We start from the raw sequence: 144179 nt of genomic DNA, 5'->3' as shown, positions 1-144179 counted from the left end.
AGTTCATCAACATGCCAGCCAATTAAATCCAGGAGACTGTAACAGTGGAAACTTTCTAGGTAGAGAGGGGAAATATATTCTGAGTCAGAGTTGAAGAGCAGCCTGTGTCACAGGTTATGGTGAACAGCATGGAAGCCTGGGGGGGGCCAAGGAAAAGCCAGTGAGAGCAGGAAGCAACTTGGAGAACACGGAATACTTCTTCACTGTCATCTCACATAAAGCCTGGACGCATAACAAGGGCTCAAAAGTGTTTGTAGTCTTGTTGAGTATCTTCATTTTCTTTGGAACAAGCCCTGGGCATCAGATTATTCATTCATTCTTTCATTTTCATTGATTCAGTTACTTGTTCAGTCATTCAACAATCAGAATTATTTCCTAAATGCTCATGGTGTGCTAGGGACTGTGCTTGTTGCTGGAATGGAAAAATAACTAGGGCAGAGCCCTTGACCTCAAGGTGCTTCTTGTCAAAAGGCTGTAAATGGAAGCTCCTGCTAGAAGCAAGGATACCTCTCCATTCAGATTCACTTGGCTGGATCCTTGGCAAAAGGTCTTTGCTTGGCTCTGGAAGAGGTGGGCTGCACACTATTTTGCTCATTCGAGGCAAACAAGCAATAATGTAATGGCAGGAAGCCTCATAAAATGGTTATTTCTATTCCCGGATTGCTCCGGGATTCCATCTAATTTATAAACATTGTTTTATGAAAAATTGAGGTCATTCTTGGAAGTGACCAGAGAGAGTGACCTTTGCTTGTTTTGGTGCAGTGTTTGTGTGTGAATGTGTACGCAGCTGTTGTTGCTAAGGAGGCGATGGCCAGCCTGGGGTAGTGGCTGTCTTTCCACTCTGCACATTGCCTTAGGCAGGGAGGGTGTAACTGACACCCCACCTCCCGCGTCCAGTTCTCCCCAGAAAGAAGGAAACGGAGACAGCAGCCCAACAGAGAGCCTGGGAGAGGCTGAGCTCCCACAGTACAAAGGAAATAAATCCCATCACTGCCTCCAGATGCTTTCAGACCCAAACATCTTTGGGCACAGGCTTCATCTAACCTTCTATGAGAGCCAGGTATTAATACCAAGCTCTGTCTCCAGGGATTTGAATCAAATTCCAGAGCTCAGAGCTGTTAGAAGCTTTGAGTGGTGTGCCTTTTATGGGGGGAGTCAAGTGAAGTTTAGGAATGACTAACCCCAGGAACAATTAGACAGAAGAAGCAGCTTCTGAATTACCTTCCAGCTCCGTCACTTAACTTGCCGTGTGGCCCTGGACACATCACTTCACCTCTCTGAACCTAAAATACACAGCAGCCCCTGTCAGATATTGGGTCAGGTTCTTTCCTGTGTGAAATGTTCTTTCCTCAGATATCCACCTCTTGATCACCCCTCCTTTCATTTAAGTTTCTACTCATAGGATGTCTCAGTCAAGCTGTCTTCCCGACCCCTCACCTCTCCCTCTCTTTTATTTCCTACCCCTTCCCGGCTTCCCTTTTCTTCACAGGCTTATCATTACCTGAAACTGTGTATGTAGCTTTTTGTTAGCGAGTTTGGTTTTATTTTCTATCTCCCCATGAAGGCAAAGACAGCTTTATCCATTATTGTACCCCTGGTGCCCACAACGATGCAAGCACATAATGGTTGCTCAACATATATTGATTAAATCAACATCGATTATGCATCACTATTACTCCCTGTGTATAGTTAGACACTCCGGAGTATACAGGATTCTCCCGAGTGTGTATCCTGGCCTAACTCAATAACGGGAAAGCCCAGATTAAACTTAAATGCTCATGAAAATGCCCCCATCATAATTTGCCAGACTTGGTTAAGCTTGTAATTGGAAGGATGCACATTTTCCCTTAATAGCCACAAATGTCACTGTTTTTCCGTGGTGTCGTTTTACCCGCTTCTTCCCACCAGTCGGCCACAGTGGTTGGTTTCAGCCTCGGGGCTGTTTTGGAAGCGAATCTTTGGACTCTAGGGTCAGTCTTTTTCTTTTCGTGGACCGGTAGCGCAGCACGGGGGAAGCTCCCTGCCGCTGCTCCTCCGAAAGCCCTTGGAGAAGGTTGTGGTGGGCTGCCCAGCTCCCTGGGGGCTTGGCTGGAGCCATCAGAGCCATGAGGTAATGGATGTGACCCTCTCTCATAGCCAGAGCACACACGAGCTAATTTAGAGAGCAAGTTTCAAGAAAACGTTGATGTAATTGGTCCCACGAGTCCCTGGGTGGGGCCATGTGGAGAAGACAGCCATTTCACTGGCCTGGCCTGGCCTACCTCTGAATTAAACCAAAATTGACTGGTAGGAAGACAGAGGTGTGAGCAGCAATGAAATGTCCATGTAGATGGTAGCCTCCCACTTTCTAAGGTCATCGGTGCTTCCTGTAAGGGCTAGGCAGAGCTAGAGGTTAAAATAAGAAAATGGAAGTCCAGAGAGGCAAAGAGGCTTATCCAAGGTCACACAGCTTATAGTGACAGAGCTGGGATTAAATACTTGTTTACCCTGCTCTGAGCTAGACTGTAGGGAAATTTAAGTCAAGGACTGTGTCTGACCTGGTCATCATGGGCTCCTCAGCACCTAGGACAGTGCCTGGTACTTACATATTTGAAACATTCCATACATTTGTACATTCACTAGTTTGAACTGATGTATTTAGGGGGGAAAAGTTGAAAAGACGATAGACCAGAAGGGTGACTGGCTTATCTCTGAGCCTTTCAGCATTTTCACCTCAGCCCCCAATTACCCTCCATCACAGTTCTCCCCTGGTATTTTTACTAGCATGCCCAAAGTTCTTCTTCCAAGACAGCTTTGAAATACCTCATTTAACATCACAGTTGAGGAAAAAATCTAAGCAATATTGTTTCTCCATTTTAGGGTCATTTTTCGGGACTTGCCTGGTGGTCCAGTGGTTAAAAATTTGCCTTGCAATGCAGAATATGTCAGTTTGACCCCTGGTCAAGGAACTAAGATCCCACATGCAGCTGGAGAGTCTGTTGCATTGCAATAAAAGATCCTGCATGGCGCAACCAGGAGCTGACACAGTCAAATAAATACAAAAAAAAAAAAAAAAGAAAGAGAGGAAACCAATTTTAGACTTTCATGTCCACATTATACCAATAGGTTGACTGAATCCAATTCATCAACTCACTGGCAATAAATTGGCCCAATGAACTGACCAAAGCTGACTAGCTAACTAGCTGTGTCCCTGGAAATATAAAACGATAGGCAGTGTTATGTGGGGAAAATGCAGATTCTGGATTTGAACCCCAGATGTTCTGTGAGTAGAATAGAGTAGAGTCTGTGTAGAGTCTGTGACTCTACAGACCCCAGTAGAATCTGTGAGTATGCTTTTTAACAAGTATCCCAACAAATCAGTTGTAGATGACACTGGGTGCAAAAGACCTCATGCAGGACTCAAGAGATGAAAGTTCTAGTCAGGGACATGCCTCTGGGTAGCTATGTGAACTTGTTCAATTTACTTGAACTCTCTAGACATGACTGTCTTATCTGGACAACCAGTATATAATCAGAGCTTGCAAATTGGCAACTCAGTGACTCAATTTGACAGCCAGCCAAGTTTGGTGTTGACATTCTTTTCTGAGTTCTAGGTACTCTTACTCTTTTACCCATCAAATCTATCAAGCATGTTAAAGTCAACCATAATCCACATCCCAAATTAAATTGTCTATAAAATAGTTGAATTGCAGTTAATTGGTTGATATATTATACTTTGTAGGAATATAATTAAATATTAACTTTGATATTTTCTTTTTATGTTTTGGAGTCAAAACTTTTTTCCTTTTAGGTCTCAAACATGTTTATAGCCTCTAAAAAAAAATATTAGGTCGTAAATACTATGCTTTTAGTGGTACCTACTGCAACTCATTCCAACATTCTTGCCTGGAGAACGCCATGGACAGAGGAGCCTGGTGTGCTACAATCTATAGGGTCAACTGAACAGCAACAACTAGATGAAGCTGCCCTAATTTTGCTTCATCAACAAATTATTTTAATAGACAACAAAACTAGCCAGGAGCTAGCTTGATAGGAATACAAGCAGTTTATCCTCAGAGGTCTTAAGCTCAGTCATTTTTACATATTCTTATTTCCTACCTAGCCCTGGATTTGTGATATATTATACTTCAAGATAAAAATTTTGATATGCTTTCCAGCCCCAGCTCTTGTTATTTTATAAATTGTAACTTCCCTGCCTACAGGTCTTACATATCAAATTGACTAGTATATCTGAGGTGCACAATTTGGCTCTATTCTGCCATTTAAGATTATCCATTGATGATACAAAGGACACGCTTGGCTAAATCCAAGCCTTACCCTCACTATTCCCTTGCTTTAAAATGCCAAAGGGATTGACACATAGAGCAACAAATTCTCTAAGCCTGCATGCTAGAGCCATCCAAAAGTTATTACAAAGAATATATTCATAATGCCCTTAGAAACTCTCTTCACAAAATATAAACTCAATATGTATGAAGGAAGGAAGAGAGGGAGGGAAGAAGCAAGGGAGTGAGGAATGAAGGAAGAAAGGAAATGAAGGAAAAAAGAAAAGAAAATTCTAAAATGTTAAAAAATGGAGTATGTTCACTAAGTTGAAATCTTCTGGGGTCTATAATTACCTCTTGGAAAGGGATCATCACTTGAAAAGTAGGGAAAAGAGAAAACACATTTGTAAATAGATTCTTCCTTTCAGATTAGTTTCCTCCTACAGGGTGCAAGAGTTAAGCATACGTGTCTGAGGAGTCCTGGGCACCTTAGTTTCTGAATTATTGGGGCAGTGCTTTCAAAGGTCATTTTCTCGTTGTTGAAACTTGATCCCACCATTCCTCACCCAGCTAGACTTTAGGTTCCATGAAGGCAAAAACCATTTCTTTCTTGTTTAGTACCGCATCTCCAGGATCTTGCCAAGCATAGGCTTGCAATAAATGTGTATCAAGTGATTGAACTCAAGTTGCATTTACAATTTTATACTACAATCAAGTAGTAATAAAGAAAATGAGTAGAACTTACTGCTATCAGAAAACCTGAAAATAACATTACCACAAGAGACAGGTGTGTGACTCCAATTACATAGGTTAGAATTTGTTCTACAAATCTGAGGTTCAGACAGAAATAGTGAAAAATTTATTGGTTACTCAGGTTAATTTTTGGTTATGCAACTGTGTGATTTGTATGTGACTATCATGTTGGAGACATCAATGGAATGTTTCATGAAAGGATGGGCATGATAAAGGACAGAAATGATAAGGACCTAACAGAAGCAGAAGAGATTAAGAAGAGATGGCAAGAACGCACAGACAACTATACAATAAAGATCTTCATAACCCAGATAACCATGATTTTGTGGTCACCCACCTCAAGCCAGACATCCTGGAATGTGAAGTCAAGTGGGCCTTAGGAAGCATTACTATTAATACAAACAAAGCTAGTGGAGGTGACAGATTTCTAGCAGAGCCACTTAAAATCCTAAAGGGTGATGCTGTTAAAGTGCTGCATTCAATATGTCAGCAAATTTGGAAAACTCAGCATGGCCATAGGACTGGAAAGTGTCAATTTTCTTTCCAATCCCGAAGAATAGCAATGCCAAAGAATGTTCAAACTACTGTACAGTTGCACTCATTTCACATGCTAGCAAGGTTATATTCAAAATCCTTCAAGCTAGGCTTCAGCAGTACATGAACCAAGAACTTCCAAATGTACAAGTTGGGATTTGAAAAGGCAGAGGAACCTGAGATCAAATTGCCAACATTCATTGGATCATGGAGAAAGCAAGGGAATTCCAGAAAAAAAACATTTATTTCTGCTTCACTGACTATGCTAAAGCCTTTGACTGTGTGAATCACAAGCTGTGGAAAATTCTTGAAGAGATGGGAGTACCAGACCACCTTACCTGTCTCCTGAGAAACTTATATGTGGATCAAGAAGCAACAGTTTGAACCAGACATGGAACAACAGACTGGTCCAAACTGGGAAAGGAGTACAACAAGGCTGTATGTTGTCACCCTGCTTATATAACCTGTAGGCAGGGTACATCATGTGAAATGCCAGAATGGATGAATCTCAAGTTGGAATCAACATTGCCGGGAGAAATAACAACCTCAGATGGGCAGAGGATACCACTCTCCTGGCAGAAAGTGTAGAGGAACTAAAGAGCCTCTTGATGAGGGAGAGTGAAAAAGCTGGCTTGAAATTCAACATTAAAAAACTAAGATCATGGCATCTAGTCGCATCACTTCATGGAAAATATAAGGGGAAAAATTGGAAACAGTGACAAACTATTTTCTTGGGCTCCAAGATTACTGTAGACAGTGACTGTAACCATGAAATTAAAGACGCTTGCCCCTTGGAAGGAAAGCTATGACAAACATCTGTGTGTATGTGTCCTCCGTCACTAAGTCGTGTCTGACTCTGTGACCCATGGACTCTAGCCCATCAGGCTCCCCTGTCCACGGAATTCCACAGGCAAGAATCCTGGAATGGTTGCCATTTCCTCCTCCAGATGATCTTCCCAACTCAGGGACTGAACCCACATCTCCTGCATCTCCTAGATAGCATGCTAAAAAGCAGAGACATCACTTTGCTGGCAAAGGTCCATACAGTCAAAGCTATGGTTTTTCCATATGTTAGGATGTGAGAGTTGGACCATAAGGAAGGCTAAGAACCAAAGAATTGTTGCTTTTGAATTGCAATACTGGAGAAGAGTCTTGAGCATCCCTTGGACTCGAAGGCGATCAACCATTCAATCCTAACGGAAATCATCCTGAATATTCATTGGAAGGACTGATGCTGAAACTGATCTCTAATACTTTGGCCACCTAAAGCAAAGAGATCATTCATTGGAAGGGCCCTGATGTTAGGATAGAATGAAGGCAAAAGAAGAAGGGGACAGCAAAGGCTGAGTTGATTAGATAGCATCACTGACTCAGTAGTCATTTGAGTAAACTCCAGGAGATAGTGGAGGATAGAGGAGCCTGGCATGCTGCAGTCTATGGGGTCGCAAAAGTTGGACACAACTTAGCAACTGAACATCAACAACAACAACAGTTAATGCTCATGCTTAGGTCCTGGGCTACATCGCATTATACCAATTCCATTTCAATAGCTACTTGCTTCACGTGCAGATGTCAAATTTTCCATCATCACAGAAAGTTCTATTGGATAATATTGTTACGGGGAATGTCTTGTTTTTATCAAATAATCTGCTGATTCATATTGTTGGAACAGGTTTAATTATCTGTATATACATATCTGGGTGAAATAACAATATGGAAGAATATTTAGCACCAAGATTAATCTATGGATAGAAGAAATGCTACTTGGTAAAGTGAGCTTTGTAGTATATTAATACACAATATACTTGTCAGAAGCAAAAGATGTTTTTAAAAATTCAAAACTGATTTCTGAAAAACCATAAAACTAAAATTAACACAAAGCTGCAATATAGATAGTCATATATAAAGTATCCCATATAATGGACATTCTTTTGACTTGACAGTTTATATTTTCATTGCAGTTATTAGAACTAAGAAAAATAATGTTTATCAAAGTAGATAATCTGTTTATTCAACTACAATATTAAAATATAAGCAAAAGTATAACTAGTATTTTTAGAATATTAGAAAGGAATTTAAAATTATACCTCAGTGTGTGTATATATATATATATGTATGTATGTATTTCATCTCTCACCAATAGTCTCATTCTTCAGATTTGTTTTAACCTTTTACAACTCAGTCTCAACTCTACCTTTTTCTTTATTCACAGCACTGGAAACTTTTTATACTTTAGAAGAGCATTTCCAAAATAATGGTATACATATCACTTTAGATGGAACATAGAAAATTATTTATTTTTAAAATTTACATATTAGAAAAATAATTATTCCTCCAAAACAATGAATTTTCAGATATTAAGCTTTAAAAAATAATTTATACAAAAGTATAAGACAGTTTATGAAAAATACTGGATAACTCTTGATAGAAAAAAAATCAGGAAGTTAGTATGTTTATGAATGACTTCAGTTTAGAAAATACTACTTAAAGTGAACACCACTCTTATCTGGCAGACTGTCCCTTACATGTGATGACTGAAAGAAAAACACACAGTGTAAAAGTTGTGGGTTTGGTTTTATAGAGGAGCTTTACTGAAGACTATAGTCTGGAAAACAACCTCTCAGTAGCTCTGCAGGGACTTCCCCAAGAGGTAGGGGAGAAACCAGTATATGTATGGTTGTTAGCTAGGGAATACCTACAGTCAAGCAGACATTTGGGTAAAAGATTACTGCTGGGCACAGGGAATAATCTCAGTTAATGATTTTAGAGTGTTTCTATGTATGGGAGATGCAAGAATCTGAGTTCATTAAAATTCTCCCTGAGATATACATCTAAGGGACCGATGTTTCCAAAGCACAGAGTGCTTCACCCTGGGATTTCTTCGGGTGTGAATTCGTCTCTGGGTACACTGTAGGTCTGCAGCTGTGCTGGCTCATGACCTAATCTTTGTAGAACGGGATGTAGAGCAGCGGTCTTCATTTTACAGTCCTCCCTACTGGTCATAAACTCACGTGGAAGGCACTTCATGACCACTTTGTCTCGTAGTGCTGGGAAGGCTACTTCATGAGTCAGGTAAGGGTTTCTTTGAAAGGCTGTTCAGTGTGCTATGATGGGACTGGACTCTGTTAATAGTAGCCATAAAAGTCTCTGGACCACCTGTCTTTACTAGCCTGTTATGGTCCAGGAAATGATTCTCCCTTGTTGCTTCTTCCCATATTTAGAGTTATACTATGACAATAATCTTAATCTTAAATGGAACTAAGTTTTGGGGCAATCATTTTGAGTCTCTTAGTCATTATTTTGTCAGAGACTTGGTCATGCATTAGGTAATACGTGAAACGACGATCTTATAAAATAGGCAAAATACAATATATAATATAGCTAGCAGCACAAATTAGGTCACACATAAGAATTTAAGCCAAGAGTTTTCATTAGATGCAGCCCAATATAACCCCAGTTGTCTGATCCAATCTGTTCTGTACCCATTGCTATCTTTAAGGATAATAATATATTTGCATTGTTTATAAGGCATCCAGCCCAGTTTCCTAGTGTTATTAGGCTGATTATCCTTTGTATGATCTAATGACCCTAACGTATTGGGGCCTTTAAACTTAAATATTATAACCTGGTCTTACCCATACAAATCCACCCGGTAACTTAGGGAGAGTCCTTCATAATAAGTGGGTGGTTATGATTTTTTGACTGAAATTTAGTTCATTGTTCTGAATTAGATTGAGTAACTTTTAAAGAAAAGTCATATATATGGCCAAAGTCATAGCAAGCATGATTGACTAGCCAAATAACAGGATCTCATCTAGTAATATCAATAGTGGCCCAAACAGAAGTATAACTTCCTTTTTCTAAAATAACTTTCTGAGGATCATCTAATCAGAGCCTTGGAGAAGAGAAATCCACCAAGGTAAACCAGAAATACTAGATGTAGGTAATTTACCATAAAGTCAACAATTGGATTCATTTTTAGGCTCTGCATAGGGTTGTGCCCATGATAGAAAAACATTTGATTCATATGCAAGATGTTCAAGAAATCAAGAAAACAGTGTAAATAACGTATGGGTCAAGCCTAGCATCGTGGGCTGTCTACTTCTGGTGTCATCTTCTGGTCTTGGCATGAGTGTCATTTCTTCTCTATACGAACATTGTTTTAAGGTGATTTTTGAGGTCAGCAGTCCTCTCTATGGGCTTCCTAGGTGGCACTAGTAGTAAAGAACCCGCCTGCCAATGCAGGAGACATAAGAGACACAGGTTCGATCCCTGGGTTGGGAAGATCCCCTGGAGGAAGGCATGGCAACCCACTCCAGTATTCTTGCCTGGCTAGTCCCATGGACAGAGGAGCCTGATGGACTACACTCCATAGGGTCTCAAAGAGTCAACCACAACTGAAGCAACTTAGCACGCATGCACATCCTCGCTATAGACTAGTCCAGGGCAGGGTCCCCTTTAAATTGGGAAAATAGAAACCTAAGTGTTCATTTCTTTCATTTTTTTCCCCGCTGCATTTGAGCTAGTTAAAAGTACCTGCTAAGGACCTTTCCATCAAGATTGAAGGGAGTCTTTTTACATGATGTCTTTTCCAGTATATATACTCTCCTGGTTGCAGGTCATGAGCATCTAATCTTCATCTAAATATAGATCACTTTTTTTTTTAAAAAAAAGATAAGCTTCAAAAACAAGTTTAGAATGTGCTTTTACTAATTCAGTTAAACTTTAATAAAATGCAACATAGTTACAAGGAGTCACTTAGGAAAAAAGTCTTAGCCTGTAAATACAAAACTCTAAGAAAATTGAAAGGCAGTTAACAACAATGGAACTTAATATTCACTGAAACATTTTTTTCTCTAAAATTGACCCTTATTTACATCAAATATAGCCAGATTAAGACTATTTATTGGCAAAGTAATTCTGGTTTCAATAAATTTGGTTTGATCACTACACAAGTGTTATTGATCATATAAGCTATTTTAAATTGTTTTCACTGGAACTTTTCATCAGGAATCTCAGATTAAACTTTAAAAGGCCTCTCAAGGCAAGGAAAGCTATGCCAAATACTTTCCATCAGATTTTGCTTACAGTGCCTACATATTTGGGTGAATTCCTCTCTTCTTGAGGTCCCCCAACTATTTTGAGGTTCTTGCATTTGCCAGGAAGTGGCCTTCCTTACTCACCTTGTAAGGATGCAGAGGATCCTGTGAGCAAGTTACCAGGTTGTTTTGCTAAGGGGCTTTTTGGTTCCCAAAGTTCACCTGAGTTCTTTAAAGCTAACTATTCGTAGTTGGTTTTGCATATATTGTCAAATATATCATTGCATTCAAAACCTTGGTGATAGAACGTTTCCAATTATGTCCTAGGAAGAACAGATTCTTATTGAACTTAATGCAAATAACAGTATGCTCATGAAAATAAGAATACTCACTAAGAGTTTCAAATTCTAGAGGGATCAGATTCAAGTACCTCTTTGACCATCACAGAAGAAAACTCAGGATCAACCAAGATGGAAGATCTGAGACAGGAAAGACTTACTGAGTTACCTGGACTTGCCGAGGAGGCACATGGACATAAGGGTCCCTTGCTGGTACCATGGCTCCGGACCCTCATAGAGTTCAGGAGAAGGAGAGAAGTCTGCTCTGGGTTCCTTTATGGTCACCAAAAACTTGTAACTGGAAAAAAAAAAAAGCACAATGTAAGTGTTGTGGGTTTTGGTTTTATTCAGAGACTTTCAGTTCGGTTCAGTTCAGTCACTCAATTGTGTCTGACTCTTTGTGACCCCGTGGACTGCAGCACCCCAGGCTTCACTGTCCATCATCAACTCTCAGAGCTCGCTCAAACTCATGTCCACTGAGTCAGTGATGCCATCCAACCCTCTCATCCTCTGTTGTCCCCTTCTCCTCCTGCCTTCAATCTTTCCCCACATCAGGGTCTTTTCCAATGAGTCAATTCTTTGTATCAGGTGGCCAAAGTATTGGAACTTCAGCTTAGCAACAGTCCTTCCAATGAATATTCAGGGCTGATTTCCTTTAGGATTGACTCGTTTGATCTCCTTGCAGGCCAAGGGACTCAGGGACTTTACTGAAGACTATAGCCTGGGAAACAGCCTCTCAATAGCTCTGAGGAAACTGTCCCCAGGAGGCAGGGGGAGAAACAACTATATATATGATTTTTGGCTGGGGAACACCTTCAGTCAAGCACACATCTCAGTAAAGATAACTGTTAGTCACAAGGACAGATAAACTAGTTAACGATTTTAGAGTATTTCTATGTATGGGAAGATGCAAGAATCTCAGCTCATTAAACTTCTTCCTGAGATATATATCAACTATCTAGGGGGCCTGTTTTCCCAAAGCACAGAATGCTTCATCTGGCTTTTTGTCCTGAATTCCTCTCAGGGATTCCTGATTCCTCTCAGGCGGCCCAGCGGTGAAGAATCCGCCTGCCAATGCAAGAGACTCAAGAGACCCAGGTTTAATCCCAGGGTTGGGAATATCCTCTGGAGAAGGAAATGGCAACCACTCCAGTATTCTTGCCTGGGAAATCCCATGGACAGAGTAGCCTGGTGGGCTAAAGTCCATGGGTCACATAGAGTCATACACAGCTGAGCGCCTAGGCTCACGCCTCTCAGGGTGAACTGTTGGTCAGCGACTACAGTGGCTAATGACTTGATCATTGTATAATTGGATGGTGAGCAATACTTCTTGTTTTGTGGATGTTTTAACTTTATTCTAAAAGGCCTTGTGCTGGTCAGAGGTACCAATCTTATTCCAGCTTTAATTCTCCAACATTATTTAGAATCTCAGTCTTATTTTTGGATTCCCATGAAGAGGTATTTCCTCATTTTCTCAGAACATTCCATTTTCTATTTAGCTTCCCTGCTGAAGCCTGTGAATTTCTAGTTTTACCTTTCTACCTTTCTTTTTCTTCTGGAGAAAACTCAGTTCTGACTGGTACTTGATATACTTTTTAAAAAATTTTATTTATTTTTTAATTAAAGGATAATTGCTTTACTGAATTTTGTTGTTTTCTGTCAAACATCAACATGAGATATACTTTAAATAGACGCTTTAGTCTTGGTTGAATAGTATTAACTTTGAGAACAGATTAAATGACAAGAGCCTTCTCATCAAATTAACTTCCCATCCAAGTTAGAAGATGTCTTCCCTGCAAGACTTCTCAGAATATTTCATATGCTTTTCTGGTAAAATCTCAGATGTTAACTTTGATTAAACCAGAGTTGCCTAAACTTGTTTAATTGTAGAACCATTTCTTCAAATATAATTCTTCTCGAGTCAATCATTTGGGAAAGGTTACTTAAAAGGCTTGTGTTTGAAAGCCAGGAGCTCAGAAAGCCAGTTGCTTTCTTCAAGATGCTTTTCTGTGTAAGGTTATGCTGCCCCCAGGCGGTCAGAAAGGTCTTGGCCAGAAACCTGGAGTTTAAAGAGCCAAGCTCTCCACAGGTGCAATTAAGAGAAAGTGAAATGCATGCACACACGCGAATGGTTTTTCTGTTCAGACATATCTTAAAATAATTTGGAAAAAGAGGTCTTTATTAAAACACTAAGTATAAAATAGTTATCGCCAAGTAGAGGGTACTAAAAGCTAAGGCTATAAGTCACCTCCCATGAAAAGACATTGTCATTTCATTTTTCTATGTCCTGGTTGGAACCCTCCACGCACATACAACAAGGTAATCGACAAATGTTTGCAAACTAAATGATTGCCTGGTTGATTTCTCTCAATGAGAGGCAAGAAAGGAAACTGAGAAAGCAAAGGCAATACCTTGGCCTTTAGGGATCTCAAGCAACTGCTGCAGATCTATATAAGATTTCAGGTAATATGGCTTAGATTAAAATTCAAAGGTGATGGCCAGTTAACTAGCTAATTCAATGAACCAAAATAGCTAACTATAAAAAATTATAACCCAATAATTAAGTTTTTCTCTGAAAGAGCCATCTGAGAATGTGGGTGATGGGACAGTGGTTCTCAGCAGGATCATATCGGAGAAGTTCCTACTTTCCAAGTGTTTATAATCGTTTGTGTTCTTGTTCTCATTCTCTTCCCTTTCCCACCCTTCCTCCTCTTTCCCTTCTCCTTCTTTCCCCGATCTCCTCTCCTTCCTCCCGTTTCTCCTCCTCTTCCTCTTCTTCTACATAAGTCCTTTTCTTGAGTTCAGTTGGGAATGTAGGCATAAATGCAGTGATCTAAATGCCAATACTAAAAATTTGGGCATTGCTTCATTAGGGACCTTTCAGTTACAACTGACAGTAAATGACTTCCATTGTGTTAAGCAGAAGTAAGAGACATGGGAAACATCCTGGATTGCTGAGCAACCAATTTGTAGAAGAAATGGAAGCAGAAAAGTTCAACATTCTTCGGCAGCAGAAACTGGTGGACATTCTGTCATGCACCATTAATAGTGTTCATTTTTAATGACAGTTTCTCTGTCTCTCTGTTTTTGATCTCAAGTTCTAGAGCAAGAAGAGCTAATTGTCCAAACTGAGATAACACGTGCACTGAATGTTTTCTGTTTTCTTTTCCAGATCAATTTGCTATTCTTCTCCATCCTCTCCCATGCCCCAGGGAGGTCAACCTGTATGGACTGAATCAAGGGTCTCTTGTCCTCTGGCTTGCAGTTGGGTTCGGCCAATGGAAAGCACTGCGGGAGACTGGAGGGAGAGAGGAGGGAGGAGAGTAACTGGGGGTATTCGGTACCTCCCCCGACTCAAAGTCGTAGCTCCTGGCAGAGCTCTTTCCTTCTATGTCTGGGGCCAAGGTATTGCCTTTGCTTTCTCAGTTTCCTTAAACCCTACCCACTCTATCTAGACTGTGAGTATGTGCTAAGCTGCTTTAGTCGTGTCCAACTCTTTGTGACCCTTTGGACTACAGCCCACCAGGTTCCTCTGTCCATGGGATTCTCCAGGCAAGGATACTGGAGTGGGTTGCTATGCCCTCCTCCAGGGGATCTTCCCAACCCAGGGACTGAACCTGCTTCTCTTATATCTTCTGCGTAGGCAGGCAGGTTCTTCACCACGAGTGCCACCTGGGAAGCCCAGCTAGCATATCTAGTTCCAATATTAAACTCTTCCTGATTTACCCAGAGTATCTCTTCTGTTTCCTGCTGGGAGCTGACAGATATCAGAAATCAACCACAGAATCCACCTGGCAATTATTTAACCTCTCTGGGCTATAGTCTCCTCAGCTGAAAGACTGGATCAGTACCTCACAGGGTTATGGTGAGCCTTCAGTGGGTTTAATAATACATGTAAAGCTTGGGCTACAAAGACTCTTAAGACTAGGCTGTTATTTTTTTTCCATTTATTTTTATTAGTTGTATATATGTAAATCTGGTTAAGAATATTCTCTTTCTGAGAATTCTCACACACTTTTCAAAATGAAAAAAAAAAATGTATGAGTGTGCCCACTTGGGGCAGGAGAGGGTGGGACCACGATGGCTGTGGAGCCCTGGCCAGCATAGGGAAGTATCAGGTTCTCAGTGGTGATGCACTGATACTCAGATCTCAGAAATGGACTGTGAGCAGTTCCCCCACCCACTAATCACCCTCCACTGCTGAACACCAAGAGAGTGGGTCTTCTGAAGAGCACCACCAGCAGACATTGCCCCTTCTTCTCCATGGAGCAACACTACTGCTGGCCCATCCTTCAAGATAAAAAATACTCCTATAAGGAAGACAGTTCTCTTTCCAGGGAAAGCCATGGACCCAGGAACACTGCCTAAGTGGCTTGCTTACTCTCCATAGCCCAAAGCCATAATGTCTGCTCTTAACTTCTGTGCTCCAGATCTGGGTTGTCTCAGAAAGGAAAGACGAGCTGAGAAAGCAAAGCACCACCCCTGGGACATGGTTCCATGCGTTCAGTAAGGATTTTTTTTTCCCCCTAGGAGAAGTTACAGCAGTCCTAATGTTGAGGAGTGCCATTTCAGAGAGTCAAGATGGCTCAGCTGATGAAGGATGAGCCACAAAGCCAAACAGACCCGAGTTCAAATCCTAATTCAGTCAATTAAAGTGAAAGTGAAAATCGCTCAGTTGTGTCTGACTCTTTGCGACCCCATGGACTGTATAGTCCATGGAATTCTCCAGGACAGAATACTGGATAGCCTTTCCCTTCTCCAGGAGGTCTTCCTAACCCAGGGATTGAACCCAAGTCTCCCTCATTGCGGGCAGATTCTTTACCAGCTGAGCCACAAGGGAAGCCCTTCAGTCAATTACTAGCTGGATAATCTTGGGAAAGTTACTCACCGTCTCTGGGTCAAAGGGTCCTTATCAGCACTATGGGGGATACTTTCTGCCTTTGCAGGATTCTTGTGAGGATTAAGCGAGAAAAGATGGAAAGTGCCTAACATGGTACCTGACACTGTGGGCTGGAATCAACAGTCATTTTCATTGGAATGATCATTTTCTGTTTGTTGATTGTTAATGTCCTTGCCTTTTAAGCAGTGACCTCAAAGCAACTCATAGACCCTTAGACTCTGATTTGGAAGGGCCAAAAGATCCAGCTACTTTAACATCCCCACCACCCTAACCCTGTGTCAGAGAGGTCCCCAGAAAGCCAGTTGAGCATAAAGTAGGGATATGTCTGAGACATCCAGTTGGCTTAAATCTAGACATATAATAGTCGTTTGCACCATGGATCCCCATACACTAGTCACTCTGTTCTAAGCACTGCACTAAGAGCTTCATAAATGTGAAGTGAATTCTAAATTAATCCTCAAAACAATCTATGCTGTAATTTCTACCCTCCCATATTGTACAGATTATGTAACTAAGGTTCAAAAGTGTTAATGACTTTCCCAAAGTCACATAAGCCCATGAGTAGACTCAGAATTTGACCCGGGCAGCCTGATTTCAGAGCCCCCACTCCTAACCCTTTTGTTGCAGGGCCTCAGTATTGGGCTGTGAGACACAGCAAGGCAGATCCACATTCCAGGATGTCTACTTGGGTTGAACTGATGAGTTAATTAGCAAAGCAAGTGATCTGATTGATTTAGGCATATCACATCCACCAGAGATGTAAGTATCCTATAGACCAGAGCTTCTCAATCCCTGGAGAGTGGTATAATCACTTAGAGAACTTTTCAAAAAATACCAATTCCTGGGCCCACTGAAAGATTCTTGTTTAATTGTTCTAGGGTGGAGTCTGGGTGTAGAAAAATTTTAAAGCTCCCCAGGTTGTTCTAATGCACAGCCAGTGTTGAGAACCACTGATATAGGGTTTTTAATGGACACTTGATGTTGCCACTAAGTCTTGGAGTCCCTTAGGGATTGGGCCTGTTTATCTTGACATTTAGTTCTGAATTAATTAGCTGATCCTCATACGTTAGGCAATAATACATTGTGTAAATTCTGACTTAGGGTACTGCTTTGCATAGAAATATGAGACTTTCCAAGGAGACTATTTTTCTCTGTTACCAAGTGTAGTCAAGTTTCCTTTGGAAAATGGCAACATCCAAATCCTTTCATACTAATCATGTATTACAAAAAAAAAAAATTGCTTTGAAACATTGCAAGGCTGCCAACACCATTCAGTAAATTACACCATGTAACTGGCTTAGGCCTCATTAGGCTTGCCCTCTTTGGCTTTATCAAGGGAACAGCCACTTCTCTTTGCAATCCCTTATGGGAATGGATTTCTTCACTTTTCTCTGAAAGGTCAGTACATATCCCCCTTTCCTGTATTCCTCATCAACTAGTGGCAGCTCGGCCTTTTGTTATCTTCTGGTGCAGCTCCCTTGGAGATGCTGTTTACTTCCAAATAAGAGATGTCTGCAATTTTAGACAATCTATATTTGTAAAAGAAACAGAACAATGTTATTTTGAATAAGGATCCTTCTAGTGAATCTGGTTAGCTATCTAACCAGCATTTCCCTTACTCTTTCCAAGCAGCTCATGGTTTTTGTTGAGTTATCATTACCCTCCCCTTCATGGTCTGAGTGTACTCACTATTCCTTCGTGCTTCCCTCTTCCATTTGCTCCTCCAAATCCATCTTTATCCTTCTCCATTCTGACCTGGTGATGGGTGTGCATTGGTGGGATTAATGGCCCTCTGGCCCAGTGAATTTCAGCAACTGGAAAAAGAGTAAGGTTGGAGTATTTACTCTGTTGGCTTCCTCCTTGGCTAAGTAATTGCAGGCCAACAGCATCCCTTTATGAATGGACAAAGACCCTCTTGGGTCGCCCTCGCCATCCAATGCCCTGTGCGTGTGTTCTAAGAAGAGCTCCGCATTGCTCGGGCTGAGGGGCAATGGCGGCTGTCTGTTGCTGCCAGCCCCTGGGAACTGCACCAGCCATTGCTGAGTTTCTTCAGTTTTGCCCACAACCTCATAAATGACCACTTGATTAAATTTTCCTCATCTAACCAGTTCTAATATGCCACCTACTTCCTGCTGGGACCCTAAGATATCACATGACTCACATCTCCAGTTTCAAGGGCTGGATCCTGACTAGTTTAATCTAGTCGCAGCATCCCATTTGCCAGCAGTCAGCTCAGACACCCCAGATGAAGGCACTCAGTGCACGGTACTTCCCTAACAAATGTTTCTGATCCAGAGATGGGCACCTAATTTGTGTAGGCAGGCTAATTAGATGGAAAGTGTTTCCTATTCCATCCAGGCTCCCGTAAGAAAACACCACAGACTGGGTAACTTATAAACAACAGAGGAAATTCCCTGGTGATCCGGTGGTTAAGATTTCACCTTCCAACACAGGGGGTGTGGGTTTGATCCCTGGTCAGGGAGCTGAGATCCCACATACCTCAAAGTGAGAAAACCAAAACAAAGCCAATATTATAACAAATTCAACAAAGACTTTAAAAAATAGTCCATATCAAAAAAAATTTGTAAAATAAATAACAGAAGTATATTTCTAACAGTTCTGGAGGCTGGGGAGGGGGCTCCGGTGAAGGCCCGCTTTCTGATTCATAGCCGGCATTTTCTAGCTGTTTCCTCTAGCTCTCTCCCTTTCCACATCATGGAAGGGGACAGAGATCTCTGTGGGGTCTCTTTGAAAAAGTGGAAGTGTTAGTCACTCAGTCGTGTCTAACTCTTTGTAACCCCATGGACTGTAGCCCACCAGGATCCTCTGTCCATGGGATTCTCCAGGCAAGAGTACAAGTGGATAGCCATGCCCTCCTCCAGGGGATCTTCCCGACCCAGGGATTTCACCTGGGTCTCCTGCCGTGCAGGCAATTTCTTTACTGTCTGAGCCACCGAAGATCTCTGTGAGGTCTCTTTAAGGAATGCTAATCCCATTCATGAGGGCTCCATCCTCATGACCCAAGCAGCTCCCAAGGGTCCCACCTTCTAAATACATTGTCTTTGGGGTTGAGGGTTTCATCATATGAATTTAGGAAAAGTAAAAGTGAAAGTCACTCACTTGTGTCCGACTCTTCGTAACCCCATGTCGCAAGTCCATGGAATTCTCCAGGGAGAATACTGGAGTGGGTAGCTGTTCCCTTCTCCTGGGGATCTTCCCAACCCAGGGGTTGAACCAAGATCTTCCACATTGCGGGTGGATTCTTTTCTAACTGAGCCACCAGGGAAGCCCAAGAATTCTGGAGTGGGTAGCCTACCCCTTCTACAGTGGATCTCCCTGACCCAGGAGTCGAACTGGGGTCTCCTGTATTGCAGGCAGATTCTTTATCAGCTGAGCTACCAGGGAAGACCCCATGAATCTGGGGGTAGGACATCAACATTCAGACCATTGCAGACAGGAAGAACAAGGTTTCAGCTTCTGTCAGTGACCATCCTGTGTGCAGAAGGGATGCCACTGTCAATGGCCAAGCACACGCAAGGACAGAGCAGGCGTAACAGCACCAGCGTCATGACTGTCATGTCTGTGGACTTAGAGTTATGGGAAACCAGAAATCCTCTCACAGGTGACTTAGAGTTATGGGAAACCAGAAATCCTCTCACAGGTGACTTAGAGTTATGGGAAACCAGAAATCCTCTCACAGGTGACTTAGAGTTATGGGAAAGTAGAAATCCTCTCACAGGTGACTTAGAGTTATGGGAAAGTAGAAATCCTCTCACAGGTGACTTAGAGTTATGGGAAAGTAGAAATCCTCTCACAGGTGACTTAGAGTTATGGGAAAGTAGAAATCCTCTCACAGGTGACTTAGAGTTATGGGAAACTGGAAATCCTCTCACAAGTTAAGCCAGTTTCAGTAGGTTTTGCTTTGTAATTGCTGCTGAAAGCACCACAGCCAATATGGTTTCAGCAGTATTTCTTTTATCTTTGTAGCAGCCACAGGACTCAAAGCACTTCCTGTGTGTTGTCCCATTTGATTTTCTCAGTAAACACATGAATGATTATCATGATAGTAATAACTAAGATAATATGTAACAATAATAGCTTTGGGCCGGAGTTATTCAAAGCACTTCATAATTAGTAATTTGGTTAATTATCACAGCAGCTCTACTCAGTAGGCACTATTATTGATCCTATTCCATTTTTTATTAGATGACACAAGGCACAGAGGTATAAGAAACATGCATCAAGTCACCCAAGTAAGCGGCGAAGCGGGATTTGAACCTAGGCAGTCAGATCCGGGGGTCTGTGTTCTTCACCGCTAAGTTCTAGCACACTGTGGATTAGCAGGAGCAGGTTTTATGTCTGTATTTCAAACGGGGAAACAATGGATCAGAGAGCCTGAGAGCTAGTCACAAGCAAACGTGACTTATGTTAGATCCAGCGCTATTTCTGCTATGCGCCATTTCCCTCCCAGTGAACTTTCCATCCAGGGCGTTTCTAATTATGGAACAATCCTCCACCCTTCCAAACTGTCCTAGAGTGGAACTGGGAAGAGGCTCCCTCTAGGGGCCATGGAATATAATGCAGCCTACAGATTCAGTTCAGTTCAGTTCAGTTCAGTTACTCAGTCGTGTCTGACTCTTTGCGACTCCATGAACCGCAGCATGCCAGGCCTCCCTGTCCATCACCAACTCTCGGAGTTTACTCAAACCCATGTCCATCGAGTCGGTGATGCCATCCAACCATCTCATCCTCTGTCGTCCCCTTCTCCTCCTGCCCCCAATCCCTCCCAGCATCAGGGTCTTCTCAAATGAGTCAACTCTTCACATGAGGTGGCCAAAGTATTGGAGTTTCAGCTTCAACATCAGTCCTTCCAATGAACACCCAGGACTGATCTCCTTTAGGATGGACTGGTTGGATCTCCTTGCAGTCCAAGGGACTCTCAAGAGTCTTCTCCAACACCACAGTTCAAAAATGTCAATTTTTCGGCGCTCAGCTTTCTTCACAGTCCAACTCTCACATCCATACATGACTACTGGAAAAACCAAAGCCTTGACTAGACGGACCTTTGTTGGCAAAGTAATGTCTCTGCTTTTTAATATGCTATCTAGGTTGGTCATAACTTTCCTTCCAAGGAGTAAGTGTCTTAATTTCATGGCTGCAATCACCATCTGCAGTGATTTTGGAGCCCAAAAAAATGAAGCCTATGGATTAGACAGTCTTTATTCAAACTTTGATCTCCCCCCACCCCCCAAAAAAGAGGCTCAACAAACTTTGATCTCACACACTCCCTACAAAAATTTCATAAAACCATATACCCCTTATATGGGGCTTCCCTGGTGCCTCAGATGGTAAAGAATCTGCCTGCAATGCAGGAGACCCAAGTTCAATCCCTGAGTTGGGATGATCCTCTGGAGAAGGGAATGGCAATCCACTCCAGTATTCTTGCCTGGAGAATTCCATGGACAGAGGAGCCTGGTGAGCAACAGTCCATGGGGTTGCAAAGAGTCAGACACGACTGAGAAACTAACACACATACCCCTTATATATTTTGAAGTTATTATTTTATCATGTGTTGCTAAGAATATAATTCCTAGTGTATTAAAATATTGACATTTAAAATAAAACTAAGAAAATAAAAAACAAACAATAAAATAAAACCATAGACCATACTTCTATAGGTATCCAATGAAATCTGAATTCCATTCCAATTTGATACTCACCATAATCAACTCAAAATATGTGAATAAACACTTTGCTTATAGTTAGAAAATTTGTATCTTCCTATTTAAAAAAAAGTCATATTTCCACTCCATTTTGCATACAGAATTTTATCCCAATGATATACATGCTTCATTTCTTAAGGCATTTTGCTGATATTTGCAATAAAAATATGGATATAAGTTAAAGGTGAGTGTGTTTTTTAAAAATTTCCTGTGACTATAAGATCCTAAGCATTAAAATATTTCTTTTGGATTGAGTAAAATGTACAAATATTATTAGTACACAATTTATAAATTATTAAAAAACTACAAAAGTTCACTTTAATTGGAAATGCATTTATTAATCAGGTAAATGAAGATTTTTCTAACCTCCATTAGTTCATATAGAACTAATTTACTTCTTGCAAGAATGAGTCAGGAACCAGTATTGATCCTATTTGTGTGTTAAAAAAATTTTTTTTAAGTTTTAGATATTTATTGATGTAAGTAGGCAAATGAGAATATAAGGTTTATTATAGTAATGTCCTTGATTTATTTGAACACTTTCAGATTATTTGCCAAAAGTATATAGTGATCTATCATCAGAAATTATTTTCATGAACAATTAGATGTTTATTGTCTTTATGGCTCTTATCACACAAAATGATTACATTCTTTACTTCATGTCTCTCCTCCTGCGTCCTTATAAGTCAGGATGCAGGCGCCACAAAAGCAGGAACCTTTCTCGTCTTCTTTGGAATTGTGTCCGATACATGGTAGGTAATTAACAAATACTTGTTGAACAAATGAATGAGGCAGCCTGTTCCCTAAGAAAAGGCAATCCTAGTGATTCTGTTAGGATGGAGATGAGGGAAGAGTGGATGTATAGGTAACCGGGCTCTCCATGAGCCCAACTATTGACGCTTCCTTCTCCATACATAATCTAAGTACACCGTTGATCCAGTACAACAGAGATTCTCCTCCCAGCCTCCGTGTGCAGCAGGGGCAGCGCTCCAGTTCTCCTCTACCTCTGGCTCCAGGGACCCTGGCAGTCACCCCTGTCCTTTCCTCAACAGGTTTTCTTAATAGACTTCCCTATAGACTAAATGGTCATCTGTGCTGTCCCTGGGTAATTCGACGGTGTCTGGTGTGTCCACCAAACTGTTCATTTTCCAGCTGTTAAGAGAAAGCTCCTAGAAAGCTCTAGTGGTACCTTAACTTTCATTTCCATGCCATTTGAAGGTCTACAAGTTACATTGTCATATTTGATTTTTATTCTTATCCCAACTTTGTGAAGTGGACAGGACAGGTTTTTTCAGCCTGAATTTAAAGATGAGAAAACTGAAGCCCAGAGAGATAGAGAAACATGTTTAATACCACAACATTAACAGATGTCTGAGTAGGGTTTGAATGGCCAGTCTAGAAGTAGTATAGATTTGAATTTAAACCCACTTTGCTTTAGCAATTTATTAATGTGACTATTAGGGAACTAACTTAGCTTCTCTGAACTTCAGTTGAGGAAATTAATTTAGTTATAGCTTTACCATTCACTAGCATATAGCATTCCCTGCCATGAGCAGGTATTACTATTATCCCCATTTTAAAGATGAGAAAACTGAGGCATATCATAGCAGAAGAGTATAGCCTCCAAGAGTGTGGGCTTTGGAGCCAAGCCATCTGAGCTCAGGTCTTATCTCTATCACTGAGGAACTAAGTTACCTTGGGCAAGTGGCTTAATACCTGCCTGGTACAAGATAAAAGTCAATGTATGTCAACTAATATTATTAGGCAACTGTCCAAGGCTACAAATAAACAATGGCAGTGCTAGGATTCAAAGCTAGCCAATCTGATTCCAGAGACTGTGCTTTGAACCATGACACTGTGTTATCTTTAGAGCCAGAAAGTCAGAAGTAGATAGGAAGGTAAATACAGAGGAAAGACAAGCTTCATAGGTTGTATGTTTGAGAGGTATTAAGTACAGGAGAAAGAAAGGAGAGAAATTGTGGAGTATCCGGATGTTCTGCTATAAAAAAAAAAAAAAAAAAAAGAAATAGAATTACCTTTAGGTGCACTTTCCAAAGATTCCAGTAAGGAATTAAGTTGTTCAGCCATGCCCCTTTGCCACAAGAATGATGTTTCCTTAGAAAGCAATACTGTGGCACTTCCCTAGTGGCTCAGTGATGAAGAAGCCACTGCCAATACAGGAGACATGCGTTTGATCCCTGGTCCAGGAAGATCGCACGTGTCGTGGAGCAACTAAGCCCCTGAACAACCACTGAGCCTGTGCTTTAGAGCCTGGGAGCTACAACTACTTCCTGCAGCCTGTGTGCCCTGGAGCCCATGCTCTGCAACAAAAAATCCACTGCAATAAGCCACGCACTGCAACTAGAAAGTGGCCCCACTCGCCATAACTAGAAAAAACCCGTGCGGCAATGAAGACCCAGCACAGCTGAACAATTAAAATTTAAATAAATAAATACATTTTTTTAAAAGCAGTAGTGTGATAATATAGGATGTAAGACTTCACTCTGAATAGGGTCTCCAACATGGGGCTTTGGAGATAAGGGACAGAAATTTCTAGCGTAAATGTCACTGTGTGTTCCACCAGCAGAAATGGGACCCGCATATATGGATGCTCATTGTATGCTGGGAACCGATCAACGAGCCAGTCAAGGTATTTGCCCTGTGAGTGCACCTCGGAGGCAGAAACCAGGCTCCTTCTCTGTCTCACTGTACTTCCAGCTCAGTGCCACACTAATGAAACCACCCCTGCCTCTGGCAAACTGCACCCAGGAAGCCCTGCCTTCCTTTCCGCGGTAGTCAGGGCCCCGCGCATACTCCTGGCCTGCAGAAGAGAGATGGTCTCCTTTCTCATCTGGTGTTAGATGTTACCTGTGGCCACCTGTGGGCTGCACTGGCGGCTCAATAGTAAAGAATCTGCCTGCATGGAGGAGACAAGGGTTCAATCCCTGGATCGGGAAGATCCCCTGGAGAAGGAAATGGCAACCCACTCCAGTATTCCTGCCTGGGAAATCCTATGGACAGGGGAGCCTGGTAAGGCTACAGTCCCTGGTGTCCCAAAAGAGTCAGACATGACTTAGCGACTAAACAACAAATGACCACCTGCTGGGTGACAGTGAATAGGCTCTGTACTGACCTGTAGCCTTATGTCTTTCAACAGCTAGCTCTACCATTTGCCTGTAGTTTCAACAGCAATACCAACAATCATATCTAACATCTGCTGAACACTGACTACATTTGTTCATTGAAGCCAGTTGTGTAGACTGTAAAATGTTACCTCCCCTTACCTCAGTTAGAGGACTGCTCTGCTGCAGGGTGTCAACAATCTTCTTCCAGTGTCCAGATGGTATCAATTCATTGTATACTATATGGTACTCTATGATTCCTCTTCAAGATGTTGCTGTTGTCATTATTATTAGTTAAAATGAGGAAGGACATTTCTTAGACATATGCCATTGTGTTAAGTACTTAATATGTACTTGTTGTTTAGTTACTAAGTCATGTCTGACTCTTTTGCAACCCCATGGACTGTAGCCTGCCAGGCTCCTCTGTCTTCGGGATTTGCCCAGCAAGAATACTGGAATGGATTGTCATTTCCTCCTCCAGGGAATGTTCCTGACCCAGGGATCAAACCCACATCTCCTGCATTGGTGGGTGGACTTTTTTCCCATTGAGCCACTGAGGAAGTCCTTAATATGTATTAGCATGTTTAATTGCTAAAAAACCCTGTGAGGTATGTATGTATGTATGTATGTATTATTATCCTGAATTTGCAAATGAGGAGAATCAGAGTTTCGAAAGACAAACTTCTCAAGTTACATAGCTAGCTGTGAAAGAGCTGGGATGAAACCCTAACCTATATGACTTCAGGCTACCAGCTCTACTGAGTGCAATTGTTCCTTCTAAGATACTCACGAACAAAAGAGTCCAATTTCCCTTTGTCTATATGTCTGGGGTCAGAGATTGTGCAGTACCTACACACTGGTCTAAATCCAGGTTCATATTTCCAGACATATAATTAGGAAAGATCAGGGTCTGCCGGTCAGATTCCTGCCTGACAGTGATTGTATTCTCAGTGCGGATGGGAAGCCTGTCTGGAGTCCCATTTTAGAACTTTGGAGAGCAGACACTGTAAGCTACGAAACAAATTCCGGACAGACAAAGTGATCATGGTCCAAATTGTGTCCATGCTTCAGCACCAGATATTGGCAACTGTCAAGAGCTTATATATTTCCTTGGAATCAAAGCAAATTTAAGGAAGAGAAATGAAGATATCTGAGCAAAAAAAAAGAGAGCAATTATGTGATAGAATAAGGCTTAAGAATGGTCATTGTGGAAGAAAATAATGTAGAAGCTTGTAGGAGAAATGCATGTCACCACTATAATCATTACTGAAACACTATGTGTCTCCTCACAGAGAACTTTGGGTTCTTCCAGAAGATGAACCCGACAAAAGGATTCTAGTACAAATAGTTTATTTAGGAACTGAAGATAGAAAAATTAGGAAAGAGAGACAGGGAAGGAAAGGCAATGATTAAAGGGCGTGTGATCAACAGCTCTTACTGTGGGCAGCTGAGCTTCACCTCACTGAGGAAACTCTGGGAGCCAGTGTCTATATACGTTAAAAAAAATTCACTACCAACTCTAATTTGTCATTGGTAGAAAGCTGATGGGAAGTTATTAATTTGCAGGCACTCTTTTTTACCATAGGGCAGGCAAAGTGCCTTAGAATCCAGGTAAAACTTTCAGGAAGAAAACTGCAAGAGCTGGTAGCTGGGAGTCAAGCTTTCCTGCACTGGAGAGGATAGAGGAATATGGGTGGGTAACTGACAGTGTCTAAGCAATTTTGCCTTAAAGGACAAGAGACACGTAGAAGCTACCACTTACTGAATGCTTAGATTCACTTAATGATCACAGCCACTATATAAAGTGGGCACTAGTATTGCCGTCATTTTGTAATTAACCAAAAGTACTGAGAGGTAACATAACTGCTCACATGCAAATAGCTGATAAATGCTAATGCCAGGAATTGAATCCAGGGCGTCTGACTCTAAAAATCATTATCTTTTCCCATCTATGTAGGCTCCTTAATCAATTCCCATTTCTCTAGCTCCATTCTTCATGGTTATGCTGGGTATTTTTATCCAGAAAAACAAAAAATCCAAGTTGCTTCTAACTGATTTCCATTGCCCCTTGATTAGCATTTTGTAGGTAAGGTTGTTGATAATTAATGCTGACACTTAGCACTCTCCTAAACTCTTTAAAGTGTTTATCTTAACAAATCTATGAGGCATTTACTATTATATTCCCAACTTACTGATGAGGGAACAGAAACACGAGGTGGTAATAATTTGTTTGAGGCCATATATTCAGTGAAAGGGAAAACCCAAGGTTCAGTCTGACTTCAGTGCCCTTGCTTAATCATTGAGTGCTGCCGTTTTCTTAGTCAGCAAGATTTACAAGAACAAAGTTTTGAGTGGACGTAGCCCTCGGCAATGCCAGGAACTACCTTTAAAAGGAGACAAAGTCAGTGAGCATAGCCAATCCAGGGAACTAGCATCTCCACTCAGTTTTGATTCAGAAAGTATGAATAGAAAAAGTCAATGGTAAGCCTCTGGGTGAACATGCATATTTTTGAGCTCTTGTTTTAAGTCATCAATAGACAGGCTGACACTGGACTTAGAAATGTCATATTCATGTAAATTCCCAGCTGGGACAAAGCTCCCTTAGCCTTGGGAGTAACTTTTGATTCTAGACAGAGGATTTTTTCCCAAGGACTGAAAGGGAGACGTATCAGTAATTGACATTTTTGTGTGCTTCTTTCTCATTTCAGCGGGATTTGTTTATTACAGAAAATACTGAAATAATGAGAATAAAAACAACAGAAAAACAAAGTCAAAATTGTCTTTAATCACATCTTTTTTTTTTCTTTTCATATAACCACTATATAAGGTAAAGAACGAGAGCAGTCTCTGACCCCTATCCCAGTCTCTGTAATAACTGTAACCACTGGCAACATTCTGGTGCTCAAAAGTCTTTCTTTTCCCTCTGTGAGTATAAAAAAATATACCTGTAGGCTAAATATAGACATTCACACCATTGACAGCTTTTTGTTTTAATTAAAACATGATCATGCTTTTATTTTTTTTCATTTAACCACACCTCCTAGGAGTCCCTGATAGTTTTTACAGATTCACCTCATTTCCTTTTGAGGTGGCCCCCCAACAATCTTTCTTAAGGAAAATATTCTTCTCCTTTTTATGATTACAAGAAAAAAAAATACTTGTGAGCACCAGAATGTCACCAGTGGTTAGGGTTACTACTGAGGCTGGAATAGAGGTCGGAGACTGCTTTCGTCCTTCAGCTTATATACTGGTTTTAAGAAAAGAAACAAACAAACAAAAAGGATGTGATTAACTTTATTAACCCACTCCAGTATTCTTGCCTGGGAAATTCCATGGACAGAGGAACCTGGCGGGGTGTAATCCATGGGGTCACAAGAGCCCGACATGACGGAGTGACTAAACCCCCACCCCCACCAGTACGGTTTTCCAGTATATAGGTTATAACTTGTCTAAACAATCTCTTGTTGTGGGACATTTGGGTTACTTCAAAATATTTGTTAATACAAAAAGTGCTATAGAAATCATGTTGGTATTTTTTTTTACGCTGCCCAATTCATCTTTTTAGTGCATTTAGCACTTGCCTGAAGGTGTCAGGTGGTTGGAATTCCCTCCAACCCCCAACCACCCAGAAAAAGCATAACTAAATATTTACTTTTCAGAGTCCCAGACCCCCTTCCACAAATACTTCCTGCTTCTGATTCTAGTTGAGATACCCACAACTAATAGTAGCAATAATCTAAATTATAAATCCCCAAAGAAATGTTGTCTGTCTGCATTCCCGTTCTGATACCAGGGGGCACCTTCCCTCCCCCCTTCCTCCATCATTTCTCCACGCCCCCTCAACCCTGTCATAGGTCCAGCCTTCCACCCTGACCTGTCTCCTGGGCCAGCCCTGGGCCCTCTGGGGATTCACAGAGACCAAAACCTGGAAGATGCTGCTCAGTCAGATTGAAGTATGCCTCCGTGCTTTCTGCCACACACCCACCAACCACACACACACACACAAAGCATGCTCCAACTTCTTAACAAAGACGGCATCTGTGGAAAGCTTCCCTGGTCTTGGATGCAGAGGAAGACTTTTCTCCTTGAGCTCTGCCTCTACACTTAGAATGGAAGCCAGCAGCGAAGACCAGTCTGAAGCAGAAGGATCTCAAACCTTCCTACAAAAGGCAAGGACCTCCAGACCTCAACCCCCAGCCGGGCCCTGGTAACCCGACCTTCCTCTCAGCTCTTCCTACAGGACCTGGGGATGGTGAAATCTGGAAAGAGAGGAGGGAGGGAATGTGGAGACCACCCAGGGACTGGTGAAATGGGGACACTGAGATGCAAGACTAATACGGAGAGAATTTCACATCTAGCCACCCCTCCCCCCAGAGAGCCGCGTTTCCAGGGGCTAGAGACTGGAAGTGGAGGGGGAAATGGGGAGATCGAACTTACCGTCCTGGGAAATCTCAGCTCCACTGTGCAGAGAGGCTTCTAACACATCTCTCTCCCTTCCCTCACTTGGAAGGGAAGGGGTACCTAGAGGGCTTGGGCTGTCTTTGACAAACCAGCCGCCCTCCTTCAGGGAGAAAAGCAAGGTCACCTCTGCCCTGCCATCTCCTGGGTCCCGTGGCCACCTTCTCCTCCTCTGTCATCTCCCTGGGTGCTGCCTCTAGGGTGCAGAAGCTGAATTTCCAGCGCTGCAGACTTGGGTTCTCAGGGGGGCGCCCCTTTCTTCGCCCTCTGGCTCAGACACTTCATAGGTCTCTTAGCTCAAGGCCTGACTCCAGGCTCCCAGAAGTCGCAGGGATGGGTGGGGAGGGAGCAGAGCAAGAGGAAGTTGATGCCGACAGCCACAGTCCTGGTCCTCCCAGGTGGAACTGGAGACTGCCCAGGGCTGGGAGGACAGACAGACCTAGGGATGGCAGCTAACCATGGTCCTGGCCGACATCAATGCTTGGATGTTTAAGGCCAACAGCAGCCCGCCCATATTACAGTAAAACGGGTAAAGCAGTAAAACGGAGCTATGGTACTGGAATTGGTTTTAATTAACCCACTTGCAGGCGGGCTAATTAAAGTCTGAGTGCCGCATTTCCACACCTTCCCAACCATGTGTCAATTGTCAGGGTGAATCTCAAAGTCTTAAAACTTCCTGCTAGTACTATCTCCCCTTGTGAATTAAAAAGATTTTGATGCCTCCTACCCGCTTAGCCTGCCTCCTCCGAATCCTCCTCCAGCACCATTCCCAGCTCAGGCAGAAAAGCCACATGGTCCTTTCCTGCTTGACTCGCAATCCCCAAGCCTCTGAAACTGGTCCTGAAAGTTTCAGCATGGAATGAATTTGGGATTGGCTTAAAATTCACTGCCCTGGCCTGTGAGTCCAGGGGATGCAACTTTAATTTTGTCAAATAAAAACTGGGTCTTTGGGTCAGTGAGGTTTGAACCCCTTAAAATGATATATATACACTGCTAAGTATAAAATAGACAGCTAGGGGAAGCTGCTGTGTCGCGATGAGAGCTCAGGTTGATGCTCTGTGATGACCTAGTTGGGTGGGAGGGGAAGGTCAAGAGGGAGGGGATATATGTGTACACACAGCTGATTCGTGGTGTGATACGGCGGAAGCTAATGCAACATTGTAAGGCAGTTATGCTCCAATTAAAAAAGTAAAAGTGGAGCCTATGTTTTGGTTCCTTCTGAACTGAGTCTGAGTTAGGACTGAAGCATGGAAAGTGGTATCTTTCAGTTCAGTGAGCTCCTGAGAGGGTAGAGAAAAGGAGATCAGGAAATGGGATGGTACAGAGGTGGCAACATACCAGCTGAACCAACACTCCAGTGGAGGGCCCATGGAGGTAGGCACTGCCGAAATGCCCTCCCAGTAATCATTTTAATGAGCCTGGTCCGCGGCTGAGCAGGAAGTAGACAGTCAAATAAATACTTGTTGAATTAGACCCAGAAAGTGCAATAAATTTTGTGTTTTTAAGCTTTGTATACTGGTATACTGGTTGGTTCTCTCTTCCATCTATCAAAGTATAGAGCTGATGACAAATTTTGGAAGCATTTATTCTATAATCCTTGTATAAGGATACCATCTTATAACATCCACATCTTTGAGGGACTCATTCTGTTCTGCAAGAATTGTTATTTCCATCTGGTCTTCTACATTGGCTATTCCTTGGGTTGACATTGGAGCAAAATGTTCAGATGGGGAAATGGCTTGATCATAGTACCAGCTACTTTTATTTTGAAAAAATGATCTCTACTTCCTGCCCCTGGAAAGATAAAAGGCCTGCCCAAGGTGACCTTAAAACTGGGCAGCAGAGTGAAACTAAGTTCTCTTGTGTTGGTTCCTCAGTAAAACAACATATCTAGAGAATGGTGATTTTGATTCGATTTTGTTTATGATAACTATCTTGTAGAATGTGTACAACATGATATTCCTAGCAGAAAGAAGTGTCATTAGCAGAAGAGTGAACGCTGGCTTTTGGAGGTTATGGTTTTAAACAGTGCTGGTAATACCATAGCTCCAGAAGGAAAAAGAAAACAGGCAATGATGTGGGAATTGCAGAAATGGGATTAAAAGAGTGAAAGTCTATTGCTTTGAACTTCAAACAGGAAACTTCCATTTCAATTTCCAAAGTTATCTTTTACAAGATAGAGCTTTAGCTTCGAGTTGATGTACATTTCATTATTTTATAGCTCCCAACTTTTATGCATATGTGTATGTAGATTTGGACTGTGTTGAAAGGCTTATATTCTGATTTGGTCAAACTCCTTTCTCAAGTGTAAGCCAAATAGTCTTTATGTAGGGCACTTCCACAATTATCCATCTCTTTGGAAAAAATGGGTCAATTGGGATCTTGTTATTTGACCAAAACAACCATAATAATAATAACCAAATTTCATGGGAGTTCATTTGTGCTTTATGTCAGCATAAAAATCTGGGGAAAATTGAGGGCAAAAGGAGAAGGGGATGGTAGAGGATGAGATGATTAGCTAGCATCATTGACTCAATGGATGTGAATCTGAGCACACTCAAGGAAATAGTGAAGGAAGGGGAGCCTGGCGTGCTGCAGCCCATGGGCTCACAAAGGGTCGACTTAGAGACTAAACAATAGCAATAAATAAGCATTTAAAATTGTTAGAATGTTACTAAAAATGATTGAGAAGTGCTTATACACACATAATATGTTATTTGATTTATGTGGCAATCTTATAAGGTAAGCATACCTCTTCCCCATTTTACAGAGGAGGAAACTGTAACTCAGGGAGATTAAGAGTCTGTCCAAGTAGGTTCAGCCTGATGGAAAAACTGGCATTTGAATCAGGGTCACCGGAGCAGTGCTACTGAAAGATGCTGTGTCTTCCGATCTCAAATGTGGGTGTGTACCGCTAACAAAAATATGACACCCGCCTTTCATCTGTATAAAGCATTGTCACCAAGGGGACCATGACCCACTGGTCCATCCTGCCTTGCCTTTACCCAGTCAAAATTTACTCAGTCTGTGTGAGCAAGACAGTTTGCCGCTTCATCTGTGTACTTACTCCTCTGCTTCCTCCCCCCCCCCCCCCTCCATCCTTACTTTTGCTCAGTGAAATGATAGCCTCCAGGTTTTCCATCCTCTTCCAGGTCAGTGAGTCCCCAGTGCTGGGAGTGGGTGCTGTCCGCGGTGCTGAGACACTCAGCTTCTGGAGGCGCGGATAAGTAGGGCCCTTTCCCTCTACTTAGATCTTCTTTCCTGGTGGCGCTAGTGGTAAAGAACCTGCCTGCCAATGCAGAAGACATACGAGACTCGAGTTCAATCCCTGGGTCAGGAAGATCCCCCGGAGGAGAAAATGGCAACCCGCTCCAGTATTCTTGCCTGGAGAATTCCAAGGACAGAGGAGCCGGGTGGGCTACAGTCCATAGGATTGCAGAGTCAGAGACAAATGAGTGACTTAGCATGCACTCCTCCGCTCCAACCTCAGGCACATTTGAGCTCTCTTATCTGGCACTTCATGTTCATAAAACCCCTGGTCTGTGATCTGCTGTTTTGTAATCTCAGATGTCCCTGTGCACCGGGAAATTATTTTCTCCCCCAAATGACACTCTTAAGGGAGCCTCTTGTCTCCCTCCCTTTCCTAAGGGCATTCTGAAGATGGGGAGTTTGGGAAAGGTTCAGCTTCTTCATTTCTCATTTGGAAATTTGGTTTTTTTGTTAGGCCAAAGAAATGGAACTTAGCAGGCTCCACGGTTTTAGTGCTGGTGGGCAGGAGGAGTATTTGGATGCTAGAGACAATTGAAAGCCTTACTAGGCCAACAGTTACCCGTTGCAAGTACTGCTGTTGTTCCAAGCTGATTCTCTCCTTCTGGGTGGTGTCAATGGCTGGAGGCTCTCAAAGAAATGCTTTAAAACATGCTCTCCCCACCCTCAAATATGTCCTATGTGCCTTTATCTGCAGAGACCTTAACTCAGCCCCCAACTCATCTTTTGTATAGTCTCTTAGAGGTCAAAGGAATGGTGTGTATGTGTGTGTGTGTGTGTGCGTGTGTGTGTGTGTGTGTGTGTGTGATAGTACGAGATTCTTTTCAAAGAAACCCAAGGGCCACATTTTTGAAAAGAGAGCCATAAGGGAAAAACTGAAAACAAAGGAATGTACATTCCTTATCATTTCTTTCTAAGTCTAAACTCCACTCTCCCCTGACAACTCACAAGGAACAATGACAGTAACCCTTTTGCCAGCACTCTCTCCATTTGAAAGGTGATTGCAGAAAAGGACCAGATACAGCTGACATTTTTTGAAAATGTGTAGGAATAAAGAAGCCTCAGAGAAGACAAGTTTATTTCTTCCTTAATGGATAGTCTTTAATTTGCTTCTGGGAAGAATAAACTATAGACATCCAAAGCATGTACTAATTTTAGTAACCTCAATGAAAGAAACTGATTTTGGGGCATCACCTACCTCCTAAGAATGATCTGAGAAAAAATGCACACTGCAGTTTACGTGAATCACCATTCACGTTTTACCCATTTAGACAGACCTGAAAACAAGCAGGTTTTATTTTTCTTGCAGTATCGTCTCCTTCTTTTGGGAGACTCAGGTCCATCTCTCAATGAAGTACATTTTGTCTCTTTATTTTTCATAGGTGTTCTGTTATTCAGAGATTGTTGTCATAAAAGAAACAGTGTGCAAGATACATATAAAACAAATATTGTTAAAGAGTAACCCTGAACAATTATAAATAATGTTATAGATGAGTTGTATAGACCCTGGAGAGCTAGAATCAATTTTCTCTGCAATTGCTTATCACTCTGAACTTATTCTTTTAAAATAATTGTGCTTACTACAGGTGAAAAGGTAAATTGTGCCTTGAAGCTAGCAAAGTTAAAAGTAAGAGCATAAATTAGGTAAAAACTCAAGGCACAGAAACTGCTAGTTTCATTTTTAACATGTATCAAATCTACTATAGCTAATAGTTTTTGAAACTGAATGGGAAAGCTATTAAAAGGCAGTGATCATGTGTGTGTGTTTGTGTGTGCAGACTTCACTGAGAAGGGAAAGTTTTGATCACATTTTTTCCTTCTTATTTTGAAAAGTCCATATTTTACTAAGCTTTCTTATTTTGTCTCCTGTGATTTTTTGCAATCTTTAGACAAGTCACTTATTGCTTTCTGACCACTTCAGCCCCACTATAGATAACTCTGAAGTTTCACCAGTGCATTTTTGTCCCCTTTATTAATTGACATTTATTAAGCACTCCCAAAGTCTTCCTTAGTGGCGCAGACAGTAAAGAATCCATCTGCCAAGCAGGAGACGCAGGTTCAGTCGCTAGGTGGGGAAGATCCCCTGGAGAAGGAAATGGCAAACCACTCCAGTATTCTTGCTTGGGAAATCTGATGGACAAAGGCGCCTAGCAGGCTGCAGTCCAAGGGGTTGCAAAAGAGTTGGACATGACTTAGCAACTAAGCAACAACAAGCATTTCTAAATGTCAGTTGTTGAAGAAGTGTAAGATACAAACTACCTAGCCATAACCTAGCTTAAACAGGAGATAATATTTTTCTTTTAAAAAGTCATAGCTTAGAGTAATATTTTTCAATAGATTTTAAAAGGGGAAATCACAAGTTTAGTTGTTCTCAAATTTTTCTTGCAAAATAGTTTATTTGTGAGAGACAATCTCACTATACTTTTTGTGATTAAACTCAGAAAAAGTTTTAAAGATTAAAGAGTATTGAGCACCTACCATGCGTAACATGCCCAGGCTTTCCAGTGGTGAAAAAGATAATAAAGGTTCTTGATTTCATGAAGATGATATTTTAGTGGTAGATTCTCTGAAGCACAACTAAATGATATAACTTAGAAATTTAGAATTAAAATTTAGTTTCCTCCTTTCAGAAACACTGAACACTAATACTGCACAGTTTTAATATTCTTCCATATATTTCTTTTGTTTGGACATAGCAAGATTAGCTGTCAGTAAAACATTACTATTGTTTCCTTAAAAACTGCTTATTTACTGCATGTTGAACAAATAATAATACTAACACATGGAAATATACTGAATCCAATTGCTGTACATTTTATATCTAGATGAAAAAAGCTAAGTACCAAGTAACACATGAAAATTTCAGAGACTAGCTTCCATCCAGTACATAATTTCTTCCTGCCTAAGCTTTCACTTAGAACACACTAAATTATCTTCAGTAGGACTAAAAATCACTATAAAATAAAATATCCAGTATAAGATACTTTATAATATCTCAGTACCAAAATCAAGAAACGTTCTAACTTACATTTAATGTGAAGTAAAGAAACAGTTTGGAAAAGGAAAAGGCAACCCACTCCAGTATTCTTGCCTGGAAAATCCCATGAACAGAGTAACCTGGTGGGCTGTAGCCCTTGGGGCTGCAAGGAGCTAGACACGACTTAGCAACCGAGCAGAGCAAAAAAAGTAGTTATCAAAATAGTTCCTTTGCAGGGTACTCGAACCCTAGATGAACACCAGAGAAAAAGTCCACTTCCAGTTTTAGAATCAGAGCTTGTCAAGGAGTTCTGCTAAGGCATGAGGAAACAGAGAAAAGAAAATCCCCCTTCAAAGCAATGAAACCTCAGACACATTCAGACCAAATTGTTCTTTCCACCCATCTGGCATATTTGGGTGGGTATTATTACAACCTATTAGTAGATTAGCGACAGCTGTTTAAAGACACATGTTAGCATTTGAATTATATTTCAAGGCCGGAAGGGATCTTGATTCATCCAGTTTAACTCCTCATTGTCAGAGTAAACCCAAGGTCCAAAGAGGAGAAGTGACTTATGCAAGGTGACATCATTAGCAAGAGGCAGAACTGACCACCAGAAATCAGGGCTTCTCAAACTTGAGGTACCCAGTAGATGTGGCTGGGCATAAGAGAATAACTGGAGTGCTTAAAAACACAGGTATCTGTGTCCCATCCCCAGATATTCTATTTGGGTAAAGACCTTAATGCCGGGGAAAAGTGAGGGAAGGAGAAGGGGGGTGCAGAGGATGAGATGGTTGAATGGTTTCACTGACTCTCAATGGACATGAGTTTGAGCAAACTCAGGGAGATGGTGAAGGACAGGGTAGCCTGGCGTGTTTCAGTCCATGGGGTTGCAAAGAGTCAGGTGCAACTGAACAACAAGGCTGGGATTGGGCCTTGGATTTACTGTTGATAACAATACAACTGGTCTGAGAATCACACTTGCAGAAGTATTACAAAAATCATTGACAATTTAACTATTTCCATGATAAAATGATAAAGTGGTGTGAGAATTTCAAAGCAAAGCTTTCAAGACACTGCTTTTCCCCCACTGTTTCTTATATTTGTATAGTCACGTAAAACGCACAACCAACAAAAGTCAAAATCTGTCAACTGCCCAGACTTGACTAAGATTATCACAGTGATCCCCTGCAATGGGTGGGAAATCTGAAACTCTGATCATTCTTTCATGTTACAAGTTTATCCAGCTAATATATTTCTAAAGCAATGAAAGGATTATTTCATTCCAAGAAACTACAAAATTGAGAAACTGCTAACGTTTTTTTTTTTTAATGTATTTAAAATTCTTACATTTGTTGAAGATTTGCTGTTTAATAAATGTATTCCCTTATTCATTCAATGAATATTTACTGAAAATCTACCATCTGGGATTTTAATTAACATCTATTGCATCTTAAAGGGGCTTCTCAGGCGGTGCTAGTGGTAAAGAACCCACCTGCCAATAGAGGAAACTTAAGAGACTTGGATTCTATCCCTGGATTAGGAAGATCCCCTGGAGGAAGAAGTGGCAACCCTCTCCAGTATTCTTGCCTGAAGAAACCCATGAACAGAGGAACCTGGGGGGCTACAGTCCATGTGGTTGCAAAAAGTCAGCCATGACTGAAGTGACTTGGCATGTACGCACTGCACCTTAAATGTCTTCAAAATGTCCCCCAAAACAGACTTGACAATTGATTGGAAAATGATACTGCGAGTTGAATCAGATGGAGAGTTCTACCACCTTCCATACCAGTGTTTATGATGATAATAAAACACAAAAATATTTTGATATTACATTATGAACTTTAATATTTGTATTGATTTTAATAGGCTTCTGAATTAAAGAAAATCTACATAGGCAAAATAACAAAGCAGTAAGTAGAATCATAGTTCCCTGAAACAGAAAATGCCTTTTGTAGGCTAAAATTTATATTAAATCCAGAAATTCAATTCTGATAGGCTTGTGTTTCACAGTGAGGGATATATATCCCTTTAGGAATTCTCTACAGCAAATAACGAAAGTATTTAGGAAGGTTGAATAAAGCAGGTCCCAAATTTTCATTAACTTTGATGAAATGTGACAGGTTACTGATTTTTTAATTCAATTCAGAGTATGAGATTATCATCTCTAAATCACAGATGACCCCAAAAGATCCACCATTATGCTTTGGGGTATTATTAATATGCTGTCATTTCAGATGATTTTATTTGTTGACCCGCCATCTTGCTCTCAAAAGGATTTAAGGCTTCATTTTGAATTAAGGCTTGTTTTTTACACTTTTTAAGATGAAATGAAAGAAGTAGTTGGATTTCCATCGAGAGATTCTCAGTTTAGGCTCTGTCTGTGACTTCACTTTAATTTCTGGAGGGCACTGCAAAGGATTTCAACTTCACCTACAAAGAAAAACAAAGGAGCCACTCATATGTGAACAAACACCCTTCAAGGGTCTGCAGTGTGTAAAAGGCTAGGGAATCAGTGGGGTGTGTGGATACACTAGGTACTACCCCAACCTTCAAGGAGCTGATAGCTTAGTTAGGGTGATAAAATCTGAGCCATTACAGATGATTCCAAGTTGTAGGAAGTGCTAAAGAGCTATTAATGTAATTAAGCTTCCTCTTTCCATTGTCTGTTTCTCAGGGAAGGAGGTAATAGTTTTCTCCCCAGGGAAATCACTAGCTTTTCTGTTTCCTTTTCACACGACCATCCACAGATGTTCGCAAAGAGCTAAGCCACAGGACCTAAAAGTAGGGTTCACATTGCCCCCCACCCCTACTCCATGTCAGAATTCCCTGGGGCTTCATTACAAATACAAGTCCCTGACTCATATCACACATACAGGGAATTTAGTCTGGGAGTACAACTCAGGACTATCCATTTCTAACTAGCTCTCCAAGTGATTCTGAGGCACACGAGGTTTGAGAAGGCATGGTCTAAGCAGAGAACTCAGCCTAGATTGCCAGACCACCAGACTAAGTAAGGTATGATGGAGTCACTTTCATTCATGCCAGATTCTCACACGCCAAAGGGCCACAAGGACACAGACTCTTCATAGAGGTGGAAGGGGACTTGGAGACAGACCAGCCTTATTGCTGCCTAGATCCTGAGGACAGTATAGAGATGATGGGGCCTTATATAAGGTCACAAAACTCTAAGGACCCTCCAGTTCCTAAATCTGTTAGTCAGTGATTTTTAGAAACCTCTTATAAATAATAGTCTTTGAAATTATTTTCACTTTCTCAGGGGAAATGAGAGAGAGAAAACGGCTATGGCCTAACCCTTCTCTCTCACACCCCAGCCTCCAGAGCCCATGGCTGGCCTCTTCCGAGAACAGATTATTCCAGCTGAGTGTTCAAGATGGCATCTATGGGAGGGAATCAGCCTTGGACTTTATCACAATGGCTCATTATGGGAGGGAGGCCATACCTGATGGGAACGAGTATAGTGGGCTAGTTCTGCATATTAGCAGTGGCCTCAGGCAACATCACAGGGGTAGAGAGGGATACACCAAGTCCACCAGCCCTTCTGGCCTTTCTTAGCACATTTTTACAGACAGAAACTCCCCACCCCTTGGACTAGAACTTCTCCCTTTAAAGCTTGATCCTTGGGTGGTTTTGTCCATTCATTCAATAGCTCTTGAGTACCTAATATGATTTTTAGGAATATGGCTAACTGCTGGGGATTTGACAGCAAACCTGACATGGCCCTCTGCTCAAGTCTAGTTGGGGAGACAGACAAGTAAACAATTATAAAATAAAAATAAAATAAAAAACCTATGATAAGTGCTCTGAGAGAGGGATCTATGGGAAGGCCAAGACCTAGGAGGGACACCCAAACCAGACTTACCCTAAGAAGAGATATGTATGAACAACTGAAAGATGAACTGGGATGGGGTCCCTAAATGGGAGTGGTAAAGAGAGTATTTTAAACAAAAACTGTATGGGCAAAGGCCAGGGGAATGCATGGGAACTAAGAGCTGGCCAGTGTTGCTCGAGGGGAATTTGAAGGCTAGAAAGAATTGGGAGATGAACATAAGAGCACAATAACTTTTTAAGAACAACTATTATAAAATTCTTGCTGTCCAGAAAAAATAAAAGGTCAATGGATGAACTACTCTGTGGTTGATAAAGTAGATAAAATCTATCCTTGGGAGCTGGTATTCCAGGCAGAGTAAGGTCCGGTGGACACTTAGAGGGGAAGGGGTGAAAATGCAAAGAGAAAGGGGAACGTGGCAGCAACAAGCCAGGGTGGAAAGGTGGTGGTCATAGGAGGTGGGGTGGGATCCAGGAAGGTCAAAGCAGAGAGGACACTCAAGGCAATTCTGGCTTTTTACTGCTAAGTTTTTCTCTCTCAATAAGTCAGTGGCTTCCCTGGAAATGTTTTTCTTAAACATTTAATACATCTCTTACTGTTCCTCTGATGAAGGTAAGAAAACACAATCCTCTGTGAGAATGGCCTCGGAGGGTGTACGTTACTTACTACTGATGGAGTCAGCCAAAATCTTAAGTTGCTGGGTGTTGTCCAAGACCTCAATCCGTTGAGTGTATGGGTCGTAACGAACTGAGAAGGGTCGTGGGATTGTGGCAGCAAAGTTCCTGAAACCAAAATCATAGGTCTGAGTGAAGGCTACCATTTGGGGAAAAGTAATTTAAAAAGATTTTTCAGTGGCATTCACTTGGTTATTAGTAGCATTGAAACCTCACCAGGGGCTTTAGTACTGGGCTGAGAAGTGAAATGGAGTTTTAGGTCCTCTTTGGGAAGCCTTTGTATGTGGTAGGTGTGTCTGTGTATATACAAACACACTTAGGCACATGCCTCCAAAATGTCAGAAGTAGCTTACAATAAAAGCACAGTATACAATAAGGCCAAATTCTTATCATTAAATAAAATAAAAGGAGTAAGTAAAATCTAGCCAAAGAATGTTATAGAAGGGAAAAAAACCTCTGAGATGCTTGATCATCAATGCAAAGCAGGAAAACATGGTTCTCAAAGTTGAAGACAACACTATGAATGAAACTTAACATGGATTGAGGGCCTCCTATGTTTGAGAACTAGAGCAAGTTTCAACTGTTTTATCCTCTTAACAACTATTATCTATTAACTAACTATTAACTATTTAATAAACTAGTCTTCATAAAAACCTTAAGAGGAAGGTACCATTTTACTATTCCCATTTTATGATGAGGAAACTGAAGCTTGAGGAAGCTAAATAACTACTAAGGCCATGCTGGCAACACATTGTAAAGAAGGGAAAGAATACAGGTAGTCTGAATCTGGCCTGGGCCCCTCACTTCCCTGTCTGCCTGGTGCATCACTCCTGGGCCTGGGAGGAATCTTTTATTAGTGACTGGGGATGCATGAAGAGTAAGTGGTTAAGTATCCTGCCCCATCTGTTCTTTGGAAAAAGCCTTCAGTCCAGCTGGTGACGTGAACCAAGCAGTAGACACCTGTGACTCTGCCTGCTCTTCCCCTCGTCCCTCATTCCAGGGTGCAGCCTGTTTTTTCTTTGGGGACTTGACCTCCCCCACTGGAGGTATATGAGTTGGGCTGTCAGTCTGAGGCCCACTCAGCGCTTCTCAGGTCAAGCAGCGGGTGTGTGAACAAACTCAGCCCTGTCTCTGCTAGAGCTTGAATACTGAAACTGAAAATGGTTGGCATTGGTTTCTTTTAGTTGGGATGCACTGAGGGTATCCCAGAGGTGCTCAGATCCCTTCCTTTTTTGAATTCTCTTTCGTTCTGTGAGCCAGCTCTCAGCAGATGAGAGCTTTTGTGTCTCCTCTGGGCTCTAGACACTAGCAGTGAGTGAGTGCGTACTCAGCCATGTCTGACTGTCTGTGACCCCATGGACTATATAGCTCACCAGACTCCTTGGTCCATGGGATTTTCCAGGCAAGAATACTGGAGTGGGTTGCCATTTCCTCCTCCAGGGGGTCTCCCTGACCCAGGGAATGGACCCGCGTCTCCTGCATTGCAGGCAGGTTCTTTACCACAAGTCATCAGGGGAAGCAGACACTAGCAGAGCAGGTGGGATTTCAAAGAGAGGCCCATGTCCTGGCAAGGTCTTCCCTGTTGGCCTGGGGCTGATCACTCCCTGAGTGAGAGAGTCATCTCCAGAAGGGCCTGTCCATGTGGGAATCTCAGTGCAACTCAGCAGTTAAGAGTACCAGCTCTGAGTTCCACTGCCTGAGTCCAAACCCTGGGCCGGCCACTTACTAGCTGTGTGACGCTGAGGGAGTTACTTACCCTTCAATGTTTCTGCACCCCTATCTGCAATTTGTGTTCTAAATGAATTAGTATCTGAAAAGCACTGAGAACAATGCTTGGTACAAAATAGCTACTAGGCATCTTGAAAAGTGAAAGTGTTAGTTGCTCACATGTGTCCAGCTCTTTGTGACACCATGGCATGTAGCCTGCCAGGCTCCTCAGTCCATGGGGCTCTCCTGGCAAGAATACTGGAGTGGGTAGCCATTCCCTTCTCCAGGGGATCTTCCCGACCCCAGGGGTCGAACCCATGTCTCGTACATTGCAGGTGGATTCTTCACTGTCTGAGCCACCTTACCCGTAACTATAATTACCTTGGTGGAATAATGCATGAACTCATGAAAATCCATAACCCTAAAGGAGTTCCAGGAATGGCAGAGTGGAACCTTTAGGGCTACAGAAAGCCTAGGTTCTCAGTAAGGGTGAAAATTTAGGAGAAAAATGGCAAAGAATGGCAGGAAGGACCTAAGGGCCCTGGAGAAAAGAGTGAAGGGAGTCATTTGGGGTCAAAGAAAGTGCATTTGTGGGCTACCATTTTACTGTTGGTTACCTAAGCCCGGTGCATTCAAAGCTGACATGCCCAGCTTCAGGGATCCCAGGAGCCTGTAAGACTTACATTTATTACACATCACTGCTAAGATACAACAAAAGAAGTGGTAAAAATGGTATCATGGCTGCCCTGTATAAGTAGACACTCTGTCCAGCCTACCACCTGCTGGGAGCAGTGTGGCTCTGGCAGGTTGATGGCAGGGCCATCTTCTAGGGGAGCTGAGAGTCTCAGAGTCCTGGTACCGCTCCACCAGCCTGGTGCTGAATTGCCTCTGAGATTGGCACATTTGCCAGTTACTCACTGATTCAGAGGATGAGATGGTTGGATGGCATCACGACCCAATGGACATGAGTGTGAGCAAACTCCAGGAGACAGTGAAGGACAAGCAAGTCTGGTGTGCTGCAGTCCATGGAGTCGCAAAGAGCCTGACATGACTTAGCAACTGAACAACAGCAATACTGAGTGCTTGCTAGGTGTCCGGCACTGTTCTTGAAGTCGGGGGAAAGAGCAGAAAGGACAAAATCCCCTATCCTCAGGGACCTTAAATCACACAAGATTTTAGACATTAATAAGTGCTAAGGAGAAAAGTAAATCACAGAGCCAGTAAGGAGTACTGGGGAGTGGGGGTGGGGCGACAGGGCTGGGTAGTGATTTTAAGCAAGCTGTTTAGAGAAAGACACACAAAAACAGTTAAATGCGGGTAAAGGCTGAAGAGAGGGGAGGGAGGGAGTTTGCAAGTATGTAGGAGAATAAAGTGGCAAAGGACTCCCTTGGGTGAGAAGACGTCTAGTGCTGTTTGATGGGGGACCTCTGCGGCCGCTCTGAACACAGGAGAGTTCAGGGGTGGGCCTGATGGCCGCACTGAGCAAGGATAAGGTGGTAGGCCTGTCTGCAGGGGTCATCATGTTCGGCTAATAAGCTATGAAACGGGGTCCTGCAAAGGAAGGCACTTCTCTCAACAGGGAGTGGAAAGAGACAGGGTGGGGAGAGAAGACTGTCTGACGCACGCCGCTGCTGTAGGCACTGAAATCCATTCTCCTGCCCAACCTCCCACAGACCGGCAGCACCAGGTCGAGTCAGGAGGTCCCAAGGGCTGCTGGCCCAGCTTGGTTACCATCTCACCTCACTTTCTCCTTGGCATCATTAAAACTCTCAGCCACATAATAAAGAGGCTGGAACTCTGTGATCGTATACTCCTGGACAGCGGTCTTCTCCAGTTCCAGAGGAAGGAGCTTCGGCTTGCCTGATAGGCAATACTGTGGGTCCCAAATGGAAAGTCGTCATGGTTAAGTCAGCGCTGCTGGTCCCTGCCGCATCCCCTAGGCTATTTGTGCATCCCTTCCCACCTTATCCTGATTCCTGCCATACCCTAGTCCCAATGCAGGTGAACTAAATTATTTTGCACATACTGGAGAGCAATCAGGATCAAAAGGAATATTTTACCCCAACCATTTTCAGGTAAGGTGATCAACAGATGGTGTGGGAGCAGCCACATTTTCTGGTATGTGTTTGCCTATGTCCCAATGCATAGTTCAACCCTAGATTCAGGAGGCCCCTCTGGTCTGGAGACCTGTGTATCTGCAGTTCAATTTCAATCTCTAAAACCCACAGTCACAACCAAATCACAGCTGGTAAGAGGTCAATCACTTGAGGAGAAACCCTGAGGTTTAGTTTCAAAGTGGATATAAGAGGGTTTCGACAGTACAAAGGGAAAATGAATGGTCTGCTGTACCTACCACTCTCAAATCCATCCATGGTTCCTGTTCGGTTCATACCTGTAATTCACCAAAGGATGACAGGAGCCCAGCACCATATGCCTTTATGGAGTCTCCTTGCTTGCAGAGCCCGAACTCCACAGTAAACCAGTAAATCTGAAATGGAAAGTCAAGTTGAAAGCGTACACAAGGAAGCAGCAGGTGACCCAGGGCCAGAGACAAGGTGCCCAGGTGGGAGTTTGTGCAGGTCTGTTTTCTGAATCAGCCTGACCTGGGGTCGTGGTTTTCTGTGCTATGTCTTAGCCTATCCAGTTACCTGTTGAATTAAGAGTTGGCTGAATGCAAGATGCTAAAGCTGAAACTCTAATACTTTGGCCACCTGATGTGAAGAACTGACTCCTTGGAAAAGACCTTGAGGCTGAGAAAGATTGAAGGCAGGAGGAGAAGGGGATGACAGAGATGACTGGATGGCACCACCGACTCAATGGACATGAGTTTGAGCAGGCTCTAGGAGTTGGTGATGACAGGGAAGCCAGCGTGCTGCAGTCCATGGGGTCACAAAGAATCGGACATGACTTAGAGATTGAACTGCTGCTGCTGCTGCTAAGTCACTTCAATCGTGTCCGACTCTGTACAACCCCATAGATGGCAGCCCACCAGGCTCCCCCGTCCCTGGGATTCTCCAGGCAAGAACACTGGAGTGGGTTACCATTTCCTTCTCCAATGCATGAAAGTGAAAAGTGAAAGTGAAGTCGCTCAGTCGTGTCTGACACTTAGTGACCTCATGGACTGCAGCCTACCAGGCTCCTCCGTCCATGGGATTTTCCAGGCAAGAGTACCAGAGTGGGGTGCCACTGCCTTCTCCAAGCGATTGAACTGAACTGAACTGACTGCAAGAAGTGATGGGAAGTGGTGGGAGAGTATTAAGGAAGCCCCCAAAGGGTATCCCCAACAAGCCACTCTCTATGACAGGAACTCTTCCACCCTCTCCTCTTTCTTCTCTGTGGCATCAGCTAGAGGGAGCTGCTCCCCCAAGTTGGCTGGAGTTACCAGACAATCCCATCAGGCTCAGTGGGAGGTAGGGAATCGGGTCATGATAGAATCAGTGAGGGAGTATCCTGTTATCTGTGTGACTGAACCACACCAACTCCATTTTGTCAGCTCCATGTAAGCCTGAAGTCCTAACCCCATCCTTTTCTGCAAGGTTGAGCTTCAGTCTATTCACAAGGAATGCACCAGGTAAGTTCCTCATCAACTTTTACCCTTCTTATCCAATATAAAATCTTCATCTGACATATAAACACTTTTGCTGAGGCAGACGGATAATGCCTCACAAGAAATAATGGTCATGAGGCCTTCCAGGGGGAGGGAAAAAACCCCTAACTCCTGACAGTGTGAACCTGCTTCTCCCTTAGTAATCAGATTCTATCCTTAGCTTTGACCCCTTTAGTTAATTAACTAATCAATTTTAATTTGGCTGCACTGGATCTTAGTAGTGTTGGCCCCTTTAATCCCCCTGTACCCTTTTCATGGCATAGAGTGTGGTTGCCAAAGCCTCTGGCTGCTGTCTACCCGCCCTTTGCTGTGTGTCAGTTACCCACAGTAAACTTCATCACTGCATTTTATTGAGCTATCTCCTTCCTTATTTGGCCTCAAAGTTCCTTCTCGGTTCTCAGATTATTATTCAATATCCCCAGCATGCAACAATCCGTGTTAAATCCCTGTCAGTCACCGCACTCAGCCTCCCAAATAACCAAGTCTTTTCCTTTCAATAGCTTCCAGTGCAACATGGCCCAGATAAATGGCTTGGGAAATAAGGTTCTAGAATCGATTCCTGGGTCAGGAACATCTGCTGGAGAAGGGATAGGCTACCCACTCCAGGATTCTCAGGCTTCCCTTGTGGCTCAGCTGGTAAAAAATCCACCTGCCATGTGGGAGACCTGGGTTTGATCCCTGTTGGGAAGATCCCTTGGAGAAGGGAAAGGCTACCCACTCCAGTATTCTGACCTGGAGAATTGCAGGGACTGTATAGTCTATGGGATCGCAAACAGTTGGACACAACTGAGCGACTTTCACTTTCTTTCCTACTAAATAGGGCCAAGAGAAAGCCAAGGCCCAGGGTTTCTAGGTAAGTCTATTTATTGTACTAGAGAACGTGAAACCTGGGAAGGCTGCCAGAACTGAGTCAGTCTGAGCTCCTCACATATGGATGAGACGTCTTTAGCCCAGAGAGGTGAAGTTACAAACATACAGTGACACAGCGTCTCAAGGCAGAGCAAGGGCCCCAAGACTATTCCCAGATCAGTATATCAATAATAAGATTGTTTTTGAGAAGCTAGGTTGGTGATGAATATTTTTATCACAATTACAGCAGGTAACTTAATGCTGTGTATTTCAGTTTATTTTTTTTCTCACAACTGAGAAATTCTATCAAGTTCTGCAGTTTCTTTGAAAGTCACTTTTTGTATCAGCACAGCATCTGGCTTTTAAAAACTCACATCCACACAAGTTTAACTCTTTTGATCCTCAAGATCCTCATGATGTACTTTTGAGATGGAAACGGTATAAACAATTGTATCCATTTTTAGAGATGAGGGTGCAAAAGCCACTTGCCCGGGGTCTCAGAGCAGCTGGGCAGTGAGAAAGGATCTGGGAGGTTTCAACCTTCTCATAAATTCACAAACTTCTAAACTGATATATCATAATGACAGGGAAGCCTGGAGTGCTGCAGTCCATGGGGTCGCTAAGAGTCAGACACGACTGAGCAACTGAACTGAACTGAACTGAATGATATGTGTGCATTAATTTGAAGTCCCTAATTCCACCATAAAGTTTTATTTCCTATCTTCCAAGCTGAGCACATTATAAAAAATGTGGCTTAGAGGTTAGGAGTGCGTCGGTCAAGTTGGAAGGGGGTCTACAGGAAGGAGGCCCTGCCGTGAAGTTGCTCATCCACGGTGTCTACGGATGAGAGTCGTCACCCCCTGCGGAAGAGAGTGTTTGGTTAGAAGGCAGAGCCCAGTTCCCACTTTTACCTGGGATCTGAGAAAGGATAGATCCTCATGCTGGCCCCAGCATCAGGTAGAAAGTAAATATTTTCCTCTTCAAAGATGTGAATCTAGACTACTTCCCACCCACTCAAGGGGGTTCCCAACGACTATCATTACAGCCTGTTGGTGCTTTCAAGACATACTGTTTAAAGTTACATGGAAACATCTGTGTGTAGTTGATTTCAAAATCAAACCACCAAGAAGAAGTCAATATGTGAAATGTCACTTGTGCAAAAGTAAGCAAGGCATTCTGATTTATTTTTTCTTTTCAAATGATCTGGCTTTCAGGAAAACAGCAGTTTCAAAGACCCGAGACATTCCCAGCAGCCAGCAGGGAGAGAGGGTACTTACTGTCGCGAGTTTCTCAATGTACTCGTCAGGGGCACCCAGGGAGGCGAGGCCGATTTCCTGCAATGGCAGAGAAACAGGCACTGACATGGCTGGGGTCTGCTGACCTTCAGCCTTGACCCTCAGATCCCACCTCGTATTTGACCACAGGAAGGGGATGAGTGGCTAGATACCTTCAGAAGGGACCAGGTACACTCTAACTGTTCCGTCAAGGCTTCCCTGACCACACTTCACAGAGTCACAGATCTCGAGAATGGAGGAAGCCTAGTCCTCTATTCACTTTACAAAAGAGAACACCGAGGCACAGAGGAAAGAGATGACCTGCTCACGGTCACATGGTAGGTTGTGTCTAACGTTTCAAGTTCTGATTATCCTTCCACAGTTCAAGCGGAATATTCCTGGTGCACTAGATGAGACTTCACCAAGCCCCCTGAAGACACCATAGGAGACTTGCTGTGAAGTTCCTGACATCTGTCCTGGTATGTGCCACAGCTGGAGAGTCTGAGATGTCACGGGCCACCTCTCATCACAGCTCCCAACTCAGAAGCCTCTAGTGGTCTCTGTCTCTTTTACAACATTTGCTCCAGCCTGATTTGCAGCAGACAGAGCACATATATAAATATATGTGTGTGTGTGTGTGTGTGTGGGTGTGGGTGTGTGTGTATATATATATATATATATATATATATATATATATATATATATATATTTCTTTCCTACTAATATGCATTCATTCATTCCAAAAATATTTACTGAATGCCTTCTATGTGACAGGCAATGTATGAAATTGATAAAGATCCCTGACCTTTACATTTAAGTGGATAGACAGTAAATAACAAGCATATACATAGGTATGTTAAAGGTGATAAGTTCTTCGGAAAGAAGAAACAAAAGGAGAAAGGGACAAGGGGGATCCAGAGTGCCAGAGAAGCAGGGGTGGGGTCGGGGGCTTTGATTGCCCTTTCCTTCATCTTTTTTTTTTTTTTTTTTGGCTGTATTGGGTCCACTTATAGGCTCAGTAGGTGCGGCATGCAGGCTCTCTAGTTCAGGCATGAGGGATTAGTTGCCCTGTAGCATATGGCATCTTAGTTCCCCAACCAGGGATAGAATTGAAGCTTCAAATGCCTGCATTGGAAGGCAGAGTCTTAACCTCTGCACCATAAGAGAAGTCCTGAGACTGTGATTTTAAATAAGGCCCCAGAATGATTTTAACAAATCGCTGTGTTGCTATTGTTCAATCTCGAAGTCATGTCTGACTCTTTGCAACCCCATGGACCGAGGCATGCCAGGCTTCCCTGTGCTTCACTCAATTTGCTCAAACTCATGTCCATTGAATCGGTGATGCCATCCAACCATCTCTGTCTCTGTCACTTCCTTTTCCTCCTGCCCTTGATATTTCCCAGCATCAGGGTCTCTTCTAATGAGTCAGCTCATCACATGAGGTGGCCAAAGTACTGGAGCTTCAGCCTTAGCCTCAGTCCTTCCAATGAACATTCAGGGTTGATTTCTTTTAGGATTGACTGGTTTGATCTCCCTGTAGTCCAAGGGACTCTCAAGAGTCTTCTCCAGCACCACAAATTTGAAAGCATCATTGGAAAGGTGATATTTGAGCAAAGACTTGATGGAAGTAAGGCTGTTATTGGCTCTGCTGATAGCTGAGGAAAGAGCATTGTACAGGCCAAATGCACAGCCCATGAAAAATCTCTTTAAGGAGAGGCAATGTCCTCCTCCAGGGGATCTTCCCAACTCAGAGGCTGAACCCACGTCTCTTGTGTCTCTTAAACTGGCAGGCGGGTTCTTTACCACTTGCACCACCTGGGAAGCCCAAGTCTAACAGAAGTCATCATCAATAAATGCAAGGTTGAAAGGGTTCCCTGTTCTCACAGCCACTATTCTTTGTGAGCCCAGATCTTGCCTAAAACAAGGAACCCAAAGTGCTTCACCCCACTCCATCCTGCACTCTAGTGGGAAACTAATCCTGCTTTTAGATCAAAAAAGAATATGCTCAGGGAACTCAGAATAACTCCCTGCTTTGAAACTGTCCAGGTCAAAATTGGAACCAGAAACACTGATGAGCCAGAGGCTCCTGACTGCTGACTCAGGTAACTTCCAACCCCTCTGTGGGTCTCCCCAAAATGGAAATGGCTTAAGGAGGATGGCCATTTAGCCTCTGACTGGGAAGTAAAACTTTTAGTAATGAGACTAAAAACTTCCAATCTTGGTTTGAAAGCAATCTATGACATCTTGGCAGCAGGAACCACACTTCTGAAAGTCAGCTACTCCTGTGGTGAGACTTCCACAGCAAAGGTTCGCCTAATTTCTAAACACTCCCACTTCTAAAAGTCCAACAATCTCTGGACTTCACAATTCCTCCAAGCCCACATAAGGTGGCTCACTGGTAAAGAATCTGCCTGCCAATTCAGGAGGCACAGGAGACAGAGGTTCAATCCCCTGGTTTGTTAGATCCCCTGGGGGAGGAAATGGCAACCCACTCCAGTATTCCTGCCTGGAGAATCCCATGGACAGAGGAGCCTGGTGGGCTACAGTCCACGGGGTCGCAAAGAGTCAGACACGACTGAGCATCTAACACACATAAAAGCAGTTGTTTTCTTTGTTTAGAGAGGCTGTGTCTAACGAGTACAGTTTTTCCTTGTTTAGTAAGCAGTTAATTTTGCTTCCGGTTTGTTTCAGCTACCATGTGGCAGCCTCTCCATTCAAGAGTAGAAATACTTCTTTCTTTCTGGCTGAAGGAAGATGCTTAAGTGATTCACATACAATCCCATTACTGTGAAATTCATGCTTGGCCCAGCATTTGCTCATAGATCATTCCATTTGATCGTTATTCTTCCTTGTGAGGAAGGAGACGATCAGGAAGGGCTCTTTATTGATCCACATCTGTGGTGACTGAGACTCAGGGTTGCCTGGCAACTTGCCCTGGGCCACACAGCACTACCTTTGCACTCTCCACCATCCCAGTTGCCCAACCTTGGTTTGGGCTGCCTCTCAGTGCCAGAAGAGATTTTGTAGGATTCTTTCATTCATCCAAAAAGCATTTTTGAGCCTGCTTACCACTGTAATAGATGAATCAAAGCTTAGCCTGCTGCCTTGACGATGGTGAGAAGGCAACTGGCTCTTTATTTTTTGCCGTGAGTCAGGCTATTGGCACTAGAGTCTTGGCAAATGCCATCTTACATACTTAAAGCATATACAAACATGATTGCCTGATAAGGTAGAAAGTGGCAAAGACCCAAAATGTGAGGGGAAAGATGCCACTAGAACTTGGAAGAAGGCAAGGTTACTTCTTCATGGGGATCTGGGAGGTTTTCACAGATGAAAAGGCTCTTAAACTACATCCAGTAGGACAGTTGAAATTAGCTAAGTCAGTAACACACAATTCCTAGGATGACCAAATCACCAGCTCCATGCTGTGGTCCCTGGAATTGGTAATTAGCCAGCCCCATGGGACCACATTCCCACCTGTGATGGGGTCACAGAACTATATCTGGATTCCATCCTCACAGAGGACATGAGGGCCCCTCCATGGGTTCAATTTATCTGAGCAATCCAGGTCTCACCCTGTAACTAGAAGGCGAGAGAAATTAATTGCTCACCTGGGAAAACTGGGCAAAGCTGCGATCCGAAAACAAAGGTACATGTCCCAAGAGCTCATGGCATATGTCACTGAAAAACAAAAAGCACAGAGCTTGGAGGGGAGGAGGGTTATAAGCCATGCAGGACTCAGTCTTTCTACACGAGCAATGGGCAGAAAGCAACAAGCAACTCATTCAGTCTTATAACCTCATTCCTAAGAATAAGGGGTATGTAAGGCTTGGTATCAGCTGAGACAAGATACAAGAGAGAAAGAAGAAGGGAAAAGAAATGTAAGGGACAGGACAGAGCACAGTGGCCAGGGGATTTTGAGTGCATGCCCAGTGGGAAGCAGAACAAAAGAGCCAGGACTCCTATGGGCAGCCATACACCTGAATGACCTGCGGATCACAAACAACTTCCCACCCCGAGTCTTCTCCTTGGGACTGACATCCCTGTACAGATACAATATGCTCAATTACTCTCCATGGGAACTAAATAACAATAATAGTAGCTCCTCTCTTATCCTGGAGGGGGCTGACATTGGTTACAGAAGAAAACTTACATTTGCTTAACACTCTAGGTGTCAGGTTTACTAGGAATAGGTCTTTTCTGATTTCTAGTAATGAATTTTGCAGGCTGGGAAAGATCATTTGGGGTATCCTGCTGACTGTTCACATAAACTACTTCAGTTCTAGCTGACTAAGGATATGGCTACATGCAAAAATAAGCAGCATAGTGGCCAGACATTCTGTATCTTCAGCTGAGACCCAAGCTAGGCAAAGAGAGATGAGAATCATCTAGATGTGATACAGGAATTAGGAAGTGTTGAGACAGCCTGGGTGTCACTTGTTCCTATTCCAGTTTGGCATTTCTAGCTCTGACTTTTCTACAATCTCTTTGGAATTTGAATGTGAACTCTCATTCTCTCATCTGAACCTTTGATTCAGAAGATGCCTAAATCTCCAATCAGTACAGTCTATTTGGATGAGGGAAATCCCCAGAAGAGATGATATTCCCTTGTTGCACTATCATCAAACAACGCAGGCAATGAGTCCTGTGGACCAGCCCACAGTGGGTCCCAGCCTTGTTCCGGGAGCCGGGTGAGATGGAACTCATTGTGGCTGGAAGCTGATAGCAAAAGGACAGTACTCACGGTTCTGGTGTATACATGGGCTTAGACCCATGTCTGATGTACTGAGTGCAGTGGAAGACTCGGAAAGCCAGGCCGCCCAAGAAATCCCGAGAAGAAAGCAGGCCAGCCACTGGTCGGAGGCGGAAACCAGTGCAACCTGGGAAGCAAAGGAGAAAGAAAACTCAGAGCCCGTCACAGGGACCTGGAGGGGCCTGAAGACGGCTGGGGAGGAAAGCAGTACATTCAACCGTCCAAGAGCCCGGACGCTGACGCCCAGCAGACCTGACTTCAAATCTATGCCCTAAGTACTTTCTAGCTGGGTGATCTGGGTCAGGTAACTTCACCTCTCTGAGCCTCAGTTGTCTCATGTGCAAAATGTGGGGAGATATTTCTTAGGATTATTCTGAGAATCAGAAGAGCTAAGAAGTATAACAGACTTAGAGCCTGGCACATGGAAACTTCCAATCAATTGAAACTTTCATTATTGTTCGTTAGGGTGGAACATTTATTCCTCACTTCTCAGGTTTCTAGAGTAGCAGGGAATTTTCATTCCACTTCCCAGGAGGGAAGAATATGAAAGGAGCACTTCTAGCTTTTCTGCAGTGCTTTCCATATAGCACATATAGGTCCACCCCATGAGGAACAGTGACTTCTCTGACTGAGGATTTGAGAAGAGGAAATGAATATTCTCAACTTAACCCTCTCTGCCCTTTCTCTCTTGACTGTCCACACAGGAACACATTCTGGTCTGCTCTTGGCCAGCCAATGGACTAGATACTGTGTCCGTGAATTAATTGGCAAGTTAGCTTACCTAATCCAGGGGTGAAACATTAAAAAGTCCATTTTGCCTACACATCTATACCACGTTCTTGAAGCAGCTTCTATCGGTAATAAAGCTGACATTTTGATCACCCATCCTCTGGCTCTTGTATCTGTGTCTCAGGCTCCCTAATTTCAGACTTGAAAGGAGAATGGTAACAACCATGATCATGATAGTAATAGTTAACACTGTATAATACCCACCATGTGTCAGACACAGGTTTAAGCAGTTTACATACATGAATTAATCCTCATGGTAACTCTAGGAGGTAGAGCTCTTATTCTCTGCACTTTACAGATGGGGGAGCTGAGAAGACGCAGTGATTAAAGCTCTGCCCAAGGGCATAGCTACCAGCACTCTGACTTCAGAGTTTGCTTCTATAATCGCTACTCGATGCTTCTCTTCTACTGCTCATGGGGTTCTCAAGGCAAGAATTCTGAAGTAGTTTGCCACTGTCTTCTCCAATGGGCATCTGGTCCCATCGCTTCATGGCAAATAGATGGCAACAATGGAAACAGTGAGAGACTATTTTCTTGGGCTCTAAAATCACTGCAGATGGTGACTGCAGCCATGAAGTTAAAAGACACTTGTTCCTTGGAAGAAAAGCTATGACCGACCTAGACAGCATAATAAAAAGCAGAGACATTACTTTGCCAACAAAGGCCTATCTAGTCAAAGTTATGATTTTTCCAGTAGTCGTGTATGGATGTGAGAGCTGGACTGTAAAGAAAGCTGAGTGCTGAAGAATTGATGCTTTTGAACTGTGGTGTTGGAGAAGACTCTTGAGAGTCCCTTGGACTGCAAGGAGATCCAACCAGTCCATCCTAAAGGAAATCAGGCCCAGATATTCATTGGAAGGACTGATGCTGAAGCTGAAACTCCAGTACTTTGGCCACCTGATGTGAAGAACTGACTCACTAGAAAAGACCCTGATGCTGGGAAAGATTGAAGGCGGGAGGAGAAGGGGACAACAGAGGATGAGATGGTTGGATGGCATCACCGAATCAATGGACAGGAGTTTCAGCAAACCCAGGAGGTGGTGATGGACAGGGAAGACTGGCGTGCTGCAGTCCATGGGGTCACAAAGAGTCAGACACGACTGAGCGACTGAATTGAACTGCAATTCTCTCCTAGGCACTGGCGCAGTATATAGTCCACTGGTTTCCCTGGTTGCTCAGATGGTAAAGAATTCACCTGCAGTGCTGAAGATCCAGGTTCAATCCCCGGGTCGGGAAGATCCCCTGGAGGACGGCATGGCAACCCATTCCAGTGTTCTTGCCTGGAGAATCCCATGGACAGAGGAGCCTGGCGGGCTATAGCCCATGGGGCTGCAAAAACTCAGACACAACTAGAACGACTTAGCACACACTTCTCTCCCACCCCTACCTGCCACCCCACCAATTGGTGGCACAGTGGTAAAGAATCCAGCTGCCAATGCAGGAGACATGGGTTCAATCCCTGGGTCAGGAAGATCCCCCGGAGGAGGAAATGGCAACCCACTCCAGTATTCTTGCTTGGAAAATTCCATGGACAGAGCAGCCTGGTGGGCTACAGTCTTTGGGGTTGCAAAAGAGTCAAACACGACTGAGCACGTGCGCACACACACACACACCTACTAGTATTACTATTGTATTCTTCTTGTTATTGGCCATAGCAACACAAGTAATTAGCCAAAGAATATCTTTAAGATTCCTTTGTCCCTTGGCTTCTGTGTCTTAGACCCTCAGGTTGAAGTCCATTTTGCTTGAGCCTGCTCCTCTCTTTATCTGAATAGTAAAGACCCTAAATAGAAGGGATTCAAAAGGTCATCCAACTCACTCCCCATCTAGTCCAGCTCCCACTTCCCTCCCTATCAGGAAGCTTCCCTGACTTCCTTCCCCAGAGCTGGCCACACCGTCTCTGCATAGCTCAGAGGCATAGAAAACTCTTCCTTCTACAACCCTGTGGTCTGACTCCCTAATTTCCCACATTTTACCTAGCACATGGTAGGTGTTTAACACGTGTTGACTGTCTATCTCGGTTTTGCTGAGTCAACAGCTCCTGGCAGAAAGGAAAATACTTTTCTCCCCTGAAATGATGGGCAGGTCAGTTCGATCACCTGTTTACCTACTCAGATTCCAGTGCAGCCCAAACTCAATGAGCACCTACTATACATGAGCGCTAAGTGTTCACGTTCAATATTTTATTTCATTCTCATAGTTTCCCTATGAGAAAGACTAAATGGTGGATGGTCTCCATTTGACAAATGACTAAACTCAGGAAGGTTCTCCCAACTAGAGAGGATCAAAACAAGATTCCAGAGACCAGATGCATAGACTTAGGGCTCAGATCTCTTGGCACAAATAGTGCATGTCTTACACAAATGCACACTGCAGCCAACTCATAATATAGCAGGAGCCGCGGGGAGAACCCTGACTAGGTACCTTGGGCTTTGAGTATTAAAAAATCCTTTCAGGGATATAGGCATGGCAAAATCCACACCAGATGCCTTTTCTTGGGTGACAGTGTTCTACTGGTGGGGCCTGGCGGAGAGGCAGAGCCCAGCAGTGAAATAATCATTTTCCTGGGATCAGCATGCACATACTCACACTTGCCTAAATTTCCTTCTCTGCCCCTTTCCATCCCCAGCCCCCGACCTTTTGACCCAGATATGCACTTACTCTGCAGAAACTGAGAAACCTCTTCGAGCTGGGGAATATTATCTTCGCGGAAGCCGCAATACTTTTCCAGAAGGGGGAAAATGTGGTTGTGCTCATAGCAAGCATGGGTCTTATACAAGGACTTCAGGGTCCTGAACACCGTCCCCCATGTTTTCTTTTCTTCGTCTGTGTATTCCACTTGAGGAATGGGCTGCCCGCTAGGAAACAGAGATGAAATATTTGTCAGCAGCAGGGCAGGTGCAGAGGAGAGGGTGAAGGAGCTTGGGCAGAGCTCCTTCTCTGGAGCTCTGAGTCCATGGGTCCAGAGTCTGTGAGCTGCCACCCCAGATGACAATGGATTTCCTATTTCATAAGTTATTTGAAAGAGGAAAATTCCACTTCTTGACATAGGAAACATTCACGTGACTTGGTTAAGCAAGGACAGAAGCTTGCAACCTTACCCACTGCACCAAGGATTTCTTCTCATTTTGGGAAACCACTGGGCTTTTCTGTTCTCCTATCTCCTACTCTTTACCCAGTGTGGAAATGCACTTACCTTCAGAAGCCTATAACATAAATGTGTAAAGTAGCAGGGATAGATAACAGGAGGGTGGGGGCTGAGACAAGTGAAGAATACACCCTCTTCTGAACAAACGCATCCAAGCTCAAGCAAAACAGTAATGTTTTGTATTGTCAACTAAAGCAACCATACCTGTGGGCTCAAGTGGATTTACTATATGCACCATGAGTTTGAGATCCCTTGTTGAGTGGGCATAAACTTGATGGATTTGGTATTTCTGCCCCCAGGATGCTATAAGGATATTTAAATGCATGCTAGGTATAAGATCTGCTTACCCAGCATCTGTTGCTATGATGAAACAAAACTATGGAGTACATATGTTGGACCTCATATCCTGAACCCGTGGGGCAGGGGAGAGCCCAGGCTTCTGGATTCCAATATACTCCCAGGTGACACTCTATTATCTGAGTTTCATTAGTTCAAAAGGTCCTTTTGAAAACCAGCTAAGAGTGAGCTGTGTTCTGAACAGCAAAAAACGAAAACCAAACAAAGCTTGACTTCAAAGACCCGTGACTGTTCTCTGGGCTGCCGGCCTGTTTCCTAACAGGGTACACAGTGTCTGGGACAAGGCAAGACTGTTTACCTTATAATTATGGATCATCTTCAGGCTCCAAACTAGGTCCCTCTTGCCCTTTCAGAGTTGTAGCTCTTCCAAAGACATTAAAACAAAGTCACTGTTATGTTTCATGGAGTGATGGGCAGCGGGTAGGGGGAAAAGACCAATTTTTGCTTAAGAATGAAAAGCCCAGAGGGTCTATAATGGCGTAGGAACTGTGAAAAGAACACCACGTAAGACCTGGCTATAGAGGCACCATTGTTTCAGGGTTAAGCGCTGATGAAGGGAAAGAATGGGCTTTGGAAAGGGACCGAGGTAAGTAGACAGCTTTGCTCTGCCACTGGCTGAGTGGCCTCAGGCAATTTAGTAAACCTCTTTGAGCCTCTACAGCCAGACATGGGCTAATAACAAGTAACTCTTTGAAGGGTATGGTGGAAAGGTAAGTGAAATGCTATGTATAAAGTACCTAACAGTCCCATTGGATAGTTGGAAATTATCAACATAACAGATTCTCATTTAGAAAGCAAAGTCTCTGCTATAACAACAACACATTCTCAAGAGATTGTAACATACTAGGCAATGAGATATCCCCTGGGTTGACATTTGCTGTTCCAGGGTTCCATACCCATTCCCATTCTTGCAGTAAAGCCCCCTTCTCCCCTCTCAGTCTGCAGGTTCAAGTAAGAGGAGACTCCACCCCTCCTACCTTCAGAGGTGGGCATGTGACCAGGCCTGGCCAATTAGAGTGTCTCATTTCCCTGGCCACAGCGATTGGCTGAGAGACGGGCCCATTTCCTGATAGAGTCAATGAGACTCAGTGAAAGAACTTTTGTTGATTCTGTTGAAAAGAGAGAACCTCTAGCCAGATTGTGGTGTCAGCCTAGAGGGGCTGGGTCCACTTCCGAGAGAGAAGAGGCCAGTGCCTCAGAGCAAGGTCACTACAGATGACACCAGAGTCAGGGGGAAGGAAGGAGAACGAGATGCAGAGTCCTAGATCCACCTCAACTATTCTCTTTACACTTTGCACTTAGAGGAGCCAATGAAACACCCCTTTTGTTTCAGTTCAGTTGTGGCTAAAAGATAAAAATTCTTACAGTCCCTTTAGCATATTCTTTGATAAAATTCTAAAGTCTAAGCCCCACCCCAGAAACATAATCAAACTACAGCAGCTGCCTTCTAAGTGGGTCTAGACACAACCCCCTAGCTCCATCTGTGACTTGGTACTTTGAATCTTTACTGTCATAGGATCTCCTAGGTTCATGCATTCATTCAACAAATATTTATTGAGCACCCATGATGTTCTGGGAATATTTATTGCTGTTTAATCACTAAATCATGTGACCTTGCTAGGCTCCTCTGTCCATCCATGGTCTACTTAGGAATTAAATTCTGCACATTTGCTTCCATCTTCTACTTCCACCAAGAGACCTAGGTTCCACAAGATCCTCAGTCTTTGAATATATCATTAATTATCTTATCAAACTATCATCTCATGAAGTAAAATAAACCAAGAATTTGAGGAAAATTATTAATTTGGCTTGAAATAAAAATTATCAATTGAGCTTGAAATAAGATTTCAGCCAATCGGGATCTCTTTTCAAAAAAAAAAAAAAAACATATTTTAAGGAGAAGATACTGATTTTGAATTATTGCACCAACCAAAGATGGCATTCAAGATAGTCCAGCACCTATAGTCCAGGAAAGTTATCAGCTTCCTCACTCAGTCTTACTTTACACCAAGTCCCCATACATGTAATCATTACCAAGGCAAATAATTTGGTGCCCCTAAACACAAGAGTAATTTGACAGTACCTCTTCAAACTGATGTTTTAAGACTTTTGGTAAATATTCTTAGGGAGGAGCTAGAGCATCACATGGTGGGTGGGCCAAGAAGAGGTTGCTGACAGGGTTTAGCTGCTTCCTGACTGCCTCCAGTAACTCAGTTCTGGACCCAAATATACATCTTAGAACAAAAGCCCTGTTTCTAACCACACCTGCCCTCCTGTTCACTTTCCTCATTCTCTTGGGCTGATAAACTCCTACTCCATCTTCTGTTCCCAGTCTAAATGTCACTTCCTCTAACCAATCCCCCCAGTCAGAATTAAAGTTCCCAATTATATGGCCTCGTGACACCGTGTTTTGACTTTGGTCATACTGATTGCATTTATTGTTCTTTTTGTCATTGTCTGTCTTTCTCAATCATTCCCAGAGGACATGGAGTTTGTTGGTCTTGCTCTTGGCATGTGTCCCGGAACAGAGTAAACACACTGGATCAACTGATCCCGTGAGTCTATGACTCAAGGGGCAGGATTTTGACCTCCATGTGGGAGGATGACTGGGAAGGTGTTACAGGCCAGAATGTGGGGCTGTTGGCATGGAGGCTGGCAGAACCCAAGGAAGAGGGTCAAAACTGGGTCTTGAAAGGCATGATGATTTCTGGGGTAGGAGGAGGAGGCCAGAGGAGACTGAGATGAAGCCTGAAAGAGGAAGGAGGGAAACCTGCAGAGAGTAGAACACAGTTTATTCTCCTTATTGACAGCAGTTCTGCTCCATCAAGACACCGTGAACTCTGAGTGAGTGAACACTGAACCGCTGCTCCTACGTGAAATGCAGGACCCAGATCACACTTTCAACTCATAATCCCAACCTTGTCTCGCGTGTGGCTTTGTTTAAAGACACCTTACTTAATGTATATGGTTGATTCATTCACACTGAACTCACAGCCAGCAGCACTACAGCCCAGGACTGAAGGAAGCATATCGAACACACATTTTCCCCATTAGGCATGTCAGAGCCATCCTGTACTCAAGACCACGAGACAGACTTTCAGCTCTATGCTGGAGGGCCATTTTAAACAACAAAATTACCAACCAAAAGAACAAAAAGTCAACAAACATGATTCTGAAGAGACCGCAAAAGAAACACATGTTTACAGTAGAAAAGCCGAAACAAGAAGGCAGTGTTGCCTTGTTTGACCTCAGTTGGAAACCGGTGCATCAGGAGACTCGCATTTTTCCTTGCTCTGCACATATCTGGAGATCAGAGTGGGAATGCCCTGAGTTTGCGGGGGTCTCAAATCAGTGTAAGCAAGTAACTTTCAAAGAATGAGAGTCAACTGTAACAGATGCTGAGATAAAAGACAAAAGCAAAGAAGGAAGGGATGGAAAACAGCATCAGAAGCTCAAAAGAGATGAGCGGAGATGAGGTCAGAAACAGGCTTTAAATTGGAGGACAAGTTCAGTCCCTAATGAGACACATGACCTTCAGTACATCACTTAACCATTTGGGGTTCATCTATACGAGGTGATTCCCTGGTAGCTCAGCTGGTAAAGAATCTGCCTGCAATGTGGGAGACTTGGGTTCGATCCCTGGGTTGGGAAGATCCCCTGGAGAAGGGAATGGAAAACCACTCCAGCATTCTTGCCTGGAGAATTCCATGAACAGAGGAGACTGGCAGGTTCATGGGGTCGCAAAGAGTTGGACACAGCTGAGCGACTTTCACTTCACTATTCAGTTCAGTCATTCAGTCATATCCAACTCTTTGCGACCCCATGGACTGGGGCATGCCAGACTTCCCTGGCCATCACCAACTCCTGGAGCTTGCTCAAACTCCTGTCCATCCTGTCAGTGATGCCATCCAGCCATCTCACCCTCTGTTGTCCCCTTCTCTTCCTGCCTTCAATCTTTCCCTGCATCAGGGTCTTTTCCAAAGTACTGGAGTTTCAGCTTCAGCATCAGTCCTTCCAATGACTATTCAGGACTGATTTCCTTTAGGATGGACTGGTTGTATCTCCTTGTTATCCAAGAGACTCTCACGAGTCTTTTCTAACACTACAGTTCAGAAGCATCAGTTCTTCAGTGCTCAGTATTCTTTACGGTCCAACTCTCACATCCATACTTGACTAATGGAAAAACCATAGCTTTGACTAGATGGACCTTTGTCAGTAAAGCAATCTCTCTATCTTTTAATATGTTTCTAGGTTTGTCATATCTTTTCTTACAAAGAGCAAGTGTCTTTTAATTTCACTTCACTACATGAGGTGAATTCACTACATGAAGTGAATTTCACTACACTAAATCCTAAAAGATGATGCTGTGAAAGTGCTGCACTCAATATGTCAGCAAATTTGGAAAACTCAGTAGTGGCCACAGGACTGGAAAAGGTCAGTTTTCATTCTAATCCCAAAGAATGCTCAAACTACCGCACAATTACACTCATCTCCCACGCTAGTAAAGTAATGCTCAAAATTCTCCAAACTAGGCTTCAGCAATACGTGAACCATGAACTTCCAGATGTTCAAGCTGGTTTTAGAAAAGGCAGAGGAACCAGAGATCAAATTGCCAACATCTGCTGGATCATCAAAAAAGCAAGAGAGTTCCAGAAAAACATCTATTTCTGCTTTATTGACTATGCCAAAGCCTTTGACTGTGTGGATCACAATAAATTGTGGAAACTTCTGAAAGAGATGGGAATACCAGACCACCTGACCTGCCTCTTGAGAAACCTGTATGCAGGTCAGGAAGCAACAGTTAGAACTGGACATGGAACAACAGACTGGTTCCAAATAGGAAAAGGAGTACATCAAGGCTGTATATCTTCACCCTGCTTATATAACTTGTATGCAGAGTACATCATGAGAAATGCTGGGCTGGAGGAAGCACAAGCTGGAATCAAGATTGCTGGGAGAAATAGCAATAACCTCAGATATGCAGATGACATCACCCTTATGGCAGAAAGTGAAGAAGAACTAAAGAGCCTCTTGACGAAAGTGAAAGAGGAGAGTGAAAAAGTTGGGTTAAAGCTCAACATTCAGAAAACTAAGATCATGGCATCTGGTCACATCACTTCATGGCAAACGGATGGGGAAACAGTGGAAACAGTGACTGACTTTATTTTTGGGGGGCTCCAAAATCACTGCAGATGATGACGGCAGCCATGAAATTAAAAGACGCTTACTCCTTGGAAGGAAAGTTATGACCACCTAGATAGCATATTAAAAAGCAGAGACATTACTTTGTCCACAAAGGTCCATCTAGTCAAGGTTATGGTTTTTCCAGTGGTCATGTATGGATGTGAGAGTTGGACTATAAAGAAAGCTGAGCACTGAAGAACTGATACTCTTGAACTGTGGTGTTGGAGAAGACTCTTGAGAGTCCCTTGGACTGCAAGGAGATCCAACCAGTCCATCCTAAAGGAGATCAGTCCTGGGTGTTCATTGGAAGGACTGATGTTGAAGCTGAAACTCCATTACTTTGGCCACCTCATGCGAAGAGCTGACTCATTTGAAAAGACCCTGATGCTAGGAAAGAGTGAGGGCAGGAAGAGAAGGGGATGACAGAGGATGAGATGGTTGGATGACATCACTGACTCAATGGACATGGGTTTGGGTAGACTCTGGGAGTTGGTGATGGACAGGGAGGCCTGGTGTGCTGCGGTTCATGGGTCACAAAGAGTTGGACACGACTAAGTGACTGAACTGAACTGAACTGAACATGAGGTGCAAAACTGCCTGAAAATATCTGGTGTGCCTTTGAGTACCAGCTATCTCTGGATGGTTTTCAGTAGCCAATTTAACTCATGACCATCCAGAATCATGAGGCATTCAACCAATTCCATACTTCTTCACCAGGTATAACATTTTTATGGAAAAGAGGTAGTTTGAGTTTCTCCCCCTCAAGTCCCAACAGCCAAGAAGAAGTGAATGCACCCCATAAGCAACTCTTGGGACATCTGGAGAAGCACAGTCTCGTGACTTGAAGAGTCCCCAGACACTCAAGGAAGTGGTTGAGAATGACTTTGTGGTTAAAAAAGCCTGAGTTCAAAACCAGTCTCTGCCACCTTCCAGTTCTATGACTTTGGCAAGTTATTTAGTGGGCTGTTCTAAAGCTTTAGTTTTTCCATCTGAAAAATGGGGAGTTATTATTAAGACTAAATGGAATTATGTATGTTAAGCATTTAACAAAGCCTCGGACATAGCAAAGAGATTAAACATGACCTATTATTATTGACTATCTGAAGAAGGGCTCTTGTCTGTACCTGATGTGCCCACCTGACCATGATGGGACAGGGGAGAGAGGTCACCACATTCTGTGATTCCTGCTCGCCACAAGCCAAAGTCCAGCTGGGTCTAGACATGACTAAGGTCAGCACTGTTCTGGATCCTTCTACTACCAGGACTCATTCAGATAAAGGAATTTTCTCATTTTCTCTGGAAGCCTTTCCCTTGTGAAGGTCGTTTTTATTCTGTGTACAGAGTGTGAGTGTCTCCTTTATCTCCCCCATATTCTAGAAAAGCTGTTAAAGTCCCATCACCTCAGTGTTCTAAAGCCTGTATGTTTCTTCTTGAGCACGCCTTTTCCCACACCCTTAACTCAGGAATGGAGCTCAGGTCCCCAAACACTAAGTTTCTCATGGGAGCATTTCTGTAGTTCCCAAGAACTCAAAATAGCAAAACAATTCTCTTCCCAAATAACATTTGATATTTGCATTTTCCTCTGGCTAAAATCTGGCGGAATCCCAGAGAGAAAAAAATAAACTCATTCTAAAATTGCTCTTCGCAATCTGGGTCAGATGAGATAAAAGTAGAACCCTGAGGCTTGGCTCTCCTGAAACCTCCAATGATTCACTAATTCAGTAAAGCAGCCAACTCCTTGAATGTAAATACTTCTTTCTCCTTCTTCCGGGTTTAATGCAGAAACACCAGAGGCTCTTTTATTCAGGACTGAGGCCTGTCATAATTATGTCAAACGTCACTGCGTTTTTACACAACAAAGCTTGAGAGAGAGAGCTGGGCCCTGGTGCAGGGGTTAATATTGTTTTATTGGTGACTTTTTTAATGTGTGTTACTAAAGGGAGGGTTTAAACATACACAAACATGCACAGACGAAAGAATTCTCCAAGCTGGTATTTTCCAGCTTTGGGCAAAGGAGAGTATGGTCTTCTCTCCATCCCCCACCAACATGCAGAGCAGACTTACTGTCTATAGTTGTAGGCAATGTCAGCGAATTGCTTCCGTCTTGCTCGGTATACAGGATCTTTAAATCCCTAGGAAGAAAGGAGACACTTAATTTCTTTAGGCTTTGAAACCTGGCCTATCTACACATGCTATGAATGGGGGCCTTTGACCACTGACAGTTCATTTTGCCTTCCCCTGATTATACTCTGAAAATAAAGTCTCAGTTAATCTGAGCACAAATTGTCCCACAAGATATCATGAGTGACACATTACTAGCCACACTTTCAATGCAATGTGAGCTCTGCCTTAGGATTCCTAAGCGCAAATGGTGTCTGGGTTTTAAAGAAATCTCATCTATAGCATTTCAAATCTATAAATGTGCTGAATTAGGCAGAGTTCTTAGGATAAATGTCTATGAAGAAGATATACAATAGCCACTCAACTCTTGACCAATGGTATGAGTCCAGCACTGCCTCCTAACTTCTTGATAGACTAACAGGTAAATGCTTACTGGTATTGCAATTTTTAAAAATACCATTTATTCAGTGTCTATTATGTGTCAGTCTGTGCATGCTAGGAACTTGTAACTCTCACAAGAAACAGGTAAGGTAAACCAGTGTGATGATCCCTTTCTTTCCAGAATAAATGGTGGTTCAGAGAAGAGCAATCCAGTAAAGATAAATTAGGATTTGAATCACTCAGCTCCATACTAGTTTTACTTCACTTCAGGAAATGTCAGCCTTTACAACTTGGCAGGGGCCTGACTAACTAAGATTCTGCCCCAGGGCATAAAAAGGATGATAGTAGTCTCTCCTCTGAGGCTGACCTGGAGGCAGCCTTTCCCCAACTATTTGTAAACATTTCTGAGTGAAAAGAAGCCAAGAGTATCTTTCAGTGCTGGGGGTTGGGGAAGGTCACATCCTAGAGTTGGAGATGATCCCAATTGGTTAAAAGGACATTTTCCTTATGTTTTCTTCTTGGAGTTTCATCATTTCAGGTCTTAATTTAATGCATTTCAAGTTTATTTTTTGAGTGGTGTAAGACAGGGGTCTAATTTCATTCTTTTGCATATGAATATCCAGTTTTCCCAGCACCATCTATGGAAGACACTATCCTTTCCCCATTGAGTATTCTTCACTCCCTTATCAAATACTAGTTGACTATATGTGCATGAGTCGATTTCCAGGCTCTTAATCGGTTCCATTAGTTCATCTGTCTGTTTTTATGCCCATACTAAAATGTCTTGATTGCTATAGCTTTGTAATATAGCTTGAAATCAGGGCATGCATGTAATTCCTCTAGCTTTGTTCTTTCTCAGGATTGCTCCTTGATCTTGGCCTAGAAAATGAATTTTTTTAATATGACACCAAAAGCACAAGCAACAAAAGCAAAAGTAAATAAGTGGGACTGCATCAAACAGAAAAGCTTCTGCACAGCAAAAGGAACAATTAACCAAATGAAAAGGCAATCAATAAAATAGGAGAAAATATTTGCAAACTCTTCATCAGCTAAGAAATTAATATCCAAAATATACAAGAAACTCAAACAACTCAATAGACAAAAATCAAATAGTCTGATTTAAAAATAGGCAGAGGATCAGAATAGGCATTTTTCCAAAGAAGACATACAAATGGCCAACAGGTACATGAAGAGATGCTCAACATCACTAATCATCAGTAAGATGAAACTAAAATCACAATGAGCTATCACTTCATATCTGTTAGAATAGCTATTATCAAAAAGAGGAGTGTCGGCAAGAATGTGGAGAAAAGGAACCCTTTGTGTACTATTGATGGGAATGTAAATTGGTATAACTACTTTGGAAAACAGTACGGAGGTTCCTCAAAAAGTTAAAAATAGAACTACCACATGATCCAGCAATCCTGTTTGTACGTATATATCCAAAGGAAATAAAATCACTCTTAGAGAGGTACCTGCACCTCTATGACCACTGCATCCCCATTCAAACAGTCAAGATACAGAAATAAACCAAGTGTTCGCTGACAGATAAATGGATAATGTGGTACATATATACAATGGGATATTGTTCATCCATAAAAGAGAAGGAAAAACCTTCTGACAACATGGTGGAACTTGAGAGCATTTTACTAAGTGAAATAAGTTAGAGAAAGACCAAGTACTGTATGACATCACTTATATGTGGAATCTAAAAAGGCCAAATTCATAGGCAGAAAGTAGACTGGTGGTTGCCAGAGGGTGGAGAGTGGGAGAAACAGGGAGATATTGATTAAAGGGTCAAACTTCAAGTTACAAGATGAACAAGTTCTAGGGATCTAACATACAGGATGATGACTATAGTTAAAATACTACGCTTTATACTTGAAGGGTGATAAGAGAGTAGATCTTAAATGTTTTCACCACAGGAAAAGTATGGTAATTATGTGAGAAGATAGAGGTGTTAACTAACATTATAACATATATAGTAATCACATATGGCAATCATTTTTACAATATACACACATATCAAATCAGCATGTTGTAAGTCCAAACTTACATGATGCTATATGTCAATTATATTTCAAAAAAGCTAGAAAAAAGGCCATTTTCCAAAAAAATGTGATTGTAATCTGTATTTTAGTTAAACAAGATGACCGGTGCCATCACTCTAGGACTTGCTTTGTTCCCTCCAAGCATCTACCAATAGACCATGCCCTCCAACACTTTAGCTTGCAATTTCTGTGTCCCACCATCCCTCCAAACCAAGGCATTAATGAATCAACAACAAAGGTTAATGCCATGGAGAGTAATATTTAAAGATTCTTTTTAAAGGATAAGTACACCCTGACTTTCAGATATTGTTTTCTGCTTCACTTGATTGGTTGGTTGGTTATTGTGTTCATTTGTTTTATAAAACCCAACTCCACCAGCAATTCCAAAGAACCAGGGGTCCGTGTATATAATGTAGTTTCACCTGAGTATCCATAGCATATAGAGTCTGGTTGGCATATGGAAAGAACCACCAACACTTGTTAAAGTAGAGAAGGAAGAAAAGGATAAGGGGGAGGGAGGGATAAAATAGCGGGGGAGAGGAAGGAAGGGGAGAAAGGAGTTCCCTAGTTTGTTTCCTTGGATATTTATATTTTTTTGAGAAAAAGAAAAATCTAAATGTTTCACACTGAAAAAAGGAAAGTAAAATTTCCATATTATTTAGTTTTTTACTCCAAAACTAAATCCCAAATTAAGCAATTATTCAGCTTGGATAATTGTTCAGTTATCCATAACATAGTTTTTACAATGTATAACTATAGTGTTTTCCCTCAAGCACTGAATGATTTTAAATCATTAACTACAGGCAGGAAAGCTTAGGAATCTGAAAACCTAAAACTACTGCTGGACCCAGTTCTTCTGGATGAAAGTAAGTTGCTTTGGGACAACACAGTAAGAAAACTGGACACTATTGGTCTTCCCTGGCAGTGCGCTGGTTAAGACTCCACACTCTCAGTGCGGGGGCCGTGGGCTCAGTCCCCCGTCAGGGAAGGTCCCACATGCCCTGTGGTGTGTCCAAAAGTAAATAAATAAAAATAAATTAAAGAAAATTGGGCTCTATCATTTTATCTCCAAGCAGCGCTAACAAACACTTTGAGGAACCCATCTACTGGGCTAAATGAAGAATATATCTCCACACTTAGACTCAAAATTTAACCTTAACGTTGTCAGTCATTAATGCTTGACTTACAGTCATCCTCACTACGAGTCCTATTTAATGGTCATGGCTTTGCCCAGTCCCTAAATACAAAGCATAGCATTTGCACTTGTAAAGTTGCCTTGGAGAATATCTATTTTTATATTTTGATGTAGATATACAGAAAGTGAAGCCCATAGAGCCATTTGCCGAGGGGCCCTTAACTGCATGAAACAGCATTTCCACCTGGGTTTTCTGGTCCTAGCCAGGTGGTGAGATGTGGTTTGAAGTCTGAGATAGTTACCCAGGGAGAGGAGTGAAGAATTCAAATTCGCTTAACTGGTGGATTTCCACCTTATTATGCTGTCTCCAGAATGGGATGCCCATGACAATTTCTCTTACCATTTGGCTCATTTTTCTTTCACCTTCAATGTATTTTGTCTAGGTAGTTTCCAGATTTTTCCACCAATAAAAAAAAATAAAAGCTTAACATAAAATTGTATCTCCAGTAGGTAGAACTATGTCAGAGGGATTATTTAAATAGAATAAAAACAATGATAGAATGAATACATCCAAATCCAATCAAGGGTATGAGATGGGAACTCTTATCCTTCCGTGCCATTTAGGCTTCTAAATGTATTTTTAATGTGTAAAAATACACAGTATTTTTTTTTACTGTGAATGTGGGTTTCTTTTTCCCTCCTTTTTTTTTTTTTTTTTTTGCAGTTGGGTTTATTTTATTGTTTCATTTTTATTTATTTATTTGAAGTATAATTGATTTACAATATCATGTTAATTTCAGGTATGCACACAGTGATTCAGTTATACATTTATATATATGTATAACTGAATATATATACATACATATATCTTTTTCAGATTTTCCCCTTATAGGTTATTATAAAATATTAAGTATAGTTTCCTGTGCTATATAGTGGGTGAGTGAGTGAGTGAAGTCACTCTGTTGTGTCCGACTTTTTGCGACCTGTGGATTGTAGCCTACCGGGCTCCTCCATCCATGGGATTCTCCAGGCAAGAATACTGAAGCAGGTTGCCATTTCCTTCTCCAGGGGATCTTCCCGACCCAGGGATCGAACCCAGGTCTCCTGCATTAGAGGCAGACGCTTTAACCTCTGAGTCACCAGGGAAGCCCATCTATTTTATATATAGCAATGTGTATATATCAATCTCTGGTGGCTCAGTGGTAAAGAATCTGCCTGCCAATGCAGGAGACACAGGTTCAATCCCTGGGTCAGGAAGATCCCATGGAGAAGGAAATGGCAACCACTCCAGTTGCCTGGGAAATCACATGGACAGAGGAGATTGGTGGGCTACAGTCACAAAAGAGACAGGTCATCACAAAAGAGCTGGACGCAATGTAGTGACTAAACTACAACATATGTTAATCCCAGCTTGAAAATTTCTCTTGGCATGAATGCTCAGTCACTTCAGTTGTGTCCAACTCTTTGCAACCATATGGGCTATAGCCCACCAGGCTCTGTCTGCAGGATTCACCAGGCAAGGACACTGGAGTGGGTTGCCATGCCCTCCTCCAGGGGATCTTCCCGACCCAGGGATTGAACCAGCGTCTCCTACACTGCAGGCGAATTCTTTACTGCTGAGCCACTGGGGAAGCCCAATTTATCTCTACCCCTTTTATAATTAGAAAAAAAGGAAAATAATATTAAAAACCCAACTCAAATCACTATGGGAATGGACAGAAGATTGATACAGTGAGCTATATCAACACATCCAAATATAATATGATTATATTTTATATTGCATAATATTTTATATGCTATTATATGTCATTTATATAATTATGTATACTATTATTTTATAAAGATTTTCTATATGGGAAGTTTTCTAACTATGGCCTTTTCCAACTTCAAGTTTCTTAGGAGTTCATTATCAATGTACAAAGGAACTCTGCCAACTAGGCAGCACAGCCTTCTGTTCTGTTACCAGCAAAAGAGATCTGCAGCCTTGGAGCCCACCTCTCAGGCATTTGGCCTTGCATCCCCTGGCTGCCAGGTGGCCACAGGGCCCTGTGACCACACGGAAGACACTCTGAATTAAGCTACAGTTGGTGATGACTAATCATCCCATCTCAATTTAGACTAATAGCAGCAATTTTGGTAGGACTGCATATAATTTATTTATAATCACCCTGTCTCAATTAAGCTAATAGCAGCAATTTTGGTTGCACTGCATGTAACCAAGTATATTTTGACAGGAAAATATATTGTTGGTGAAGGAGTGGTGGGGGGAGGCGGAAGAGAGGCATAGTGGATGGGAAGATGGTGAGAGAAGTCTACAGGATGCAAAGTTGTAACATCACCCGCAGTCCACCTGGAATCTCTCACCTTAATCTCAGCAATTTTTTTTACTTGGGGTGTTGAACAGTATGATTTTGCTTCAGCAGGGTTGACTTATAGAAAGACTGAGTGAGTGCTAAGTCACTTCAGTCATGTCTGACTGTTTGCGACCCTGTGGAATGCAGCCTGCCAGGTCCCTCTCTTACATGGGATTTTCCAGTCAAGAAGGTTAGAGGAGGTTGCCAAGCCCTCCTCCAGGGGATCTTCCTGACCAGGGGATCAAACCTTTGTCTCTGGAATTGCAGGCAGACTATTTACCGCTGAGTCACCAGGGAAGCCCTTACAGAAGATTAGTAAGTAGCAAAACATTTATTTTATGATCAAGTTGCAGATGACTTCTGTCCAATAGAAAACACTCGTGGTCGTGACTCTGTTGTTTTATAGGACATTAATCACATGTACCCATCTTTGTAACCTCATTCCAGCATCCCATTTTTCAGTGACCATGTATGTTTTCATCTCTTATCTTCCTTTGCACTGTCCTTGTCATCTTATTGTTTTCCTTACTCCAGAGTCCATAGATCTTGGAGAGATGCTCACTATCTACCTATATGACAGTTGTTTTTAACTTTTTAAAAGTTATGCTTTGACAGAGCAGCTTAGTAGAAGCACAAGGAGTCTTTGATGACTCAACTCTCTGACTAATCCTTAGAACAGATCTTGACAGGACCCTGGGGTGGAGAAGGTTGGATGGGCAAAGGAAAAGGGAAAGAGAAGTATTGGAAAGATAGTCCTGCTTTCAGGAAAGAGCAAGGCTCTTCTTGGAGAGCAGGGAAACTCAGCATCTATGTTCTGGAAAGATTGAAAAGCAATTTGAGAGATTTAAATCAAGAAGTAGAAAGAGACACAGGAAAGCAGTTGTATCGGCTAATGTTTTCCCCACCAGAGAGCCTCCCCTCATGCAGACCTTCAGTTTAGAAGCAGGCACAGGTGCCAGGAAAACTGGAAGAGGGATCTGTGGGGTTAGGATCTGTGTGGCAGAGGCTGCTGGTGGTCCCCAAGATCTGAGCCCTCTTGCTTTCAGACAGCATTGCTAAACCACTGTTCCTGGTCTTTTTTTCAGGGAGCAGCAACCCTATGACTGAGCTGCAGGCAGTGGAACTGAAGTGAAGAGATGTGAGTCACCTTTCATCCTGGACCATAACAACCTCCCAGGAGCAATTCTCCCATGCCTGGCAGGATGGAGACGGCTCCCAGGATCCAGATGACGGTGCCACCACTAGATCGAAGGAGACTTGTTCTCTGTAGGACTGTGGGAGGAAATTTCCCTTTTGACCTACACTGGAAATGAACTTTTACTGGGTTAATTCATAGAGATTTGGGGGTTGTTTGAAAAGCATTTGGCCCTATTGATCAATACTTTGGTCACCGGATGGGAAGGGCCGACTCACTGGAAAAGACCCTGAGGCTGGGAAAGATTGAAGGCAGGAGGAGAAGAGGGCAGCAGAGGATGAGATGGTTGGATGGCATCACGGACTCAATGGACATGAATCTGAGCAAACTCCAGGGGAGAGTGAAAGACAGGGAAGCCTGGTGCGCTGCAGTCCATGGGGTTGCAAAGAGTCAGACACAACTTAGCAACTGAACAACAACTATTGACCTTGATACTAGAGGGCTCACCTCAGATCTCCCTCTTTCCACAAGTCCTCCCAAACCATTCTAGTCCACAGGGACCTTAGAACTGATAGTATGTACTATCTGACTCTTTAAACCTGATGTTTAATCATGTACTTTGTGTGTTATGATTTTACCAAATATTACTCAAACTATGTTTCATGGAACACTACCAGTCAAGATAGTGTTGCTAGGTATTCCATGAAAAGGGGGTTCCATGGGTAAATAAATTTAAGGAACATTAGGTTGAATGGGTTTCATTTTTATAGGATTTTCCAAAGCCTCTAGTGAGATAATGGAACTTAAAGATGCTTAAAATGAGAGTCTAGAATACAGACTTCATCCCTTGATCATGAGAATTTTTTTCAAAGACTACAATTTGAGAACTAGGCAATGAATTTATTTCAAGCTAACACTGTGTTCAAAGTATAAAACCCAGTGCACACAGTTCTGCAGCATCAGTATGAAAAACTTGACCAGGAGAAAGAGGTCAGGAGGAAGGCTTTAGGGAAGCCAAGATATGTGAGCTGGGCTTTAAAAGATGAAAAGACAGGTTTGCCAGCAGGCAAAGAAGTAAGAGGATAAGAAAAAATAACCCAGGGAAATGAAATGACATGGACAGGAGCACAGAGGCTGGGAGACGTCAGAGGAAGGAGAGCCCATTTTAGAAACGGGGATCAAACAGACCCATCTGGGAGACTTCCCTGGTGACCCAGTGGCTAAGACTCCATGTTCCCAATGCAGGGGGCCTCTCAGTTCGATCCCTGGTCAGGGCACTAGACCTCACAAGACCCAAAGCGATCAAATTAATTAATGATCTAAAAAACAAAAACTAGACCCATTTGAATTCCGCCTGGCAGACTGTATCCTAGCCCCCTCTGGCATCTGTTTGGGAAGATTGGACACCCCTCCCCGCTCTACCCACGACCGAAGGCCTGTGGAAGGCAGGAGGAACCAGGTCTCACTAATCATTTCCACCCTCTTTCCTCTACACAGCCTGGGACGCAGTCCACATACATGTGAGGCCAGACAGCCCTCTGGTCTGAGCTGTCACGTCTGAAAATGAGAAAATCCAATCCTCCCAGGGAGGTTATAACACTGAAATTTTGAACATGCGGGTAAAGCACTCAGCACAGTGTCTGGCATGCAGTCCTCACTGGAGAAACATCAGCTGTGAATATTATTTGCTTAATCAATGTTTGTGGAGGGAAGGAGGGTGGTGGGGGAGGCGGGAGAGAGCCGGGAGAAGAAGGCAGGTGAGCTGGCCCCTTCCCCAGTCCCGCCTGGCCGACGCCGAGAGGCAGGTGCCCTCTACCCTGCATTCGGGAACAAGTCTTCCTTGGCCTCCTTTCTCAAAGGGGCTGTTTTGAAGGCCCTGAAGTGAGAAGCTGGGCCAGGCGTCAGGGCGCCCTGCCAAGGGCAGAGGGTCAGCCTGAACACCAGGGGGACCGGGAGGGACAGAGGGTCCTTTCGGGAAGAACACCCGAGCCACTCCCCGCGGCGAGGCCAGGCCCTGCGGGGAAGCACCCTGGAGGGGTTACTCTGTCCTTGGCCCGCGAGTTCCCCGGATCTGATGAGAAGTCACAGAAAGGAACACAGAGAGCCTGGCCTCCTCGCCAGGGGGACCGTGTACCTGACAAATCGTATTTTTATGGTAAAAAGCATGACACGAAGAGGCCAGGGAGCCAAAGACACAGGCTGGGTCTGTAAAGAAAATGAATTCCAGGGAGTGTTAAGACCCGCCCCGACCGCCTCTGAGGAGACACGAGGGTAAGGAGCGGGAACGGGCCGTTTCTGAGGACTGGCCTCTTCCCCGCTGCTCCGAGGGAGCCAGCACGTGGCCGACGGAAGGGACACAGAGCCCGGCGGGAGGTGGGGAGCTTGGGGAGAGGGGAAAGCATCCCAGGGACCGGCTCAGGGTGGCCGGACAGCATTTCTGAGAAACGGAGTATTTGGAGATGCTCATCTCCCTGGGCAGGAGGCAAAGTGGGTCTGCCCTAGACTTGTCACAGGGCATGTAGAGCATCTCCTTCTGTGCCCCCCCTTCCCCGGGTTCCACTCAGCCCTTTCTACCCAGGAAGATGGGATGAGATTCCAAATGCTGCAACTTTACCTCTAGCTTTTGCAGGGAGCAAGTGTTTAAGTCATAGATATGAGGAGCCCGAAATCCAGTTTCTGTTCTTAAATAATTTCACAAGAATCAAAGAAGCTCTGGGAAGTTCACATGAAGATGCACAGGCAGGAGGATTCACTGCCGAATTATCCTAAAATAATGAAACCTCCTACAAGCTTCCTGTTGGGGGAGGGTTAGTACACTGACTTAAAATATGTATATTCATGCTGTGTGTGTGCATGCTCAGTCGTGTCTGACTCTTTGTGACCCACAGACAGTAGCCCACCAGGCTCCTCTGTCCAAGGGATTTCCCAGGTAAGAATACTGGAGTCGGTTGTCATTTCCTACTGTCAGGGATTGTCCGGACCCAGGGATTGAACCCAAGTCTCCTGCATCTCCTGCATTTGGCAGGCAGAATCTTTACCGCTGCACCACCTGGGAAATGTCATGTGTGTCTAAATAAATAAATTAATAAAATATTGATGATTTTGGACAGTATAATAGGTGATTTTTTTGTTTTGAAGTATAGGAGCTGGGGGAAATTCACTTTTGCTTCAGCTTATAAAACACTTTCTCCGTGCTGAAAAAAAAATGCAGAATAGAACCAAGAGAAAAAAGAGAAATAACAGATTAGGGATGATCTTCGTATTCTTCCTCATGCTTTTCGGCACTTTTGAGTCCACTCTAAGGGGTTTACTATCTGCACTGGAACAAGCAACAACTGTTCATATTTTAAAAGGCTAGCCTGCCCACATAGCTTGCTCTGTCTCTGTGAAAGGGCCTGAATTTCTGACACTGGTTAGACTTCTGTCCTCAGGTACTATGAGCACAGATGGAACAATGGAAGAATCCAAAGTTTAGGATGACTTAGGAAAGTCATTTACTCTTGTTGTGACTCGGTGACTCTGTCTGTATAATGGGAACATCAGCTTTGCTTACTGAAAAGAGCCTTTGTGAAGAGAAAGTTCACAACCCGCTCAGCTGTAAAGACCACATAGCTGAGACGGAGAAGAAAACAGAGTCCTGATAAAATGCTGAGGCTCTAAGCGAGTTATAGTAACCATTGCCAATGAAGACAGCCTCCAAGTCATTTAAGGATTGAGAAACCATTTGCCTGGTTGGAAAACAAATGACAGGCAACATGAAGATGGCATTTCTCACCTCCAGGCTGCTCCTTCTAGAGTCCTCTGCCCTAAAAAGGAGAATAAGACTCCAACCCTGGTCCTCTACTTAAAAATACTAGTGGACACAGGATACAGTCACATGCTCTGTCTGACACATCAGGTCTTTTAAAATCTGACCATAACCCACTGCCCAGCTTCACCTCCTGACACTCTCACGCCTAACACCTCAACCCAGCCATTCGCCAAATCCTGCTGCTGTTGTTCAATAACTGAGTTGTTTCCGACTCTTGGCACCCCGTGGACGTCAGCATGCCAGGCTCCCCTGTCTTTTACCATTTCCTGGAGTTTACTCAGATTCATGTCCAAATATTCCAGACACTTTCAGGACTCTGGGCCTTTGCATACGCTATCCCCTTGGCTCATAGAGCCTCTTGGCTCCTTATATGACGAGCATCTTGTTCTCAGGCTTTGAAATCCAGTTCCAGGTCACCACTCCCCACTGCCCCACTGTACCTGGTGGAGTTGTTAGTAGTTGAGTGTTGCCCAAGCACTTGATGTACACCTCTGTGGTAGGACCAAATCAGAAATAAAGGTGATTTACCTATGTGCATGTGTGTTTCTGTGCATGTGTGGATACACATCCCTTACATACATATATGATAAATAAATAATAGTGTCTGGAGGGTGATCTGTATTTGCTTCAAAGATAACCATGATAATGATGATGTCTAAGTAGACACTCAGTACATGTTTGTGCTACAGGCAAAGACACACTGCTCCAAACGGGGCGGAGCCGGTGGAGGGAGGAACTCAGGGCGCCTCGTGGGCGGGGCCGCGGGCTCACCGGGTGATCTGCGTCCAGCTCGGCTCCGTAGCTGAGAATCTGATTGGCAAAGTTGTCGAGTTCCTGAATGGTTCTTGGAAACCAGGGCACTGCAACAGAGAAAGGGTAAAGGCCTGATTCGCCGATGGTGAGACGTGGCCAAAGGCCTTGCCAAGATCAGGAGCAGGGTCAGCTCCAATGAGGCCAGCCCATGGTGCTGGCAAGTAGGGCCCCAGATAACCCCCAAAACCTATTCAAAAGTCAAATCTCATTTTCCTCGGAAACCAATTTTATATATTGATTGGCTTATTCAACACTGAAGTTGAATAAGCCAGTAACAAAACCTGACGATAGCTTAAGCATATATCACGATGGTTTGATAGACATACACATTGTTATGGATTCCCCCCATCTGGTTAATTAACACATCCATCACCACACATATTTATCTTCTGAGGGTTCTATTCTCTTCACAAATTTCAACAATACACTACAGAGTTATTGACTACAGTCACCATGTTTTACATTAGATCCTCAGACCTGATCCATCTGTTTTGGGGGCCATTCCACATGGCACATGGGATCTTAGTTCTGTCACCAGGGATTGAACCCGTGCCCCCTGCATGGGAAGCACAGAGTCTTAACCACTGAACCGTCGGGGGAAGTCTCAAACCTCATTCATCTTATAGCTGAAAAGTTTGTACCCTTTTACCAGCCTGTCCCTATTTCCCCACCATTAAGCCCCTGGTAACCAGTTACCTACCTTATGCTTCTATGAGTTTATCTTTTTATTCCTCTCTTTTTGAAGATTCTACATATAAGTGATACCATTCAGTATGTATTTTTTTTTCTGCCTCACTTATTTCACTTAAAACATGTTCCCTCAACTATTTCCTTTCCTGGATATTTTCTCTGAATGATCTCAAAATTCATCTCTTGTCACGGCACAGTGGAGTGGTATTTGATGGTTTACTTTAGCAGCAGACTATTTCATGTGATGTATACTCCAGATATATTCTGGAATAGGCATTCTATGCATGCCACGTTGCTTCAATCATGTCTGACTCTTTGCGACCCTATGGACTTTAGCCCACCAGGCTCCTCTGTCCATGGGATTCTCCAGGCAAGAATACTGGAGTGGGTTGCCATGCCCTCCTCTAGGGGATCTTCCCAACCCAGGGATTGAAACCACATCTCTTATGTCTCCTGCATTGGCAAGTGGGTTCTTTACCACCAGGCTTCTCTGATAGCTGGTAAAGAATCACCTGCAATGCAGGAGACCCCAGTTCAATTCCTGGGTCAGAAAGATCCACTGGAGAAGGGATAGGCTACCCACTGCAGTATTCTTGGGCTTCCCTTGTGGCTCAGCTGATAAAGAATCCGCCTGCACTGCAGGAGAACTGGGTTCGATCCCTGGGTTGGGAAGATCCCCTAGAGAAGGGAAAGGCTACCCATTCCAGTATTCTGGCCTGGAGAGTTCCATGGACTGTACAGTCCATGGGGTCAGAAAGAGTCGGACACCGCTGAGCAGCTCTCACTTTCACCTTCTTTCAGCACCACCTGGAAAGCCTGTTCTATTGTAAGCACCAGTAAGCCCAAGAACCCTCCTCTTGCGACCCATCTTCCTTTCATGTATCTCCCTCCCAAGGGCCTCCAGGAAACCTTGCAAAATCTTTTGATGTCACAGCCATGGTGACATGGAATAAACACCACCCAGCAGTTTGGGATTTGACGATGCTCTGCAGTACCTAAAACCCACAGCCTTGCTCTGAAGCAGTAGCAGTACAGTAGGAGAGAAGGTGGCGTCTGAATGGCGTGACCCACGTGACTGGGTCCTGCAGAGCAGGTGGGAGCACCCAGATCTCTGTGGCCTACAAGAAAGACGGCACACCGAGAGTGGAACTGTCCCAGGAATGAATGAACAGAGATGAGGACATTTTGCACTGTAAGTTCCATGAACTTAGCAACCAGACTGCACTGTAGTTCTATGTGCAGAGAGGGAAAGGAGGGAGGAAATTTTAGGGGAAAAGATGCTAAACTTGCAGCCAGTTGGGTCTGCCTTTTAGAACCCAGGCTCCAGCTGCCTACTCACCTTCTCTGTGTCTTAGTCCCAACTCCGTAAAAATAGCAGCAACAATAGGAAGCATCGTAAACATATTTTGAGGTTTTATCATATGCCAGGAATTGTCCTTAGCATTTTTGGTGAAATATGTCCTTTAATCTGGGGACTGCTGTGAGGCTGTGAGGAGTAAATGAGAACGTAGGCATAGGATGCAGCCCAGCGGCAGGATGATAAAAGGTAGCTTTCCACTGCTTACATGTTTCTGTCTGGCTTTGCTCGTCAGGCAGGAAAGAACATGCATGCCATCTAGTGGTCATACTGGGGAACTGTCACCCATGGTATACACATTAGAGCATCAGACAGGAAACAGCTGCATTCTATCTGATGATTCTACAAGATGATTATGTGAACGCAAGTAATAAAGGTCCACTTAACAGCCTTCTTTCCATAGATCTAAGATGCTAATCTTTCTTCCTCCTGTGTTAGTAATAAAAGCTAAATAACACTGAGTATCATTCCAAATAATTTACTTAGTATTTGTACTATTGGTGGGTACTATTGTGTGTGTGTATTATTGGTGTGGGTACTATTTATGTGTGGGTACTATTTGATGAGTTGGATCATCGAAAAAGCAAGAGAGTCCCAGAAAAAACATCTCCTTCTGCTTTATTGACTATGCCAAAGCCCTGTATGGATCACAACAAACTGTGGAAAACTCTTTAAGAGATGGAAATACCAGACTACCTGACCTGCCTCTTGAGAAACCTGTATGCAGGTCAGGAAGCAACAGTTAGAACTGGACATGGGACAACGGACTGGTTCCAAATCGGGAAAGGAGTATGTCAAGGCTGTATATTGTCACCCTGCTTATTTAACTTATATGCAGAGTACATCATGAAAAATACTGGACTGGATGAAGCACAAGCTGGAATCAAGATTGCCAGGAGAAATATCACTAACCTCAGATATGCAGATGACACCACCCTTATGGCAGAAAGCAAAGAACTAAAGAGTCTCTTGATGAAAGTGAAAGAGGAAAGTGAAAAAGTTGGCATAAAACTCAACATTCAGAAAACTAAGATCATGGCATCCGGTCCCATCACTTCATGACAAATAGATGGGGAAATAATGGAAACAGTGACAGACTTTAATTTTGGGGGCTCCAAAATCACTGCAGATGGTGACTGCAGCCATGAAATTAAAACATGCTAACTCCTTGGAAGAAAAGTTATGACCAACCTAGACAGCATATTAAAAAGCAGAGATATTACTTTGCCCACAAAGGTCCATCTAGTCAAAGCTATGGTTTTTCCAGTAGTCATGTATGGATGTGAGAGTTGGATGATAAAGAAAGCTGAGCGCTGAAGAATTGATACTTTTGAATTGTAGTGTTGGAGAAGACTTTTGAGAGTCCCTTGGACTGCAAGGAGATCCAACCAGTCCATCCTAAAGGAATTCAGTCCTGAATATTCATTGGAAAGACTGATGCTTAAGTTGAAACTCCAATCCTTTGGCCACCTGATGCAAAGAACTGACTCATTTGAAAAGACCCTGATGCTGGGAAAGATTGAAGGTGGAGGAGAAGGGAACAAGAGAGGATGAGATGGTTGGAAGGCATCACTGACTCAATGGACATGAGTTTAAGTAAGCTCCGGGAGTTGGTGATAGACAAGGAGGCCTGGCATGCTGCAGTCCATGGGGTCACAGAGAGTCAGACATGACTGAGCAACTAAACTGACTGAACTGATTGTGTGTATGTTAATTGTTCAGTTGTGTCCAATTCTTTGAGACCCCATGGACTATAGGCCGCCAGGCTCCCCTGTCCATGGAATTCTCCAGGCAAGAATACTGGAGAGGGTTGTCATTCCCTTCTCCAGGGGATCTTCCTGACCCAGGGATCGAACCTTGCATTGCAGGTGGATTCTTTATTGTCTGAGCCACAAGGGAAGCCTGGGATACTATTGGTCTCCCCATATTGAAAATGAGAAAACCAGGATACAGAGAGGTTAAGTGATAAACCCAAATACACACACTGCTAGGAAACAGTGGATTCAAGATTCAAACCTGGGCCTGGATGATGTTGTGGTCTCAGGTCTGGACCACAAAACCCCTCCTGCCAGGTAGGGGGGTGGGGAGCACAGCAGTTGGGAGAGGGGCTGGCTCTGGAGCCTGACTGCCTGGTTTCCTTTACAGGGTCCCACCTGGAGGTCTACACGCCCCCAAGCCCAGCCGACTTCTCAAGGTGGACCCCTTCAACAGTAATAATAGGAACAGACGTTGCGGTAGTCATTCCAGCTAAGACTCAGAGCTCTTGTTCTGTGCCGGGCGCTGTCCTAAACACTACATACCCTTCCTCACCCAATTCTCATACCAGCCCCATGAGGCTGGTGTTATTATCACCCCCATTTTCAGAAGAGGAAACCAACGGGCAGGGAGGATAAGCCCCTCCACAGACCCCCGCTGTCCCAGATGCTAGACTTTGGAGTCTGGGGTGACTCAGCCCCGCATTCAGCTCACTGAAGGTGAGACCTGACTTCCCACTTTGTCACTTGAATTCTCTCCAGGCTTTTCTTTCTCCTTGAATCCAGGGCCTTGCATGAAGGATCTCTGTTGTCAGCACTGAAAATGGGGCCTGTTCCCTCCACGGGTCTGGGAGGGCATGAGGAAGGACGCCCTATTGTAGTCGGTCAGGACTCAGGAGCCCTGAGGCTCCTCTGAGACCCTCTAAGACCCTGGCTGCTTCTCGAGTGTGTGCTGCCCTGTCACTTCTCTCCCAAGGCTGCCTGTCCCTGCTCATTCACAGCCTCTGTTTTGCCAGAAATTTATCCATAATTCTGGCAATAAGAGCTGCCCTTGGAGATACAGCAAGCCAGCCTTTCCTCACTGCACCATCTTCTGACTTGGGGGACCCTTAGCCCTGCCAAAGGAGTTTTCATGACTACTTGTTGAGCACTTACACTACCAGGTTCTGGACGCTGAGGAGCGAATATGGTGGATTCTTCACTCCTGTGGGGCTTACATCTGAGAGAGAGACAAGGAATAAGCTATAAATAAATTTAAACATATAACAATGCCAGGAAGTCCCTGAAGAAGAAAAAAAGCAGTGCCACGGAATAGAAAAGGAACAGGATACTATTTTATATAATATCTCACGGCTCCAGACCCCAGGGCGAAGGTCAGAGAGACATGACGTGACTTTGCCATGGCTCAAGGGGACTGGAATAGCCAGAGTTTGTCCCCAGCCCAGAGCAGCGCCCCCGTTTCTCAGGAGGAGACAATCTAGCTATGGTTAAGGCCCTGATTACACAGGCAGACAACCTAGGCTTGAATGTGGTCTCTGGGGCACCCAGGACAAATAATTAACCCTGCTTTAGTCTTCCTACTGGTAAAGTGGGGATAATAAAGTACCACTTTATAGGAACACATAAGTTTAAAAGAGTTAATATGTGTGATCTGTTGAGAACAGAGTCTGGCACATAATAAATACAGATTCATGTTGGAAATAGGGATTCCCTGATGGCTCAGTAGTAAAGAATCCGTCTGCAATGCAGGAGATGCAGGAGATGTGGGTTCGATCCCTAGATCAGGAAGATCCCCTGGAGGAGGGCATGGCAACCCACTTCTGTATTCTTGCCTGGAGAATCCCATGGGCAGAGGAGCCTGGCGGGCTACAGTCCATAGGTTTGCGAAGAGTTGGACACAACTGCAGTCACTGAGCACTCATGCGTGTTGGGAATACTGGGGCTTTGGCTCCAGATCACCACGAGAAAGAGAGTATGAACTCCGAGGTTTCCCAGGACCTTTATAGGTTGTGTTTTTATACTATGCTGTAATCTAGGAAGTGTGCAATAGTGCTACCTCTGAAAAAGCAATGTATATATCTTAATTAAAAAATATTTATTTGCTAAAACTGCTAAGTATCATCTGAGCCTTCAGCAAGTCATAGTAGTAACATCGCTGATCTCAGATCACCATGACCAATAAAATCATGAGAAGGCTGAAATACTGTGAGAACTACCAGCGTAGGATACAGAGACAGGAAGCGAGCAAACGCTGTTGGAAAAATGAAGCCTATAGACTTGCTCCATACAGGGCTTCCACAAACTTGCCATTTGTGAAAAATACAGTACCTGTGAAGCATGGTAAAGCAAAGCACGACAGACGAGGAACGTCTGTACTAGGACTGTCCCGCTACAAACTCCAGGGACTTTGCTTTTGTTTTTACTCTGCCCTTAATATAATAGAGGGAGCAGAGCATAAAGTCTTCCAGCGAGGCTAGGAATCCGTCCACTTACTCTGTTGTGTAACTGAGCAAGCATTTTATCTCTCAGAGCCTTAGGTTCTTTAACCACAAAATGAATTAAAACTGTCTTTCCATATTATTGCATCATTACACACGTTAAGGTGGTTCAGTGGTAAAGAATCCGCCTGCCAGTGCAGGAGCCTTAGATTCAATCCCTGGGTCAGCAGACGCCCTGGAGGAGGCAATGGCCACCCTCTCCAGTATTCCTGCCTGGGAAATCCCATGGACAGAGCAGCCTGGCGGGCTACAGTCCTTGGGGTCTCAGAGTCGGCCACAACTGAGCACGCACACACTTATGTTAAATGCTATAGGAAATGGGACACGTTTTAGCAGAGCGACTGGCCACAGTAAGTGTTCCATTGGCATTAACCACTAGGATGGGAAAAGCTCAGCAGTGATGAGGAAGAAGGAAAAGGAATGAGGGGAGAAGGGCGGGGAGGAGGGGAGGGAACAGGAGGAGAGAAGGGAGGCTGGAGTCAGAAGCACCTTCTCCGACAGGCTCTGCCCTGATGTTAACAGGTTTTCTGACCCTGGGCTCAGCTTCCCCCTGCATAAAACGTGGGGTGTTGGATTCACAGCTGCTGCGATCCTTTTGGGGCTTCATATGCCTATGTGGAGGGCTAATGCTGGCTAGGGGACACATGAAAATACACTTCAAGTCAATCGATGTGTCAGCCTCATTTGTTCTCAGAAGCACAGTTACTGTGTTTCTTCAGCTCCCCAAATGCCTGACCCTACCATTTCCCAAAGAAACAAGGCTCTGCTCCAGAGACAAGGTTCTTTGTCCCCACCGGGTTCAGGGCTGGGCGTGCTGGTCAGCTTCCAGCTGAACGCCAGAGGGCAGCAGAACCAGCTTACTTTCACTTTGGCTGATTTCTCTTCCTCTCCTCTCTTTCTTTTCTCTTTTCTCCTTTTCTCTTTTCCTCTCCTCCAAAAGCAAAGCCCTCTGTACTTGGGCCACATGGCTTGGTTCAGGCCTCTTGGTGGGGAAAAAAAAATCAGAGAACTTGAGAGGGCTGCAAAGACTCAAAGGATTCAAGTCTGAGCAAAGTGAAGTTGCTTAGTTGTGTCCGATTCTGCGACCTGATGGACTATAGCCTTCCATCCATGGGATGTTCCAGGCAAGAAAACTGGAGTGAGTTGCCATGTCCTTCTCCAGGTGATCTTCCCGATTCAGGGATCAAACCCAGGTCTCCCACACTGCAGGCAGACTCTTTACCATCTGAGCCACCAGGAATCCCCCAGGTGTTAAGTCTTGGCAAAGAGAAGACAAAGGTTGAAGCAGCTTAACAAGCTCCAGGGGAGAGACTGTCAGAGAGACCCAGGCGGTACTGTGAGGCTGTGGGGCCCTCACCCAAGTCCAGGGGCTTCTGGTAGCTTCTGAGCCCCAGCATCATTCAGAAAAGGCTCAGAACACACTTATCTGGTTAAGTAAGGTCCCGCAGGTCACTGCTGGCCAGGATAGGACACTTACCCATGTCCCCATTGTCAACTTCTGGGTTCTTCCAATTTTCCCAGTCCCAAGGTTACAGTAACTGCTTTTTTCCTTTAAAGTTACACTTTTTGAGAGCTTCCCAGCCACCAAATGCTGTGCTAAGCATTTGACTTCCGCTGTCTGTTTTAACTCTCAGAGTCACCCTGGAAGGCGTGTGTGTTAGTCACTCAGTCGTGTCCAGCTCTTTGTGACCCCATGGACTATAACTGCCAGGCCCTTCTGTCCATGAAATTCTCCAGGCAAGAATACTGGACTGGGTTGCTATTTCCTACTCCAGGGGATCTTCCCAACTCAGGGATAGAACCCAGGTTTCCTGCACTGCAGGCAGATTCTTGACCATCTGAGCCACCAGGGAAGCCCTGGGGGATAGACAGGATTATTTTTGCATTATTAATGGAGCACACAGAAGGTCAGAGAGATGAGGTGACTCTTGTTCAGGATTGCAGAGCCGGCGGGGCTGGAATCAACTGAACCACCGGGCTGGCTTAGAATAAAGTGGGGGTGGGGGACCCTTGATTTTAGATTTCTGTTCTCCCATCTAGAGAGGGGGAGGAAATGACAAACTAAGGCAGGAATTTAGAGGGGCTGATAGAAAATCTTTAGGACAGCCCCAGGTCCTCTCCACCTTCCATCAGGCACCCTGGCTTTAGACGTGGTAGCTTTATAACATGCAAGGTCTAGGTTCCTTCAAGATCCCTTCCTATTCCCTTTCTCTTCTTCAGTGATGGCTACAGGCCTCTCCCCTCCCAACCAGACTTACAAAGCTGGGAATAGAGACTGACCCCAGCGACCCAGGCTTCTGTTTGGAAAAGTGAAATCAGATTAGCTCATTAATGACCTTTGCAAATACCTCCGCGGTGGGCTGGCCTCTGTGAGCCCTTCCACAGCCGCACGGGCGGCGGGCTCAGCGGTTAATGAATGGCTCCGGCAGGCTGGTGCAACAGAGGGGCCTCTGTGAAGCCAGAGGCATCCGGGGGTGGGGTGAGGGGGGCAGATCATTAATAAATATTGATTTGGCTCCAAGGGAAGCAGCCCATGGGATAGCTGGCCCTGGACACCCACGTTGTAGTCTCATTAAGTCGGGGTCAACTGCTCAGCCTGGACGCCGAGGGGCGGCTGGCTCAGGGGTGCTCCTGAGCAAAAAGCATCACCGCCACCAACACCACCACCCTGCCCCCCACAAGCCTGGCTGGAGCCTGCTTCCTGACCAGGAAGATTTATAGCAGTTCAAGGTGCAGGTTGAATCCCATCTGACCCCCTCCCTCCACCAGATGCTCACCAGCCCCAGGGTGTAGCCAGCAAGGCACCCAGGCTTGCCCCAGACTTCTGCCTCCAGCCTGTCTCAGGGAGAGCAATAAATCCTCGGCTTCCAAGGCCCAAAATAGAAGGGTGTTCACTTCCCCCACTACTGAGACTCCTGGATGTCTTTTCTGAGGCCATGGCCTCCAGCCCAGCAGAGAAGCCTTCGCCGAACTGACCCCAACAGGGCTGGTGTGTCCACCTCCTGAAGGATGAATGCCTTTGAGGGCATTAGGTTTCTCCTTTAAGGAGCTCCCATTTTCTTTCTGAAGAAGGAACACTCTCTGTGAAGGTCTTGGAAAGAATGGGTGAGCCAAATGTGGAAGACGGTGCCAAGCCAGTTCCCTCCTCCTGGACCAAACAGAAGCATGGTGGAGGCAGGGCTCACTTATCAATGACAGGCCGGACAAAGCGTGCAATCCCTCCATCCACGTATCAAAATGAGAATGAAACCAGGGGAATAAAAGGCATCTACCCGGAAGTAAAGACTGAAAAGGTGTCAAAATGAATAAATGGATGGAATGAGTGAGAGATGCCAGTGAAATGATGAACAAAGAAAAGGGCATGTATTCGAATCACCAAGCTAAACTGGAGCTATCCTCCCAACAGCCATTTTAAGATGTCACTTATCTTATTAACTTACTTATTGATGGGGATGTTCACTATGTTCCCAAACACTGAATTCCACATTGTAGTGAGATCTGATACCACTCACTTGACCCTGGTGAAAAAGTTGGCTTAAAGCTCAACACTCAGAAAACTAAGATCATGGCATCTGGTCCCATCACCTCATGGGAAATAGATGGGGACACAGTGGAAACAGTGTCAGACTTTATTTTTGAGGGCTCCAGAATCACTGCGGATGGTGACTGCAGCCATGAAATTAAAAGACGCTTACTCCTTAGAAGGAAAGTTATGACCAACCTAGATAGCATATTAAAAAGCAGACACATTACTTTGCCAACAAAGGTCCGTCTAGTCAAGGCTATGGTTTTTCCAGTAGTCATGTATGGATGTGAGAGTTGGACTGTGAAGAAAGCTGAGCACCGAAGAATTGATGTTTTTGAACTGTGGTGTTGGAGAAGACTCTTGAGAGTCCCTTGGACTGCAGGGAGATCCAACCAGTCCATCCTAAAGGAGATCAGTCCTGGGTGTTCACTGGAAGGACTGATGTTGAAGATGAAACTCCAGTACTTTGGCCACCTCATGTGAAGAGTTGACTCATTAGAAAAGACCCTGATGCTGGGAGGGACTGGGGGCAGGAGGAGAAGGGGATGACAGAGGATGAGATGGCTGGATGGCATCGCTGACTCAATGGACATGAGTTTGAGTAATCTCTGGGAGTTGGTGATGGACAGGGAGGCCTGGTGTGCTGTGATTCATGGAGTTGCAAAGAGTCGGACACAACTGAGTGACTGAACTGAACTGAACTGACCCTGGAGTTATGGTCAACCTACATTGGCTCAAACAGAATGCATTGAAAGCCCCACAGGAGCCCCTGCCCAACCCCTGCTCCCCTCTCCCCACCATGCCCAAGACACACCTCGGTGTAGATCCTTGGTGTGCCCAGCACACACCCACTCCCCTATCCCTACACAGACATGGCCGAACAGCAACCTCCTAGACCATAAGACACATGAGTCAAGACACCATGTGACTGATTTTCCCTAATGCATCCCTCTATGTGGCTGCCGCTGAATGGGTATTCAACATACATGAGTTGTATGGATGGACGATCCACTGAATTAGGGCATAAATGTGAATGAACGACAAGAGGGCGGTAAAGCAGACTCTGGTTTTGGAGAAGATGTAAAAGGAAAAGGAAGAAAACCCCAATTGTCAGGATTTTAATAAGAAAGAGCCATGTGATTTAGCAAATACGAAGGAGAAAGAGAATTCCAGGGAGAAAAATGCTGTCAAACATTACAAATATTTCAAAGAGGAAGATGACAAAGAAAAGGCTACTGCTTTTGGTAATGAATGTTGTCAGAATGATGAGGAAGAAGGAGGAAAAAAAGGAAAGGAGGGAAGAAAGGAAGAACAAAGAGGAAGAAGCAGGAAGTCTGAATGTGAAGCTGGCCTTCCATCTCCTAGACCAGTGCTATTTCCAGTTATAACACAGAGTCACATGGATAGTATCAAACATCCAAGCTGTGTCCACAGGAAGTCATCTTTGTGGATAAGAGATCATTCCCAGGGGCCCTCACATCATCCCACGAGGCAAGTTGACTCCCTGGCTTCTGGGTGGGGCTATCCCAGTGAAGGAGTGGCTGCCACCAACTCCCTATTTGTTATTAGCCTGGTGGTGAGTGTCCACCCCAAGGAGCTGGTGGTAGCAAATAGCCTGATACAAAGCTGTGGTTGCGTCCCTGGTGGACCAATGGTAAAGAATCTGCCTGCCAATGCAGGAGACATGGGTTCCATCTCTGGGACAGGAAGATCCCCTGGAGAAAGAAATCCAGTACTGCTGTGGAATCCCAAGGACAGAGGAGACTGGCAGGCTACAGTCCATGGGGTTGCAAAGGGTCATACACGACTTGGTATCTGAACAGCAACAAACCACAAAGCTCCCCCCTCACTGAGGCTTAAGGATATCTAAGATCAAGGGGCCTCTTCAACTCAAGCAAGTTCAACTCAATCCATCAAACATCCTAATATACTGAGTATCTTGCATGATGCCCCTGTAAGACCCAGAAAGTGACAGAGTGGATCTCAGCTCTATTCTACAGATGAGGAAGGAGAGGTAATGAGGTCTCCCAGCTGGCAGGAAGTCAGATGGGATTCAAGCCTAGCTGCCATTGTACAGAATAGGAATTCACATCCTAGCTCTTGACTCTTTTCAAGTAGTTGCTCTTTTTTACTTACTATGCTGCCCCCTCAACTCAGCATCAATGGCAAATTGACATTTCGTTATAAGCATTTCATATTCTCTTATCACCTCCTTCAATTGAGGGAACACATCTGTACAGAGAGAAAGGGTGTTCTCAGTCTAATTCTTTGTAATCTTCACCATCTTTTGGATTGATCCAAATAGCACATCATGGTAGTCTTTCTTTATCAAAGATCAGGACTTTGGAGATTCTGACTCTGTCTCCACCATGAGATTATTGCGTACCCTTCAAAAAGACTAGGCATGAGTTTCCTGACCTTTTTGCGTGGATCCTTTATGTCAGGCACATTGTACAATCATATCACAGAATTTACACAACTGCATTGGCACACAGATATCTTTGTTTTACAGACAAGAAAAACTAGGCCTACAGAGGGCGAGCAACTTGGCCAAAAAACTACAGCCCAGGAATTGAACCGGAAAAATGAAGACTCCAAAATGCACACTGCCATTCAAGTGTCCCTCTGCCTCATTTCCTAATATGGAGGATAAAAATCACATTATCTGCTTACTCTGGCCAGTTGAGTTGCAAAGCTTCAGTGAGACAACCTAAGGGGAAAATATTTTGGATTTGGCCCGCAAATAAGGAATTCCTGTTAGAATGAAAGCCTGCTTATAATCTTATGATATTCCTCAGCTTGAAGCCCTGGAACCTGGGAAGCAGACTGGCCTCAGAAACCGCATTTACTGAGGATCTTCCCTCACCAGTGAACAGACATGCTTCTGACAGCTTGCAAGAGGGCAAGCCCTAGGCCAGCCTCCAGCTTCAGGGTTGCTGCCACCTCTTCAAACAGGTTTGTCCTCTTAGCTGTGGGCATGCTTTGTCGCGATGAGGCAGGCTACTGAAACAAAAGTCCCATCCCCAGCTGCCAGAGGACTTAGAGCGATGTTGCCACAGTAGCAAGTATCCAGGTAGACTGGAAAAGGATGTCAATCAATCCTGTATGTCTTTATGAACATGTAGATCCCAGGTCTCCTGCAGACCCAGGTCCACGAGCATCTCCAGCCCTGAGACACATGTGGGGCCAAGTGAAATGCCAGGGAGGAGGTTCAACAGTGAGAGGGGGATAAAGGGAAGATGATGGAAATGGATGCGTAGAGCAGAGGAAGAGCCAGGGGAAAGGCAGGAGCAGGTGGTAGAAATGGGGAAATATCCTGACCATCTGGACTCCCCTCCTGCCCTAAGCAGCTTCTCTCTACAGGATCTCAACTCTTTGAGAACTATGACCCCATTGAAAATCCTCTCTCCTAAAATATATGCAAGCAGGTGCACGTGTACAATTTTGCCCACAATCCCAGGGGCTATTCAGACTCCTCCAAGGAACCCTACCCTTCTTCCTCCCATGACGGATCTGAAACTTCAGCCTTATCATGACACTGCCTTTCAGAGCAGTGATGTTGAAGCAGAAAAGAGAAAAACTCAAGCGGGCTGGGAAGGGAGAGGGGCATATAACAGGGAGGAAATAAATATAATGTATAAGAAGGAGAGAATAAATATAATGTTATTTTGTCTTCTGCAATAATTTTTCCACCTAAATCATGGCTTCAGGAATTAATCCAAATAAAAAAGACAAAATTATAAGCACCTCCAGGCTAGACAGGTAGTAGATAGATGAATAAGTAAATAAATAGCCTTTCTACTCCCCACAGAAAATACAGTTGTCCTGGAAATCTGGACATGCTTTGTTTCCACACCAAGACCCTTATAATCACCCCAATTTGAGCAAAATCTACCCAACTGCTCTTGGAAAATAACTCTCAAGTCCAATTGCTCTTGGAAAATAACTACAAACAGATAAATTTCTCGAAAGGTGACAATCCTACACCTCTGTCTAGCCAAGACATTTTGTCCATCTGCTTCCCCTGGCTGCAATCTGGCTCCATGTAGGAATTTTACATCCCCCCCCAGCTAAATGTAATGTCATGCGAAAGATTTAAAGAGAAAGGTAAAAGGATTAGTAGACTAATCGATGGAAGATATTAACACTCTTTCATGTTGGGTTGAAGAAGGATTTGAGGTCATCAGGAGACAGGGGAACAGGAGAATAGACCTCAAGTATTCAAAAGACTCTATGGATTAAAATCCTATTAAATTCCTATCAGCCAGGAGCCATTTGAGAAGGTTGGGGTTTCTTTAACTTGTCACCATAATTAGCCTTCCCTTAAGCTGTTTTGGGTGGGGAACTTTAGCAATTAAGAAACTGAAAACTTTCATTTTCTAGCACCCATAAGGCCTTTTGAATGGTTTAACAACTAGAATGGAAAGTGATTTAGCCCAATTGATTTGAGGGGTTCAGAGCTCCCCCTCCTTCAGCCTGTTGTCAGACTCACCCCTGAGATCTGAGCCCCTCAATAGAAAGGGCACTTTGCAGAATGAAAGAATCAAAGGTTCAGATCTACGAAGATGCTTTCTTCTCCTAATAATCCTCCTGTGGAGTTCGATGGAAAGAACAATTCTGCAAAGGGATGGCTGTTTCCCCTAGAAAAAAAAAACAAATCTGTTTCTGGGCCCAGACTCCAGTTCACAAAAACTAACCCAGAAACCCAAAGGGCCATGTCTTTCAGCAGGTGCAAGGGTCAGGAAACTGTGCCAGGGAAGGGCAACCAATATGGGCCGGGGTGAAGAACCAGCCAAAGAAACAAGGGTCCGGAGACACACACTGTTTTGGAGGGTTAGTCTGAGCAGTGTTTTCCTCACTAGGTAAAATATCGCCCCAGTGTTAAACATCAATACCCTGCCACTTCGGGCCCCGCCAGGGAATCAGACCTGCGTCATGTTCCACCTCTGATGAGCCCAACACTGATGATGTGGTGCCTCGAGGTCAGAGCGTGGGCTTCCTCACTTTCACACTTGCTGGGTCCTCGGAGTTAAGGTGGAATTGAGGCCAAATTCTACCAGCTGTGTCTCCATCACAGCACCCACCCCTCTTCTGCATTCACCCAGCTGCCCAGTTGCCCTCGTCAGCCTGTGAGCTCCCTAAGGACAGGCCCTGCCAGCTCTCTCTCTCCCTCCAGCTCCAAGCACGGTGCCCGGCAGAGAGTGGTGCCCGGCCCTCTCTTGCCCACAACTGCAGAGGATTCGCTCTGTGCCTGAAGGCAAGTCGTGGCCTCTGATTATAACGGATGAAAAATTAAGGAGGCTGTTGGGCTGCATGACCTCCGAGGTCATCTTCCAGTTCCCAGAACCTCTGAAAATGCAGCTGTGTACCGGCTAGCCTTCCGTGGCTCCTGTGCTCAAGTCATTATTTATAATAACAATGATGATAACTAAGAATAGAGAACCTCTATTAAGCCCTTAACTGTGCTCTGGGCTGTCCTCAATACACCACTGGTGTTATTTCATTAATCTTGTAAGACAGAGACTTCTTACTTGAATTCAATACAGTGATAAACTATGATGATCAATAATCTGCCCCAAATCACACCAAGTGGGTGTTCTGGTTCCGGAGTCTGGGCTCCTAACTGCTCTTCCACATCTGCTTTCTGAGCCTCCAGTTCAGGCTGCCAGCCCTTCAGCTGATCTATGTACATCTTCCCTGCCTCCCCGAGGGGCTGCCTGCCTGCCTGTCAATTGCTTTGAATTTCTACCCCAGGGCCCCAGCTGGCCCGGCCTCCACCTGCTCCCAGCAGAGGCAGAGCTCGCCCCAGGATCCGGCAGGCCCTTTGCCCTGAGGGCCTGAGGCTCCTGTTGGGAGCAGGTGGCCGGAAAAGCAAGAGAAGGAGGTCATCAGGGAAGCAGCTCACTCAGAAGGTAGAAGAAGAAGGGAAGCAGACAGGGTTAATTTGAGGAGGAATTCCAAGTGCCCCCACAACCCCAGACACCAGTGACCAGAGCCCGCATACATGGCTGCCACTACCAGCAAGGGCAGACACCCAGGGTGGACTTCCTGGTCTCGGTTACAGCCACAAGAGAGCAAGGGCAGCAAGGGAAGAGATCCCCTAGGATGGCTTCAGAGGAGTCTTTTAGAAAATGTTTCAATGGCCTATGGTGGGGGGCGGGGGTGGAGTGGTGTAGTCTTGTGTCTCATTTTATAGCATCTCTGCAGTAATTATTAACATGTTATCTTCAACTACAGAGCCTGAGATCCTCTTGAGCTAGTCTTTAATGTTGTGGCCAAAAAAAGCTTTTGATTTTAGATTTTACAACAGGAAAAAAATTTTGATTATATAGGAAAAAATAGTTCATCTCAGCAATCACTTCTAAGTAGTGACCCAAATGAGTTGAAAACTTTGAAAACAGAAAAACCTGCACATGAATATTTAACAGCCTCACCCATAATTGCCAAAATTTAGAAGCAGCCAAAATGTCCTTCAATAGATTGAGCAAAATGGATAAACGAGATGTGGTACATCTATACAATGGAACATTATTCAGTGATTACCAAAAAATGAGCTATCAAGTTGCAAAAAGGCATGAAGGAAACCTGCTAAATGAAACCAACCAACAAACAAAAAAAACCACAGTCTAAAAGGATATAGGGACATCCCTGGTGGTCCAGTGGTTAAGATTCTGCCTTGCAATGCCCAGAACACAGGTTCGATTCCTGGTTGGGGAACTAAGATCCCACATGTTTCAGAGCAACTAAGCCCTCATGCCACAAGTAGAGAGTCTGCAACAAAAGATCCCACATAACATAACTAAGACCTAATAAAGACCCAACATGGCCAAGTAAATAAATATTTTAAAAAAGGATGTATAGTCTGTGGTTCCATATTCATACAGCATAACATTCTGGAAAAGTCAAAATCATGGAGACAGTAAAAAGATGAGTGGTTGCCAGGGAGAAAGGGGAGGTGGGGGGGATGAGCCCGTGGGGCACAGGGCACTGTGAGAACGCTGAAACCATTCTGCATGACACGTATGGTTCCGGAGTCTGGGCTCCTAACTGCAAACACATGACATCACGCATCCATCAAAATCAACAGAACTCTCCAATGCAAAGCATCACCCCCAATGGGAACTCTGGCCTTTACTTAGCAGTCACCTATTAGCATGGCTCATCAGTTCAACCACCACCACACACTACCATCTATCCAGCTGGGCACTGTTTTAAGCACTGACTATGCAAGGTCTCATTTAATACTCACAGAAGTCCTATGAAAAATAGAGGTCAGGGCTGTTAAAGAGACTTGTCAAGGGTCTCAAAGCCAATAAGTGGAAAAAGTAGGGCTTGAACGGAAGCCTCTCCAAGGCCAAGCCCATGAAATTCCTATACTCTATTGCCCTAACTCCTCTCCAGGGCAATATTTTGTAATAGGGAAGAACAAATATGACTCCATATTAGATGTTTCTTTTATTTTAACCTTTGAGCTCTGCTGCCAGTGGTTAGTCACACTGGCTGTCCACCTTTTGTAAAAGGATGTTGCCTAGAACCTAAAATATACAGGATAGCCCATTCTCAGGGCTCTGGCCTTTATACATATATGGGTAAAAAGTTGCAGAACAGAGAATGACATTTGTTTTGTTGGAGATTCACAGGAACATCGTGACCTGACCTACAGGGACACCGGCAGGAACACAGGATTCCTGCACCAAGAAGTTTGCCACAGACAACTAACTTCTCTTCTTAACATAAAAATATAATTTTAGTAAAAATAGCCCAAATCCTGACTGGGGTAAGAAGGTTCTTTGAGACATCAGTCTGCCATCTTCTCAGTCTGCTGGCTTTCTGAATAAAGTCACTATTCCTTGTCCCCAACAACTTGTCTCCTGATTTACTGGCCCATCGTGTGACAGCAGAACCAGTTTGGATTCAGTAGCAATTTCAGTAAGTAAACCAGTGGGCAGAGCAAGTCTCAACAATTGCTCTGTTTAGTCATTCATGCACAAATATTTGCTGAAAGCTATGTAACTCTAAGGATATTAATGTAGGTAAGAGACTCTCCCTGCCTACAGGGAACTTGTAATCTAGTGGAAGAGACAATGGAAGTCCTAAGAAAAGGAACCAAAAAGCTCCAGCTCATGAGAAGCACATGGGGAGAGATCATGAGATGCAATAGAGATTACTAAAGAATCTGTCCTGACATTATATTTAAATAGAAAGCACCCTGGACACCCTAATCATCCTACCTCTAGAGACTGGGAAATTTTGAGAGCATAAGAATCCACCAATAAAAAATGTATAAAAATTGCACTGTAAGGCAACTAAAGACAGCTAATATAAGAAACAGCTATCCTGAGGAAGGGGAAAAGGAAAATATCTAACTATGACAGGCACTATTTTGCATCCCTAAACTACATCCTCTCAGTAAATCCTGGCCTTTCATGGTAGAGATGACCTTTGACATTATTTTTTTGTTAAGTTTTTTTCATGTGGTCGCACAGAGTCAGACAGAACTGAAGCAACCTAGCAGGAGCACGATTTTTAAAATCTTTATTGAATTTGTTTCAATGTTGTTTCCGTTTTATGTTTTGGTTTCTTGGCCACAAGGCATGTGAGATCCCCGCTTCCCAACCAGGGATGGGACCAGCACCCCCTACATTGGAAGGTAATGTCCTAACCACTGGGCTCCCAGGTCAGTCCTTCTCTGCCGTTACTTTACGATGAGGATGTACAACTATTTACCTTGTGAAAATCCTGCCTCTCACCTGTGTCTTTCTTCTTATCCCGGGAAAGCTCATGCACAGTGGCACCAATATCATGTCTCAAGATCTTGATGATGTTTGCCAGGGCAGGCACGCTGCGCTGATCCAGATTGGTGAAAAATTCATACTCATCTTTCTTTAAACGTGAAGGTCTTGATTCAATGTGGGTCAGGTTTATGTCATTCTCCTAGAAAAGAGGAGTTAGGGAGTATGAAGGGGACAGTAACTGGAATAGACACAGACCGAACACGCAAAACCAGAGCAAACACAGCGAAATGTGAAGTGAGAAAGAAGAGTTCTTTTTTTTCCATTTCTTCCTTTTTTTCCCCAATATAAGAGTAGAAGAAAGCCTTTAACACAGCAAAAATTGTTTACTTTTTCTTCTGCAAAACCAAATAACTAATCAAATGTTAGGGAAATAGTTCAAATGTCACAGAATTTAATCACGTGGAAATCTGCTCAAGGCCTAGAACTGTAAACATAAGGTTTCAGTTTGGTACACAGAGCAAGGCTTTGCTGCTTGGATAGAGTCCACAAGAGTCAGGCTTTTTGTGTTTAAATCAAAGTTCTTAACTATATCAGCTACGAGACCTTAGAAAATGTACTTTTATATTTCTAACCATCAGTTTCTCCATCTGTAATTTTGTGGGTATTTGTGGTGCTTAGTCGCTCAGTCGTGTCTGACTCTTTGCCACCCCATGGACTGCAGCCCACCAGGCTCCTCTGTTCATGGGATTCTCCAGGCAAGAATCCTGGAGTGGGTTGCCATGCCTTTCTCCAGGTATTCATGCTACCTGGTTCATAAATTTGTAGGAAACACTGAATGAGATGATACATACAGACTGCCAGGTACATAATCCATGCTCAGTTAAAATTATCCAGTATAAACACTGCTCATACTTTTATATAATTACTTTTCATTCCAGTTATGCCACAAATGCATATGTAGCACCTACCAGGCACTGATCACTTTCTAGGTGGCTGGGATACAGTAGTGAACAAAACGAAGATATTTTCCTTTAATAGAGTTTACATTCAAGTTGTGAAGATACAAACAACAAACAAAAAAGATAACTGATTTATGTATTATAATGACAAACGCTAGGGAAAAAATCAAAGCAGAGCAGGGTGAAGGGAACAGGTAATCTTGGAGTGGAACGGAGCTGTTTCAGTAATTAATAGAATGAACAGGTGAAGTCTCATTGAGAAGGGAAGACTCACGTGCATTAAATGCCGCAAAATAATAATCACTTAATACAGCTTCTCAACTTCAATGTCTCTAGCTGGTGCTACTTTAGCCCCTATGGAGTTCATCAGTAAAAAGAGTCACTTACTTAAACTGGCCCTCAAATTTCAACGTGTGATTTTCATTATTACTTATTCAAAACTCTGATTTCATTGACAGTACTGTTCTTTGTGGAGAAAATCAAGGAGTATCCTCTTTATTAATTTTTCTTTAAAAGAGGGTTTCTCCAAACATTAAAACGGACAAAATGTAGCCAGAAAAATATGCTTAACTTGAATAATTCTATAATTGCAAAGAAATGAAATTCATCAACCTTAGAGTTCAAGAAGTGTATCTTTTTCCTTGATGGTTAGCAGCATCTGGTTGAAGAGCACATGGCTAATTACAGTAATGATATTTAAATACAGTAATGATATTCAAATAATATCACTTTACAGTTTCAACTTATTTTCTGTGACCTTCTCAAGAATTCTCTGTAGAGGTTAAGGAAGATGTGAAAAACGAAATCAGAGACAAAGATGCTTTGTTCAAAGGGGCCAGAGAGGAAGCTGCTGTGAAACACAGGCTCAGCTCGGGGCTCTGTGATGACCTGGATGGCAGGGATGGGGGATGCCGGGTGGCAGCGAGGGCCAGAAGGGAGGGCATATATGTATATATACAGCTGATTCGCTGCGTTATGCTGCAGAAACGAGTACTACATTGTGAAGCAATTAATGTTGTTTAGTCGCTAAGTCATGTCCAACTATTTTGCAACCCCATGAACTATAGCCTGCCAGGCTCCTCTGTCCATGGGGTTCTCCAGGTAAGAATACTCGAGCGGGTTGCAATTTTCTTCTCCAGAGGATCTTCCCAACCCAGGGATGGAACTCGGGCCTCTTGCATTGTAGGCAGATTCTTACCATCTGAGCCACCAGGGAAACCACTTGGGAAGCCCAAAGCAATTACACACCTATTAAAAAAAAAAAAAAGTGGCTGGAGAGAGAAGCTCATTTTCTCTAACCTCAGACACTGGTCTTTGAACCATACGACCTGTCCCGCCCAGGACATGACGAGCATCCCACAGATACCAGGTCTCATCATTCTTATTAGTATTACGCCAAGTCCCTCAAAGTGAAGACACTATGGGAGTAAACACAATCATAGGCAATCCTGCACAGGCACCGCTTCCTGCTCCTTCTTCCCCATAATTCTCAAGGGTGCATGATGAAGCCGTTATATACGGGCACCAGCTGCAGAAGAACATACCCCTGCCCAGGTAACACAATGTGGGGACTCCTGACCAGAGAGAGAGAGCAGATCACGTGGAGGAAGGAAGATCAGACAGATAGCAGTTGCTCTAAAGCTTTCTTTGCAAACAGAGGTGACTAATGGAAGCAAAGAGCAATGTCATCTTTCTTGGCTCTGGATGAAAGCGAATGGTTAAGCTCCACCTATTGACCTAAGGTGAAACTTTAAATGAAGTTTAAAGTAACTTCAAACTTTAACCAATTCCTGCCTTGTTAAGAGCAGAGAAAAAAAACAGCAAAGCCAAGAAATAGGAGTGGATGCACCTTGGGCATGTTTATTCGTGGGACAGCAAGGGAGGGCGGGTGGTATAGGAGGCGGGAAGGGGTGTAGAGTGAAAAAAATTTTTTAAGTTTGGAAGGCAGACTCTACGCTGATTGAGTTTCCCCACTTCCATCCCACCACTCCTAACACAACACCACTTCCCAGGGAGAAGCCTCTCACCTTGGAAATAGCCAGAAGACAATGTATGCCGTGTGTACCGTGGGTAAAACAGAGAGCTGGTAGGAAGCTGCTGCATAACGCAGAGCTCAGCTCAGAGCTCTGATGACCGAGAGGGGTGGGAGGGAGGGAGGGGGCCTCAAGAGGAAGGGAATAAACATATACTTCCCGTGGATCCACTTCATTGTACAGCAGAAACAAACACACAGCTAAGCAATTTTGCTCCAGTTTAGAAAAATAAAAACAATGTATGCCCCATGACTCAGCTTTTGTCATTCTGGAGACCTAACTTATGGGAGAACTTTTTACCAAAATTTGTAAGCCGACTACACAAGAGTGGAATGATTAGATGGGCTATAGAGTATAATCATCACTGGAGATCCTGCAACCATTAAAAAAAAACTAACAACAACGTGTGTAAAACAGTGCCAGCAAGCACTCCCATGGTGATGACCTCCATTGATGAGTCTGAGCAAACTCCAGGAGACAGTGAGGACAGGGAAGTCTCGCGTGTCGCAGCCCGTGAGGTCGCAAAGAGTCGGACATGACTTAGCGACTGAACAACTCCAGTGATGGGCCTCAGGGTATTTTTTGTCTCTATTTTCTTTTTGATCACAGTTCAACTTTTCAAAAAACAATCTTTATTACTAAAATTTAACTTCCTCTTTTAAATGACAGACCCTTGGGAAAATACCTATAATGGATATAGGTATGTGATAGATAATTAAAATATGTTTTAAAACTTCTGTCCAATGCAAGGAAAAAAGGCTAGAATGAAAGGCATCATGATGTTATGTCAAGATTATGAGTAACTTCCATTTATTTACCAAAAGTTTCATACTATTACCAATGCAACAAAAATTAAAATATATCTTTTTAATGTGAGTGAAATTTCTGGCTAAGATCACCCAGCTAAATTCTTCAGATGATTTCCTTCCCATTTGAATCAATTAATTTTCTAGCTTAGCATGCAGTTTCCTTAGTGGTGTTTCTCTGGTTTAATAGAGTGGATCCTTAGATACCAATAATTTTGGTTGCTAAGAAATGCTTTAGAAATGAACCTCCAAATCTGAATATGATCATAGTTAAGAAATGAATTTTTATTATTCTTTATTTATTTGGCCATGCCACATCACATGTGGAATCATAGTTCCCCAACAGGGATTGAATCCACACTCCCTGCAGTGGAAGCACAGAGTCTTAACCACCGGACAGCCAGGGAAGTCCCTGAATTTGTATTTTCAAACGAGGGCTCTATGCAAGTTAAAAATTGACCCATGCACACTCACCACATCTTTAGAGACATTTTGGCAGAGGCAAGAAAAGTTAGAGCTCAACACTGCAAAGCCAATTTCACAACTTGCCCAGGAGTTAATGTCTGCGTACAAGAAGGCAGAGTAACAACTTGATGACTCAGGACTCTTGAACAGAGTGTGGGGACCAGAAAAAACCAAAGTGAAACGAATGGTCTATTTTAACAAGGATTGACCAGAAACCCTTTTGTGCTCCCATCCATGAGGAAAATCTTCCTAAAGGGGGATTCGTCACAAGTAGATGAAACACAGAATGGATATGATGAAATGTGAAAAATGGATTCGTGCTTCTGGAACTTTTCTTGAACTCAAGCTCCTTCCTCTCCTCTTCCATTTCATTCCTCAAGGAAAGAATGATAACATGAAAAGTGTGGGCTTTGGGACTAATCTGAGTTCAAATTCTGTTCTGTACTCAATACTTTGGAAACATTAGTTAGCCATTATGAACTTTTATTTTCCATGTTTAATATAAAAATTATAATATTATCTGGCAGCTTAAAGAGTATTAACAAGAGAGAAAGCGTCTAGCACCACTGTGGCTTCAATCACAGTTCCTCAGTAAGAAGTCAGTATAGCCTACCTTTCTCAACCTGGCACAGATACATATTCTCCTGGAAACTGAAACACATTAAGCTGACAAGTCACTTCCCCTTTAATATTTGCTGTACTTTAAGCTCTTCTCAGCTTTTCCCCTGAAAGTATGTTTCCAAAAGGAGAATGAAATGCTGAGCATATTTTCAGATGAGACTAGATTGGAAAAGGGGAGCTTCTTGAATTCTTGGACCTCCTACATGCTGTTGCCTTGGCATAAGCTCAAATGAAGTTATGTCCTGGTCTGTTTCAGAGCTTTCTGAGGTGGGAGGCAATACCAAAGACAGTCACAGATGATGGTCCACATCACTGGTCTCACATAAACAGACAGGAGCCTTTCAAAACTCATTCAATCCAACACCTTCCTGGTGCCAAACACTGCCCTAAGCACTGGGCTCTAAGAGCAGACAAAGCAGGAAAAATCCCTGCCCTCCTGGAGCTTACATTCTGGAAGGAAGACACAGATAATAACTATGATAAATAAATAAAATATACAGTCTTCATATACTGTACATACATACAAAAATAAGCAGGGAAGAGGGACAGACTATTCCAGAGGTTCAAGCGAGGTGCCATTTTAAACAATGGGGTCATGAAATCCTCAAAAAACAAACAGGTGACATGTAAGCCTAGACCTAAAATCAATGAGGAAGCAAGTCATAAGGGAACAGAAAGTGGAAGGGTCCTGCGGTCAGCCATCTCACAATATTACTGAAGACCATCAGTGAGGCAAGTGTTACAGGGGCAGAATGGGCAGGGGGCAATAGGATATGAGGCAGAGAAGTAACCAAGAATAACCTGTTGGCCATTATCTTAACCGTGGTTTTCACTTGGAGTGATGTTAAGAAGCTATGTGTAAAATAGATAAACAACAAGGACCTACTGTAAGCAAAGGGAACTCTATTCAACATTCTGTGATAACCTATAAAGGTAAAGTATCTGAAAAAGCCTTCCCTGATAGCTCAGTTGGTAAAGAATCTGCCTGCAATGCAGGAGACCCCGGTTCGATTCTTGGGTCAGGAAGATCCACTGGAGAAGGGATAGGCTACCCACTCCAATATTCTTGGGCTTCCCTGGTGGCTCAGCTGGTAAAGAATCTGCCTGCAATGTGGGAGACCTGGGTTTGATCCCTGGATTGAGAAGATCCCCTGGAGAAGGGAAAGGCTACCTGCTCCAGTATTCTGGCCTGGAGAATTGCATGGACTGTATAGTCTATGGGGTGGCAAAGAGTCGGACACGACTGAGAGACTTTCACTTTCATCTGAAAAAAGAATGAATATATGTATATGTGTAACTTAAACACTTTGCTGTACATCTGAAACTAACACAACATTGTAAATCAACTATACCCCAATAAAATAAGCTATGAGAGGTAGCAGGGCAGAGGGAGAGAGAGCTTGTCACTCATGTTTTCAATGAAGCACTCTGGCAGGTATTTTAAGAATAGACTGGGGGCTTCCTGGTGATGCAGTGGTTAGGACTCTGTACTTCCACTGCAGACGGCATAGGTTCGATCCCTGGTTGGAGAACTGAGATCCCACAAACCTTGGGGCACAGCCAAAAAAAAAAAAATAAAGACTGCAATGGGACAAAGGCAGAAACTGTCTGGGGACGGCCACAATTTCTGGGGTGAGAAATAACAGTTACAAAAATAGAGAAGTCTCACAGAGGTACAGGCAGGGCTTCTTGTATATTTTACTGATCTCTTCTTGTGAGAGGTCCAGTAACAGCCCCAGTTGACTGAAAGTCTAAAAATCAAACCCACTGGGCTAAACAGGAAACCAAAAACATTCAGGAAAGCAGGAGCAGCACAATTAAAGTCGAGAGGGAGCTCAAAATTCTCGCCAACTCCACGCTAGAGGCGAGTTCTTGGGCAGGTTCAAGTTAACTTTCAGGATTCACCCCCTGGAAACCATCTTTTAGGATCCCACTCTCGCCTCCCCTGGGAGTGTCTCTGTGGTCAGCTCCTGTCTTCCCTTCCCCTGGTCTTGTCCCTCTTTGTTGGGTTATTTCTTCCCCATCTTCCCCTCCCTGTGGTTGGAACTGTGTCCAATTCAGAGGGAACCCGTTTCCTGGGGAAGAGCTGGGCTGGCAGCTTACTCCAGGCTCTTTTCAAGGCTTTACAGGAAAGAGCTGTCCTGTCCCAGGTTCCCCTTTCTACCCCTTGTTTTTGGCATCGAAGAGATAAAATCTAAATGGCCCAGTGGCCTGTTTCAGTCCAAGCTATCCATGAGCAATCACAACCCACGTGCCATCAATGGACCACGGCACTCCATCTACATTTTCACAACGTGGGACTGAACTTTATGATGAAAGTTTAGAAAGTCAGCTCTGTGCTACTGTTTCTCAAATATGCCTGGTTTTGAACAGGTGAACAGCTGAAAACAGTGCCAGTTTTCCATTTGAGGTTCCTCTATTCAATAACTGGATCATCAAACATACTCAAAATGTTTGAGGCAGCACCATCTGCATGGACACACAACAGAAGCAAGCTAAAGATCCATCAATAAGAAATAAAGTATAGTCACGCAATGGAAAATAGAGAGGAAAAAAAATGAATGAGCAAAAATACATGCACAAATCTCAAAAACAATGTCCCCCATCTTCTCCCCAAAAAGAAAACTGCAGACGGACTATTACAATATGATTCCAATCTTATGAAGATTAAAAGCTTAGAGGATAATTTTTTTAAAAATGAAAAAATTAAAAAAAAAAAAGCTTACAGGATAAACAACAAGGTCCTGTACAGCACAAGGAATTATATATATATATAATATCTTGTGATATACCATAGTGGAAAAGAATATGAAGTCTATATATGTAAAGTATATATGTTCATATACAAATGAATCACTTTACTGTATACCAGAAATTAATACAGCATTGTAAATCAACTTTAGTTTAAAAAAGCAAAACTTGCAAGACCATGCCATATATCCTAATGGATATCTTTATATAACAAAATCTAAAAAGATGCATGGGAATAGTATGTATCAAATTCAGATTAATAGCCACTTCTGAGGAGGGAAGTACATGGGGAAGGGGTACCCAGGGATTTAAATCATTTCTGTAATGATTTACTGCTTAAACAGGAAGTAAGTTACATGGGCATTCTTTATATCATTATCTATATTTTGGGGTTTAAATAAGATGAAAAAGTCACCTGGGTTGTAAGAACTTTCCCCCAGTGAAACGCAATGCTCTTCTTATTTTGATTAAAGATGGAATGCTCCCTGTAAACACGTTACTGCCACAACAGCTCTGGACCAAGGCCAAAAGGATAAAAGGAACCCTCGTGATTCAGTCTTAATGCTGTCCTGCTCACCAGACCCAGGAGTCACAGGCAGGACCTGAAGCCCAAACTTGAGAGCAGTAAACATCTTATTATCTGCCAAACGTCTCTTCTGCAACCCCGCCTCTGTTCCCAGGAACACTGAGGATGGTGGATGGTAAAGGATTCAAGGATTCCGGGACCTGGATAAGTGTTTATTCTCTCCCCTCAAGTCATTTGCTTCTTCATTCTGGAATTTACTGCCCCGTTTTCCTCACTAGTCAGTCCTTTAGGTTTCAGCTTAAACGTTATGTCTGCAAGAAACTTCTTAACCAATTTTTCCCCCAGCCTGGGTTAAGAATGCTCATGGAAGCCTGAGCTTCTCCTCATTCTGTAGGTGCAGAGAGTGACTGCTTCACTCATCCCGGTCTCCTCAGCACCCATGTACGGTCTGATAACCGCTGATACTCACAGAAGGTTAATGGAATGCATGAATGAGACAGTATGAGCTCATACAGTGTCTTGTGAGGGTGGAAGGTGGGTCATCTGGGCAGAGAGGGAGCACAGAAGGTGACCGTGACAGACATAGACCATACTTGTGAACATTTAGACTATAAACACACAGAGAGATTTATTTTCAAATCTACTGTGAAAATGGAGGGTGATCTTGGAAGCAGTTTTTAGCTGAGTGTCTAGCCCTGGGCAGCTTGCTTAGTCTGAACCTGTGTGTCTCCATCAGTTAAATGATGGCAACTGAGCACACTCATCATGTGCTTCAGAGCTCTGCATATGTGCCTGACGGCTTATTCCCGTCCTTAGGGGATTCGAGGTAAAATGATTAGTGGCGTTCTGGCAGAGAAAGGGAGACCTCTTCTCTGCAACTTCCCCCAGGAGCTAGGTTCTAATTTTATAGCCCATTACTAAGCCACTTGCAATAAAGACTCTCAGGAGACTATTTTTCTAAGTAGGCGCAGGACATGAGTGAGTAGAAGCTAAAAATAAAGAGAACTTTGGAAAATGCAGAGAATTGAGAGGTCAGTGTACTGAGGACAGCGGGATTTTTTGGGGTTAGCAGAGGTTTGAGTATGTTCCTAATTGTTTGGCCCCAATTCACGAAACCATCTGCCTCATCACCCCCATCACCACACAGTCAATGCATGTAAACACCATACCTCTGTATCTCCAATGCAAATATCAAGCCTATTACATCCTTTTTTTAAGTTAATGAATCTTTATTTATTTTTGTATTATTAGCATTATTTTTAATTGGAGGATAATTGCTTTATAATGTTGTGTTGGCTTTTGCTATATAATACGAATCAGCTGTCAGTATAGATCTATAGATATATAGATATATCCCCTCCCTCTTGAGCCTCCCTCCCACCGCCGCCCATCCCACCTCTCCAGGTTTGCGCTGCATTCTGATGTTGTTACCGCTGAGGTCTAACAGACCAGGAGCGCACTGGCAGACAGTACCTCCACTTGGTGGGATGAGGACTTTGGTGGTAATCAGCTGCGGAAAAGACAGTCGTGCTCACCAAGGATGGAGGTGTCTGCAAGAGTACTTAGCAAGGGGCTCATCGGTGCAGGTGATTCCGCTATAACATTTCTCCTCCATTGCCAATTTTGGAGAAACTAGAATGGATTTTTCCTTTGTCTTTATTGAGGAAAGGTAAGTTTATTTATACCATAATTTTTGCATTGATTCTGCCCTGCCTTTTTACTAGCTGTTTTGATAGTAATAATGCTTGAGATCAGTGCCTTCCAGTTCTCTTCTACAGTAGAGATGATGCCTTTAAGTGATTTGAAATATACTCCCTGTAATTTCTTGCTTTGTCCTTTTGCCTGTGAAGTAACAAAAAATAAGCAGTGTTCCTCTGTCTGACTCTTTTTGACCTCATGCACTGCAGCCTGCCCCCCAGACTCCCCTGTCCATGGGATTCTCCAGGCAAGAATACTGGAGTGGGTAGCCATTCCCTTCTCCAGGGGATCTTCCCCACCCAGGGATCAAACCCAGGTGTCCCACACTACAGGCAGATTCTTTACCATCTGAATCACCAGGGAAGTCCCATTCTTTTTCTATGATGGCACTTCAAATACTTGAATGAAACTATTGTTTCCTCACCCCATAATTCCTTTTCAAGTCAATTAACCTTAATCTTAATCCTTTAGCTATCTGTCACAGAGCTAAAAATGTAAGTCTCTGATGCTCCATGACTCTCCAAAAATGATACTGCATAGAAATAATGAGAGCAAACATTTATTGAGCTCTTACTATGTGACAGATACTATCATTAAGTACTTTGCCTGTGTTAATTCATTTAATTTTCCAACAGCCCTACAAAAAAATCTTATTACCTTCAGTTTAAACATGAGGAAACTAAGTCACCAAGAGGATAAATAACTTTCCTAAGGTCACCCAGTTCACAGGTGGCACAACTGGATTTTCAACCCAAACAATTTGGTTCCAGACAGCATAGTCTTAATCCTAATGCTGTTCTACTCCTCAGGGTCCCAAATCTCACTCATAACTGAGAGTCTGGAGCTCCCAACTCTATAATAGCGTAAGTTCAGTGGGATACTAGTGCCTGCAAAATGGTAATATGTCTTTCTTGAACAAGGTTCCATGGTCAAAAACATTTGGGAAACTCTGAGTAAGGTAACAGTGAATAAGCTTCCACGCTGCAGGGCTTTCCAAAGTCTTTAATATTTTCACAAGCATGAGGGGTCTCCGAAATCTAGATGCATAATTTTTCAACCCTATTAACCTTTGGAACTCTCATCTAATAAAACACCTAATAACATGTGGCATTTGATAGAATATTGCTTAGGAAACACTGCCCTAAAGTGTAGTTTAGATTCATCCTTATTCTTTTTCCTTTCTTTTTTTTCTGGCAGAAAATGATTTCATTTTATATGATCCAGAAGTTTAGCATCATCTACACAACATAAATGGCTTCCCCATGGGGTCAGCAATAAAGAATCTGGCTGCAATTCAGGAGACGCAAGAGACACAGGTTTGATCCCTGGGTGGGGAAGATCCCCTGGAGAAGGGCACGGCAACCGACACTCCAGTATTCTTGCCTGGAGAATCCCACAGACAGAAGAGTCTGGTGTACTACAGTCCATGAGGTCACACAGAGTCGGATACGACTTAGCGACTAAGCACATATGCACACAATTTAAAGTTTTGTATCTAACACTTACTTCTCCATCTCATTGAGGGTATCATGAGAGACGTGAAGTGCACAAATACACTGTGGCCACCACAACCCCTGGTTCTACTAAGCTGTGCTTACTGTATTGATTACTCGATCAGTCGTGTCTGGCTCTTTGCCACCCTATGCTATTCTACTTTTTTGTAAATGGTCCTGCCTTGACTCTTGGTCATTGCAATTTGCTATAAATGCTCACAATACATACTAAGCCATTTATTCTAAATTTTGTTTTTTTACTTTTTTAGGAAAAAAACTTAAATCAAGGCTCCTGAATATCTCTAGGCGTCTAACCTTTTTTTGCTCTTCACACAGTCTCAAAGATTTCTCATGGGGCTCATAGATAACAGGTGGAAGCAGTAAAGGAACAGACATCATGTAAGAATCTTCTGTGGACTCAGAGCCATACCATGCATTTTATGTAGCACATAAAATCTCCCCGACCGAGGTAGGTGTGCATCATTAGTTCCAGTTTACAGATGAGTAAGCAAAGGCACACATTAAACAACGGGTCATGGCCAATGAACTTTGGCATTCAACCATCCCACGTGCAGTCCATGTTTCTTGGGTACATTTCATCCTGGTAAATAGTTACTTGTGGCTTACTTATTAGGTTGAAAACATCCTGTTAATTTACTATTATTTAATTTATTAACCTTAAGGTCTGACTCTCGCGAGGAAAATGCTTATGAACCGTGTAATACAGAGGCAAAAATGTGACATTCCTGTATTTTACAGATATATTCTTTCTCAGAATCAGCTTGCCACGCAGAAACCTCTCTGTCTCTCTTTTCTACACTCATTTCTTGCTCTCACTCATATAGATATTTTTCTTCCTCACTTTGGATAGCCAGGTTTAATTTCTTTAAAACAGACTTTATTTTTTAGGTCAACTTTAGATTTACAGAAAAAGTAAGAAGCTAGTAGAGAGAATTCCCATATATTCTGCAGCCAATTTCCCCAAATATTAGTGTCATGTATAAGTACAGAACATGTGTTATAATTAATGAACTGATGTTGATATACTATCACAAACTAAAGCCCATACTTTATTTGAATTTCTTTAGTTTGAGTCTCATGTCCTCTTTCTGCTCTACAATCCCACTCAGGACACTACATTATAATTAGTTGTCATATACCTTGAGGCTCCTTTGGACTGGGACAACTTCCCAGACACTTCTAGTTGCTGATGACCTTGACAGCTTTGAAGAGTACTAGTCAAGTATTCTGTACACTGTTCCTTAACTGGAATTTGTCTGATGTTTTCCTCATGGTTAGACTGGGGTTATGGGTTTAGGGAAAGAAGATCACAGAGGTGAAGGGACATTTCATCAAGTCACTCTGTATGGCCCACACCAAAGGAGTGGAGAGTTATGTTCTTTTCCTTCTTTGACTTCAGAGTGTCTGTTTAAATTATTTGGCATTCTTCTGCCCAGGAGATCTGTCTCTTCACCTATTTATGTATTCAGTCACCAGGTAGAATGTAACTAAAGTACTAGGGGGTAAAAAATTATTTGGTTCAAAAATATTTCTTCTTACAATCCGGGGCAAAAGCTTTTTTGAACGTCTATTTTCCTTTGCTCGTATTTAAATATAATCTCATTCTTCATTTATGATTTGATGCTGGAGGATAATCATTTTGCAATGTTGCATTAGTTTCTCCTGTTCAACAAAGTGAATCAGCTGTAACTGCACGCACATCCCTTTCCTCCTAAGCCTCCTTCCCACCAACCTCCCCCAGCGCATCCCACCCCTCTGGGTCAGCGTTACACAGCCGCTTCCCACGAGATGTCCATTTCACACACGGTAGTGTGCCCATGTGAGTGCTACTCTCTCAATTCATCCCACTCTGAGCCTGCAGAGGATATAAAGATGACTCACACAAGGCTCCCTGCCAGGTCAATCAGAAATGTATGCATTTCACAAGGTAAATAAGTGCTGGGAAAGTGTGAGTCTGTGGTCCAAAGTTAGTGTTAGTTAGTAGTTAGTCTAACTAGTTAGTGTTAGTCTAACTAACTAACTAGTTAGTGTTAGTCTGCAGTCCAAAGTCTGTAGTCTGTCAGTGTTTGGGAACACTGGGAGAATAGTACAGTCGTCCTTCTGTATCCATGGAAGACTGATTCCAGGACCCCATGGGTACCAAAACCCCTGGATGCTCAAGACCCTTATATAAAATGGCAGTGCTAGGATAATGAATACAGTCAGGCCTCCCTAGCAGTGAGCTGCACATCTGTGGATTCAGTCAATCCCAGACAGAAATTTTGGTTGACTCTGAAGGAGGTATGACTTGTAAATATGAAGGCCAACTGTAATTAATTCAGGCAAAGTTTGATACAGGAAGAGGGAGTCCAATGTTGACTTCCTGGGTGTGCAACCACGATTCTGAATGATCCTAATTATGAAATGGAGAAAGCTTAGCTCACAGACAATGAAAGACTTATCTAAGATCACACAGTTGGGTAATGTAAAAGCCTAAGCTGAAAATCAAGTCTTCCAGTTCCAGACCCTATGTTCTTTTCACTGCATCCAACCAGAAGATAACACAGAAGTCTGCTGTGCCATGGCTTAAAGCTGAAATGAACAGAGCACTTACCTCAAATAGACGTAAAACTTTGGCCAGCGCACCAACTTCTTCTTTGAGTGAGAAGATCAGTGATACAGCATTTTGATCGGAGTTGCCTTCAATATAGCTCGTTTCCTATAGGAGTAAATGCATGTAAGTAAAATGTTTTTTTCACAGCTCAGCAATTCAGTCCTGTGAAACCTCCAAGGAAGAAGCCAGCATGAACTTTCTCTTCTAGTTAAGCCTTGGAATACAATGAGCTACATACATTCTATATAGAAGTACATGTGCAAGGGAAAATAAGTAAATCAAGAAAAGTAAAACACTAAATGATGCTCATAGATCATATTTCAGTTTTAGAAAACTCTAATTTTTCACTGGGGCTTCCCTGGTGGCTTAGATGGTAAACAATCTGCCCGCAGTGTAGGAGATCCAAGTTCAACCCCTAGGTTGAGAAGAGTCCCCTGGAGAAGGGAATGACTACCCACTCCAGTATTCTTGCCTGGAGAATTCCATGGACAGAGAAGCCTGGCCAGTTACAGTCCATGGGGTCACAGAGTCAGGCATGACTGAGTAATTAACACACACACAATTATTCACTGATGTCACCAGTCACTCTAAAGAATGCCTTTCAGTGACACTTACCAAGTGCGAGGTACAATCAGGGCTCTGAGAGAAACAAATGAATAAGAAGATGCCCCATTCATCAGCAGCTCAAATTTTTACTTAACAGACACATACACAACAAGCAAGATAAGTAGGAAAAGATCTTAAAGGTGGTATGATGGTTCAGTAATTGTCCCAGGAAAACACTGAGAAACAGAGGGTAGAAAATACTAAAATTAGAACACACACAGGCTTTTAGCTCCAAAGACATGGGTTGGAATCCTCTCTCTTCCACTGACCAACCAGAGCACTCTGGGACCAACAGCTTAACCTTCTTAATTTCCTCATTTGTGAAATCAGGCTAATGTATAATCATGCCAAGCCCTATAAAAACAGTATTCAGATGATGAAAGTAAGACAGAGAGAAAATATTTTAAATATAATATTAAGAAAAGCATACAAAATGATGGAAATACTAAAAATACCCAGAAAAGATTTCTTGGCCGTCAGTAAAGATCTCGCAGGAGCATTAACTTGTTCCCAGATGCTGGGATCTGAGATACCAATTGTTGCAAAAGAGTCACAGAATACATAAGAGCACACAAATAACCTACTGAAAGATGGATGTCTTAAAACAGCAAAGAATGTCAAGGATCTAACTCTTTCTCCAGCCACGTGACAGCAAATTAAGGTGGGACTAGGGTTGCCATTCCACAAAGGGTTGGCCAAAGTCTTAAAATTTTAAAGTTAAGGATTAAATTAGGTTTTACAATAATACACAAAGTTCCATGTGTGCCTTCAAATAAACATCACGTATCTAAAACTGGGAACAAAAACTCCATGCAGAACAATTACTCTCTTGTAAGCAAGTTAATGAAATTAGCGGAATGGATGTTGCGTTATCTCAGTGAGAAGGCTGTCCTGGGCAGGCTCTCGGTGACTTGGCATCTTAAGCGCTGTGTGGCCACTGATGACCCTTAGGATGAAATTCTTTTAATTCAGAGAATTCAGATTTTCCCAGAACCTCACCTGAAACAGTGTGGGGGAAGAACCAGAATTATCAGTAAGTGTGATTAGAGGAAGCCTTGATGAAGAGCAAGACTGAACTGTTATATATCTTTGTATGGACCACAGTACTATCTTTCTTAAAAAAATTTTTTTTGGATCTACCATATATTAAAAGCCCCTATAAAGTCGTGTCTGACTCTTTGTGACCCCATGGACTGTAGCACACCAGGCTCCTCTGTCCATGGGATTCTCCAGGCAAGAATACTGGAGTGGGTTGCCATGCCCTTCTCCAGGGGATCTTCCCAACCCAGAGATTCAACCCATGTCTCATGTCTCCTGCACCGCAGGAGGTTCTTTACCACTAGTACCACTTGGTTAGTATACTGTCCTAAGCATTATAATAAGCACTTGATTTGGATCATCTCATTTAATTTTGATAACTGTCTAGAAAGTAGGTTTTCTCCGAGTGCCGTTTTTATTGATGACAAGAGGAAGGCTTAGAAAAGTGACATAACTCATCCAGAGCTGCAAGGTTCGCAGTGGAGCCCATGTCACTGGATGCCAGCACTCTGTCCCTGAATCACAACTTCCTATGGGCTCTACTTTCTGCCTCCAACCCTGCCAGAGACACACAAACCAGTCTCTGATGTCAGTCTTCCTCCTAGGAGAGAACACTAAGCCCTCAGTTCTTCCCAGTTTCCTTGAAAGGACAAGAAATTTCTATTTCTAGTTCACTTGGCAACATTTTCCTTTCTGTTGGCCTCCAGGAAACAGAACATTTCAACAGATGTCACCTATGACTAGTGCGATTCAGATGTGAATGTATGAAACTCTGTCAGCCACCACCTTCCCACTTCCCCCCAGTCCAGTCTGACCTTCTCCAGAAACGGCTCTCAGGGTCAGGCCTTTCTTTGGTTCCCACTGACAACACTCCAGCCCTTAGTGACTGGCAGTGATTGGATGCTCCTAGCAGAATTTAGGGCTTCAGAGGAGCCTGGTGGGCTATAGTTCATGGGGTCGCAAGGAGTCAGACATGACTTGGCAACTGAACAACAGCATAGCCAACAGTATACAATACCTCTTTTGAATTTTCAAAAATCTCCTTGGTGCCTCATCTCCTGAGATTCACCCTCAGGAAACTCCTCTCCAGAAAACTGACTTCCTCCTTGCTCTTTCAACACCTCACTACAGGAAACGCACTGCATCCCACCCTCTTCCCCTTTCAAATCCATTGCCCTTCCTCAGAAGCCCCACGGGTAGTATTTCTCTCAGAAAACTCCTGTACTCCTCATCCAAGGTGAATAACCCCTCCTCAGTCTAGGTATTCCTTTTGTCTCCTGATGCCCTTATGGGACTTGAGAATAACTGAGTCACAGAGACAGGCTTGTCCAAACCTCATTTTGGGGAAACTATGGGCCAAAGAACGTGACTCAGCTGAGAGCACACAGGAAATGCATGGCAGTTAAGAGCTCAGACTCCTGCTGTGGGAACAGTACGGAGGTTCCGCACAAAACTAAACACAGAATCGCCATATGATCCAGCAGTCCCACTCCTAGACATACATCTGGACAAAACTATATTTCAAAAAAACACATGCGCCCCAATATTCATCGCAGCACTATTCACAATAGCTAAGACCTGGAAACAACTGATAGGTCCATCTGACAGATGAATGGATAAAGGTGTAGTACATATATATATACCAGAATATATACATATTGCAATATATATATTGCCGGGAGAAATATCAATCACCCCAAATATGCAGATGACACCACCCTTATTATTTTGAAATGAGGAAACAGACTCAGCAAGATTAAGTGGTTTGTCCAAGGACACTCAGCTAATGAGTGGCAGAGCCTGTAAGTGAACCCAGGTCCAATTACTTCAAAATCCTTAATCTAAATCCCAGTGACCCAACTGGAACAATAGCTCCCCTCTTCAAAGCTTGAGGGACCTGAACTGAAAGGAAGCTCATGGAATTTTGTGAAATGATGTTTCTTGGATGGATTCTGATTCCAATACTGTTCTGTGGACCAGCATGGGATCTTGGGCAAACCTTACCCAGAATGTGTTTAAACTAGCTCATAATCTGTAATTATTTGCTTCAAATAGATATGTGAGTTGACTTAAAAACACATGTACACTCAGGATGCATAAAGGTACAGAAAATTAGTTTAAAAACTAGAAAAGGGGAAAGAAAGCAGGGAGAAAAAAATCTTTACTAGCAACCAAGAAGAAAAGAATTTTGATCACTGAGAATTGCACAACTAACCTCATCTCACATGCTAAACAAGTAATACTCAAAATTCTCCAAGCAGGGCTTCAACAGTACGTGAACCATGAACTTCCAGATGTTCAAGTTGGATTTACAAAAGGCAGAGGAACCAGAGATCAAATTGCCAACATCTGTTGGATCATCAAAAAAGCAAGAGAATTTCAGAAAAAAATCTACTCCTGCTTTATTGACTATGCCAAAGCCTTTGACTGAGTGGATCACAACAAACTGTGGAAAATTCTTCAAGAGATGGGAATACCAGACCACCTGACCTGCCTCCTGAGAAATCTGTTTGCAGGTCAGGAAGCAACAGTTAGAACTGGACATGGAACAACAGACTGGTTCCAAATCGGGAAAGGAGTACGTCAAGGCTGTATGTTGTCACCATGCTTATTTAACTTATATGCAGAGTACATCATGAGAAACGCTAGGCTAGATGAAGCACAAGCTGGAATCAAGATTGCTGGGGGAAATAGCAATAACCTCAGATATGCAGATGACACCACCCTTATGGCAGAAAGTGAAGAAGAACTAAAGAGCCTCTTAATGAAAGTGAAAGAGGGGAGTGAAAAAGTTGGGTTAAAGCTCAACATTCAGAAAAGTAAGATCATGGCATCTGGTCCCATCACTTCATGGCAAATAGATCGGGAAACAGTGGGAACAGTGGCTGACTTTATTTTTTTGGGCTCCAAATTCACTACAGATGGTGACTGCAGCCTTGAAATTAAAAGACACTTGCTCCTTGGAAGAAAAGCTATGACCAACCTAGACAGCATATTAAAAAGCAGAGACATTACTTTGTCAACAAAGGTCCATCTAGTCAAAGCTATGGTTTTTCCAGTAGTCATGTATGGATATGAGAGTTGAACTATAAAGAAAGCTGAGTGCTGAAGAATTGATGCTTTTGAACTGTGGTGTTGGAGAAGACTCTTAAGAGTCCATTGGACTACAAGGAGATCCAACCAGTCCATCCTAAAGGAAATCAGTCCTGAATATTCATTGGAAGGACTGATGCTGAAGCTGAAACTCCAATCCTTTGGCCACCTGATGCGAAGAACTGACCCTGATGCTGGGAAAGATTGAAGGCAGGAGGAGAAGGGGACAACAGAGGATGAAATGGTTGGATGGCATCACCAACTCGATGGACATGAATTTGAGTAGGCTCTGGGAGTTGGTGATGGACAGGGAAGCCTGGCATGCAACAGTCCACGGTAGCACGTGTCAAAGAGTTAGACAAGACTGAGTGATTGAACTGAACTGAGAAATACACTTAACAACAGAAATAAGTTCCCTTTGCTTTAGTCTAACAAATACATTCTATTGTTAATATATTTGGAAAAAGAGCAGTTTTCATAACTACAAGCAATTAATCTACAGTGAAGATATTCCAGGGGCACTCACTGCTGACCTTAGTGCTTTGGGGGGTCATGGGCAGAGGTCTGTTTTCACATGTGTGATTATACTAACACACATCTACAATGTAACAAACCCAGAAACAAGAGCAGACATCCTGCTGTGGATACACCAAGCCTGTATATTGCAGAATTTATCTACAGGAGGAAGCAGTGTGGTTGGAGGAGTGCACAGGGTGTTGGAGTCAGACCTGGGTTTGAACACTGACTCTGTGCCATTTACAGCTATGATTTCTGATTCCTTCATCTTTTAATCCATTGCCCCATTCTATTTTTCTTCACAGCACTTATCCTCCACATGAAATTATATGTTCATTTGGTTAAATGTTATAGACTTGTCTCCTCCACAAGAATTTAAGTTTCACCAGGGCAGACTTTATACCAGCTAGCTGTGCCTAGCTCAGAGTAGGTGCTCAATAAGTCTTTGCAGGATTGTTGTGCTTGCATGTGTAGCTCAGCCTTCTATCTGGACTACACCTGAGGCGTTCTGTTTATCTGGATTAGAGCTTCAAGAAGGTAATAAATGTGTCTTTTTGTAGATTGTCAGAGCTGGAGTCCTAGAGACTCAAAGGTGTTAGTAGCTCAGTCCTGTTCAACTCTCTGTGACCCGATGGACTGTAACCCACCAGGCTCCTCTGCCCACAGAATTCTCCAGGCAAGAATACTGGAATGGGTAGCCATTCCCTTCTCCAGGGGATCTTCCTGACCCTGGGATCAAACCTGGGTCTCCCACATGGCAGGCAGATTCTTTACCATCTGAGTCACCAGGGAAGCCCTCCTAGAGACTATTCTTTATCCATCTCCCCCACCCCCCCCCCCCATTTTACAGATCCCAAACTGAGCCTCTTCACCCAGTTAGGGGACTTCTTGATGACACACAGCATTAGCAAACTAAACACAGAGTCCACATCACCTGATCCCGGGTCCATCACCTTTCCACTGAGAAGCTCCACCAGCCACTGGGCTTGACTCAGTGTATGTTCCTCCTGCCAGTATTCTGACACATTTTGTTGAACAAACAAATCATTTCTGGCAAGACACCCCTGGCACTTCTCCCATACTCCGGAAAGCGTGCTAAGAGCTTTAAAGATACTATTTCACTTGATTCTCATACTAACTCTAAGGATATAGGTATTTTTATTCCAACCTTTCAAATGAATAGACCTGAGGCTCTGCAAAGTTAAATGGCTTGCTTTCAACACACAGGTGTTACAGGGCACTCTCTAAACCCTCCTCTTTACATGCCCCTCCCCCCACCCCCACCCCGGTCATCGATAGTGACCATTTGTGGTTCTTAGGCTTCTAAGTGCTCTGTAAATGAAGTTTTCGGATCCCATGGCTCCCTAACCAGATTGCTGCCTGTAACCTCCCACCATGCTTGTGGGGATCCCATGGCCAGCAGCACAGAAGCTAAATAATGGCACAGCTGGGGTCTGTTCTGGGATCTGAAATCCATGGCGTCCCTCTTCAACATGAAGTTCTGTCTCCCAAGTCCTACATACCATTTCCAAAGGAAGTCTTTCTCTTGGGATTAAAAAAAAAAAAAAAAGTCCACTTTTCTGCACTCTCTAGTTATACTAAAACATCAACCATCCTCTGTCCTCCAGCCCCCCTGGTCTTTAAATCATTCTTAATAATCCTACAGATGACAAATCCCCATAGACCCACCTTATCTCCCAGGGCTGGGCTTTAAGTCTGAACCCTAAATTCTGGGAATGTGGCCAGTCAATTAAAGAACTCTGCAGTTGTTCACCTCATGGGACAGCCAACACTTTCTAGAGAAAAGAATGCACCCTGGTCATTATTCCTGCCACATTTAAGGTTCTCTTACATTCCAAGTTCAAGGCTAACTCTTGAGTATTTTCCTCTGTGTTTAATTTTCTCCTTCCCCAGGTGGGAGTAAGTCTGGGACCTCTTCATGACCCATTTTCTCCCAAAGGTGAAAAAAAGGATACAATTTCTTACAATTTTGCCATTTTGATTCCTGGCTGAGAACACTTGTAAAACATCACAGAAGGGCAAATCCAGATGGACCCCAACTCCCATTCCAGATTGTTAAGGACCAATGTACAGAAGAAAAAGAAGGCGACAGAGACTTGTGTAAAGACACACAGCGAGTCCATCCGTGGCAGCTCTGAAAGCCGACCCCCAACTCCTGGAGCTCATTCCCTGAAAGTCACCCAAGAGAGATGTCCTCTCCTTGGGAAACGTGGTGAGCACATGTGTTATCTGTCAACTTCCTAAACGTTTCCATCCTCTTCAAATGAACTCTCAATGTCCTGGTGAGCTGATGGGAGTTGGAAACACCAACACTGCTCAGACCTCTTTCCACGGCGGGGGGTGGGGGGCAAACTCTCCTCCCTGTGCAGCTAAGCCCCCTCAGGCTCACCTGTCCAAAGTCGCTGAGTTTCCTGCCCAAGGCTCCGGTCTCCAGGACCAGAGCTGACATGCTGGCTCGTAGCGCGGGCCTTCTCTACAGTTACCGGCCGTCAGCCGTCAGCCGCAGGGAGATTCGCAAACAGCGGAAACAGCACGTAGAGCTGAGGTTTTAAACCTGGCTTTAGGGAGGAGCGCCTCCAAGAAGCCTCCTGCCGCGCACCCGCCGCAGGAACGCCCCCCGATGGGCGTTGTCCTGACGCTGCAGGGCTCTGGGTCGGGACCTGGACTACCCAGACGGGAGGGGCAGGCGGAGCGGCCGGGGAGGGTGTGGCGGCTGCCCAGAGGCCGAACTTGGCTGCCCTCCTGGCATGTTGGAAGGCCAGCGAGGGAGGGCAGGACCACCTGTGCCCTGGCGATTAGACAGGTTGGGCATTTCCAGGACTCTCCAAAGCCTGGGCACAGATTCTCTGCCACTGGAGTAAATCTGTGGCTGCCTGATGAAAACAATTATAAGAAGCAGAGTTAAGATCTTAGAGCAACCCACTCCAGTACTCTTGCCTAGAAAACCCCATGGACGGAGGAGCTTGGTGCAGGCAAAGAGTTGGGCACAACTGAGCGACTTCACTTTCCTTTCTATTAACCACCAAAGAAACGACCTTTTGGGTCTGACTTGAGAAAACTAAACAGGTGACGCTGTGAATACTGGGCACTGTTGCTAAGGAGCAGAGGTGGGCGCACGGCCTGGGCTGACATGCAGCCCGCGTGTCACTGAGCTGTTTGCAGCGCCGCTGGGAGCACGCAGAAGCGGATGGTGGCAGCACCTTACCAGGACGTTGTGGTAAGGCTGTGGGTAAGAGAAAGCATGAGGTGACACCTTTGACATTAAGCAGAGTTTTTGCCCTCTGAGCCACCCTCCCTCCCTCCCAGGTGGTGCTGCTAGTGGTAAAGAACCCGCCTCCCAGTGCAGGAGGCATAAGAGAATGGGTTCGATCCCTGGGTTAGGAAGATCCCCTGGAGGAGGGCATGGCAACCCACTTCACTATTCTTGTATCCTCTGTCCGTGGGATAGGAGAATTCCTGGAGAATCCCGTGGACAGAGGAGCCTGGCAAGCTAGGATCCACAAGGTTGCAGAATCCGAAAGGACTGAAGCGAGGTAGCAGGCACGCAGAGTTCTGGCCATATAGGTCAGCACCCAGTAACTGGGAGATACTGCTTAAAAGTGCACCATAGAAGTGCTTCCTGCGGACTTTTCTTGTGTGCCAGGTGGTGATGGGGATGCAGGGGGGCCCTGCCTTCATTCTGGAAGACAGACAGCAAACATATAAGTAAGTTTAAGCAGAGTTAAGCCTTCTGAAGAAAATAAAATAGGGGGACGGGCTAATCTGCAGGAAGATGTCATTCACCTCCACTTTTTCAGCTCTGACACTGAGATGAGACACTCATTCCCAGCAGGCAAAAATAATTTATAAGAACACTGCAAAGACAGAAGTTCAGAAAAGATGTGAAACAAATCAAGATCGTCAAGGCCTTGAGTCTCTGCCTAATGTTTAGCCAGGAGAGTGTAATGGGCTAAGAGAAAACAAGTCAAGAAGCCAATAATAGAGGCTGCTAGAAATCCACCCATTCCCCTCCCACGATTCTTTGACGGAGTGACCAGGCACGTGCCAAAAGATTAAAAAATAAATCAATAAGTCTCAGATTTGGGATTCAAAACAAGCAGATTGACTCCTGATTCCACCACTAACTTTGGTCAAGTCCTTGCCTCAGTTTGTCTTTAAATGGGGTTTTAACATGGAGCCTGGCTCAGTGCTCTGTGATGACCTAGAGGGTGATATGAAGGTGAGGTGGGAGGGAGGCTCAAGAGACAAGGGGTATATATGCGCTTGTGACTGACTCGTGATGTTGTACTGCACAGACTCACACAACTTTGTGAAACAATTATCCTCCAATTAAGAATAAATAAATAATAAATTTAAGAGGCAAAAAAATAAAATGGGGTTTTAAGGGTTGTTTAGGATTCTTGGAGCCTCTATTGCGTGCCTGGCTTTCTACTGGTTGCTATGAATACAGACATAATTTCTGTTCAAAAGGAGTTTTTGGGTGTGTGATTAATATTCCCTGTGGTCAGATGGAGGATCAATGTTGTTGAACATAGAAGAGCAAGACCTTGACTTCCACCCTTGGGAGAATCCATATCCTTGATCAGACTCCAGTGTTCTTCTAGTGTGATAGACGTGAGGTTCGGCCCCTAGGTCTAGAAGATCCGTTGGAGGAGGAAATGGCAACCCACTCCAGTATACTTGCCTGGAAAGTTCTATGGACAGAGAAGCCTGGTGGGCCGCAGTCCATCGGGCCGCCAAGAGTTGGATATGGCTGAGTGACTAAGCTCGCACATACACACAGACATGAGATGAAGAGTTTTCCTCCACCCCAAGATTGCCTTACAAACATCACTTCATCCCTTGATGTTGCTGCCGTACTAAAGAGAGCAATGAATGTGACAACCCTGTTATGTTGCTATTTAAGAGGCATGCAATGAATAAAAGCAAGCAATAACAGCTTCTTACTTAAATAAATGTATACTGTATGGTGGACACTGCCAAGCATTCCCCATGCGTGGTTTCATTTTTCCCCTCCAAAATCTTGATGAATCCCCACTTTATAAATAAAGAAACTGAGACACAGAAAGTTTAAGTAAGTAGTTCAAAGTCAAACTACATTTCACCCAGTTCCAAGGCACTGGCTCTTACGTACTCTTCCTTCCCTTTTAAAAATAAGGACAGTAATGATTTTTAGGACAACAAAATAATAGCACTTCTTTTTTCTTTTCTCATCTACTAAAAATAAGATTCTTAATTTCCTCTCACATAAAAATGACCCAGATCTGTGTTGGGAGGAGAGCACAGTTAGTTGCCTGCTGCTTTAGGGAAAAACATTTAGTAGCTTCTTTTCAAAATTGTTTTGGCTAAAGGGGAAATTTATCCATGCAAGAAGATTAAAACTCACTTACCATGAGATTGCTGCTGACATTACTTTTGTACTAATTAAAAAAAAAACTATCATTTTAATTGGGATGGAATGCAATGTGTTGCTGTTGTGAACAAGGGTGGTACTGAGCCCTAAGAAAATTGGTGTGAAAGGAACACCCAAGAATTCAGCCTGTGTGGAGAGGGTGTGAAGAAAAGGGAACGCTCTTACATTGTTGGTGGGAATGCAAACTAGTACAGCCACTATGGAGAACAGGGTGGAGATTCCTTAAAAAACTGGAAATAGAACTGCCATATGACCCGGCAATCCCACTGCTGGGTGTACACACCAAGGAAACCAGAATTGAAAGAGACACATGTACTCCAATGTTCATCGCAGCACTGTTTACAATAGCCAGGACATGGAAGCAACCTAGATGCCCATCAGCAGATGAATGGATAAGAAAGCTGTGGTACATATACACAATGGAATATTACTCAGCCATTAAAAAGAATACATTTGAATCAGTTCTAATGAGGTGGATGAAACTGGAGCCTATTATACAGAGAAGTAAGTCAGAAAGAAAAACAACAATACAGTATATTAACACACATATATATAGAATCTAGAAAGGTGGTAACAATGACCCTATATGCAAGACAGCAAAAGAGACACAGATATAAAGAACAGACTTTTGGACTCTGTGAGAGAAGGTGAGGGTGGGATGATTTGAGAGAAAAGCACTGAAACATGTATATTACATATGTGAAATAGATGACCCATCCAAGTTTGATGCATGAAACAGCACTCAAAGCCGGTGCACTGGGACAACCCTGAGGGATGGGGAGGGAGTGGGAGGGGTTCAGGATGGGGACACATGTACACCCATGGCTGATCCATGTTAACAATGGCAAAAACCACCACAATATTGTAAAGTAATTAGACTCCAATTAAAATAAATAAATTAATTTTTTTTTTAAAAGAGAGAGCATTCAGCCTGTCGACCACTGAGATTCACTGACCGACCAGGCAGAGGTAGGCACCATGTCGCAAGATGTGCAGTTGTATACCTGGTAAACTTAGAGCTGACCTTCACTGATTTGGAAGTCGAAGATTTCCCAATCACCGCAGGTTATCAAACACTTGTCATTTAACCTCACAGGTAGAGAGTTGAGTTAATCATAATCTCTGAGTTCATGGCAAGTAATCAAAACCTCCAAGGCCCCTCTCTTGTTTTATTTATTCATTCTCTTTTATCTTCATGCCGTATTCCCATTCCCTTCCCCTAGATACAACATCCTTAACATGTTTTAATATTTAGTCATGGATTTATTAGCTATAAGGAAATATAGGCGTATTTTTCATGAATATGAGTGGTGTCATAATATAGATTTGTTGTTGTTGTTTAGTCATTAAGCCGTGTCCAACTCTTTTGTGACCCCATGAACTGTAGCCTGCCAGGCTCCTCTGTCCATGGGATTCTCCAGGCAAGAATACCAGAGAAGGTTGCCATTTCCCACTCCAGGGGCTCTTACTGACCCATGGTTTGAACCTGTGTCTCCTGCATTGGCAGGCAGATTTCTTACCACTGAACCATCTGGGAAGCCCCAGTATACATTTACTATAGCCTATCAATGTACTACAGATTTTCTGGTTTCTAACTTTTTTCTTCCTACATTCTTGGAATGTGGCCATACTACTGAATGTAGTAACTCTTTGCTCCTTTAGCTAGTGTAGTATATTTCACACTGTGTAACTACCATATTTGATTTTTCCATTCCCCAGTGATGGATTCTAAGCTGTCTCTAACTTTCCACCACGCCCAATGGTAAAACTGTGATAAAAATCCTCATCCTTGTCCTCTTACATCCTGTGTGAGAATTTTTTTCTGGGATAGAAGGATGAGGTCCTGAGTCGTAGCAAACATGCACCCTTATTCACAAAGTAATGCCAGATTGCCCCTTTGAATGGCTTGTATGAGTCCACATTCCCACGAGCAGAGCAAATGGGTTCCTGTTGCTAGGTATCCTCAATATTTGGTCTTTTCCAAATGTCTGATTCCTTGCCAATCTGTTCAATATGAATAGGTGTGTCCCCCAGTGGCTCAGCTGGAAAAGAACTGCCAGTCAATGCAGGAGACTCAGGTTTGGGCCCTGGGTCAGGAAGATCCCCTGGAGAAGGGAATGGCAACCCTCACCAGTATTCTTGCCTGGAAAATTCCGTGGATGGAGGAGACTGGCAGGCTACAGTCCATGGAGTAGCAAAGGGTCAGACACAACTGCACATGCACACACACACATGTCTACTGAGTGAGTTTGAGCATCTGTGTACTTAAGAACTACACTCTGAATGCTGCTAAGTCGCTTCAGTCGTGTCTGACTCTGTGTGACCCCATAGACGGCAGCCCAACAGGCTCCTCCATCCCTGGGATTCTCCAGGCAAGAGTACTGGAGTGGGTTGCCGTTTCCTTCTCTGATGCATGCTTGCTAAGTTGCTTCAGTCATGTCCGACTCTGTGCGACCCCATTGATGGCAGCCCACCAGGCTCCACCCTGAATAGTTATCACTTTGCCTATTTTTGTATTAGGATTCCTGGCTTTTGTATTTAATCGCAGGAATAATTTGTGTAGTCTTGATATTAGCCTTGTGCCTTTCTCAGATCACTAAGGATATCATCTCATCACCAATCACTCTCAGTTAACTGTCAACTGGTGTCTTTCCTTGAGAAAAGTTATAATACAGATATAAAAAATCGATCTTAAAAATGTTGTGGCTTGTGCTATTGAGATATTTTTAAAGAAGTCCTTCCTTATTCCTATGTTGCTATGATACTCACTTCTTTCTTCTGTCATCCTGAGTTTTCTCTTTCACATTCAGATCTTTAATCTTTCTGGATCTCTTGTATATGGGATACAGTAATGACCCAGCTGTTTTTTTCTTCTCTCTCCAAATCACAAGTCAGCTTTTCTATAACAAGTGCAAAAAAATTCCCCCCAATTTTTATGTCAGAGTTTTCTGGGTCAAGATGAAATTGCCATTTGTACCTGAGTCTTCCTCTAAAACTTAATTTTATTCCATTGATGTATTGCATTATATCTATTCTTGTGTCAGTATCATACTACATTTATTATTACAATATGGTCTGGTAGTATATCTTAATATCTGGTTGTCAGGTCCCCTTTCTTGCTTGTATGTTTTGAAAAGTTTATTTGGGTATCAGTACAAATTTATTCTTCCATATTTCATCTGAAACATTGATTAGTTTAACCCTGAATGTGTTGGATAATCTGTGGACACTTGTGTTAAACAGGAGCAGTCAAGAGTAGACACACACACTAGATACAAATTTATGAATGCAACCAAGGTTTCTCCATCAAGATTATACTTGATCTAGGCTTTTGATGTTATGACAATCATTGGATTTACAAAATCTCTCTGCCCTTGTGTGCTGAGGCTTGTTTTTTATTATAAAGCATTGAATTTTAGCAAATGCTTTTTCTGTATCTTCCAAGAAAATGATGTGATGTATTTCCTTTCATCTATTAATATAATAAATCACATTGGTAGATTTTTTTGAGATGTTAAACTCTTCTTATATGCCAGGATAAACCTTCTTTGATTATGATATATTAATTTTTATTACACTAGTAGATACAGTTAGCTTGTGTTTTATATAAGATTTTCCCATCTCTTTTTAGTAGTGAAATGAAACTGAAATTTTATTACTTGTACCATCATCTTATTTTGAAATCAAGATTATAGTAATCCTGCTCAAGGAGTTGTACAACTTGCCCTGTTTTTATAATTTCTGGAATAACCTATAGAAGATAGAAAGTATTTGTTTCTTGAAGATGTGGTATGACCTCTTGTAAATATGTTGGACTGAAATTTTGGAAAGCAGGAAAAGTAATATAGTTCAATTTATTTCACTTTTATTGGCATATTTATACTTTATGTTTCTTCTCAGCTTGTATTTTTTCGGAAATTAATTCATTCAGTCAAGGTCTCAACAAAACTAACATATTGCTGTTTATAACATTCTTTTCTTATTTTTTGGAGTTCTATTGTGTCTATATTTATTTTTCCTTTTTTACTTTGTATTTTGTTTATCTGAATTTTCTCTTGTCCTGCCAGATGTTTGCCCGATAAGAGTCAGCATTTCACAAGACGGCTCCTCTCTGTTGTTTGTGTTGTACTCTATTTCGTTGTTTTTCTCCACTTTTCTTTACTATGTTGTGTTTGAGCTTGCTTTGTTGTTCTCTTCCAAACTTCTTGAGTTGAACACTTAGCTTATTTGTTTTTAATTTTCTTTGTTTCCTGATAAATGCATTTAAAATGAAGTATTTCTAAGTACTGCTTTGGCTGTGTCTCATTAATTTGATATAGTTAGTGTTTTTGTTATTGTTTGGTTCTAAGCTTTGAATATAATGATCTCAATAATTCAAGAGTTATTAGTAGTCTGTTATTTAAATTCAAAATACTGGAGATGTTTTTAGCTCTCAGTTTTAAAATTTATAACTGAATTACCTCATGGCTAAAGAGCCCAGTCTTTGTCACTATGATTCTTTGGGGTTTGTTGAAGTTTTTTTGGTGACCAAGTACATATGGCCAATTTTTGTTTTCAGATATTCAAAATTTTCAGATATAATAGAAAAAATAGGTATTCTTTATTTCTTAGATATAGATAGATACAGATATCTTAACATCCTCATTTCAGAAGTTAATAGATCAGATCAAAAAACTGATATAAAACACAAACAACACATTCAAACATTTATACAGAGATTATAATATACATACATATCTTGTGTTTTAATCTAATCTGACAATTTCTTCTTATTAGTAAGCTTAACCCATTTAAATTTATTATAACAACTTTTATGTTAGGGCATATTTCTTTTATTTTATTTCATATTTTCCATTTCCTGCACTTTCCCTTGATTTCATTTTCTCCTTTTTAACCTTTCTATGGAAGAACAGATCAAGTTTTGCTCTTATGATAAAAAAGTTTTCCCTTCTCTTTGTTTTTCTTTGCTGGTTGTCATGGCCTGAAATGTTTGTGTCCCCCCTAAAGTTCATATTGCGATGCCTCATTCTCAGTGTGATGGTGTTTAGAACTGAGGAATTTGGGAGGTGATTAGGATGTGAAGGTGGAGCCCTCATGAGAAGGATTGGTGCCCTTATGGGAGGAGACATAAAAGAGTTTGTTTCTTCTCTCTCTGCTCTTCACTGTGTATCACACAGTGAGAAGATGGCCATCTGAAAACCAGGAAAGGGTTCTCACCAAACAGTAGATCTGCTAGCACCTTGATCTTGTCCCAGCCTCCAAAACTGTAAGAAAAAGAAAAAGTGTTTGCTATTTTAGCCACCCAGTCTATGGTATATTTGTTATAGCAGACCAAACTAAGACACTGGTTATCTCTAAGTTGTTATTTATTTTTTCCATTTTGATATAATGTTTAATTTCATTTATTTGCATTTGAAGAGTTACACACTCATGTGGATCAAAAATCCAAAAGTAAAAGCATAAATAATGAAAATTCTCTCCCACTCCCACATCCTTCAGCTGCCTGATTCTCTTCCTCCAAAGACAATCAACATTATTATTTTCTTCCAGAGACTTTAAAGCAAATATATGTTTGCATTTGTGTGTGTACATGTATTCTTTCTCTTCCATTCAAATAGTAGCACAACATACACGGTACCTTGCCATTTTAAACTTTTATCTTAATAACATGTCTTGGGATCATCCTGCTTACTATATACCTTCTTCATTCTTTTTTTTTTTTTTGGCAGAGCTGCACAGCCTGAAAGATCTTAGTTCCCTCACCAGAGATTGAAGCCGTGCAGCATGCAGTGGAAGCTCGAAGTCCTTACCACTGGACTGCCAGGGAGTTCCTCGTCATTCTTTTTAATAGCTCCATGGTACTTCTTCGTATAAATCATCATAATTCAACTAGTATTCTGTTAATTAACAGTTTTGTTGTTTCCAATCTTTTGCTAATACAAATAATGCTGTGATAAGTGACTTTTATGTGCATCATTTTACGTGTATGTTAGCTTATGTCTGTATGAAAAAAGACTGTGGGTAGAATTTCTGGGTCAAAAGGTATGGACCTATATCATTTCGATAGATACTGGCAAATTATCTTCCAGAGCATGACCATATAATTTATCATCTAAGCTGGAATTTTTTGGTAGTGAAAGTAGTGCTAATGATAATTACACTGACATGACAGGTATAAATTGGGACTATCTAAGGCAAATCATCATGAATAGTTTTCCAGTCCTTATGGGTTCTGACAGGTCATACACTATCAGATAAATATTTTCATCTGATCTATTTTATCTATTTATTTTCTATCTATTTTCTATTTATTTTATCTATTTATTTATCTATTACCTATTTATTTCATTTATTTCCTATAATTTTTCCAGCCCAATATGAGGTTGCTTACCTCAGTATTGACAATTCTTAACAAATAGGTTCAGATACACAGAAAAACCAGACATCACTTGAGGAAAACTAAAAATCTGCCAAGTCAGGATTCACAGCAAAATGGTCATCAACCTTATCTGGGGATGAGCAGGGCTATAGCCTTCTTGGGTGAGTACACACAGGCAGACTAGAATATTTGAGGGAATGAGAGATCTATCAGACCTTCTGGGAGCTCAGCACTTGCCTTCACACTAACCTGATGACCTTGAGACTAAGGCAGGCCTGGATCTCAGAGCCTTTCCTGGGTCATGCAGAAGTCATTGACCTCAGCCATCCATTGCATAAGCTGATGGAGATGCTATAGCACAAAACCTTGACCTAACTTCCCACTTACCATCTCTTCGCACTAATGTGAACCACTTGAGCCAAGAACATTTATGAATTCATCACTGTGAGAGGAGAACCCACACATGTGGCCTTTAGACGGGCCATGAGACCTCTTCTGCACTTACAAATTTTAAAATCCTTGAAAATCTTGAGGGGGAAAAAATCTCATTATAGTTTTAATTAGAATATCTTTTATTTTGAGCAAGGTTTCTATTTACTTTTCTGTGAATTATTTATACCTTGAGTTATACCCCTTCCCTTTACAGTTTAAATCATTGGACAGGACAGAGGCTTAGGGCTTTATCCCCAAACCCTGCCCCCAACCTCAGTTACACTGCACTGTGGAAGATACCTGCTCTTCATGGAAGCATCTATAGGTATAATCTAGTATTGTTTTCTCTGGCATAGACACACAAAAGATGTCCCAACTCTGATTATTTCTCTAACAGAGAGTCTTGTATTTAGCTTGGAGATTTCCCACTGGGGGATTTTAAATATGGTTCTGTGGTCTGAGTGATGGCCTCTGACTTAAAGAGGTTCATCCCACAATGAATGTCATCTCACCATGTAGCCTAGTTCAAGAAAGACATACCTCTGTTCTTCCAACAGAGGAGTCTAGCTTGCTCTCACTGTGACCACACATTCATGTTCAATATTCAGATAAGCTAGAGAGTTTCTTGCCTTTATACAAGAGTTAGGCATAGTCTGTCCATCCCCTAAATTCCAGAGGACAAAGGCCATGTTCTCTGTTAGGCTCTTTGTAACCTTCCTAACTTGCTGTAAAGTGAAGGAGAAAGAAGTCTGGGAAGAAAGAGTAAGATAAATATCTTATGATACTGCTTCTATGTAGAATCTTAAAAGTGGGTACAAATGAACCTATCTACAAAACATAAATAGAGTTACAGATGCAGAAAACAAAGTTATTGGTACCAGGATGGGCGGGTAGGGAGGGATAAATCGGGAGACTGGGAAAAAAGAAAGGAGAAGCGTGACAGCATACTAATCAGTGGAAAGGAAAGATGTCCCAGCAAACTAACAAATCTCTCTCTAATAAATTTTCTATTCCAGCCATTTGTGTTAGTCTCCTAGACTACCCTTATAAATCCTTAAAGTGAGTGTTGAGCTGAGGGTTGCAAAATGGGCTTCAGCGTCTCTTAGAATGTCCTGCGTAGAATGGCAGACTCCAAAAGAACAACCACGAAACAATCACATTTAACATATATTAGACTAGTAACAGGAACTACAGTCCTCAAACAAATTCAGATATTCCTTTACGTGTGTAATTAGGGTATGCATTTGTGTAGAATTTAGGAAAGGAGCATGTGGAGAGGTAATTTCCACAGCATTTCTGCATGTCGTGGACTACCTTTTCAAAGATATTGGCAGAGCAAACAGCCTTGGAGCTGGGAGATAAGACCCTGTGGGTCAAAGGGCAGAAAGTTGATCAGCATGATAGATGGAGAACCTCTCCATCCCAGAAGACATCCCATGATAATAAAGCTTTCTCCTCTACCCAGAGATGATTTTCATATGTCCCAGGGTAAAGATAATGCCTCACTTTGGAGAGGAGGATGGGAAAGTTGCCATCAATCCTTAAATAAGATCAGAGTTTCCTGAGCTCCTTGTTCCTCTGCTGTGACACAAATCCAACGTGTGCTCAGCATCTGCCCAGATCCACTCTGCGCTGATGCCCATGGACTTGAGGGACCGGGGGAGCCAACAGGAACATAAAACATGTTGCCTGCTGTGCTCTGAGAAATTTACTGCTTAAGTTCATTTGGGTTTGTTGTTTCCTTACTGGCCAACTTCATGGAAACTTGACACGTCAGCCTAGTAGCTACACTGATATTTGGGAACTGCTTAACCCACTTGATGGAGAAGAAACAAAGATGTGGCATCTGTGGCGAGTTGCCCCGTTTTCTTTCTCTCTCTCTCTCTCAAGAAATAGAAACTCTGAATGTTAGCTATCCAGCCCCAAGGCTTCCCAAAATAAAAGCATCACCCAACTAGGTGTAATCACAGGTCTAATATTTGATCAAGGAAATGCAAAGAGAGGGGTTTCCCAGATGGAGCTAGTGGTAAAAAAAAAATCCCTCCTGCCAATGAAGGAGACGTAAAAGGCACGAGTTCAATCGCTGGGTCAGAAAGATCCCCTGGAGGAGGGCATGGCAACCCACTCCAGAGTTTTTGCCCGGAGAATCCCACGGACAGAGGAGACTTGTGCGCTACTGTCCATGGGGTCCCAAAGAGTCGGACGTGACTGAAACAACATAGGGCACACACAGAGAGAAGAGGTCTGTGCAACACCTACGAATTGTTCCTGAAGGAAGCCTGTCCTCCTCCGTTTATTTTCTCCTTACTGCAGGTTGGAATGCAGAAGTGCTGACTGGAGATGGAGCAGCCATATTGGATTGTGAGGTAAACATAGGAACGGGAGCCATGCTTTTCAGAGCTGAAAAGAGAAGGAACAAGACAGGAGGAGCCTGATTCTCGACACCACGGACCATCACTCCAGCAGCCTTGGACTGCTGCCTCAGACACTGACCTAGGAGAAAAATTAACTTCTATTTTGTTTAAACCCATGTTATTTTGAAATTTCTGCCACTCATGGCCAAGTCTACTTCTAGCAATATGAGAGATGTGAGAATAATATTTCAGATGGATTTATCTATGCAAGAACTACTCTTTCCTCATCAGAATTTAAAAAACAGTGCAATAACTCACTGGAAAAAAATTTGGAGACCCCACATTTCACACCTTGCAAAGTCAACTGGCTGTGAGCTTCTTCAGAACCTCATTCCTGTGATCTGCTTCTTTTCAGTCTAACTTTTCCCACACAGACCACCCAGAAACCTGAAGATTACTATCAATCAATGCCCACACAAACTAATAATCAATGTACATAGTGGTTTCCATCAAAGTAAGAGTTAAGGCAAAGTATTCTAGGAATTATTAGCAGAACTCAGACATTTCCTCGGGTTATAATAAAATCAGTTGGTAAACCAAGTGCACTTGATCGAAGGTTTTTATTATCTATATGTATAGATAGATAGATAGACATAGATATAAATCTTAAGACTCTGGAGCCGTTAGCCCTTTTGGCAACATCAGGTTGAAGTCACTTAGTATCATTTATACATTGTCATTCATACACTCATTCATTAAACAAATTGTTGTGTATATTCCGTTCCTCTTCCAGGGAATCTTTCTGACCCAGCGGCGACTGAATATACTCTTGAAGCATCAGGCACAGTTCAAGACATTGGTGAGCAGGACAGCCCATGCGCTCACTGATTTCACATTCTTTTAAGGGGGATATGATGAGTAAACAAGAAGGGAAAAAAGCAAGATACACTCAGTATTAATGATGGCCAAGAAGAAATAAAGTTTTAAAAAGAGGTATTATAAAGGAAATAAACTGTTCCGAAGAGGCTGATTCGAGTTGGATGCAAAAGGATGACCTATTCAACCAAGTAATATTTGAACTGAGAACTGAATTATGAGAAGGCTTAACTCCAAATGCAAAGATGAGAGGGCAGAAGGATCCCACTGGAGGGAACATTTTAGAAAATCTCTAAAACAATGAGCAGTGGAACTTTTTTGAGGAACAGAGGCCTGTCATGACTGAAGTAGACAGTGAAGGGGAGAGAGGGGTGAGTTGAGTTTTGAGAGATGGGCAGAACCAGCTCTTGTATTTATAGCCATGGTGCACTAAAGCCTGCTTATATAGGCGTGAGAGAGTGCATTCTTCAGTTTTGTGAGATTGTTGCTAAACACATCCCTGACTGTGAACTAAATTATATAAACTTAAAATTAAATAAGTTATATTTAAAACAAAGGTAATAAATCCTCAAGATGTTATTTCATAATTATTTTACTAAATCTTATTATTCATGCTCCTAAGGTTATTTATGTCCATTTATCTGTGTGGTAAAAACACTACATAATAATATGCTACCACATCTCTGTTCTCAACTTCATACTCACATTGGTAGCTTGAAATCTGCCAAAGCAGGAATATTTACTCCATGGAAATCAGCAAACACCACACGTCAGGAGTGAAGTCAGTGGGTTGTTAAACATTTACCACCATCCCATCAACAATAGCTACAGCAGCAAAACCACAAGTAGGACTGGTTCAAAGTCAGCGGCCTCAGAGGCAGGACAACAAAGTCAGTCCAGAGATTGAAGACACTTCGGGGCAGAATGGGCTCAGCCACTGGTCAATAGAGCAATGGCATCAAATCCAAGTAGGTCAGAGTAAGATTTGGTCTAAGAAAAATCCAAAGCCAAAGCCAGGGGACGCCACCCCAGTGGTGGGGCTCAGTTGGTCAAGGCGAACACCACCTCCTCCAAAAACACTGGCCCCAGGTGGGAGTGGTCACCCCTGACTCAGGTCACATCTTGACTTTCCCTCAGTAACTAAACTTATAAATTCTCTTGTCTTCTTTTCCCTATTCTGTCTCCTCCTTCAAGATTAAGAACTGTCAGTCTAGAAACCAAATCTTACTCTTTCTAAATTCCAAGACTAAGCATGGTGTCTGGTTCATTATACTAAGTCCTCATTCATATTAGTTTAATAGAGAATGTAGAAAAATATGTACAAAGATGTTCAGATCAAAAAAAGTTTGGGGAGAAATGAAAACTTCATCAATAGGGGAATTAATTAAATTATATTTCATTCACACAATAGATACAATCATAAAATTATTTTAAAATCATAAACATTTATCATACTTCATAAACATTTATCATACTCCAAATACACACAATTCAACTCATGACTGATAAAAGTAAAACATAAAGTCTTGTATTCCACATTGTGTAAATATGTCAGGAGGCATACAAAAACAACAAAAAGGAATGAGAAAGAGGAATTTTCTCTAGTTATGGGATTGGGGGAACAGGTTTTGTTGCTGTGGTTGTTATCTTTTCCATTTAAATATATATAAGGAAGGAAATTTGCAAGGAATAAAGGAGCTTGTGTAGAAAATTTTCCCAAAGCCATATTGGATTTCTAATTAGACATAAAAGGCTATCCCTCAGCTTTACTCTTTTTATCTCCTCCTCTCTGGAAACAGAAAGGAACAAATATTTATTCTGTATTTAAATATTTATTCAGTACCAGGCACTGTGCAGAGGCTGTCTTATTTAATTCATTCTAGAATCCAGGGGGATAGATTTTGGATATTCCTGCTGTGTGGATGAGGAATCTGAGATATAAGCAAAAGACCGGCGGTGGTGATGTTAATCTTGAGAAAAATACCCATTATCCTTTCCCATTGATTCTTGAGTGATAGAAGAAGAGCCTTCTGTGGAAGGCAAGGGTGGTATAAACACCTCTGTCCACTCAGAGATTCCTGGTCCCTATAGAGTCTCGGTAGGCTTGGCCATTTGAAAGCTATGGTCTTGGTGGTTGTGATCATTATTCACAGAGTAATTAATTTGGGAAGCATGCAGCCCACTAGACCAATGGGATGCCCAGTTTCTTGTAAAACACATGCATGATCTTAGACCTTGATTTTTTTTCTAATTCTTTTGCATCTGTCTCACTGGTGGGAGGAGGGGAGCTAGGTGAACTCTTAAGATTGAGAAGATACTTGGGGGGACTAGAAGTGAGTGAGACTCATCCATACAACCAACAACATCCATACAACATATGTATTAGAGTTTTGTCGAAAAACAGGCACTATTCTAGTTCCAAGTATAAATGCTTCCGAGTTTATGTTCTTTTTAGGATTAGTAAAATTACTGAGATAAATTCAAATTTACAGCCGTAACAGAGAGCATGAAAGAGACATACATGATGCTGTAAGAAGCTTTCCCTAGGAGGTTTTCTTGATTTAAGAATACCTAGGTGAAAAAGGAAGGGAAGAATCTGGAACTGTCTGGAACCTTCCAGGCAGAAGGAGAAGCATACGCAAAAGTCAAATATGGTAGAAACAATGGGGAATAAGGTTGAAGATGTAGCCAGAGAGCTAGAGAGAGCTAGACCATGCAGAGTCTCATAGACCAAGTGAAGAGTTTTTTTAAAAAATATTTTTCCTGGAAGAATTTCCAGGCCATTGAAGTATATAATAAAACAGTGCTCTTCTATGAGATTGCCAGCTTCCCTGGTGGCTCAGCCAGTAAAGAATCTGCCTGCCATCAAGGAGACCTGGGTTCAATTCCTGGGTCAGGAAGATCTCCTGGAGAAGGGCCTGGCAACCCACTCCAGTATTCTGCCTGGGAAATCCCATGGACAGAGGAGCCTGGTGGGTTACCCACAATGGGGTTGTAAAGAGTCAGACACGACTGAGCAACTAACGCTTTTTATGATATTTGCATTATAACAAATCACTCAGGCTGGTGGGGTGGAGGGCAGGGAAGCATAGCAAGAGCAGTTCAGAGGTAATTACAGTTGTTCAGGCAAGATATGGACATCTCAAACTAAAACGGTAGAGATAAAAAAATGGGAATGCATTTGAGAAAGACTTAGAAGCTTGAAAGAGTCAATTTAGATATGGCGGGTGAGGGTGAGAAACAGATCAGAGATGATTTCTGGGCCGCTGAGTCAATGGAAATAGTGCCATTCTCAGAGATGTCTCCATGCATGCTCTTTGATGGTTTTACTCCTGTTTTGCTTTTTAATTTATTTATTTCTAATAGAGGATAATTGCTTTACAATATTGTGTTGGTTTCTGTCATACATCAGCATGAATCAGCCATAGGTACACATATGGCCCCTGCCTGTTGAGCCTCCCTCCCACCCCATTCCACCCGCTAGGTGGTCACAGAGCCCCGGCCTGAGTTCCCAGAGTCAGACAGCAGATTCTCACTGGCTCTCTATCTTACATATGATAGTGTACTGAATAAATATTTAAATGCAGTGACCCAGACATTTTTGAGATCAACCTAAGGAGAAGTAAAGATGAAGGTCCATTTAATCTGTATTTAATAGATGCATTCAAGTCATTTGCTGTCACTTGCATGGATAGCTATTGCTGGTTGTCTAGAAGTAAGAGGGGTTTCCAGGAACACTCCTACTGTTTCTGTCCTAGGTCACTGTCTCTTAGATTCAAAGTCAGAAGTCTTGAAAATGTGGCCTAAGTGTCCAGTTTTCTTCAGCCCTTAATTTAATTAAAACAATTTCCTTCCTAGAGAGCTAATGCACAACAAAGCTAACAATACTGTATTGCATATATGAAATTTACTAAAGCAGGTGGATCTTAAGTCTGCTCAACACACACACACACACACACCCCCCCCCACACACACACACACGAGAGAGAGAGAGAGAGAGAGAGGGAGGAAAAAGAAAATGGTAATTGTGTGAGGTGATGAGGATGTTAATTACTTGATTGTTGTGATATGAACATCAAAACATCAAGTTGTACAACTTAAATATACACAATTTTAACTTGTCAATTAATTATAAAATTGGGGGGAAATATCATACGCTTGGGCAACTCCCCTCAAATTAAAAAAAAAAATCAGGATTTCTTTCCTTGTTGGGAATATACTTGATAATAAAACACAAGGATGAGAAGGACTCGATGGGAAGTTAAGATTTCCAAGGTAGAGCTGTTCTGAGTGCAGACCACACCCAGGATGTAGCCTTGGAGGAGTGTAACAAAGGGGAGTGGAGGTTAAGCTTGTTGAAGTCTCAAAAGTCAAGAAAGCAAGATGCTCTGTGTTGGGTAGATTGCTCCCATAGCCCTTTTCTTGCCACTGCAAATTTCCATCAGTGCTTCAGGGCCAGCATCAAAGACCATCTCTGTAATAACTTACCAATCATCTCCACTTCCTTCAGTAGTCATTGGGACACTCCTTCATCCCAAGAAAGTATATTTATGGAACTAGTGTAACTTCTTTATCAGAAGATTAATTCTTCATAGCTCTGAATAATGAAGACTATGTCTTATCACCTGGAACACCTCTAGAGTACTAATTTTCCATCTGCAGAGTGCAAAATGACTACTGTATGGCTTGTTTAAAAGGCAAGCTGGCTAGATTATGACTTGGTAGGGCTGGGATGAAGCTTTATAATCTGAACATTAATAGGCATCTCCTATATTTCTAATGTAAGTATTGTGTGGATGTGATACAGATAGCACAATGCTCTGTGAACTGAACTATATGGGGTAAATTTAGTAGAATCTACTTGTAATGAAATTAGTGGACGATTGCTTCTTGGCAGAAAGCTATGACAAACCTAGACAGTGTGTTAAAAAGCAAAGACATCACTTTGCCAACAAAGGTATGTATAGTTAAGGTTATGGTCTTTCCATTATTCATGTACGGATATAAGAGCTGGACCATAGAGAAGGATGAGTGAGCATGAGTGAAAGTCGCTCAGTCGTGTCCAGCTCTTTGCGACCCTATGGACTATACATTCTATGGGATTCTCCAGGACAGAATACTAGAGTGGGTAGCCATCCCCTTCTTCAAGGGATCTTCCCAACCCAGGGATTGCACCCGGATCTCCAGCACTGCAGGCAGATTCTTTACCAGCTGAGCCACAAGAGAAGCCCAATTGATGCTTTTGAAATGTGGTGCTGCAGAATACTCTTGAGAGTCCCTTGGACAGCAAGGAGATCAAACCAGTCAATCTTAAAGGAAATCAACCCTGAATACTCATTGGAAGGGCTGATGCTGAAGCTGAAGCTCCAGTACTTTGGCCACCTAATGAGAAGAGCCAACTCACCGGAAAAGACGCTGATGCTGGGAAAAATTGAGAGCAGGAGAAGGGGCGACAGAGGATGAGATGGTTGGATGGCATCACCGATTCAATGGACATGAATTTGAGCAAACTCTGGGAGATGGTTAGGGACAGGGAAGCCTGGCGTGCTGCAGTTCATGGGGTCGCAGAGTTGGACACGACTTAGTGACTGGAAAACAGACGTGCAAGGTATGGAATTGCAGTCGTCGCTGCAGTTCAAGAAATGACCAGCAGGTGGCGAGCGATTCCCACAACCCAGCAAGGAGGACGTCGCGTTTTCAGTTCGGTTCAGTCGCTCAGTCGTGTCCCACTCTTTGCGACCCCATGAATTGCAGCACGCCAGGCCTCCCTGTCCATCACCAACTCCCGGAGTTCACCCAAACTCATGCCCATCGAGTCGGTGATGCCATCCAGCCATCTCATCCTCTGTCGCCCCCTTCTCCTCCTGCGCCCAATCCCTCCCAGCATCAGGGTCTTTTCCAATGAGTCAACTCTTCGCAGGAGGTGGCCAAAGTACTGGAGTTTCAGCTTCAGAATCAGTCCTTCCAGTGAACACCCAGGACTGATCTCCTTTAGGATGGACTGGTTGGATCTCCTTTTACTGAGTCCCAAATCCCAAACCAAAATCTGCTCAGGCAGTCCAGTCGAGTGGAATCCTGTTTCCCAAGCAAAGTCTTAGTCAGGGTGGTGGTATTCTTTTTTTTGCATGTGAATCCCCATGAGACAGTGGCCCATCTAACCCCCAGGGCTAAAGTTACGCTGGCCCTATAATTCAGGGTCTGGCCACTAGGAGCCTTAATCTTGGTACTAGCAAGGGCTGGTCTCTATCTTGAAACTCTGGATGAGGTCATGTGCCTTCTGAAGGTTCTTGCAGTAAAGATCAGCAGAAGATGTTTGTCTGCTCAAAGAGGAAAGCTGTTGTCAGTAGAGGGGCAGATGGCTGTGCGTCTGTTGTCTGTGTAGTTGTGTAGTTAGAGGTGAAGGTGTGTGTGTGTGGGGGGGGGTTTACTCAGTCCCCTCATTTGGTAGATGAGGATAGTCTAGGAGAAGGTGAGCCTTTTGCCTAAGGGCACAGAGCTGGAAAGTTCCAGAACCTGGAGTCTGCCTGACTTCAAGCGGCTTGCCTTTTCACTTCATTTGACATTCACTACAGGTGTTAAAGGTGTGTGTTTACTTCATTAGTGTCTGCTCATGAGCTGTCACACAGGAGAAGCTGGGAGCGACCATCTGGTTGGGGAAGAGGGCCTGGCTCTGTTTGCATCAACAAGTCCACTTTTTACCTGGGCTGTGTATTTATTTACGGTAACCAGGAGGGTGACCAGGGGCAGGGGTTGGGGGTGGAGTCCACACTAACAGTCCATGAGGGCAGAGGGCAGAGGCTCTCCACTGTTTTCAAACTGTGTTTTAATGGACAGTCTTGTCTTTCACTCTTCCTTTTTTGTCGGCTAACCTAGGTTACTGAAGGCAGATAGTCTTATTTATCTCTGATTATGTTCAATAGTTATTTGACGAATCAGTGAGCATATCCACCTTCATCATTTTGGGGTCAAAGCAATATTTTCTAACATCTGAGATGAGCAGGTCACCTCCTATGATGCCCGCATTTGTTTAACAAATGTATAAAGTGTTCACTCAGTGCCCACCACTGTCCTCAGCGTTTTACAAATATTAACTCATTTAATTTTGTTTTTATTGCTGTGTGTTGAAGGTTCCATGACAACGAATAACCATGTATCAGAAATTATGCTCTTCCCCTCCCTCCACCTCCTCCCCCCAAAGATTCTGCAAATGCTAGGGAAGAGGGTGGGGAGGGAGGAAAGAGTTTACTGCCCCACCGCGGGGGCTTACAGTTGCTCAAGCGGACCCTGGGCCCTGGCAGCCTCGGCTTTCTAGCTAACCTGGTGCGAGCAAACTTTCCCCTTGGCCGGCGGGGCGGGCGTCCAGGGCGGCGCCGAGGTGCCGACGGCTCGCAGCCACCGGCTGATTTATAGGCGGGAGCATTCCCAGGCCGCGCCGCAAGGAGTCGGGCTGAGCTCGGACTTCGGGGAGGTGATGATGGACACCGGACACGTGGCCACACAATGGGGACACACGACTGACCTCAGTCACTTCGGCAAACTGCCCCTGCTTTCCGGAGACGGCAGGAGCGTTTCAGGAGCTCCAGCTCAAGGGCCCGGGGCGCCCGCGTTCCTCTCCCCAGCAGGTAGCGCCCCTCGCCCGCACTGGTGAGCGCAGAGGGCACCCGAGGGCGTGCTGGGGCCCCCGGAGCTCTCAGAGGCCTCTGACCCCGAGTCTCAAAGTCCTTCCCCGAGGATGCGTGCCTCGGTGCCCTCCCTACTTGGCAAAGACAGACACACGAACCGTGTCCGCTTGGGGGCTGAGTCTGGCCCGAACGCGCTGGGAGTCAACTTCCCTGGCAGGTCAGATAGAGACACTCAGGGATTTTGCCCTGGCACCAGGCGGCCGGGCCGGGTGAAAGACGAGGAAGGGTCCAAAGGGGGGGGGGGGGGGAGTGTGCGTGTTGCTTGTGTGGCAGGAGGTCAGGGGGATGTGAGGAGAGGGAATCAGGGGAATATGGGTTTGGGGACGCCTGAATTTGAGAAGAGGCGATCAAGTTGGGGGGGGGGGGGGGACACCGGGCTTTTCTTTTTCTTTCCTGCGATATGCAAACTGTCACTTCGGGTTAGACTGAACCCTTATCTGGCTCATTAGCATGAGCTGTGGCTAACGCGCTTAAACCCTCTAATTATTTATTATGCCGTCACGGAACGGGTCGCCACCCCGGGGCGCACTTGCGGGGACCCAGGCTCAGCGCGCAGGCTGGTTGCGCGCTACCCGGCCCTTTTCGCTAGGGCCCCCGCGGGGCGCTGCTCCAGGAGGCGGCGTCGCAGAGTTGTTGGGGGGTGTATCAGAAGTGCCCTCTCCCCAAAACTCACCCTCAGGGAGGTAATTCAGCACTCAACCCTCGTCTGTACTCGCGCCACATCTTTTCTATTGCTAACCGAAAGCAAGATTTTTGCAAAAATGGAAGGCAAACAAGGAGTCGGGGATTTGGGCGCAGTGGTGTGTTGGATGCATCCTTTAAAGCGACCTCAGAGAGACCCTAAAGGATGCAGGAGTCCTCCTTTCACCCCTCCTTCCCCACCCTAGGCCCCCACTCCCCACCGAGTTCCAAGAGAGTTCAGAAAGTTGGAGGGGGAGGAGGAGGACGCGCTGGGCTGACAGCCGGCCACTCACTTCCACGGTCCTGTTCAGAAAACAGTTTCAAAATAAGTTAACCTCCGTCGGGTGTTTTTTCCCCCTCCCTATCTAATTGTCCCCCCTTCCCCCTCCCGCTCTGCATTCGCGTCTGTTTTCTGTTCTTCTGCGTTGTGCCAACTATTTTATCTTTATTCCTTCTCTTTCTCCCTGGCCATTCATTCCTTTTTTTGTGTGTGTGGCTTCTCCGGGCTGATGTGCCGCTCGTTACCACCCACTGCACGCTCGCTCCTGCCGCTGAGGTGTTTCTATACAAACCGGAGCGTCCAGTTGTCATATTAATTATTACACTGAGTAATGACTGAAATGGTCAAAATAAGGGGAGAGTCGAGAGCGCTTTTTCTTGCTGCTCAAAGATTCAGCAAAGAAGCCGTGCAACAAAGCACTAATTGGTCCCCAGAAGCACTCGGACAAGGCGCGGAAGATAGGTTTCATAGAACCCAGGGATTGTGAAGGGGGGAAAGCGCTGAATGGACCCCACGCTCCCTTTCTAAACTCTCTTGCTGAGCAAAAAATGGACCTCTGTTTGAATACTGCCCCGATCCTTGAATACTATACCCAGCAGAGAAAAAATGCACCATTTATTGTAAGTTTTTTTTTTTTTCCTTCTCCAGCTATTCATGGGTTCTCTGTGAAGAATCAGCTGGTTTTGTTTACCGTGAAAGACCTTCACTTTATTTCCTTTCTTGGAGGAGGTGGGGAAAGGGGGAGGGGAGGAGGGCCATGTGCCTAGACCTAGAGGAGCTGGCCTACTGTAACAAAATAGGGTGTAACAAATCCTACAAAAGTTCAGAATGTATTGGTGCTTTGGAGAGCTATATAGATTAACGACTTTCTTTATGCTTATCCGAGGAAGGTATTTAATCATAATGTAAATGGGGCTTTAGAAAAAAATAAATAAAGACTTTGCAGCATCACTTCTTATTTGAAGAACTTCAAAAGGATTTGTGAGGGCGGCTGCAAATTGCCCCCTTCCCTCGCTGCAGTTCCCCTCCCTCACCAAAAAGCCACGAGAAAATAATAGTTTGTGCTTTTTTTGTTTTGTTTTTCCAGCTTTGCCCCCTCCCCTCCCTTTGTAAGGCGTATTGAAAAAGCAAATAGATGGGTTAGGAGCCTGGATTCCTTAATGCAGGTGCAGGCCTGGCTGCTGAGACCCAGAGGCTCGGCCAGATCCCCTCCCCTACTCCCACAGGCCATCCCCGTGGCTGGTAGACTCAGCCCAGGCTGGGCAGCTTCTGAAGCAGCTTTGGGTAGGGTGCCTTGGAGAGTAGACTTCACAATAATGAACTTCTTTTCCCTGGGTAGGACAGTGTCAGCTCAGGTTTGGGGCAGCCAAGACCCCAAGACATTTGATAGCTACTGGGAATGGGATGTCTGCTATGAATTTCCTGCACACTCACTTTTCTCAAAGTTCCCCTGGTTTATGGGGTTCACACTCCCCAACACTGAGGGTTGCACCCCAAATATCCTATTTAAGTCAAGGCTCTAAGGCCTGTGTTCATCTTTGCACTCTCTTTGCCCTTTATTCGGGGTCCACTCTAAATAGGATTCTATTAAATGATTCCTTCAATGGGAAAACTAGTTTCACTTTTAACATGAACTCCTTTCCCTCCAGAGAAAAAGCACAGAAGCCACTGTGAGAAAGCGATGAGGCCTGTCTCCTTTCCACAGAGAGAAGCTGAATACGTAGGCAGCGGGAGTGCAGCCTGTGAGAACAGGTGGCCTGGCTTCCAACTAAGGATGGGAAGAAGGTGGCAGGATGGGAAGAAGGTGGCAGGAGATTCAGGGCCCCAGCACCTCACGTGTCCTGGGTAGCTGATCCCTATGCATCACCAGGAACATCAATTCCCCATGTTGATCCTGGTGTTGAATGCAGTTTTCATCTAAGGGAAGATCTACCTCCAGGATATCCTAACATAGAAGAGGGATCTGAAGACCCAGAAACTAAGAGCTTCTAGCAAGGGAGGAGAAAGAGGAACCTCCCCACCTCTCTGGGTGTGTGTGCATGCTCAATCACTCAGTTGTATCTGACTCTTTGCCCCTAAGGACCAGCCCATCGCCCACCAGGCTCTCTGTCCATGGGACTTCCTAGGCAAGAACAGTGGCGTGGGTTGCTAGTTTCTCCTCCAGGGGATCTTCCCGACCCAGGGATCAAACCTATGTCTCCTGCGTTGGCAGGCAGATTCATTACCACTGAGCCATGTGGGAAGCTCTGTATTCTGAGGAATTCACACACACAAAAGGGGGTCAGTGCCCTGCCTTCCTATTAAAACAATGGCAACCCCCGTAAACTGTGGAGGGATCTGCAAAGTGAATTTACAAACAACATCCTATTTCCTTGACAGGCAAGCAAAGGGAGTGCCTCTACTCCATTTAAGGATGAAAGTAGGGAACCCTGGGGGTTCCCAGATGGCACTAGTGGTGAAGAATCCGCCTGCCAATGCAGGAGACATAAGAGATGCAGGTTCAACCCCTGGGTCAGGAAGATCCCCTGGAGGAGGACATGGCAACCCACTCCAGTATTCTTGCCTGGAGAATCCCATGGACAGAGGACACTGGTGGGCTACAGTCCATGGGGTCTCAATGAGTTGGACATGACTGAGCATCTGAGCACTTCACATGGAAGGTATCTTCTTCTCCTTCCACTTCCAGATAAATGGGACCTTGAGCATCCCTGTCAAGTAAAGCCTGGAGATTTGCACTGTCAGGCCCATGGGGTGTCAATGGAGCCATAGACAGCTGGAGGGCAGGGCCACTGGCTCTGCTGAAGCCCATCCCTGGGCTGGCCATGAAACTTGTATGTATTTGATCTGACGTGTTACTGTTTGTGTGTATTCAAAAAAAAAAATTGGTTTCTCTGTCACCAGCATTTGCCAGTGATTTCACCACCATTCCTCAAAAAGGACAGAAATGACTCCCAGATGCTGGGATAGTGGGACGCGGTGGCCTTGACTCTCCAAGGGCTGGAGCATTAGGGCAGTGTGGTTCTAGGAAGCTGGGGGTCAAGCATCCTCTTCCCACAAACCCTTTCCTGGGTGGGCTCTGTGAGCAGGGCCTTCCTCCTTGTTTGAAAAAGGCCACTAAAATCCATCACTTTCTGTCTGACCTCCTCCTGAGCACTCCAGGGACATCTCTCTGAAACTCACACCTCTTGGAGGTAGATGCTCTAACCATGGGCATGTAGATGAGGAAACTGAGACGCAGAGTGTCCGCTATTAGCTCAAAGTTGCAGTTCTTAAGTAACAGCCTGGATACCAAATCGAGTCCCTCTGCCTTAACCCCTGTGTAAAGGCTGGAGCCCCCCGGGCCTGGGGCAGGAAGTGGCAGCTCTCTTAGGTGTGTGAGTGTGTGTGTGTTGGTGCAGGGATGGGGGGCTGCTGGGAGCACTCTTTGTGTTTACTTGAGTAGGAGAAAGAGAAAGCCTGGAGATTTTGCCAAGCCTATAAGGAAACAGGCTGAGGATGCGGGAGTAGGGAGGGATTTTGGCTCCAGACTGGGGAGGGAAGAATAGGGACAAATGTTCTGTGGCTTTGGCCGGAAGGATCGCAGCACCCGCTGTCTTTGCTTCTGGGTGGAGGCCAAAGCGTAGGGCCACTACAATGCGCGTCTTCACTAGTTGGCGCTTCTATTTGAGCGCCCATTGCATGGCGTGTGTGTGTATGTGTGTGTGTGTGTGTGCGCGCGTGTGTGTGAGGTTGGGAGTAGGTTCTGGCCTTGATATCCCTGATAATGAGGATCTCTGTGGACCCGTGGAGCCCGCACTCTGGAAAGAAACTGACAACAAGTGCTGGCCGTCGGCAAACTTCCCCGCTCCCAGACGTGTTTCTAAATGAGCTGGTGGATGCGTGTCTGGTCCATAGAGACTGTTCAAGGTCACAACTGGAAACGGTGGTGGAGCCGGGATTATCGGCCTTTGTCAAGTGTGGAAGGATAGGGTCTGAATTGGAACGGAGCTCAAGGCGCAAGACGCAGCCTAAGGTGAAGGAAACTGCGCTTCGGTGCGTTGCTGTTGGCTACCCGTCCTGCACCCCGCCCTCAGCCTGTGTCTTCCTATGGAGGAGGGTACGCCCCCTAGCGGCCGCCCCGACGTTCCCCGCGGGGGCAAGTGGGTGGCGGGATGTGTCCGAAGGCCCTTTACCCTGCCGGCTGGTCCGAGGCTTCCTCCTGTTAGAAAGCGTGGGGGTGCGCCTCTGCTTTAGGCCTCATGGCCTCTTGTCCTTCCCAGAAGAGGAGACAAGCGTAATCTGGGAGCCCTCTCAGCTCCAAGGCCAGAGGACGGAGTTCGGCTCGGTCCTGTCAGGGTCAGCGGGCCACAGGTTCCCGTCGGGGAGAGGGCTGTGTGGCTGGGAGGCTTACAGAACTGAGCTTTGTTGGCACCATGCAGTCCTATGTTTCCTAAACCCGTCTGTTTCAAAAGAAGAAGCTGAGGCCGAGAAAAGAGGCGATTCATCTCCGGAGCCCCCCCACCCCCAGCGCTCGCAGCCACGCACACATACCAAAGGCGGCTCCCAGGGTCACCCCCACGATCTTTTAGAAAGACCCATCTCCACAAAGGGCAGTTCAGTGAGAAGCAATTCTTAGGATGCCTCACCACGAGCATTCCTGCACCCATAACCCGAACTGTTTATTTCTAGTGGACAAATCAACCAGATGGTTACCCTCTGCTTTTTCCAGCCGACGTAAAGGCCACCTGGGACGTGCCCCCAGTTGACTTCTTCCCTCACGGGAGCGGCACAGAGATGGGACCCGTGGCTCCGTCTGTGTCCGCGTTCCCTGCAGCGCCGTGTCCCAAGGAGCCCCGAAGCTGGACCAGGCTCTGGCCAGAGAGGGCCAGGGCCGAGGGCCCAGAAAGGGCGCCTGGGTGGGCGCTGTCCAAGCGGCCGAGCGGCGGCTGCAAGCGTCTCCTCCCCCCTCGCGGCGCCAGCACGCGGCCGGGCCGGGCTCGGCTCCCAGTCGCCTGCCACCGGCCCGCCGGGCACACGCCTGGGGCGGGATGGAGGCCGCGCCAAGGCAGCCGAGGTGCCTGCGGCGGCGCGGAACTGCTAGCGAAGCTGCTTCCCCAACCCCTCTCCCCAGCTCCATCACCGCCCCCATCTCTTTTCTCAGATCGCCCGTGGGTACACGCCAAAGCGCTCGCCTCTTTACGCATCCCCCTAGCCGGTCAGGAAATAATCCTTGCGCTGGGTGCGATGCTACAGGCGGGAGCTCACCCTGGCAGAGTATCCGTGCTGCACACACCTGTCTAAGTGCTGATCACAACCCCCCTCAGTGCGATCACCTCCCTTCTTGACCTCCTCCACACTTGTTCAGTTTGCGGGAGCATATTCTAGTTCTCACAACTGGGTGGTACATTAGAGACCACCCAACCCAACCTTCTGTGGTTCCCGATGAGGAAACTGAGGCTCGGTGCGGATGCCGCTCAACAAGGGTCACAGAGTTAGTGAGAGGATGTCTTGGTACCAGAACGTAAGTTTTAACCATCACTTAGTTCCACGGAGTTCTCCCCATCTTTCTGAACTTCAGGAGCTAATTTGCTTCTGCTCCCAACGACATCGGACCCCCCCCCCCAAGAGAGTGGCCGTAGGGTAGGAGAAGAAAACAGGAGAAATGGAGCCCCCACTGTCCCTAACCTCCGCAAGGCCCTGCGTCACTTTTTCCGCCCAAACCCTAGCCTGTGCTTTTTTCCAAGTTTTCAGGAGAATCCCGGGACACGTCACCCCACACCTGTCTACCCCTCCACCTCCAATTTCCAGAGCTCTTCGCCTATCCGGCGACGCTAGCCCCCCCTTTTCCAGAACCACCCCCCGGCTGCAGCCCGCCCTGAGCGCGCCGCCTGTTTATTCAGCCGGGAGTCCGGCACGCGCCAGGCGCACGCACTGCAACAACAAACCCGGCTGAATGGAGAGTTTGCTAGGGACGGGCGCAGGGGACGGGCGGGGGCGGGGTGGGGGGGAAGGGAGGGGGGGTTCGGGGAGTGGGTGGGAGGAGGCGGTAAGAGGAGGGGGTGCGGGCTGCAGCCGCTCGCTGCAGCAGCGGGGAGTAGGGGGCGAGGCGGGGCCAGCGCTGCGCGTGGGGCTGGGTGTCCCGTTGAAAAGGCGGCCGCACTCCGGCCGCCCAGCACTCTCTCACTTCTGGCCAGGGAACGTGGAAGGCGCAGCGACAGGGAGCCGGCCAAGGAGGGCGAGTGAAAAGAAGGAAATACGCAAAGAAAGGGGGTTAACCAAATAACACAAACAGCCCGAGTCGCGGCTGGAGAGACCGGGCGCAAGAGCGCGCAACCCTCAGGGGAGAAGAACAGAAGACAGCAGAGCGCGCTCACCGCCGACTTTTGCTTCTGCTGCTGCTTGTTTTTTTTTTTTTTTTTTTTTAACCCGAAGGCGCTAGCGGCAGCCTCACACGCGAGCGCCACGCGAGGCTCCTGAAGCCGACCTGCGAAGGGGGGAGGGGAGGAGGAGGCGGGGTGGAGGGAGGAGGGGACGGATTTGCACCTTCCTCGCTCCCACCCTAAGAAGTCGCTCCCGGGGATTTTGTATTTCTGTAACTTACCTCGGGACTCCAGCTTTCTCTCTCCCCTTCTCTCCCTTCTCTGTTCGTGCCCCTCCCCGGTCCTGTCTGTGCCCCCCTAGCGTGCGCCCCGCACCTCGCGTCCCCGCTCGCTCCGATCGCGCGACTCCTTGGCCGCCGCGGTGCATGGAGAGCCCTGCCAAGATGGAGAGCGGCGGCGCCGGCCCGCAGCCCCCGCAGCCCTTCCTGCCGCCCGCAGCCTGCTTCTTTGCCACGGCGGCACAGAGCGCGCAGCCGCCGCCGCCGCCGCCGCCGCCGCAGCTGAGCCCCGCGGCCGACGGCCAGCCCTCAGGGGGCGGTCACAAGTCAGCGCCC

At 43.9% G+C, this 144179-nt stretch overlaps 2 protein-coding genes across 2 annotated transcripts in view; one reads left to right on the top strand and one right to left on the bottom strand.

Moving 5' to 3' along the window:
• Positions 1–37196: 37196 nt before the first annotated feature.
• On the bottom strand, positions 37197–115738 carry PAH (phenylalanine hydroxylase). Its single transcript, XM_043882169.1, has 13 exons — positions 115559–115738; positions 107896–108000; positions 93945–94128; positions 75328–75416; positions 63633–63700; positions 55541–55737; positions 52082–52217; positions 50949–51018; positions 47341–47397; positions 44000–44095; positions 43347–43480; positions 39893–40008; positions 37197–37809 (listed from the first exon to the last, which is right to left on the bottom strand). Exons 1-13 carry the CDS (start codon positions 115616–115618, stop codon positions 37766–37768), a joined length of 1356 nt encoding a protein of 451 aa, XP_043738104.1. The 5' UTR covers positions 115619–115738; the 3' UTR covers positions 37197–37765.
• Positions 115739–143909: 28171 nt separating this feature from the next.
• ASCL1 (achaete-scute family bHLH transcription factor 1) overlaps positions 143910–144179 on the top strand; it is a 2265-nt gene continuing 1995 nt past the window's right edge. The window contains exon 1 of the mRNA XM_043882168.1: positions 143910–144179. This exon is cut by the window's right edge and continues 509 nt beyond it. Within this exon, the coding sequence (XP_043738103.1) occupies positions 143991–144179 (189 nt within the window). The 5' untranslated portion in view covers positions 143910–143990.

This window comes from Cervus elaphus, chromosome 22, assembly GCF_910594005.1.
Source record: "Cervus elaphus chromosome 22, mCerEla1.1, whole genome shotgun sequence".
In the NCBI taxonomy this organism is placed as follows: Eukaryota; Metazoa; Chordata; class Mammalia; order Artiodactyla; family Cervidae; genus Cervus; species Cervus elaphus.
Note: the sequence above shows the minus strand (reverse complement) of the source record. Positions and strands in the feature narration are given on the sequence as shown.

Coding starts and splice junctions, on each gene's coding strand:
- PAH (XM_043882169.1), bottom strand. CDS start 115,618: ATGTCAGCTCTGGTCCTGGAGACCGGAGCCTTGGGCAGGAAACTCAGC. Junction 94,129..107,895: donor AAGTTTTACGTCTATTTGAG/GTAAGTGCTCTG, acceptor CCTCTTTTCTAG/GAGAATGACATAAACCTGAC. Junction 37,810..39,892: donor TTTGGCTGACTCCATCAGTA/GTAAGTAACGTA, acceptor TTTTCTTTGTAG/GTGAAGTTGAAATCCTTTGC.